Genomic DNA, 144179 nt, shown 5'->3' with positions numbered 1-144179 from the left:
AAAAATTACAATATGTACAATTTCAGTTGATGGGGAGGGCCAAATTCCACCAGAGTTAGTATGCAGTTTGAATTTCCATGTGACAACTGCTGGGGAATTTTGCACGGTGCTCGTGACGTAATGTGTGACCTCACTAATACCCAAAAAGAGAATAACTGGCAGCCGAAAATTACTCCGATGATACCGATTAGTAACATACCGGTACATTGATATTTAGCTTTGATGCAACGATTTAACTTCGACGAGTTAAATCCTAAAAACGACGAAAAGAGGTATTACTAATGAAAATTACAAGATACATGTAAGAGATATTGTTTGTAATACATGTATTACGATGACGTAAAGAGAATCATTTGTAAGCGGTTTTTTTTAGAACACAGTCAGTGATTCTACCAAAAAATGAAATGCAAAATTCTAAATACCAACAGGGGCGGAAAACATACTATCCCCTTCGCATTGACGTAGATGATATCATTAAAATATATCGATCTAGGCTCTCACAATCAAACGATGACAACAGAATTGATTCTCTTTGAACAAGAGCTACAGTATAGAGACAGATAGATGATCCGCTAGCTACGTCATCTTATTTTCAAAAGCGTTAATACCTTCTACAATAGAGTGAATACTGAACAAACGAGATTATTATATTGATGACGATGAAGATGGTGACTACTAAATAAAAGGGCCCAATTAAAGAAATAGTTTAATTATCGTTAAAAACCCAATGGAATTGTGGTTATAGGTTTGTTAGAAGCGAAGCGAGGTACCAGATCGAATGGGCAAATACTACTAGGTTTAACAAGCTACTTAGTACATGATTCATACAAGACGAGATAGTTTTTATATATCCATAAGTTTCACAGGCATCATTATATACTGGTTTGTTTATTTTTAATCACTTTAAAACTCCATTTGCTTTAAAACTTGTTCAAAATTAAAAGGAGAAAATTAATTTATCATATGATGCAGGTGATTATCCTCGCTTTTATTGCATGCATTATCATTAGTAGTATGGTTTTTTTTTTATTTTGGTCGGGATAATTTAGTTTATGATTTATGATTTTAAAAATTGTCATTGAATATTTGTTTACTATGTCCTGCTCTGCCCAAAGTATATGTCACTCTGAAAGTGATTATACTTTATTTTATACAAATTATCTTATGCACATACGTCAAACCTATGGACTGTATAGTTCCTGGTAATAAACAGTACAATTACCTTTTATATTCCTTATTATTTGTAAATCATCAGAATAAGAAAATCCTAGCCAGAAGCAATTCCCTCCAACTGTAAATCCCCAAAATTCTTTAATTATGATGAAAAACTTGTATATTTACCCATGCCCTAAGAACAAGCTATACCTGTGCTAAGTTGTTTTTGGCGCTGCGTACTTTTGCAATCTTGAAACCCCTCAATAGCTGCATGTAATTATTGCCTGTATGAATGATGAAGGATCTCTGAGAATGATTTATTTTCTCACCCTATAGGCATTGATGAACGTTTTTCAAGAAATAATGACACAAATAAAAGGATTTAGACATTCAAAGAATGAGCAGAATTCCAAAACGTTTTAGGTAAACAGAATTTGTTTTCCATAAATGTGTGGCGTTCGTGAGACAGTTCAAAAACTTTTTGTGATTTCCTGCGCTTGCGTGGGGGTTCAAAATCTTTGGACGAAATGGCTAGTAGAAGTTGCTTCCCTTGACCCAGAGTATGGCCAAAAACAACTTTTAAGAAATTTTATAAACAGAAGTTCTTCGGTGATAACAGGTACAATAAGATGGCCCGAATTCTTAGATATATGTAACAGAGAATAAAAAAAATACCTACACACTACCTTTCAAAATAACTAATACTTTCACACTTTAACAGAATTTAGCAACAGATTCGTTTCTATTCAATTTTTTTTAAAGGTAAACTGTACGATGTCACGGAAAGGGGGAAATAATAGAACATAATCACATGGGAATGTGATCATGTTCATTAATTCCTAGATGAGTTTTATCTTTACTTAGAAGATGAAATAAAGCAAATTTTCAACTTATTTTTACCCCCCAAATTTTTTCTTTAAGGTATTCATGTTAAAAATAATTGTATACAAAATACATTTTTCCTTTGATTGAAGTACAATACAGTATTCATACATCAAGATGTATTGAGAAATTATTGAGCATTCTTTTTGCAATATCCTACTTAAAACACGTTTATGGAACACACAAAAAAAAAATAATATTTTACAAAAATGGTAAGTGATAACGAGAAAGATAAGAAGTGGAACCTAACCTGTCAATAACTCTCTCTCTCTCTCTCTCTCTCTCTCTCTCTCTCTCTCTCTCTCTCTCTCTCTCGTATTCCTACATGATTTTTGTTTATGCATATTTGTATTGTAACCTATATAATTTCATATTGTGCTATACATGTATGCAAATTGTTTACAAAACAATAAAAACAAAACAACGTATGGAAAGGGTTTAGGTCTCATGCCCACGCTGTAAAATTTTCGACTTCCTTGTCAAAATGCTTTCCTTTGAATGCAAGTATAGTGTTAAGTAATGTGATCACTCGTGTAACTCTTTAAAGAATTAGACTGAGTTAACTCCACGGTCTCCATTTCACACCCCTTCAGTTGATTCGATAGGCGATACAGTGTACTTGACATGCTATCTTATAAGCGTTTACTACACGCCTCCACGTGGAGCAGAACAATCACACAACACTACCGGGTCTAGATCTGGGCTCTTTTTTATTCAAGATAAGAAAATCACATGTGTATATCTAATTTATAAAAAATACCAACCATGCTGAATTCTGTAACGATTATAAGAAACGTGTATATTTTATATGCATCAGAAAATTATCATGCAAATTCACCATCACACACTGAACCTTGAATTGTTTATTTGTACTGGTACTGAAATATGTATGTAGATAAAATATATACCTATCCATGCATCCCTGTTATTTTTAAACTACAATCCATCAAGCGTTCGTGGACTATGTCTAGTCTCTTACTGCGTTATGGCCGTAAGTAATCCATGCATTTGATTTCTTTACATGTACAAAATCATCAGTCATACATTATGTAAATAATAGAAGTGAAAGTCATGGAGCCACTGTATCGGCATGTTATGCATTATGTACGGACTGGCATCTGAATAATTCCGTTTGTTTATAGCTTACCTACGTGGGTGAGACAAGGTCTATGCATTACACAGTATTGGTTTTAATCCAGCAAGAATATCTGACATATAGCTTTATTAAGGCTACCAAAAAGTGCAGTTGATTTCTGAAATAAATGTCGCGGTTGTCCCCTTTCAAACAACTAATAGGCTTTTATTACTAATATTGACATCATTTATGTAATATAATAGGTGTTATGTCAAGTTAAAAGGTCAGTGCTTATATCGAGAAATACAATACGTGTACATTGAAATAGCACAGGTTTATTGTTGACAAAACACTGGAAAATGTAAATATCGCGATGTGGAAATGTGTACACGTGTTTGCTTGGTTTATATGTGTGTTCGTGTGTACGTGTAATATTCTATATTTCTTGGGGCACACGATGTTAACTCTTACAAGCTACGTCATTTAAGGTGGCTCATTACACTAACAGTTTATGAAGCATGATTTCACCATCAAACAAGTAATACAAGCTCTCAATTGTTTTATATGATTTTATTTATCCGGAATGATAAAAAAAAGGTGTTGTGTTTGCAAATAAGTGAATCTAGAGTCCAAAGTTCGCTTTGATTTGATGATGATATGAATATCCAATCAACCATGCCTGAAAGGCTTAGATGGACGTTCTAATTTTAGGGACAAAATTGAAAACATTATTTGTTAATTTTTTTTAATCCACGGATAAAATCTTTAAAATCCATGTCAATTAGAACAAATATATAGTAGACAAATATATTTTTTAAAGAATTTGAAATAAATTGACCAAATTACAGATATATCGCTATTGTTTAGATAGAGAAAAAAATATCGATCCCGATCAAAATTTGATAGAAATTACTGAAATAATCATATTGTTGCTAATTGTATGCACTTTTCATCAAGAAGTCAGTTTCCATCATAACTTAATTGAATTGTAAACCATTTTACATCAAGTGAATGAAGTTTTCTAATTACAATGTTCTATATGATTACTTTTTTATATTTCCGATCGGGCATGGTTAGCAATTTTCCTGAATTTCGACCATTTCTGTTCAACTGCTTTTTGGAATATCTCTCTTCGATATATATTTTTTCTAATTGACGTGTTTTTTTTTATGATTTTATCCATAAATTAAAATAAAATAATTAGCAAATAACAATTTCAAATTTGATAAATATTTTTTGTTTAAAAAATTAGAACCTCTACCTGAATCGTTGAGGCATGTTTTATTAGATTTTCATATCATGCATCAAATCATGAAACGAACTTTGGACCGGACTCTAGAGTCTTTTATTTGCAAAATAAACATATTATTTATCATTCCGGAAAAATATCACCAAAAATTAGTTTGAAATAATTGAGAGCTTGTATCACTCTTTCGATGGTGAAATCGTACTTTAAAAAAATGTTGGTGTAATGAGCTACCTTAATTTTTATAGTCGTAGATTATGGTAATATTTTCTCAAATTACAAATGGCCATCCCCTCATTTAATGTAGCGGACATGTGGGTAAACTAATTTCTATATCTTTTCTTCCTTAATTAAAATATGTTTATAGGTAGATTTAAAAATTGGTCAATTTAATTTAACCTGTCTAGAAATATAAAACGTTCACTTCCGATTCTTCGCGACACTGCGAACGTGCAGGATTGTTTGTGGTTTTTATTACGTAATTCTGAAACAGTGAAAACAGTTTTTAGTGTGTTTAGGAACTTTATTCTGCTGGAACGTGTTCTTAAATTCCATATTACGTAACATGTTGATCTGACTAGACACTGTCATCACAAAACATTGGAGCAATTTTAGGGAAAGTTTCAGTTCAATTAATTTATTTCTGGGGATCAAAGATAACAATGAACATGACAGTGTACCGTAAGGATGATCTCGTCCTCAAGAGAATACAGTAAAACGCAGTGTCTCTCGTTATATAATCAACAATGGCTTTCAAGAGACCATTTCTTAAACAATTTCAAATTTAATACACTCAGTGAAGAACGACATTTCACAGTAATTAACATTTTACTTTAAAAAATAATTAAGATGAACCTTGAAATGTTAACTGAATAATAATGACGACGGCTGTTTGAATTATTAATGTCTGTCAAAACATAGTTTTATACGCCGCACTTGTTGCATTTAGCCCTCGGCCAAGAATTTTCCTAACTTTGATAACAGTGATAAACAGAGCACTAAATCTTGCATTTTATTCCTTTATGGGAGAAAGTGATATACATACACATCTTTTAACAAAATATATCTGGGATTTTTTATTTTACAGTATGGTAGAAAAAATATTTCGATCGTCTTAGGACCAATGTCATGGAGATTATCAGACACAAGGTCAATTCCCTATGATCGATCTTTGATATCTACCTGAGTAAACAGTGACCGCTGTATGTAGTGCATTATAAATATCTCTACCCTGTCTGTGCCGGTAACCACGTACCGTACTTATGTTTAACTTGGGTGGCGACATTATCAAAGACAAATTGGTTTAAACACATGACTCAAGAATATATGTTACACTGTTTGTTATGGGATTCGCTGCGTTCGATATCTCCAATGCAATAAATATAAAACTTTATCTACAAAAACATGAATGTATCATAAATAAATGTGCCCAAGCGTTTAAATTGATTTTTAAAAAAATAAAAATATAGAAATAGTATATCAACCATAAGCTGTTCAATCAAATGCGAGTAATTAGATATTTTCAATTGCTTCAACACCTGATGTTTTTACCACTAATTAATACTTACCTACGGGCGAGACAAATACATTATGTTGCATTGAACAAAAGACACACTAACTTAACACGAGGGGGTACATGCAACAACATATAATATTACGTATAAGTCTATGTATCGTGTTTTGTAGTTAGCCAGCGATATGAACAAAAGGAAACTTTTAAAGTACAGGAAACACAATAAAATGTTGACAATGGTTATTTGTTTGTTGATAAATGGATTATCTAGTACACTTTGTTTACTCCAGATTAACTTGCAAATGTCGCGGTTTGAGATTTCGAGAATGAATACGAAGATGGAGCGATTTCACTCTGGCGCACATCTGCTACATGGAATTGATGCGCTTGACTGCCATGGTATTTGACCATGTGAAAAAGTCATCAACTTTTTGGTATTCAGATTAGGCTAACAACGAAGTTGTAGCGTGCTGTTTAGCAGACGGGAAAATCAGGGGTTACGTACCGTTCAACCAATATTAGTCGGCGTAGCCCCAATCCAAAATTAGATAGGTCTATCTCGCCAGGTAAAGCGGAACACGCTCTGTAGTAGAGTAGGTAAACTGATGAAATTGATATATAAAATGTCAAATTTTAAGGGATCCTCACACTGCATAAACACGTGAATATGTAATACTGAACTACTGTCATAGTGTTCTGATCGTCAAAGTGGATTTTTCGTGCCATACCATGCTGATCTAAGACTTCCTACACTGGACAGTGAACATGAGTGTGTGTCAGTGTGAAAATCTGAACTATCTTCTCGGATTCGATGTACTGCAGTATTCACAGCCGTTCGAGACAGACGATAAGTATGTAAAGTTTGTGAACTTCGACTTCGAGCCCAAATACCGTACGAAACGATTCTTGATTTTTGCGGGTACCTTGCTTCCGGTGGGAGAAGACGATGGCTGTAACAGGGATGTAGTGGTGAAAGTTCGCAGAGAACGACCGGCTGCAGACGACTACTGGGGGTTCTACTTCGCTAGATCGGGTCTGTCCCGGAATGTCTTGGCTCGCTTTGACCGTGTAGTAGACGAGGATCTAGAACTAGACATTGAGTTTGTGAACGAATATGAGGCCAAGTTTTCTGGGTACAGTAAATGGAATGAATTTATGATGCAGTTTAAGGATTATAACCACAGGACGATGACCGCTGGTGAACACCTCGTGGTGGAACCATACTTACACGGACAATTTCAAAACTTTGACAGACACCCTGATGCCATCATGGACTCTTTGTCTCATTTCTCTTTCCATGTCAGTAAAGGTCAGTACTTACTACACGGACTGAAAGGTGTGAGATTGGACGCGAGTTACCGACTCACTGTGCCTCTTATTCATTCTATAAATAAGGATTTTGGCCCAAGGGACAAAGGAATGGAGGGGATAAAGAAATTCTTTATAAACCACAGTTGTACGGACATTTGTCATGGATGGTCAAAGCCTGAACTGACGGATCTCAATATGAATACGAAAGAACTTGACATCCCCCATAAACACGACAATAATTACCCCAATCATAAGGACAAAAGGATGAAAACCTACAATAAAAAGAGTGTCGCGGACGAGGGCATTTATAATTCTATCTCAGATCCGGAAAACGAGGAAGAGGATCAAGGAAAGAATGACAACGAGGAATCGAACAACAAAGAACCACAATGTGAACACTATCATTATGCAAAAGTCATAAAGAAACCAAACGAGGCAAGTTTGGTGGAAGTCGATCTGTCTGAGAATCTCGAAATGACGTCCGAAAATGCAAGTGTGTATGGGGGGTCCCAAGATACGGGATATTCCTCCATCCGGGAACTAAAAGACTTTGAGAAAGATCATCATGGGGAAGACTACGGTAATGATGATCCATGTGTGAACGACCCTGACGAAACCGCTGTGATTGGTTTGGGACACCATAACCTGTACAACAACGAGAAATTCCGCGTAATGTACAACTCAGGCTTTGTAGATATACATCAACACCCCGAAGCTTTCAACCGCGAGTATGAAAACGACAAGGTTGTCACCACCGCTATCATTCACCATGAGCACAGAGAGAGAGGGCCCAAAGGTATCGCCCCGGATGTAAAAGATCGCGAAGATGTGTACGATACAATAGAATCCGTGGACCAGGTACAGCGAGGTGTGAACAATCCGACTAAACAAAGTACCGTAGTGTAACACACGACCAGTCTTACATAAGTTCATTTAGATCATGGTGTACTTTCATTATATCTACTTTACCGCGATGTTTTACAGGTGTGTCGACTGACAGTCAGTGAACGAATAAAATCCACACGCACCTGTTAACTTATATCCGTGCGTTTTAATCTGAAGCATCTTAATTTATTTACACCTGTGGTAATATACCCCACTACAAACTATGTTTGATCTCGAAATTATTATAGGGCATCTTCGATAGAAATCATTGCTGGAGGACAGCCTATAAATAGAAGGCGACCCATTTAACTGCGGTCATTCCCGTCAATTAATACATGATCACTGTGTATCTGTTTCTAATTAAAGAGCAATAAAAACTCGGAGTTACTTATCTTGGAGTTATTGTGGTCATCTAGGTGACGGTACTAGTCTTAAACTGGTACCCGTAAATGAATATCTATCCCACTGACCTACCTGAACAGCTGACTGTCACAGGTTACGATAAAATAACTTTTCACAATGGAATGAAGTCAATCAAATATCAATTTGACGACTACACACTGTGACACCCTTCAAACTTTGTCGCGACTCGTCTAGTCTTTAACATGAGATTTTTAAAATAAGTTTACAAACTGAATGAATAATTGAGTACTCTCAACTTTTAAATGTGTTCTAAACTTGAATCGTTAATGTATTCATAGTCAGATTTACAGTTTTTCAGTTTCGGAGATTTTCTTCTCGGGAACAAACCATGAACTTCCTTCAGGAGGTCACTCGTCTTGACATCCGCACTTGTACGGCGGTACTAGTTCTAAACTGGTATCCGAAATGGGTATCCGCCCCATTGACCTACCTGGGTAGCCGACTGTCACAGGTTAAGATAAAATAACATTAAAATTCTAATGAAATCAATCATATTTTTGACAGCTACACACTGTGGCACCTTGCTAACTTTGTCATGACTGGCATGGTCTTTTACAATATATTTTAATAATTCTACCTACTCCATAATATTTATAATACATGTATGAAGTTTGGGAATTCACAACTTTGAAATGTTATTCTGAATCGCTAGTAACATATTCAAAGTCAGACAGAGTTTTCCAGTTTCGCCGATTTTCTTCTCGGGAACAAACCTTGAACTTTCTATGAAGTCACTTGTCTTGATATCCACACACAATGGCCCGTGTGTTGCTTTATGAAAGATTTTCTAAAAATATTTAAAAGTTGTTTATGTAAACTTTAGTGTAATCGCTATTTTACCATAATTAGAACTTGAGAGGTGCCCAATATTTGTCACGTGATGGCCCTTAGGTTAACGCACTCATTATATCCCGTTTTATTACCCAGAACATGGAAAGGAAGAATTATTATTATCCCAATAAGATCGTTTGACACTCTTTATGGCCATTGTAATCAAATCCTTTTGTTGCTTAATATGAAACAGATATTTACGATCACGAAAGAATTTGAATACCATTCCTTTGAAATAACAAAGGGCCCATAGGCAAGAACACTCACATGAGTTCCTTGGCTTTGTTGATCTTCATCAGAAGATTCTTAAGAAATTAAGAGTAGGACAAACACGGTTCCTTGGGGATCAGGTGCCTTGGAGAAACAAGCATCCCTGTTGAGCAGTCACACACGCCGTGAACCCTATATCTTGAAGGAATTCGTAGTCAAAATCAGTATGTAAAGAACGTCATAACAATTGATGATGAAACACATCAGCTAGTATGCGACCTAATAACAGATTTTGTTATAATCCCATGGTTTTTTACCCTAGCCTATGGGGATGTGACGTTACTGAACTTGAATCCACACGTCATAAGGATGCCTCAATATCAATATGACTAACATAACCTTTCTGTTCTGAAACATTTTTAAAAAAAAAGATATTTTCTTCTACATGTATATTCATGCATTATGTAAACTTTCATCCTTTATTTCAATCCCTTCCCAATCCAAGGGTCCATAAAAACTCCCAATTCAGAATGTTTGCATATTGATATGAATTAGTGCAGTAGCAAACTCTAAAAAAAAAAAATAAAGGAGTTTTCAAATTTCATATATATTCTTATGTAAAACTTTGATTCCTTGTTTAAGCCAAACCTCATCAAATGTGAATCTGCACTATATTGGAGTGTTACATATGTACATTAGATTTGCTTAAAGGCTCTCGGTTATCAGACAACAGTTCTGCCCAAACAACCCCAAAATCGTATGGGGGTGTTTATTCTTCAGTTCACTCAGTACACGGTTCAACCTTGGATTTCCACTACCATTCACCACTACTATAAAAATGTGACCGGCTGATGATAATTCCCTCTTTGCATTTAAAAATAACGAACTTCGTATGTGATAATAACGGGAAAAGTACGTCACATGCCAAGGAAGAAGGGGTGTATGAGAGAGAGAGAGAGGGGGGGTGCTACATGTACTTTACGTCACTGGCGATTGATGCATTAATGTATTACATGAATTCATGATATCATATTATAGCGGTCATTTTATAACGACTCGAGAAAATCTCACTGAATAAATAACCACATACGGTAGAGGAAATAAATGATATTGCGATATTTTGCGTTTTCCTCTGCTACAAAACATATAAAATTCAATCCAATAACTAATGTTTTTGGCACTAGGTTGTTTGCTTGCAACATTCTGAAAATTTTTCAAATCAGGCAGATAGTTTGTATGAGGAATGAATCGTCGTTATTCATCACTAATTCATATACAAGAGTTGCCCAACTGACGCATAATTTTCGTAACTTCTTTATCTGAGAGTTCCAAATTTTTATGGTTCCAATATCCCGGATTCTTAGGCCGTTCTTTACATACTGATTTTGACTACGGATAACTCCGTTTACCTGATCAAGATAAAGGGCTCACGGAGGGTGTGACCGGTCAATAGGGGATGCTTTCTCCTCCTAGTCACCTGATCCCACCTTTGGTGTGTCCAGGGGCGTGCCTTTGCCTTACTACTAATTTTGTATTCTTTATGGGGTTTACGTTATTGATACTGTTGGTTATCATCACTTTTTCTGACAAATCAGACGACCTTTTAATATAATAGTTCCTTGGTAAGTAATTGATTATTTGATATTATATTATGCTCACCAAGAAACTGTTAAGAGGAAAAAGTGAAAATAACGAAAAGAAAAGTGATAAATCCCATAATTCCTATAACGAAAAAAAAAATAAATAAGTGTAGGGCTAACACGGATTTTTGGACATACCAGAGGTGGGATCAGGTGCCTAGGAGGTGTTGATAACCGAGACTAATTTCTGGTGTGCACTTGGGCTGTTTACATACATGTGAGAAACACGTGGATTTGTTTGCGGGTGGAAAAGTGCCGTATAGGATGTTGTTCTTCCGGTGTCGGCAGCCGGGACAGGTAGAATATTTCCAGCTGAGTTATGTTGCATAAATTTCACAAACCGACTTTTTAATGACGTTTTATCCTGTATAGAAATATATAGTGAAAATTATTGCCGGTGTGATACCAGAAAAACATTGTGATGCATATGCAAGGCCCAAACTGATATGGAGTCTTTTCATCACTATGAATTGCCCTCAGCATGACTTGTGACAGAGACTGCTTCCGATAACTTCTGATACACAGGTCTAACAATTCTTCATGAATATAAACATCATCGCAAAATATAAAACTTAATTCTAAAGTAATTGAACAATCTTTATGAATATTAACATCATCGCAGAAAATAAAAACTATGTTTACTTGAAATATGATGTACACCCCCCCCCCCCCCCCCCCCTCCCGATCGTGATAGTCTAGTGATTAGGATAATCGCTTGCTTTAGGACAGCCCGGGTTTGTCTCGATTCTGGTACCTCGTCAAAAAAGATTAGCACATAGGTAGTGGGTTTTTCTTCATCAATCGCCCGGCACTAGAGGTGAATGTAACAATGGAGATCACGTGTCACGATAAAGAACTGCTGTGGCTCTACGCAACATGCATTGGCCATTTGTAGCACTTCACAACCTTTAATGGGACGTAAAACAATATATACAATACACCACCCCCCCACCCCCCCCACCCCCCCACCCCCCACCCCCCCCCCCCCCCCCCCCAAGTGTTTGTACATGTATAAATCGGTATGCACTGTATTCCTGCTGCCGAGTCTTTGTTTCAACTTTGAAACATAAATATTGATAAAGTTAAACTTTCCCTACAAACAACAATGAAATAATTTCTGAACAAAAACGGGTTCTTCTGACATTTAATCCGATATGCCGAACCCTCTTTAATAACTTTATTCCGGATTTTACAGTTTAAATTTCTTGAATCACTGGATACTTTCTATATACTGCTGTAGGTGTTTGTAATAGGTCTTCCCATCACCAGCTTAAATTCGGCTTGCGCTCACTCGAAATCTACAACTCTTAAGAAATACGCTTTGAGGATTTCTACTTTAGATACAGTGTACATGTACAAGTAGTGTCTTCACGTATCCTCCCCATTCATGGTCATGAGAATTAAAAAAAATATTCCTACGTGCGCTCAGTCAGTGATATGGTGATGTGGCAAGTTTTCAAAAGGTTACGGGGAATTCAGCATTTTAATGAAAGATCAAACTTCAGGCCACAACATCTATCACTGGCATGTGGGCAGCGTGGCTTTTTCTTTTGCTTTTATTTGATTGTTTCTGTGGTGATCTTTATTTGTTTTGTTAATACAACACCATTCATTCATTCTATATAACACACATACAGAGAGAGAGAGAGAGAGAGAGAGAGAGAGAGAGAGAGAGAGAGAGAGAGAGAGAGAGAAAAATCAGAATCGATAATTAAATGTTCAGATGAAATACAACTTAATACACACAGATGTGTAAGTTACGGGGAAAAAGATATCTCAAAGCTGATTGAATATACTCCACTAGTTTCTTCACTTCTTCACTGAACATAATTACACTCCTGAAGAAGTAAAGAAACTGGTCAAGTATACTCAACCGGCCTTAAATGAGATATTTCATTATACATGTACTACAATTTTCAATTCTCTGTTTTGTCTGATTTCAATGAGAGAGAGAGAGAGAGAGAGAGAGAGAGAGAGAGGGGGAGAGGGAGAGGTGCATGTAGTTACATTCACATCAAATGGTGTATAAGATGTAAGAAATGCTTAACAACCAGTGCTTAAATACTTGATGATAGCATGTGTTGAATTGAAATTTGCTCCGGAATTTCAATATTTCTAAACAAGTAAAAAAGTATTTGCATCTAGGAATGCAATCGGTCAATTGTATGGGAATTATAATCAGACGTTGATTTACCTAAAATGTGTTAACATTCATGTGGGTTGAAATTCTATGTAGCACAGAGAGAGAGAGAGAGAGAGAGAGAGAGAGAGAGAGAGAGAGAGAGACGGAAATCGGACTTGAATATTTACTAAAACTGTCAATATTATCTGAACACTGAAATCGTAGACATATTTCTACAAATGTATGTTATGTACTACATGCATGCTTTCTTTTGGGTAATGTATTCAGTTTCTCAGGAATTCTGGCAAAATGTGGATCAAAACTTACATGGGTATGTACATGTACATTTTTTCCTGGGCGAAGCACATGAAAGGAGCAACACAAAGTGACAGTTTTCCCGAGATTGAGCTGTTACACCGGAAGAGGCGTGTTACCGATTACCCTGGACGGGTTATCTGTATAGTCCTATGTCATATCTATATAATATTATGTACAATGAATCAATTTAAATCCACCCGAAATAATATGATCCGTATACCCGGTTCTTACAAATAGAGTAGTTGGAATAGAGTCTAGCTTGATAGGAATGCGAGATACCCCACAACGAAAGATATGGTTATAAACATGTATATTCGATAGTGTCAAGTGTGGATGTTCTGGAACTCCCATGAAAGACAACCGATACCAAATTTCTCAAACCTTCAATGTATATTGGATTATCTGCCCTTGTCTAATATGCGGACTTTCCACATTTGAAAATTTACACTGATCAATTCATATCAGTAATAAAATATTTATTAGCACTATTAGTCTCTTTAATTTTATCGGGACAAGTGTTATTGTAATATGAACGCCATAATCATAGTTCTACTGAGTATGTCCTGATGCAATAAAATACACAACAATTATTTTGTGGATATTTTTATGTGCTACATCAATTACACCCATCTGTGGGTATTCTCTCTCTGCTTTATTTCTCTATGTACTATCTATCTATCTAATATTGTTAAAATCAAATAAAAAATAGCAAATAATTGTGATTTTAAAAACATGAAATTCTGTTTATAATACATTTAAATGCCAATCTTAAGTTCAAGTTATTAATAAAAAATGCTAACTGGCGGAAACAAACTGTATACTTTCTGCATTTGATTATGTGACCCAAGGCCGGTACATGTTAATCGGGGAGAGCGTGATTAACACGACAAGGTCAATTATTATATGAATATTAATTCTTTGCACGAAATATCAGCTTTCATAGAGAATTCTATTTTTTTCTTCCAAAGTTGGATCGTCAAGAGCAGTGGCGGATCCAGAGGGGGGTCCCCTTTCGTTAGAAAATTTTGCCAAAAAACCCCCAAACTAAACATAACGCATTTTGAGGATGGAACCCTCCTTTGAAAATCAAAGTTAATGGTAAAACACCCCCTTTCAAAAATTCCTGGATCCGCCCCTGAAGTTTTATAAGATGTCGACTGCTTGAAAAATGTAAACACATTATAGGGAAAAGAGTACCAATTCTTTTCCCATATACCTCAATACTAACCTTTGGCCCTCTCATTATTGATTTCAAACAAATTACCGCAAACATTTCAAAGTTCATTCCAAGTGCTGATAAAAACGACAAAAATAGACCCCTTTAATGATATATGAAGACATGCGCAGAAGTACTTCCGAGTGAATACGAACGTGAAGCGAACCGCGTTGAAAATAAATGAATTATGTTTCACATTTTAACTATCATTTTCGCTTAAAAAACTATAGGGTCCCGTTGCTTTTATAGGCCATATTTGTACTTTTTTTAACAACACATAGTAATCTGCAGTAAATTACACCCTTCATTTTCAGCACACCCCTACCATGGTAATTTCCTCAGTCATTTCTCGATTTTGTCGACAAGTTTTCATCCTGACAATTAATTTGAACCTCTATAATATTTCTTTCATTTCCAAATAATTTCACTCTTGATATTAGCCAATCACGCAACACCTAGACATTTATAACTCCGCTCAATCTTGGGCAATTGCCTCCGAGTTACGCATCCGCGGGTTTGGTACTCTCATTCCATTACAATGGGTACAGTGCAGTCTTCTTTATCTTGTTGTGATTGTTGATCCGGAAATGAAGATGTAGAATGAATTGACTACGTTATTGTTAACAAGTAATACACACAACTGTGTTTAAACGAAAAAAATGGTTAATACAACAGACCGACATTTCAAAGCAGCATGCAAAGTCGTTTTATAAAAATCAATTCTTTGTGTTGTCTAATTTCAAATATATATATATATATATATATATATATATATATATATATATATACAGAGAGAGAGAGAGAGAGAGAGAGAGAGAGAGAGAGAGAGAGAGAGAGAGAGAGAGAGAGAGAGAGAGAGAGAGAGAGAGAGTTCCGGTAATATGTTTTATTTCCAGTTTTTATCGCGAGAAAAGGATCAAGACCATGTGTTCAAGAAAACGTTTAGTAAAGAAGACTTGGGTTTTTACGCAAGTACCGAAAGTGTAATTTTTATCAAAGGAAATTTAGCAATTCATGAACTGTCATTGAAATAGGCAATCAATAGAAAACTCTACAATGGAATTTCTCACCAAACATTTTGCAATTTATCATAAACTTTCATCCTAAATAATTTGTTATGTGGCAATTTATCTACCAATCCGGAATTGACCAAATATCCATGTGGAATTTGCAAAAAAATAAAATACATGCATATAAAATTAAAAACAACGATGAGAAGCAACCAAAAAGGTGTGGCATGCGAGCTCGATGATGCTTGGTGCACCAATATCACGCCTGAAATGTATAAACACCTTTCAAAGACTCGGAATCTGTTTCCCCTGTAGTATACCAAATTAAATCCTCTCATCCATTCTTTGAGAACTATGTTTACGATTTAAGCAGTCAGGATGAGGTCAATATTGAAAATCTAAAACTCAATAGTCGGGGTCAACTCAGGAAGTGAAATAGCCAGATCAATCCACATCATTTCCAATGCTTTCAGCGTAAAGGATTGCATTTCCGTCACCGTAAAGCTAGATCATTAGTCATTAAAATATCGGAGCTTCAAATCATCGCATCCGAATCAAAGACAGCAAGTATTTCAGTCACTGAAACCTGGCTGGATAACTCGATGACCGACGTAGAAGTATACGTATGCAATACTCAGGAGGGACCGCAACAGAACCGGTGATGGACCGCAACAGAACCGGTGATGGACCGCAACAGAACCGGTGATGGACCGCAACAGAACCGGTGATGGACCGTAACAGAACCGGTGATGGACCGCAACAGAACCGGTGATGGACCGTAACAGAACCGGTGATGGACCGCAACAGAACCGGTGATGGACCGCAACAGAACCGGTGATGGACCGTAACAGAACCGTTGATGGACCGCAACAGAACCGACGGACGGGTGTGTATACATGTGCGAGGACATTGTGTTTATCCCTGTCCAAATAGAAGACTCGAACGACGAATCGAAATGTTACTCATTCAACTACTGCTGCCAAAAAAGCAAGCCGATCGTACATTGGGACATGCTACAGGCCATCCCATCAAACCAACATTATTTGTAAATTTGAGAAACTTTTAGCTCAACTTAGATTAGACTGTGAAGTATAATACATGTTTTGTTTTAATGATAAAAATAGTTCACTTTTTTAAGCCATACAGCGTGATATTCTTCAATTTATTTGATCTGTCACTATAAATAAACGAATATATAAGGGTTACTAATACATCTTGTACAATGATGATGATATTTTGTGTAACAACAAAGAGAAAGTGTGTCAATTGGGAGTTACTAGAGTAGGCATAAGTGATAATTTCCTTACCCTTTGTACCACGAAATCGACTAACTGTTCTTTTTAACCAAAACAACAATGTCGAAGTAAGATCTATGTAAAATTATGACAAAGATGTCTTTTTCTCAGAAATTGTGTGAAGCTAATTGGAAAGAAGTGTTCTAAATTGATTACCGATGTTTATGGAGACTATCGGTGCTGTTTTACCCATAAAAGAAGTCCGTCTTAAACAACAAACCGAACTGTGGATCTACAATGACATTCGAACATATCCAAGTAAATGATAATCTACTGTATTTAGTAAATCACGGATTGATGAGGACCATTCGTTATATCGTAAAGCCAGAAAATATGTTTAATTAGTTTAATATTTCAATGATCAAGTAGAGGAAATAGAGGAAAAACTGGAACAATCCGAGATATCTTTGGAAATAATTAAAAAAAACAACCTTTGCCACAAACTTCAAAATTTGATACAAACGTGATGCTTGAAATCAATAATGAAAATTGTCATGATGCTTGTAAAGTAAAACACGGTAACAGAGAACTTCAAGGGCCAACGGAAAACAGTTCGTTATAACCAGATTTCGTTATATCCAATACTGTTTAGTTATTTTCCTATCATATAGGGTAATAAATATCACTTCACAATAAGCGTGAATTCGTTATAAGCGTATTTTACTGTGTAATAACTAATCACTTCAATCCATTTTCTACTATTATTGCTGTTTCTTTAGTGGATAAACTCCCTTTGGGGCAAAAGTTTATATTCTACTACATGTATTTCAAATGCAGCTAAACTGTTCTTTGATAACAGGAAAGAAAAAGAAGGGGGGGGGGAAACAAATCAGAAATGTGTATTAAAAATGCATCTGAAGAGTTTATACATTATAAGGAACTGTGTAATGGTAAGACCACAGGTTTAGTGTTTGTTCTGCTACTTTTGTGATATATGTGAACGACATGCAGGTCAGCGACTCAGCATTGACTCTGAATGTAAAGTACTTTTGTATGCAGATGACTCTTCTATTTTACTTTCTCACAGAGATCCAAAAGTGATTTCTCAAACACTGTCAATAATTTCATGATTGATTAGTTGACAATAAACCATCTCTCCACGTAGGAAAAACTGAATGTATGCTTTTTTGGACCAAGTAAGAAGGTGAAATTAATGGATGAAGATTCCTTTTACTATAAAATGTCATGGTTTCAAAAATTTAAACGAAAACATGAAAAGGTGAAGAAAACGAACAGTGGTCAATCTCATAACTCCTACAAGGAATACAAAATTACGGCGGGTGTGACCGGTCGACAAAGGATGCTTACTCCTCCTAGGCACCTGGTTCCACCTCTGGTATGTCCAGGGGTTCGTGTTTGCCCAACTCTTTGTTTTATTTTGTATTCCTTGTGGGAGTTATGAGATTGATCACTGATAGTTTTCTTCACTGTTCGATATTCTGTGAATACTATGAAACGACAAACTTTACTAGATGCATGTATGCATACAGAAAAAAACATGTTTGTAGCGATAAATGTAAAAATGAATGTAATGGTTTGAAAATATCACCTGTCTTTCTTTCCGAAAAAAGTCAAGTGCTGACCGCGTGGCTGTTTTATATAAGCATACCACGTGCTATTTTTCCAGCAGTTCTTAGACCTGTTTATATTGTTTATTGCATGGCTATTGGATCCCTGTGGCTCATAGGTATACTATGTACACTACAGGCACAGGACAGAGGATTTAGAAATACTACAATATGTATTATTATCAGAAAAAAAAGTTGTGACAGAAAAAAAATTAAGCAACCAAAAGTGAAACATCATTAATGACAGTTAACAAATTAGTGTTTCTCTTTGTTTTATAACTTTCAATAAATACTGAGAAAGCTTCTGAATAGTTTTAAAGTTATACACATTAAACAAATGTATAAGTTAGAAAATGGAAGGTTTCTTTCATGTAGATAAAAAAAAAATGCCAGGCACATAAGAGCAAAATGAAACTCGTCTTCTGTTTCTTGCAAACTACAAAATGAGCACTTGCATTCAATTCTGGGAAAGTTTTTGCACCATCCATTTTCAACATTCAAAGAATGTGCAGAAATTCGATATTTACATCATAATGACTTTTTCTTGTTCGACAATTACTTCACAAGATATCTTTCTAAACTATTAACTATCAACGATTTCTTTATATCAAATAAATTTCATCGAATTTTCAAAAACAGCCTCGTATTTTAAAGTAGTCATATCATTGCTATACATCGCAATCAAAAGTAAATGCGGAACCACACTTCCGTTTTCCAGTTAGTTTAACGATATCGGTTTTATTTTTACATGGCGATATGAATATCTGATATCGATTCCTTCCTTGGCGCTCTATCAGCTGTGACCAAATTATAAAAAGGGAAAGTTAAAGATAATTCAAGCTTTAAAAAAGAATCAGTGGGAAAAGCAAGACTGCATAAACGACATTTTGGCAGATGAAGGCATGTCAATTACATTGTAAATGTTCGTGAGACATTCAATTTGAAAGTACATTGACTATTCATATACTTGTAAAATCTTTGCAATGATTTGAGGTAATGCACATGTTTTCCAACATACGACACTATGACAGTCTTTGAAATTAGCGACTAGCCCGAAAACGAAGTCCAGTGAAATTGGAGTTGGGCTTGTAAAAGTAATCATGACCTGTACTATTCGTAAACAATTTTGTTTTTCATGTTTGGACTCACTATGTATACATTTTGAAATTTTTTTATTTCCAGTTATCAAAATAAATGATGATATATCATTCAATAAAGAGTACATAATATTTGTTGCTTATTATTCCCATTTGTTTGGGGAAATAATTATCATTAAGAAGAATTTTTTTTTTTCATTAATGTTCGTTAGATACGAGGAAGGGGTTATATATCTCCCTCTATATATATATATATATATATATATATATATATATATATTCGACTCCACTTTTTTGTCACAACTCTAAAACTTCATTGTTATTTCGGATTTCAAACATTTCGGTTGAGCATCACTGAAGAGACATTATTTGTCGAAATGCGCATCTGGTGCTTCAAAATTGGTACCGTATAAGTTTTACATATTATATATATATATAATATCCAACGATGACTAATTACACATGATCCACATTTAATTAATTACACTTTGCACTTTCGCCGTGTAGTTATATATATACATGTATATAAAGGCAAAAATAAAATCCTAAGATAGATCTTAGGACGTTGTTACATGTACATGTATACTCGTTACATTGTAAAATACCGTGTTCCCTTTATAATCTTTTAACAGCATGGGTGAATTTAATTGTTAAACGAAAGATTGAAGTATATAAGAATATGAATAGGAAGTTGAAGTATTACAATTTTAGTAACTTGTAATGGTTTAATGTATTTATAAGATTTAATACATTGTACTTCTTTTCTAAATTATGCTATTTATACAGAGAAAAACACCAACATAAAGCAGAATGCTTTGTTTAGATTTATTTTGGTGAACATTGGACGTGGCTTTTAAAAGTTTTGTGGGATGCCATTCAACACAAAACACATGGGCAAACCCACACAACATGATCAAATGCAAATACAACATCATTCAAATCATCAAAGGTTCACATATATATAGACTGCATAAAAAATGACCACCCCGGGTAAACCGCGAATGGTTACTTATTTATGGAAATTTATTTAAGCATACCAAGTAAAATTGGATGTTATCTACAAAACTCAACTGCATGACTATGCACATAAATGTCAATCCACCTCAAGCATACATAATGTTTCACATTCAGAGTTCACAGTTCAAATGTCACAAATTCAAAACATCATACCCAGGTTGTATGCCTCAGTCAATCCACATTAAGCATACGTACTTATTTCACATTCAGAGTTCAGAGTTCAAGTGTCACAATTTCACAAGATCATACCCAGGTTGTAGGCCTCAGTTGTTTTGGTGTGCACAAACGCCAGACGTGAAAAAGCCACGACAGAAATAGGGAATTCCACCTTTTAAGGCTCATGGAGAAAGAAACTGAAAAAGTAACAAGCAACAAAACGCCAGCAGAAAATAAATCATAATAACTTTAATGGACTGGGAGGGTGGGATATAACAGAAAAGCATTTTTAGAAAATCATATTGATCATCCCAAAGTAATGCACCTACTCTGTATCCGATGGAGGGTTGAAAAGGAGGCAGATCGTAAAGTTCCCGGTTTTTATAGTGCTTGAGCCGCAGGCCGAACCCGACCAAAATTAGAGAACGTTTTATCATAAAATAGATGATCTTATTTTACACGTTACTTTGTATTTCAAAAGTTACGCGGGGTTTGTGTACCATTTGATTACAGAAATTACTAATTTGAATATAGCATACAATAATAGGATTGATGCGTTCATTACAAGTTCGCAACATGCTGAATTTAAGTAAAGTTCCATAAACGAGGGCGTGGGTGGGTTGGGGAAACCAGAGACACAGGTGATACATGTACTTGTGGAAACTTACATGTATAACGAACGTCGCATTAATCAATTCGACTATATATACTGCGCGTGAAAGCCTTCCTACGTGGAAAAAAAAACCCAATTACTGAATGAAACGAAAAAGTATGAAAACTCCCAAAGATAAGAACGTGAAGAAATGAATTTATCCACCACTGCTTTTGTGTCTAAAAATATTCGAATGCCTTTACTTGTGACTTCAGAGCAGCTTTGAAGTCCGTGTGTTCAAATAAATCGGTGTCAAAATACTTTTAAATGAGGAGAAAAGACAGTTCTAAACAAAACTCCAGTTTTCAATGCAATGAAGGAAACTTGGGGAAATGTAAATTCTAAAGTCAATGCAGTAAATTAAAAGAAATATGTTCGGTCGGGGAACGAAATGGAGGGAAAAGTTGTCTGTGGCATATTCTAAACGAATATTGAGTTCATCATAAAGATCACATGTCTCGGTCATCGTCGCTAGCCAAAGGTTTACGATCCACTCCGCTTTTCTACAACCCTTAGCTGCGTTAGGAGATTTTCCGTAGCTTTCAGTGGTGTCCTCTAGCGGATGGAGAAAACAAACTCTGTTTGGATTACATCATGTTCAACCAATTAAATTCGTTTTTATCTATATTTTGTGTGTTGATCAAATAAAAATGGTTGCGCACAGTGAGTTACACGCTGTTTTATGCAAAGCCTCATAGCACAGCCTACACACCGGGGTGTTGTATGGAGACTATGAAAATCTGATTAAATGGAAGTGTTTTGAAGACGATGACTTACTGTTTACACATTCCATCGTCTTGCATGTGGTGTAATGTAACATGCTATCTGATCAGATGCAGGAGATTTGGCATGCATCCAATCATATGCAGAAAATTGTTGACACGAAAATCATGCTAATACAGCCAAGGGTTGTAGAGAAGCGGAACGGATCGTAAACCCTTGGCTAGCAAAGATGACGTCGCGGTATACGAAGCTTATCAATAAAGTCCACATCCTCCATATAGTCTAATATAATGTTCTATCCCTGAAAACATGTCTCCCTGGATCAGGTAAAAAGAGTTAGCTGTAGTCAAAGTAAGTGTGCCAAGATCGACCTAACAATCGGTATGAAACACGTCAGAGACCGTATACAGGTGATAATGGAAATATTGCTAAATAAACATGGGAATTTGACGATTGAGAAGCTGAAATCATCCCTTTTGTCATAAAGTTGATTTGTTAGTTTGCCGTCAACATCCATTTTCAATAAAATATCTAAGTACGAAGCAAATATGGAGGACTCTGTTTTTCCATTGTCAAAGAATACAAAAACAATAATTACGCATAACGATTTTTGTACATCTAAGATTGTCTGTAGATTTTAGTTGAATGTATAAATCTATCGATTTGTCTAGGGAAATTCGTTGATGGAAAAATAATACTATCTAAATTTGACATACATAATGTGGGGTCACAACCAATACTAGATACTAGTAAAATTCTGTTCTGAGATTTGAATACTAGTATACAGTACAATATAGTAAAAGGTGACACTCACCTTCTACGCAGTCTGAAGAACACGGAGAACATATACTGTCACCTAATGCTTCCCCCGTGTATTGTCCCGTTTCTACTCTACTTGGTAGTATACCACATCTTTATTGTGCAAGTAGCAATCTTTGATATTTTGTAAATGTTCCTGAAAAGATAATTTTCAGGTCTAAAATTTGTTTTCATATCTTTATATAAACGTAACTTAAGAAGCTGATTTACTTTTACGAGCCACCTATTTTCATAAGTATGATGCAAATTGTTCTCAGACTCACCAGTGTCACATAATAATAACATATTATACATATTTTCAATATTAATTTTATAGATTCAAATACTCACTTTATTTGTGATATGTAGATAGACTTATTACATGTATGTCCCATAAAAAACGCATTCTTTGTAATCATCTAACTGTTTTGCAATGATAGTAGATGATTCCAGTATCGTAATACGTTTTTACAGTGCCTGTGGTAAGGAAACTTCCATCCGGATTCGTAATGTAATTCCCGGTAAAGTAATACATCTATGGATACTCAGATAAAAATAAAATGCGCAATTATGAACCATGAAAGGTGAATATAACCAACAGTGATTTATAAAGAATACAAAATTAAAAATCCATTTAAAAAATCATCATACTCAGGACATGCTCTCACGTATCGAATCAGTTGAGAATATAAACACCATATGCAGATGATAATAAATGATATATTGCTGCATGAATATGAGTTGTTAATTTGCCGTTAACGTCTATGTTCAATAAATCATCATGTATGAAGCAGATGTGAAAGACTCTGTGTTGCCTTTCATTTTGTGTTCACTGGGATATATCGAATTGACAAATGAGTGAAATATCGGTAGATAAAACGTTGTCGATACATCTACACGTCGAGTTGAAGGTCATAGCAAGAGATTTTTTTCTTCTCACTTAGAAGCTTTTGGATAAATTCTGTCTCGTAAGAATATAAAAACAGGTCAGCTAATAAAGAAGCACAATTCGTGCCCGTGAGAATTCCAACAGACTGTTGGAAGACCTGATCACTAAAGACTACATAAATATCGTCAGTGAGGAACTCAAAAACCTTTTTTAATATCAACTTTAGAGTACCTGTGTGTAGAATGAAAATGTTGTTTAAGAAAGTAAATTTTTGGATAACTGATCACAAGATTATGATTATTTCCGTGTTCCACTTCTATTGAAGAAGCAGCTTTCTAAAATGTCAAAAAGCATAGTCTTTAATTTATTGCGACTTATGATTGTGTAAAGTGTCGAAAAGTCATACGTTTTGATGTTGCTTTTGGACAAGTTTTGAGATTTTGAAATTACTAAATGTTCTTTAAAATTAGATTTTTTTAAATATTTACATGTAATTTACAACACTTCTCGCATATGCTGTGGCACAATACGTTTGAAGTTTCTCCTTCACTCCAGTTAAAAGTTTGCTGAGAAGAAAAGATAGAGGTTTGGTAGAACACTTACTGGGTCCTATTGTGGAATCATTAGAATTTGTGGTGGCTCAATTTTAGTAGAATTCGTGGGTACCCCTCACCCACGAATTTACATCCTCAACGAATAGAGACAACTAGTATACGAGAATCTTGCAAATATATAAATCCACGAAATTACGTCCTCACGAACCCGTAAAAATTCAGCAATCCACGAAAATTGGCCCCCACGAATTAAAAAGATTCTACAGTATACTGGATACTAATGTTACAAAAACTTATGGTTCGAGGTTTTTCGTGCAAAATCGCTCTTGATAGCAAGTCCAACAAGATACTAGAATTTATTATTAGGATTGTCAAGGAACTTTCAATTTGAATGTCCGGTATTTTCAGATAAAATCAGCTTTTTTATTCGTTATTGGAGGGAGACAAACGAGTTAATACTATGAAATCATTTTAATTAGTGGGACTCAATGTTCGTGAAATGAGATTTTTCGTTGGAATGTGGTTTTGCCTATATGGTTTCTGTACATTGATAGTTTAATATATTGTGTATTTCGTTGTGGTTTGAAATTTCTGGGATAAAGGTAGATACAAAATTCACGAAAAATTGAGCCTCTTCGAAATGTAATAATTCTACAATATAATGGATTGTAATTTGTACTACATCTAATGAATGGGACCTGTTTGAAGATGTAGTTTGAAACTGGTTTAAGCACAGTAAATTACGATGAGTATGACAAATGTCAAATGATGGGGTTTTGTGTGTGTGTGTGTGTCAATTTTGGAATGTTTAGTACTTGTATAAAGTTTTGACGTGACTGATCCTTAAATACCACTTATGTCTTTCTCGCTAAACTTAAGTGATCTACTAGAGCATAAATACGGTACAAGCACACTAAGTAGCGGCGGGATGGTGTTGTGAATCAATAATAACCTTGTGTTGGTTAGATACAGGCTGTTTTAGTTTTCATTGAAGGTGTCAAAACTTCTTAAAGGAAACCGTGTTATAAATTTTACATACCTAGCATATTTAACCATTTCATCTTGAAGTACACAGAAGTTGAATTATTCCGGAGAATGTGTGGGAAAATCAGACTGCAGGTTATTTCGCTTTGGATATTTGTGTTACATGCAGTGAACGGACAATGGTTGTATAACGAGAATCCAAATACACAGAATGAGAATCAAGCAGCACAGTTCCTAAAAACAGAAATACAACACATCACACAAAACATAGAAAGAAATGTAATTCAAACACTGGAGGGTATGCAGAATAAAATGGAGGAGAGGATCAGCGAAGTGGTAGACAAAATCCAGAAGGAAAAAATGGGGACAGAAAGTACTATTGTCAGAAATCTAAGCAGATCCATCGCTGAGCAACAAGATCTCATTAACACAATGAAAACACAGTTTCCATCGGGTATCAGTGGTAAACGAGGACTGTTGGAGACAATTCGTGAAATAATGGTTACTTTGAAAGGCATCGAAAGAAAAGTCCAAGGTGTGGACTCTATCAAACAATCTCTAGATAATCTTACCACTGAAATTGAAAATGGAAACTCCCAAAGACGAAAGATGGTAAATCTTCTCATTCATGTCAATAAAAGTCTGTCTGATGTAAAGACGAGACAGGGTGACTTAAGGGAAGAATTAGTGTCTGTTCTCACTAATGTGTCTTATAAGGTCGATTCAGGCGGTGTAGATAATGTTGTCAACGAATTAATGAACGCTATTGATTACCTAACCGTTCAAATGAACTCAATTGGTGAATTTAATAATTCAAGGAGCATTGCTAATCCTGATATAAACTATCTCATTGGGAACTTCAGTAGTTTGATGACACCACCAGAAAATTTTCAGAGAGAACTCAGCATGCTGAATTCCAATATAGCCTCTGTACTTGAGTTGAAAAACCAAACAGACTCTACAAAGAAAGTTATGGAGAAACTAACTATGATGAACGAAAAGCTTGAAAGTGTCGATGAAATAGGCGAAACTCTGTCCAATCTAACAGATCTATTTGAAAGCGAAAGGTCTAAAAGAGAAAATATGTTAACGCTTATAAGAAACACGGTTGGTCTTGTGTCAGATGTTAAGAACAAACAAGAATCAATTAGCGAGGAAATGAATGATTTGAAAATGAACCAGTCCTTTATAACTGAATTGAATCGACTAAAGAACATGGTGGAGGATTTAATTGGGAATGTTACAGGAAACTATAACAACACCCAAAAGAGTACATGTAATCATACACGCGAAGCCGTAGCAAACAGCATAACAGGTATATGAATGTTCTACCAAACCCCTATACTATCTTTACCGAAATATAAACTACACGTGTAATCACATACATATTAGGACACCACAGAGTCGTCCACTTCTGCTTCATACTTAGATATTTTATTGAAAGTAGAAATTAACGGCAAACTGACAACTCAACTGTATGACAAACGGGATGATTTCAGCTTCTCCATTGTCAACTCCCCATATTTATGTAGCAATATTCCATTATCACCTGCATATGGTGTTTATATATCTCAACTGCTTCGATATGCAAGAGCTTGTTCTGCGTATAGTCTTTAAATCGAGGTAAGCTACTGACAAACAAGTTGATGGTACAGGGATTTCAACAGTCTCGATTGAAGTTAGCATTTCGCAAATTCTATAGTCATTATAACGATCTAGTTCGTCAATAAACCTATCATTGGGTCAAATGCTGTCTGATGTGTTTCATACCGATTGTTAAGCCGTTCTTGGCACACTGATTTTGACTGCGGATACCTGATTAGGATATAGGGCTCACGGCGGGTGCGACCGGTCAACAGTGTATGCTTACTCCTCCTAGGCACCTGATCCCACCTCTGGTGTGTCCAGGGGTCCGTGTTTACCCAGCTATCTATTTTGTATTGCTTATAGGAGTTATGAGATTGATCACTGCTCGTTATCTTCACCTTGCATTGTGCCACAACATATGCGAGAAGTTTGGTAAATAAAATGTTAATTCTCAAAATTTCAGAGAACAGTTACTAAATTTGAAATCGCAAAACTTTTCCCAAGTGAACAGCATCAAAACGCACGGTCTTTAAATTTAATACTTTATACCACCATTTCGCACGATAAATTTAAGAATTGTGGTAAGTCATCCAATAAAAACCCCGTAACATGCCAGTCAGCTTTTACACATACTGTAAGAGCTTAGAAGTTGATATAAAACGATGCTGGAGTCCTCATTGATAATTTCGTTTTCTTTGGGGATCAGGTCTGTCAACAGTCTGTTGGAATTCTCATGGGCAAAGACTGCGCTTATCTATTAGCTCACCTGTTTTTTGTGATCTTATGACGCAGAAGTTATTTAAAAACTTCAACATGACATGAAGAAATATCTTGCTGTGACCTTCAAATCGACATTTAGATATATCAAAGTTTTATCAATCAACAATATTAACTTTCATTCATGAAAGGTGAAGATAACGAACAGTGATACATTGATTTGACATACCCCAGGGACCGGTCGCGGTAGTTCGGTTGTAGAGCGTTCGCTTTGTAACCAGAAGATCGTGCGTTCGAGCTCTCGTGTTATGGCCGTGTCAATCCTAAGACGTAAACATGGGTAGCAATTGCTTCTTTGTCAAGCGCTCAACATTTAGAAGTAAGTTTCATAGGTATTTTGGATACGATCTTCAAAACAGAGGTCCTGTGTCGCGGCAGGCTAACCTCACTATTATGACACTGAGCACTAAACATTTAAATTACATTCAAATCAAAATTTACAGTATTTCATCTACAGCTAATGACCTGGTCAAGGCATGGGGCTCACGGCGGGTGTGACCGGTCGACAGGGGATGCTTATTCCTCCTATGCACCTGATCCCACCTCTGGTATGTCCAAGGATCTGTGTTTGCCCAACTCTTTACTTTGTATTCCTTATAGGAGTTATGAGATTGATCACTGTTCGTTATCTTCACCTTTCATTAGTGAAAAATTCTCGACGGGACGTACAAGGAACAACCTCCTCAGTGAACTAAAAATAAGACCTCATATTTGGATGTTCATCTAAACATTGACAAACGGAATGACTTCAGCTTCTCCATCGTCAACTTCCCCTATTTATGTAGTATTATTCCACTATCATCTGCATATGGTGTTTATGTCTTTCAACAAATTCGACACACCAGGGGATGTTCTGTGTATGATAAATTTTTAACCTGATGTCGGATATTGACAAATAAGTTAATGTTACAGGGGTTTTAACAGTTTCGTTTAAAGCCTGCATTTTACAAATGCTATGGTCGTTATAATGATCTTATTTGCAAATTAATATAACCTGGCATTAGGAGGTGTTCATATCAAATATTAGGCTGTTCTTTACATACTGGTTTTGACTACGGATTATTCCGCTTATCTGATTAAGATAGATGACTCATGATGGATGTGACCAGTCAACGAAGGATGCTTATTACTCCTAGGCGTCTGATCCCACGTCCGGTGTTTCTAGGGGTCCATGTTGGCCGTAATTCTTAATATTGTTTATGAGATTTATCAATGTTCGTTATCTTCACCTTTTTCTTCATGAACTAAAGAGTATTGAAAATAATTTCTGTACATTTTTTCAATGCAGGTACCGACTGTGCCGATATATTAAAGAAATTCCCAGAGACCCAAGGCAAAAATGGCATTTTCGATATCACTACTTTACAGAACGATACGAAAAGAGTCTATTGTGACATGACAACAGACAAAGGCGGATGGACGGTACTCTCTCTATATTTTACTCCTATGAAATCATCTGAAGAATGACTATTTTTCATTTCAGCTGTCCAATGGCGTTTAACGCCAACCTTTCAATATCACAATTTAGATTTTTTGAAAACAAATCAAATTGATGTTATAGAGGAAAGCATTAAAAGTTTAACTTCCAACTCAATGGGGTGGGAAAACTAACCAGCTAATTGTTTTTGCAATTAGGTTATACAACAGAGGGTTGAGGAGTTGATGGATTTTTACCGGAACTGGTCGGAATATAGAAATGGTTTTGGTAAGCCGGGCGGCAATTATTGGATAGGTACGAGTATAAATTCTTTTTAAGATGAAAGTAATAACATACATGTACTACCATATAGTAGGTTTATTCCGCGGGTCTAAAATTTGGCGATTTGCTGGCTGAAAGTTATACTAATAATTTTAGCGGAATAAATTTTGGTGGACAGGGAAGAGTTGTCTCTCTTACAAATACTGAAGTCGCATGGTTGCATATTTGACAAGTGAAATTTTGGCGGAAAGCTATCTAATTGCTAAAATAAGCCAAATCTATAACCCCATGGAAAAAAAACCCGCTATACAGTATTAAATAATGATAGCATATGTATAAATTACTTTCAAAGCAAAACACAAACAGTAGTTTACTTGTAAAATATATTATACATATGTTACAAACGAGAGTCTAAGCCAAAAAAAAGACGACTTCAATGCTTTCAAGGTCTTTTTTAAGAGAGCCTTAGCAAACTGTACTGACACACGAAAATAAACGCAAATACACATCTGGTATAAATTGTGTCATCCAATTATGTCTCGACCTTTTTTCTTTTCTTTTTCTCTGATCCATCATACTTAAACCTTTAGGAATATCAACTGCACGAATGTCAGTTGTATTTTATCAGATGTAAGGATATCTACAGCAGTGATATCAAACGTAGGGATATTAACCATAGGGATATCAGATGTAGGAATATCAGATGTAGGAATATCAGATGTAGGAATATCAACTGTAGGAATATCAACTGTAGGAATATCAGATGTGGGAATATCAACTGTTGGGATATCAGATGTAAGAATATCAACTGTAGGAATATCAACTGTAGAAATATCAACTGTAGGAATATCAACTGTAGGAATATCAACTGTAGGAATATCAGATGTAGGAATATCAACTGTAGGAATATCAGATGTAGAAATATCAACTGTAGGAATATCAGATGTGGGAATATCAGATGTAGGAATATCAACTGTAGGAATATCAGATGTAGGAATACCAGGTGTAGGAATATCAACTGTAGGAATATCAACTGTAGAAATATCAACTGTAGGAATATCAACTGTATGAATACCAGATGTAGGAATATCAACTGTAGGAATATCAACTGTAGGAATATCAGATGTAAGAATATCAGATGTAGAAATATCAACTGTAGGAATATCAGATGTGGGAATATCAGATGTAGGAATATCAACTGTAGGAATATCAGATGTAGGAATACCAAATGTAGGAATATCAACTGTAGGAATATCAACTGTAGGAATATCAGATGTAGGAATATCAGATGTAGAAATATCAACTGTAGGAATATCAGATGTGGGAATATCAGATGTAGGAATACCAGATGTAGGAATATCAACTGTAGGAATATCAGATGTAGAAATATCAACTGTAGGACTATCAGATGTGGGAATATCAGATGTAGAAATATCAGATGTAGGAATATCAACTGTAGGAATATCAGATGTAGAAATATCAGATGTAGGAATATCAGATGTAGGAGTATCAACTGTAGGAATATCAGATGTAGAAATATCAACTGTAGGAATATCAGATGTGGGAATATCAGATGTAGGAATACCAGATGTAGGAATATCAACTGTAGGAATATCAGATGTAGGAATATCAACTGTAGGAATATCAGATGTACGAATATAACTGTAGGAATATCAACTGTAGGAACATCAGATGTAGGAATATCAGATGTACGAATATCAACTGTAGGAATATCAACTGTAGGAACATCAGATGTAGGAATATCAGATGTAGGAATATCAGCTGTAGGATTATCAACTGTAGGAATATCAACTGTAGGAATATCAGATGTAGGAATATCAGATGTAGGAGCATCAGATGTAGGAATATCAGATGTAGGAGTATCAACTGTAGGAATATCAGATGTAGAAATATATAGGAATATCAGATGTAGGAATATCAGATGTAGAAATATCAGATGTACGAATATTTACTGTAGGAATATCAACTGTAGGAATATCAGATGTAGGAGCATCAGATGTAGGAGTATCAACTGTAGGAATATCAGATGTAGAAATATATAGGAATATCAGATGTAGGAATATCAGATGTAGAAATATCAGATGTACGAATATTTACTGTAGGAATATCAACTGTAGGAATATCAGACGTAGGAATATCAGATGTAGGAGCATCAGCTGTACGAATATCAACTGTGGGAATATCAACTGTAGGAATATCAACTGTAGGAATATCAGCTGTAGGAATATCAACTGTAGGGATATCAACTGTAGGAACATCAGATGTAGGAATATCAACTGTAGGGACATCAACTGTAGGAATATCAGATGTACGAATATCAACTGTAGGGATATCAGATGTAGGAATATCAACTGTTGGGATATCAGATGTAGGAATATCAACTGTAGGGATATCAGATATAGGAATATCAACTGTAAGGATATCAGATGTGGGGATATCGACTGTAGGAATATCAGATGTGGGGATATCGACTGTAGGAACATCAGATGTAGGAATATCAGATTTAGGAATATTAACTGTAGGAATATCAGATTTAGTAATATCAACAGTAGGACTATCAGATGTACGAATATCAACTGTAGGAATATCAGATGTAGGAATATCAACTGTAGGAATATCAACTGTAGGAATATCAGATGTAGGAATATCAAATGTAGGAATATCAACTGTAGGAATATCAACTGTAGGAATATCAGTTGTAGGACTATCAGATGTAGGAGCATCAGCTGTATGTGTATATATTTAACGATACCTTACATTTTTGATCGGTTATTCTGTTTCCCAATACAATCTGAATAATCTTTATTTTTCTACTCTAGATATGCATTATATCGTCCAATCTCTAGATTTTTTCTCATTTAATGTTTGACTCTTTATCTCACTTTTTTGTATAAAGTTTTTTTACGTAATTTTGTACATATTTAGTTTTCTTTTTTAAAAAACGATCACGCTTGTACATTACTGTGGAATCAATAGAATTCGTGGTGGCTCAATTTTCGTGGAATCCGTGGGTACCCCTCATCCACAAATTTACATCCTCAACGAATAAAGAATTATAATTACATTCCAGAGTTATATTTCTTACAAATATATAAATCCACGAAATTACGTCCCCACGAACCCGTAAAAATCCAACAATCCACGAAAATTGTCCCCCACGAATTTAAATGATTCTACAGTATTTCAAAGTATATTAATTTTCCATGTCTATTCAATATAATAGTTAGAAAGAATACACATACTTGTGGTCCTGTAGAATGTATATAAATATACAGTTTATATCATTTATATATGATATTTCTATAGGGCTCGAAACAATGCACAGTCTTACGTCCAAGAAAACATACGAACTACGAGCTGACATGCAAAGATTCAATGATGACAAGGCCTATGCAAAGTACTCGACATTCTCAGTAGGAGATGAGGCGGACAAATACGAATTGAAAGTTCTGGGGTACACTGGAAACGCTGGTATGTATATACACTATACATTGAGTTAAGATAATTGATTCTATTGATTAATGAAGTTGAGAGGGAAAGAGAGATGTACATTAATGTCATCATAACAATTGGCATATTCTTGAAATTACAAGAATTTAACAAATCCAACTACATATACGATCCAATTACAGTGTGTGTACTTAGAACATACAGGCCTCCGTAAACGGGTGGTGAATCAAAATAACGACCAGAAAAAAAACCCAAAACCCCATTAAGTCACTTCGTTTTAAGAGATAATCTTGACTTTACATAATTTACTTTATGCTAATCCAAGGCAGCATTGCAGCTCTATTTATTTCCATATAAATCATAATAGAAAACACGTTTATCGATTATTTCAAATGACGAAAACGATGCAAGTCATAAAAATAAACACTGGAAAATGTCTCTTACATGTGCTTAACGTTTGCAGGGGACAGCATGACATACAGTAATGGTATGAAATTCTCAACACTAGACCGAGACAACGATAAGGACAGTGGAAATTGCGCCACCTATTGGAAGACTGCCTGGTGGTTCAAATCTTGCTTCTATGCCAATCCTAATGGTCAGTATACAAACTCAGAAAAAAGTGGCTGGAAATACGTAGTGTGGTACCATTGGAAAAACAAAAACATTTCACTGAAGAATATCAAGTTCATGATTCGACCAAGGACTTAACCGAACTCGGACATCTGGATCGCCCTCTAAAATCTACTATATGTAGGGACAGACAAATCTATATCTTTCTTTTTAATCCTTATAAATACGATATTCCTATTTTTATATACCCGTATTCTTTCCCAGAGGTTTTTACTTATGAATAAATCTAACTGCATGTGAGCCTTGCTTTGATTAATGCAGACACATTATATTGATGTCGTTAAACTTAACATAAACTGTGAAACTAGTTGTTGCTGCCAAGTATTTTTCAATAACCATCATTAATTTTACTGGCTTTATTTCAATTCAAAAACTAATAAAATAACTCAATGCTACTAATATTCGTAGTTTGTTATTCTCATGGGTCCTGCTAAGATAGCTTGCAATGTGCGGTCTCTATTGTATGTCGGGTAGAAAAACAAAAAACAATTTCACCCCATTGAGGCCAAGTTAAATCCCCTACCCTCTACCTTTTTGTACCGAAAAAAAAATGCGAAAAATCAATTTGAATTCTCTTTCGTGTATGATCGGATGCTCTCCAGTATTTTCTGTCATCATGCATTTTATTACATCGTATTAGAAATACATGTAGCAAACACCATGTACAATTCTAAAATCACTAGAGGAAAGTCGTTCTGTAGCAAACACCATGTACAGTTTTAAAATCACTAGAGGAAAGTTGTTCTGTAGCAAACACCATATACAATTCTAAAATCACTAGAGGAAAGTCGTTCTGTAGCAAACACCATATACAATTCTAAAATCACTAGAGGAAAGTCCTTCTGTAGCAAACACCATGTACAATTCTAAAATCACTAGAGGAAAGTCCTTCTGTAGCAAACACCATGTACAATTCTAAAATCACTAGAGGAAAGTCGTTCTACCCATTACGGCTAAAAAGTAATACAGTTTATAAATTCTGCTTTGCAATGAAAATAAAACTGAGAAAAAAATTCGCAAACCGGCTTTTATTCTACAAATTAGGACAAAATCTGTAATAAACGATAATAAATGCAACTACTGCCAACTTTTTGGAAACTGAAAGTATGGAAATAAGAACTTGAACTGACTTTGACACATGAAAAGAACCGGGACATACAAAAAACATCGATTTTCAAAGCGTCTGTTTTGCATCTTTAAATGAAAACATTATTCATATGTAGCTTCAGATAAAATGCCATAGATATGATACTAAAATAAAATTATTTTCAAAGGATATTTTTTGTACCTTTGTTTCAAGGTAACTGTGTTTTGTGGAAGAATGCAGATCGTTATGACCAATACGAGAAATCAAAATGACTCAGAACCGAATTAACGACCCCTCAAACATGACGTTCTGTCGCTATTCTGTGTATTGTGATACAAAATGGCTTCAAATTTTTTTCTGGAAAAAAAAATCAAAAGCAGGCGGACAAGTATTTTCCGTACACATACGTGTGTGTGAGAGAGAAAGAAGTTCATCCTCTGTGTCTCAACAAAGGTGTCCACACAAATTAGCATACATTAAATGAAAGGCGAAGATAACGAACAGTGATCTATCTTATAACTCCTATAAGCAATACAAAATAGAGAGTTGGGCACACACGGATCCCTGGACACACCAGAGGTGGGACCAGGTGCCTAGGAGGACTGATGAAAAGTAATGTAAAACTTATATGGTACCAATGTTGATGCACCAGATGCGCATTTCGACAAATCATATCTCTTCAGTGATGCTCAACCGAAATGTTTGAAATCCGAAATAACAATGAAGTTTTAGAGCTATTATAGGGAAAACAGTGTGCCAAAAAAGTGGAGTCAAATTCGTCTAAGGATAAGAGCTATGCGTGAGGGAGATAATCCTTAATTTTGAAATGAATTTCTAAATTTTATAACAGCAATTAAATATACATCCGTATTTTCAAGCAAATAACGAAGTACTTAGCTACTGGGCTGTAGAGACCCTCGGGGACTAACAGTCCACCAGCAGAGGCCTCGACCCAGGGGTCATAATGTAAAACTTATACGGTACCAATTTTGATGCACCAGATGCGCATTTCGACAAATCATGTAAGCAATCCCTGTCGACCGGTCACACCCGCCGTGAGCCCTATATCTTGATCAGGTAAACGGAGTTATCCGTAGTCAAAATCATTGTGCCAAGAACGGCATAACAAACGGTATGAAACATGTCAGACAGCATTTGACCCAATAATTGGTTGTACTGTATCAAATATTATCATTTCCATTCAACTTTGCACAATCGAAATTTCTACTCAAATTTTCTCTTCCATATCAAAGAGTGTTTTATGCTAAAACAGGGCATTGAAATCCATCTCCATCGCTATATATAAAATCACAGTCCAATACCTGTACAAATAAAACGATTCTGAATACACCGATCCACTACACATCGATAAGCCCCGCCCATTGTAGTTACGTCTTAGCGACGCTTCCGGATCGGACATTCTATAGTAAACACGGTGGACGAAATCAATCTTCTACAGCTTTTTCCCAAAATACCTCTGGAGATTACCAAGAGCGTAAAGGAGAGAGGGTACACTTATTTTATCAATGGATATGTTCATGCATTTGTGTTATATTCATCCAATCATGAATGAAAGGTGAAGATAACGAACAGTGATCAATCTCATAACTCCTATAAGCAATACAAAATAGATAGTTGGGCAAACACGGACCCCTGGACACACCAGAGGTGGGATCAGGTGCCTAGGAGGAGTAAGCATCCCCTGTCGACCAGTCACACCCGCCGTGAGCCCTATAACCTGATCAGGTAAACGGAATTATCCGTAGTCTACATCAGTGTACCAAGAACGTCCTAGCAATCGGTATGAAACATTCCAGACAGCATTTGACCCAATGATAGGTTGTATTGACGAACTAGATCGTTATAACGACCATAGAATTTGCGAAATACTGACATCAATCGAGACTGTTGAAACCCCTGTACCATCAACTTGTTTGTCAGTAGCTTGCCTCGATTTAAAAACTGACCATACGCAGAACCAGCTCTTGCGATATAGCGACAAAATGATATACGCAAAAGTGAACTTCCACACAAGATCAATATGACAATTACTCTCACAACATCGACTATTACCAATAGTCATTGTTCATGCAAAACGATGTATGTACCTAAACTGAAAGATCTAGATGTCCATCATATAAAAAGATGTGTTTGTGAAAGACAAATGTCCCCGATAATGGCCAATTCTGAAGATGGCCAAGGTCACAAGGACCAATATATTGGTACCAGTAGAAAGATCTTGTTACAAGACATGCTCATGTACAATGTGAAAGCTCTAATATTTACCATTTAGAAGTTATGACCAATGTAAAAAATAAAAATAAAAGTAGGTCAAATGTCAAGGTCAAAAGATAGTACTAACGGAAAGGTATTGTCACAAGGAATACTCATGTGAAATATCAAAGCTCTATGACTTACTGTTCAAAAGTTATTAGCAAGGTTAAAGTTTTCAAAAAGTAGGTCAAACTCCAAGGTGAAGGTCATAGGGTAAATAATGTTGGTACCCACAGAATGGTATTGTCACAAGGAATACTCATGTGAAATATCAAAGCTCTATCACTTACTGTTCATGTTATTAGGAAGGTTAAAGTTTCAGACAGAATGTCAGAATTACAGGATTGCAGAATGACGGACAGGACAAAAACAATATGCCCCCCCCCCCCCTCCCTTCGATCACGGGGGCATAAAAAATCTATGAAGTACTCAATAAATCTATTACGAAACGTACATGTTTAGTATTCCTCCCTTTAGAGTAAGTGGTACTTGTACTTGTTCGTATGTTGTTGACGCGATGTATTCATTGATACACTACAACAACCTTGGCTTGATTGAAATACCCTCGGCCCTTTCATGTACTAGTATACCACAACAGTGGCATAAACCTCGTGGACCTAAAATAAACCCTGAACCGGTTGCTGCCATGATCTTTTGCCAGCCTAAACAGATTCCAAGTAAAGAAGGCCTGTCCATAGCTTAATGCCAAACATGGGGTACTGGCAAATCATTTCTAATTTTGAAATTATATTTTTATACGAAACAAGTTACCTGGAAAGCCATTTTCAAACAAGAGGTACTATGAGCAATGCTCACTAAGAATATCCCCCGCTTACCCCAATTTCCAAAAAGGTGTTGTTAATAGGTATACTATTATACAACCTTCTGCAATGCATAACTTTTAACTGTAACTATTAGAAATCAAATTACCGAGTATGCTATCTCTAAACCGACATGTTAATACCCAAAGTTTTTTGGGTAGAAACGCGATTGAATGCAAGTGAATTGCTAAACATTTGTCATGAAAATCATATATTATTTAGAAATGTCGATTATATGTCCTTAAGGTCGATCGATCCTCATGTGATGTCATAGGTTTTTGCAAAAATCTTAATAATTTAAACTTTGTGCCTGATAGAAATATATCTTTCTGAGGAATTTTATTCACTGGATATAATAAAAAATCTGGTAAACTATTGATACTGAAAAAGTTTATATTTTCCATAGATAATCAATTATTTATGACTTTAAAAATGTTGACAAGGGCAATAACTCCTATGCTGGAATTTCCTCTACTGGATGTCTATTATACATTGGTTTCCATAATATCCACAATTAATCTATACATATTTATGAATTAGTAGTTTTTTTGAAACTGTTGATATTTAAATGTTGTCATTTCAACAAGTTTTTATCTATTTTTATTATTCAGTTTAACGAAAATGTGTGATTTTCTGATGTTGATGTATACTTCTGTTTTTGTATGTCTGACATCTTTAAAAAGATGGCAACATATACATTTTCTTTGGTTATTAATTAAATTTAAACTATATTGAGTGGAAATTGATAAAGTTTTTCCACTTTTAGCCATTAATATTGATAAGTCACATGAGGATGGAGCTACCTTAAGTGAGAAAACACCATAAAACAGTTCTCACTATTTTAGATAGTATAATTAAATAAGTGTTGATTAATTGAAGTCATATAATCACCTTAGAGTTTAGATAAAACTGAATCTAGATAAGAATACATATATTTAAGTAAGTTATTACCTACCGTAAGAAAAGGGTTTGAATAAGATTTCATTCAAACATATAATTTAAGGAATACATATTGCAGCTTTTGATATACTTGCATATATTCATTTTGGTATCTATCTTACAGTAAATATAAATACTATTTATTGATTTTGTAGGAAGTGTCATATATAATATGAGTGTAGAAAAGAAAGGGCATGACTAAAACTTGGGTAGTCTCTTCTCTAGGAGTACGCCTAACCTTTTGACCCCAAAGTTGATAGGCAACATCTTCGTCCCATGGGTAGTCCATATGTATGATATGGTAACTGTAGGTGGAAAGGATAATGCTTTAGAGTCCGGAAACCTTAATGCTACTTCGATGTCCAGTGCGTTTGACCTTTCGACCCCAAATTCAATAGTGAACATCTTCGTCCCATGCGTAGTCCATATGTATGATATGGTGACTGTAAGTGGAAAGGATAACGCTTTAGAGCCCGGAAACCATTGCGTCTACAGACGGACAACCCGATTCCAGTATACCCTCACAACTTTGTTACGAGGGGTATAATTATATAATACACATACTATTAAGTACTCATAATTATTAAGCATCCCAGACGTTGATGCTCTCGAGCTAAAAAAACTGAAGATGGATGCTGCTGTGGTGGGAACACCTCTCTCCTGCCTTCTTCAAGAGGAGATTCAGTTAACCGAGACAACACTCTGAAATGTTCAGCTAGGGTCAATGCTTCCATATCAGGTAATACCACGTTGCACATGGAAATACATTAAACACCAGTACAATAACGCACATTCTCTGAATAAACTATCAATCCAATAAGATAGACAGAAGGGATGGTCAATGAGCATATAGAAACACAGTGCTATCTTGATTCATATTTAAATCCTAGAAACTCTTAATCTAAACTTGGAATTTAATCCATATTACACGAAAATATACTTTATATTTCCATAAAGTAATGCTGTACAATTTATTACATGTAGTAGTGTATATAGCACTAATAAATAACTGCTACATATATTTAAGTTACAAGAAAGAACAAAAATACAATGTTAAAGACAATTTTTCTTTGGAATTTTACTAATGTATCTTGGAAGTTTGTCAGTATTGAAGCTACAAACCAATGTGCATTATCATAATGCATTTGAACATACTCACTGGAATTCTTTTCGTCAGTAATTTAAAACATTGAATTTGATTGATTGTACGTTCAATGTGTATTTTATGTGAAGCAATTTTTCTGGTGACACTTACATCGCCTTCGCTAAATGGCTTACAACAAGATGCAAGAGGTGGAATATTTAACTGCAGGCCCAGGTCTGCTAATTCTTTTGTAATCAGAAATCCTTTGTCAGATATTAATGCATCATTTTCTACAATAAACTTTTTTTCTTGCAAATGTTGTAAATAATAGTAAAAGCGACATTGTTCAATATCATTGTCAGAAATGCTTCCTGGATATAAATCTGAAACAAATAAAATTGACCCCTTTGGATCACATACAAGAGCTTTCAATGTTTTAGATGATTTGTAGTCAGAACAGCACTGACTTTGTTACTTCAATGATGGAGGTGTTTCCGTTTTTAACTACAGTCAAGAATGGCTAAACAAGTAGGAAAATCTTGCTTGTAAGACTCTGGCATTGATTCTATAACTGTATCTCAATGGAGTAACTTAATGAATCTAATCTTAAATACATGTACTTTGCAATCCCATTAATAACTGTTGACACAGTTTGAACCTTATTATCATGTCTAAAAGCTTAATCTTTCACATTCAAACCATTTCTTAGTTTGCACAAGTACATAAACACATGCTGTGACAAGGGAAATCTGTTAACATGTACTTCTTTTCTTTTGTCTTCATACATTATTGGATTTTCACTGTTTGGAAAGAGAAAAGTAAGAAGCATAACAAACCTAGCATAGGTTAACTCCGTATAAATTTTTTGTTTTGATCTTAGACTTTGAAACGTCTTCTGCATTTAAAATTCTATCTCTCTCTGTTTGGCAAGCAGCATCAGATAATTTTGTTTTCTTTGCAATTTCTTGACGTAGACATGTATTTTCTCTCTTTGGCTGTCTTACTCCTGAAGCCAATGAAACATAACCAAAGATGAGAATACTGAAATAGTACATAAAATAGTTTATTAAATCACTATTCTTGTGAAAAAATATAACATTGTAGAGAACAGTTCAATGTGAAAATATTTCCATGTGTAAATGTACATGTATAATACATGTATAGAAATTTATAAAATTTATAAAACTTCAGTTATTTCGGATTTCAAACATTTTGGTTGAGCATCACTAAAGAGACATTATTTGTCGAAATGCGCATCTGGTGCATCAAAATTGGTACCGTATAAGTTTTACATTATGACCCCTGGGTCGAGGCCTCTGCTGGTGGACTGTTAGTCCCCGAGGGTCTCTACAGCCCAGTAGATAAGTACTTCGTTTCTAGCTTGAAAATACGGATGTATATTTAATTGCTGTTATAAAATTTAGAAATTCATTTCAAAATTAAGGATTATCTCCCTCATGCACAGCTCTTATCCTTGGACGAATTTGGCTCCACTTTTTTGGCACGCTGTTTTTGGCTATATTCAGCTCTAAAACTTCAGTTATTTCGGATTTCAAACATTTCGGTTGAGCATCACTGAAGAGACATTATTTGTCGAAATGCGCATCTGGTGCATCAAAATTGGTACCGTATAAGTTTTACATAATAGAAATGAAAAAAAGAAGAAAAGAAACACGGCATGCTTTCTTCTTAAAAATAGTACAAATTGCAAAGCATAATTTTAACTAATGTTGTTACATGGGCCATTGAATTTTGTATTATTCCATAATGAAACGATAAAGAACTCAAGAACCCTAGCTGATTTCACCCCGCGCATGCATATGTCAAAAATTGTGACACTTCAGCAACAGCAGGTGACATCACTCCATTGGTGAAAAATTCTTGATTGATACATGTACGTAAAACACTATACAAAGGAACAATGTATAAATGTATGATTTTATACCGCCCACATGAACAAAAATACACGCAAAACATTTGGTAAATGTAAATCTATGTACATATGAACAGTATGATGACTTCAGAACATTAATTTGATAGTTTATTGGCGATGATTGGCCATGGCCGCATACAGATTTGGGAGTCAGGCATCAATTCGTGCCTTACAGGGCGTCCATGAAAAACAAGCAAAATATTTGAACCCTGAGAACAGATGCTCAGATGTTTGCTCATCTAGTCCATAATAGAAAATGAAAATGTCAATTAATGTAAAGTTAACATAGAAGCACTACTGGTAAGCCAGAATGCCGGCCTGAGACGATGCACAGCAGTGTCTGCACAACCAGTAGAGCTACGCCCCGTGTTATTAGCATTAATAAGGTTAAATTTTCATGACGTGGAGGCCCCGAAGATGCCCATAATCAAATGATATGTATATGGCGCCCATACACGGGTACACATATAATGTAGATGAATATATAGTGAAGGTTGAATCCCTGCCTGTAATTGTCAAAATGAAGCAAACTAAAATAATCACATCATCATATGACCGATATGTTGACCAGGACTATAGTATACTTATACTTCATACTAATGCATACGTATTTCAAAAGCATCACCTTACCAAGAAAAATATTAATAAAGAAGAAAAAATGATAAAATAATCATCCTGAAAGACTTGAATTTTCAAATTTTTAAAAGACAAAATATTTTTGTCAACAATTTTTCCAAAACATAGCCTTCTTATAATATCGAACTTGCTTTTATTCGTAATTTAGCTCTACACCTGGTATAATACATGTATGTATCATATCAAATTTCAAAGCGAACGAGTCCGGTGTGTATAAAAGGTTTGCGTCATTTGGGATGAATTTATGTGAAAGTTCGTACATTTAGCCTAACGATATCCTGCGGATTAGTGTTGAACCCGAAGAGATACAGCTGGAAAGAAAGATTGAAACAGAACCAATGAACACTAAGGAGACATTTACGATCATTAGTATGAGGAATTAACAGATATGAAATAGTTAAAAAAAAAAACAACAGATATTTTATACCTGGATGGAATTAAAAGGTCGTCTCATTATTAATCTGAATATTAAGATACAAGTATTCAGTTTAGAAATGAACTGTTAGAAGTCCACCCTATTTAGGATTGGAGTGTTGTAGTCACAAAGTCTCTGTTAGTTAAAAATAATATATCAAACACAAGATGTTTAACTTGCTGACTTTATAAGATCATAAATTGTGGTTCTTATATACATAACACACTCCCTGTGTTAAGTATACACATACACGGTATTATGTGAAAATTTTCATGTGAATGTGCGTTAATGACAATTTGCCAACGGGGGGGGGGGGGGGGGCATATAAAGTATATGTGTTCTTTCTATTATCTGTCCATAGGTGTCGCTGCTTGCTAACGCATCTGTCAACGCCGACATTTCAAAATTCTTGTGACGCAGAATTTTAAGATAAAATTGTTTTACCGCTTGTAAAGAAATTCCCAAAATCTTCATTTTAATAAAAAAAAAAGTATTTTCTTCCGACTTTTTATGTTATCTTAGCTACATTATCATTCTAATTCTTAAATTATGCCCCGGTTGCGTCTTCCGGTTTTAGGAGACGCAAACACAGTTGCTCGTGGATAAGACAAAAGTGTTTGCAAAGCTTGCTGAAATCTGTAGTTATTCCCGATGTTAGAAAGGTGAACTTTGTCAGAGGACAATATACCAGGGCAATATGAGCATAGCTCAGAGTATCTAATGTATTGCTCTCCCAACCTCTTTAAAAAATGATGTAACAACCCTATTTGTCCGATTTCTTACTTTCTCTAAGCCACATGATTCCTCTCACCCCGCCATTTCCCACGAGGCAAAATTTGGGATCAAACTAATGTAGTAGATAGCAATGTTTTTGAAAGTTGTTGCAGGGTTTTGATTATGTTAAACCTAAGATGAATGGACTTCCCCCTTGTATTGGGATAGTATTGCCCCCACAATGTAAAAATACACTTTCAAGTGGGTATTCCGACTGAAGTAACAATATTATAGGGTTATTGAACTTATATTGGTGAATATTGGCACGAGTTGGCTGTAAAAATGCACGAGCTTGCGAGTGCATGTTGACAGCCAACGAGTGCCAATATTCACCAATATAAGTTCAATAACCCTTTTATTATATAGCTAAAGTATTTAGTTGTTAAATATTATTCCTTTTCACTCAAACTACTCCAAAATAGACGAGAATTAATCAATATTGGCATCTAAGGTGAAGGTGTGCATGCCTTTCTTAACTGTTCAATATTTAACCCGTCATTAATGCATGAAGCAACTGATTTTGTAAATGGGGACATCATAATTTATGTACAGTAAAACATTTTGCTTAAGTAAATATTAAATACCGGCTCTGTCAGATTCGGAGGACCGTCGTCTGCCATTTTTGCTTGTTTACGTCGTTACGGTAACGTCAATATTGAACGCTCATACTCGGAATGTTTCGGGCGCATACAATTTACGGAATGCAAAGTTAACGTTCAATAAATTCTCAGGATATTGAACGCTAACATTCTCTAGATTTTACGCAGATTTTACATTAGACTATTTATTAGCTATATAATAAAACTTTTTATAAACTTGCCCCCACCTCATGCCCCCTTGTCCTTGCCAGAAAATGAATGCCTTGAGTCTATCTAACTGCAGGTTGGTACGAAAGGAAAACTTTCTTGTATGACAAAAACCATGTTTAACAATGGGTGACCCGGTAATCCAGATTCTTCTATGATATAAAATAATTAAACAAAACTACCTTTAAAAACCAATAAATGAACTCAGTGAGTCAATTCCTTTTATAACTACGCAAGGATTGATATTTCCATATAACTTCTGTAGCAATAAACCGCTCAGAGGCTCCTGATACCCACGCATTAGAGGCTGCACCTATACGGGATGAGTGTGTATTACCTACTGTCCAGCCCCAACTTCGAAAGCTTATACAACTGATCAGTTTGTGAATGTTGTAGTAGAACTCTGATAATATTATCGTGTGGTGAGTATAGAACATTTTGAGCTTGAATGGCATCACCTGCATCCTGTTTACTATTCTGAACCAAACATTCGGGAAAATCCCCAAAATGCTGTGAAAAATATTGGTTGTGAATTATTTAGATTCATAATGAAAGGTGAAGATAACGAACAATGATCAATCTCATAACTCCTACAAGCAATACAAAATAGATAGTTGGGCAAACACGGATCCCTGGACACACCAGAGGTGGGATCAGGTGCCTAGGAGGAGTAAACATCCCCTGTCGACCGGTCACACCCGCCGTGAGCCCTATATCCGGTTCAGGTAAATAATATGAATGGCATATGCTTGAAAGTGTCTGAAACATCCAAAGTGAGTGGTTTTCTTAATTCGTTGTGTAAGCTGCTACAACTAGAGCTCAATAAGACTTTTTGAGTTAAAATAACTGTAGTGTTGGGAAAACCGTGCAATTTGTTGCAGTAAGAAATGCCTGCAATGTATGATTTGACTGTGTTGCGTAAATATTTTGTGAGGGATAGATATGACACAAAATCATGAAAACAGGCTGGGGATGGGGATAAGCTTGCTTTTGGAGATAAGTAATACAAAACATATGAAATGCCTTAACTACAGTGTCATACAGTTTTTTGGTATTTGCTGACAAAGCACAACTTGGAAGCTCTTGGGATCTAAGCTGAAAATGATGATGGAGGATTTGTGATGATTGAGAATCCGCCTCTGGAAAAATTGATCCTGAAGCGCTTCCATTGCTGTCAGGAGAGAGAATCCGCTTTCATATATGTATACCTGAAAAATGCTTGGCTTTAAATTGAATATTAAGCAGCACACCTTGGAGAACTAATCTTCTTAGCAAATACGTCACTCCCTGGAGGTTTTTAAGTTAAGGATTGAAACGAATGCTACTTAATCAGTGTGTATAATGAAACGTTCACCTGACAAACTACTGCCCCAAACCTCAAAAGCCATGATTACAGGAACCAATTCCAAAATGTTATGTCAGAGAAAATATCTGACCCATTCCACTGGTCTGGCCAAGCCAAATAAACCTAATGAGTACCAAATACAGCTCCACATCCTAAATTGCCTGCACTATCTGTAAACAACTCCAGATCAAAATTATTCAACCAATTAACTCTTCTATATGATGTTAATGCCATCAAAATCATCAAAAATGCAGGCCAAGTGTATATATCTTTCCTCATTTCCTCGGTGACTCTACGCCTGTGATACGGACGGGAAAGCCCACAGCATGCATCATACAGCCGCCTAACGAAAGTCCTACATGCCGGAATAGGACGAATGCAGAAATTTAGTAACCCAGTAACTTCCTGGAGATCGATTAGAGTAATCTTACGTTTACGCAATATCTGAGCCAACTATAATAATAATATCCTTTATTTGTACAGGATTGCACAATTAGTTGTATAAACTAGTTTACATTGTGGTCCTGTCTATAACATATATACATATCGAGAACATATATCACAAAGCATGGAAATATCACAATTTATATACATACAGGTAAGAACTAAATGAAAAGAGACAATAAACACACGAGTATCATTGAGGATCAAAATAATGTTTTAGATAGCCTGATTTCAAAGATGTGGTAGTTGTGCATTTTCTTATAAAATCTGGTAATGAGTTCCATAAAATTGCTGCTGAAATGATAAAAGATCTTCTAAAATATTCTGTTTTGGCTCTTGTAATATAAATAAAATTAGTAGAGCTCTGTCTTGTATTTCTTGTGTTTACCTCATTCACAAATCTAAAAAAAAAAAAAAGACCAATAAAACATGCAAATACTCTGGAGTCATATGATGTAAAACTTTAAACATAAGAATAATTTTTCGATAAATAAAATAGTCAATCAAAGACATCCATCTCAAATTTGATAGCATGCAAGAAGTTGACACTGAATGAGGTACTTTGATATGTGAAATGATACTTGCTGCCCTCTTTTGTAATTTAAAAAGCCTATCAATATTTGTCTTGTTCTTTGTATCCTGCCATACTGTACAACAATAATTAAAATGAGGAAAAACAATAGTATTGTAAATTTTGAGTAGTGCCCCCTTTGACATAAAAGTACTCAATCTCCTTTAAACACCTAGTTTCTGACTAAGTTTTTTAACATAAGGCATCTGTGTGATAAGACCACGTAAGACATTCATCGAAGTAAGGGGTCATCCATAATTATCAACCATTTTCCAAAGCGTGCAAAAGGCACGCTCGGGGAGAGGGGGTAAAAAATCGACAATTTTACCGTACGCTCTTTTTTCTCTTCCGGATTTATTTCATAAAAGTATTGGTCATGTTACAAAAGTGTAATGCCTATCAAAGAGACGACAAGATAAGACAGATACATCTTTATTTTTTTCTATAAACATCTATTATGTACACAAAATTTGCACATTTATAAAACATATCATTCATATATAACAAGAAATAGGGGTACCAATATTAAAGAACTCATTGTTTGAACTAAATTGCTCATAAACTCGATTGTTGATCCTTCTTGTTGGGAATTTAAAAATGGTTGATGTACACTTTTTGAGGGGGGTGGGGGTCTCAAAAAGTGTGCTTTTTGCACACTTTGGAAAATGGTTGACAATTATGGATGACCCCTAAACACCTAAAAGTTTGGCACATTTGACATTTTCTATAAAAAATTCTCCAACATTAATACAAAGGTTTCTACATTTCGATAATTTCTGTGACATTCATATTAAAATACATTGTGTTTTCTTTAAATTTATTGTAAATTTTTTCTTATGCATCCATTCCATAGAATTTATAAGATCATCCTTTAACTTTTTTTCAATCACATCTAAAGATTTATCAGAAACATCTTGTCTGGTATCATCTGCATGCAAGGTGAAGATAACGAACAGTAATCAATCTCATAACTCCTACAAGCAATATAAAATAGATAGTTGGGCAAACACGGATATACACGGATATATATATTGACTGTAGAGTGTTTGAGGCATGTTGGGTAGTCATTTACAAACAGAATAAAAAACAGAGGACCCAATATAAAACCCTGAGGGACTCCGATGGTAACATCTTTTTCCTTTGAGATGGTCCCTTTCCATTTGACACATTGCGATCTTTCATGTAGATAAGAATGAAGCCATTTAAAAGTTTTTTCACAAGATAAACGTTTGTGCATCAATACATCATGATTATCTGTGTCAAAAGCTTTGCTTAAATCAATAAAAAGTACACCTGTAAGTTTCCCTTTATCAGTGTTCTCAAGCCATTTGTCAATGATATTATGTAAAGCAGTTTCGTAAGAATGTTTTGGTCTGAAACCTGATTGATGTTCTGTTAAAAGATTATTTGCATTCAAATACTCGTAAAAAGTGTTAAAAACATGTCTTTCAAACTTGAACCTAGGCTGCCCTATCTTATCTGATGGGATTTTAATTGTCATACTAAGAGTGTCTATTTCTAAACCGGGATATACTACACAGGTTGTCGGGCCTAGTGTCTTTTTCTCGGCTAAGGGGACACCAAACACTGCAATAATTACTCTTAGCAAAGTTTAAAACCAGGGGCTGCCCTATAATAATTCTAAAGCAGCTACTTTATCTAGATAGTAAGCTATAGTATCTAGGTAAAATGGAACTTTATGCTAATTGGAGAGAGGACAATGTAACTGAAGTCGGAATTGCTAGGTTGTTTAGGGGGCCCTAAAACGCTGGGGTTGTGGGTTTATTAATGGTGGCTGGGATTGAGCAGAAGGTGACACATCTACATTAGTGAAAAATTCTTGAATGCTACGTACAATATACAAAGAAACAATATATCAATGTATGTATGATTTTATACCGCCTTCATGAACAAAAATACACGCAAAACATTTGGTAAATGTAAATCTATTTACATACATACTAACGGGTATTTAAATGTATACATAATGATAATCATGAATGAGAACAAATTCAAAGAACAATGTAATCAGAAACCAGGAAGTCTTTCGGTATATTTAAATCAACTGCAATGAAATCCGAAGAATGGATGACTACACGGACAAGTGTAAAATCAATCTTTTAATTAGTACAACATTATTAAAGTTATATTTTAATTCACAATAATATTGGTCGCAGTAATAATGGTTTGCACAATAGGTTGATGTACATCGGCGTCAATATTCAATAACTCTTCTTTCCTCTTCAATCGAAGTGTCTCTTTTTCGTTTTGAAGCCGACTGTTTTCATTTTCGAGGTGTTGTTGAGCGGCAAATAGTTCTTTGATTTTGTCTAAAAGTTTCTTAATTTCTTCGTCTTTTTCTTGAGATTCGCGTTTAAGTTTTTTCATATGTTTGTGAACCTTTTCTCTTACTTTTATCGTTTCACGATGCAATTCCTTTAGTGACATATGACTCTTAAGGTTCTGTGGATCCATGTCATTTCTCAATTGTTTAAGTTTATCAGTAATCGATTTTAAACTTTCAACTTCGGGATTTGTATTGTTAGGAACACCTGTAACTGTTGTCAAAAGCTCGGCATAGACCCCATCTTCTTCTACATTTGAGGAATTGTGATGATCTGTATTTTTAAGCCTTTTTTGAGTCCCTCTCTTCTTTTGAAGACGTGTTTTCATTTTGTTAATATGAAACCCGTTTGCCTTTTCCTCTTTTGCGAGAGCATCCATTAAAATATCAAAGCCTCCATCTTGATTGCGAAGAATTCCCAACAAAGTTTTCTTTACTAAATTCTTAATCTATTAAGGGAGAAAAGTCTCAAATGAATGCATCTTTAAAGTATTGAATTGCTGTCTCATGTTCAATGTTAGATACAATACTGATTCCATGATAGCATCAAGAAAGTAAGGCTCGTTTTCTTTACCATATCACTATAGAATTAAGTACTTCATACCGTAATTTTCTTTTTTTGCGTTGTGGTGAGATTGCAGCTAGATTTTATCATCCTCAAAACAGTATTTGAGAAAAGAATTTTCCCTTCAAAGACATCTTTAAATTCCTCAATGACACTCCATTCCATTGCATCCATTGCAGGCTGTTAGTTCCAGTGATCAAAATATCGGAATTGACGCTTAACCAATGCAATCACGGTCACTATGGCTCGTTGTACGCTTCAGTTGATTAATATTCAATTAAATACATTATGATATCTCATCACAATATTGCACACATTGAAAACCCATTTAAAACTCTGTGTAATGCAAAACCCGTTTATGAAAAAGCATGCACATCATGCGTGTTTCTTCAAATATATACACACGTCAGTGTATTATTCTTACATGTAATTAAGTCTGTTACGTCTGCTCCTGAAATACCCCTTTTAAAATTGCGCAATGGTTTCTTAGACTAGTTTCCGATACATGGACTAGTATTGAGGTGGATCACTAGTAGTACACCCAAATGTTGTTTAATGAAATGTTAAAGCATGTCATATGAAGAATATCACTATTGAAAGAGTGATGCAAGCGCAATTATTTCATTTGAAATATGATTTTTTTGTAGTTGTGTTATTTTTATTCGGAATCAAAATAAAGGGCGATTTGTTTGCAAAAAAGATTTTTAATGGGGATTAAATCATAGTATATATATATAATATATATATATATATATATATGTATATATATATATATATATGTATATATATATATGTGTGTGTGTGTGTGTGTGTGTGTGTGTGTGTGTGTGTGTGTGTGTGTGTGTGTGTCACGGGGTCTTACAACAAGAAGAACTCTTGGTGCAGGTTTCAATTAATTTTTATTTATATCCAACATATCCATACTGCAATCATAAATATGACGATGACCTAAAATGAAAATGAAGCATTCACACATACAATTTCTCTCACATACGATAATTTGAGTAACAATTATTAATTAGATTAAAACGATTTAAATGAAGTTAGTTCTTACCAGTTATATATCTTTATATCCCGTAAGGAATACATCCGTATAGGGTATCTCAGTGTGAGACTTACCCTGATGTACTGTGTTAAAGTCTTGTTAATCTCTAAATTAATCCGTGCTCATCCTTTTATACAAGCTCACACACATGCCCACAATACTACCACTCCCTAAAAAAACTTGTTCTGCAACTTCTACTAAAATACTCGCTCTACAAATACCTAACTCAGCAAAACCCTATTCACAAAACAATCAAGTGACACCACGTACACAAGAACACAACACGAATACGATGACAATGCATAAATGAATTAGTAAACAGGTGAATGAATGAATGGAAGTGTATTGAACAATCTGAAATGAATAAAATGCATATAACATTTGATAATTAAAATACGCAATTGTCACCCTGTGACATTCTCCCCCTCTTTATTGAAATGTCTCCTGGCATTTCCTGAAGCAAATCCAAATACTCATTAATATGCTTAATTACATCTAAACTCAACTATATACAAAAATAAATTCTCATATAACACATCAAGTGCAAAACATGTAAATATTTCATATGTAGTTTTCTATCTCAAGTCTACTATGGTATGTTATACACCATCTTAACTACTTCTACTTCATACCCATGTAAATGCAAAACCATGAAGTTCAATCCTTAACTACAGCATTTTACACATGTAGATCAATCCCTCATAAAACCATATATACATATTCAGTAAAGACAATTTGTCTTTTTCACCTGTGACATTCTCTCCCTATACATACCAAATCTGGGCATTTTGAGGAGAAACCCAAGTACCATATCTATCTGGTGGTTTTCTATCCCTTGTGGATCTCCTCGGTTTTACCACAGCTGGACTCTCTACGACTGAAGATTCAGATGTGGATGCAAAGGTTCTGTTTCTGATGAAACTTCTTGTATTTTATGTTCTTCCTGCACTGACTTAGTCTGCCTTTGCTTTCTAATTGAATATTCTGTACTATATGAATTCGAGATACACATAAATGGTAATAATAAATTCCTATGTAATGTTCTAATTTTCCCACAACCCGATTCTTTCCTAACTCTATATATAAACTGGAATGTCTGAAACCGGTTGTTCAACCACCACATATGGATCTCTTTCCCACTTGTCCGATAACTTCGATCTTCCTGAAAACACTAACTTCCTAACAAGAACTCTATCACTTTCCTCCAAACTCGATAAATCTTACCTTCTGATCATAATTCTGTTAAAGTTTAATCTCCTTTGTAATTTCTAAGCATAGTTTTCCCTACTTCTTACCTGCTTCTTAGAATTTTCAATACCAAAGTAAGCATCCATTGCCAAACGAGGGTGCCAACCAAACATTAGATAGTGAGGGGAATACCCTGTAGTCTCGTGTTTAGTTGCATTATATGCATGTACTATTGGCAAAACATAAGTTTTCCAATCTTGTTTCTGATGCTCATCCAAAGTAGCTAACATTCTTAAAAGGGTCTGATTAAACCTTTCAACTTGCCCATTCCCCATAGAGTGATAGGGAGTAGTCCTGCCCTTCTTGACTCTTGCTATGCGACACAACTCTTTGATTACAGAACTCTCAAAATTCCTCCCTTGATCTGAATGGATACGTGCTGGGAAACTGTAATGGCAAATGAAATGTTCATACAATACCTTTGCTGTTGTCGATGCTAGCTGATTTCTGGTTGGAATTGCCATGGTATATCTGGAAAAGTGGTCGGTTATGACTAAGACATTCTCATGTCCACCTTTGGATTTCTCTAGGCTGAGGAAATCGATACAAAGAAGCTCCAATGGTCTGGATGTTTGGATAGGGATCATTTCTGGTCTGGGTATTTCTCTGGTCTTGCTCCTAATGCATCTTTCACACTGTTCCACTTTCTCCTGAACATCTCTGTACATGTTGGGCCAATAGAAACGTTGTTGTAATAACCAGTAAGTTCTATCTCTTCCCTGGTGAAACATGTCATTATGAAGTCCTTTAAGAACCATGTGCTTGTACTTACTTGGTAGTACTAACCGTCTTACCTGTTCTCCATTCACTGTTGTTTCTCTATACAGAACTCCTCTATCAATGACCAATGTTTCCATTCCCTCAAGAATAACTTCACGTCACTAGATTCCTGATGTAAATTCTTACCTGAAGATTTATCTCTTCTACTAACAAAGTACTTAATTCTGTTTATGTGAGGATCATCTTTCTGTTCTTCACTCCAGTTTACCTTAACCATTTCTTTATATGATAATTGAAAGTTGACCTCATGCTCTGCTGGCTTCAACGACTTCCCAATTACAAAACTCTCTGCTAGTGGAGTGTCCTTAACCAATATTGCACTAGAAATTGCTCGTACGACATCTGCAAACATTTTCTGCTGTTGTGGATTTCTAGACAATCCATCCGCATCCTTATTAAGCTTACCAGCTCTGTACTTAATCTTGAAATTATAGGCTGAAAGTGATGCTAACCAACGATGAGAAGTGGCATCTAACTCAGCTGTTGTAGTGACATAAGTTAAGGGATTGTTATCTGTCCTTACCTCAAACCGATTCCCATATAAGTAATCATAGAACTTGTCTACTACAGCCCATTTCAGACAAAGAAATTCCAGTTTATGAGCTGGATAATATTTTTCTGATGCATAAGCAATTACCCGCTCTATGCCGTTTTGCTCTTGATACAGCACCGCCCCAAACCATCTGAACTTGCATCAACATTTAGTACAAATGGTTTAGAGAAATCGGCATAAGCAAGGATAGGAGGGTTTGTAAGCTTTTGAACAATATTATCAAAAGAATTTTGTTCTATCTCACCCCATTTCCATTCTACCTTTTTTCTTGACCTTGCCTTTCTCTTGGAAATTTTATTAGTAGGTTGTCCAATCAGAAGATCATTCAGAGGCTTCACGATTCTGGCGTAATTCTGTACAAATCTACGATAATATCCAGTAAAACCTAGAAAAGATCTTAGTTTTCACATTAGATGGTACTGGCCAATTTCTAAGAGATGTTTATCTGGATCAGTCAATATCCCCTTTTCTGACACCACATGACCCAAATACCGAACTTCACTTTTAAAAAAACTCGCATTTCTTCGGATTGAGTTTTAACTTGTACTCATGTAATCTTTGAAAAACAGATTCTAATCTTTCCAAATGCTCTGAAAATGTACTGGAAAATATCAAAATGTCATCTAGAAAAAGTAAACATTCCTTCAAATTCATGTCACTCATACACATTTCCATCAGTCTTTGGAATGTAGCAGGTGCGTTGGTTAAACTAAATGACATCCTGTTACATTCAAAGAAACCAAATGGGCCTACTGTAAATGCCGTTTTCATCTTGTCTTCCTCTTTTAATTCCACTTGCCAATAGCCAGATTTAAGATCTAGTTTGCTAAAATATTTTGCACCTACCAGCCTGTCTAGAGTATCCTCTATCCTAGGTAGTGTATAGGCATCTCTAATTGTTCTGTTGTTTTGTAAGATCTATGCAAAACCTTAAAGACCCATCCGCTTTCCTACATAACACTATATTGGAACAATATGGACTACTGGACTTGCGGATCGCTCCTGCCTCTAACATCTCTTTCAGTGTCTGCCGTACCTCCTCAATCATCCCAGGAGGAATTCGCCTATATGGCTCCCTAAATGGAACATCCGTTGTAAGATGGATCTCGTGTTTAACCACATCCGTCTTACCTAAATCTGTAGGCGATGTAGAAAACAAATGCCGCCATTTCTCCAATACCTTGTGAGCTTTTCTAGTCTCTTGATCTGACAATTTATCTGTATTAATCTTCACTCCTAAGTCTGTCAAATTGGTTTCTTTCTTAGGTGATAATGGCTGTGGATCCCAAGAATCAACTACCTGTACCTGACTTACATTACAAATACTTGTCTTTGGAAGAATCTTAACTGTACTCGCTGAAATGTTACAAACCTTAACAGTTACCGTCTTTGTTCTACCTATAGTCTTCAGTGATAGCACTCTAGAAAAGACAACTAAACATTGCTGGCCATTCTCAGCTTGTTCTGTCAGTACTGGTTGAATCGTAGAAACATTCCTGACAATGCCTTTGACATACTTGACTTCATTTGAGCCTACTGTAATAAGAAATCTGTTAGTAGATTTTACAGGCACACAATTGTTCATACACATACTTCGTATTGCATTTTGCCAAGCTTCATCCCCAACATTTGTTAAATCTTTACAAAACCTTAGAACATTTGTTCCAATGATAACAGGTATTCTGGTATTGATGTCAGAAACCTTCGTTACCAAAGCTGGAATGAAGAGTGTTTCATTCATGTGGAACCTCGATATTTGCTTCTATGTAACCTACGTATGGCAAAGTACCACCATTTGCTCCATAGACATCTAACTGAAATTCAGTAATATCATGTAAATCTGGTTTGTTTTGCAGAGACTTGTAAAAAATTTCTGAAACAGTTGTTACCATGGAACCACTATCTATCAAACAAACAGTTTCTTTGCCACACACTTTAATTTTGGATTCATTTGAGGTACGAACCATCCTCTCTTGCAATGTAGGGCTTAAGTTTGAGGTTATGTTCTCTTCTATCTGCCCTGCGATAGAAGAGAATCTTTGGATTACCTGTTCTGTTTTCTGGATTACCTGTTCTGTGGTTACCCTACTTGGAAACCATCCTCTTCGCCCCCTGTAATTTCCTCTTTGAAAGGATCTACCTCTATTGGCCAATCTGTAAGCGTTTAGGCTATCTTGAACCTGCTGTGTCTCCACTCTCCCCAGTCTCCTCTCTATGTTCCTCAATGCATCTAGAATTTCTTGCTTGTCTGTTTCTTTGTCTACTTTGGCTGTTGCTACGTTCATTTGTGTAGTTGATTTCCTTGTAATTGACTTATTACTACACATTTCCTCTTGTTCTACTTTTCTTATTTCCTTAAAAAGACTTTGAAAATTTTTAATACTCTCAAACAAATATCTCGTAGCATTTCTGAGAGACTTGCTTCTGAGTCCTGTCCAAAATTTACTACGCAACATAGCATCTTTTGCTGTATTATCAATATGGGCTAATTTCACTGCTTTAGTCACTACAGACTCTAAACGTGATCCATACTGAACAATAGATTCATTTTCTCTTTGACTGTCATTATAAAATTCTTGCATTAATGTTTCAATACTGCTAACCATGCCATAAAAACCATCTAGCTTATCCGAGACCTGTGAAACAGTAGCTTGCTCCCCTAGGGATATTAACAATGACCTTGCATTTCCCTTTAGTGAATTTCTAATAATTTGGAGCAAAATTGCCTCTGACACAACCTTCGAGTTTCTCATACACTTGACCTCAAAACTCGAGACTTCATAAGTTACCTCCCCTTTTTAAAGCTCTTCATCCCCACTAAATGTGGGCAAGTGGAATTGAAATTCTGAAAATTCGCAGTTTGATTTAGACCTTGTTGCACTCTACCAACTGGAGAAACTGACGAAAATGAAAAAGTTCTCACAGCATCAACTGCTGGAGTACTGGCTTTTAAAACCATCAAATTATCATACTCTTCCTTTGTAATTAACTTATACTTAGGTGTAAGATCTGACTTACCTGCCAATAGTTGCAGCTTGTCTTGCTCTGACATACTTGTCCTTTCTTTCTCCTTCACTCCGTTATCTCTGCCTTCAGCCATTATAAGTATGCAACTCAGCTAAAATATGCCTAGCAAAATCATAAAATTCAAACCAACAAATGATAGTATCTAAGTAAATAGTGTCCAGCCTAAGTAATTTTCTTGACAATCTTTGGAATCTGAAAAACTGTCCAATAAATGCTGCAAATAAAATTCTGAAAATAAAATTTAGGTTATGATGATGAAATCAATGAGATCAATGAGGAATGCTTAGTTTTTTAGGTTTTTTTTTAACAATCAGAACAAAACTTCCTGAAATCTAAACCCAAGAAACTCGAACTGAACCCGTAAACTCTATATTCATTCACACTGTGCAATAGTGTTAGTAGAAATTAGAATAGTCAAACATGTCAAAATACCAGTAGAACCCAGTTTTGACACGGACCTATTGAAAATCTGAATTTAAGTTTAATTTTCAACACTCTCAGACACTACACACTTGCATACGATGAATGATACGAACAAATGGCATATATACAAACAGTTGACAAGTTGAACATATATAAAATACAGACATTAAATACAAAACAAAGCGAAAATATAGATAAGATGTATGGTAATTAGTGTAAAATAGACTTCACAGTAATTCACAGATATACAAAAGTTCTGCGGACACAAACACGGAATTCACGGATGCCAGGAACTGCTAGTCTCCTATGACTCCACGAAAGTTGTTTGGTGACGTCACTAATCTATCGCAATGTGTAATATAATTAAGTTCATTCCCTCGTCGCCCGTAAATGCAGACACGGGAAATTCGTGTGTTTCCAGCTGGATTCCAATAGATGTTTCGATTTCGACAGAGCTTCGTTTATCGTTAAATTAATGCACACTAGGTAATGTTACATACGTAAATATGTTTTTACACAGTTGTATGCACACCATTTTTTTAGGTACCGCACGAACTATCTCTGCAGTTTATTATTACTCACATAATTATCACTGCCACTGGTCACCGTCATGTCGTTGGTAATGCACGTTGGGCGCCATTGTCACGGGGTCTTACAACAAGAAGAACTCTTGGTGCAGGTTTCAATTAATTTTTATTTATATCCAACATATCCGATACTGCAATCATAAATATGACGATGACCTAAAATGAAAATGAAGCATTCACACATACAATTTCTCTCACATACGATAATTTGAGCAACAATTATTAAATACATGTAGATTAAAACGATTTAAATGAATTTAGTTCTTACCAGTTATATATTTTTATATCCCGTAAGGAATATATCCGTATAGGGTATCTCAGTGTGAGACTTACCCTGATGTACTGCGTTAAAGTCTTGTTAATCTCTAAATTAATCCGTGCTCATCCTTTTATACAAGCTCACACACATGCCCACAATACTACCACTCCCTAAAAAACTTGTTCTGCAACTTCTACTAAAATACTCGCTCTACAAATACCTAACTCAGCAAAACCCTATTCACAAAACAATCACGTGGCACCACGTACACAAAAACACAACACGAATACGATGACAATGCATGAATGAATTAGTAAACAGGTGAATGAATGAATGAAAGTGTATTGAACAATCTGAAATGAATAAAATGCATATAACATTTGATAATTAAAATACGCAATTGTCACCCTGTGGCATATATATATATATATATATATATATATATATATATATATAAATTGACGATCAGATGGAGTTCAATCACATAACATTTATTTCTCTACAGGCTGTTTCGTGAGGGGATGGTTTCCCCTCACTCGTCGGGAGAAAAATGACATCTAACGAAAAACATCCGCGTGGCTGAGAATATGTTACACAGAAACATACTGGATGGTTGCTAAGCATGATTACACACAGGATTGAGTAAATAGAAATTTATGGGAATGACGGCAAGTGCTGACAAGTTCTGAACGCTTATTCAATGAAGATTTTTCGGGATGACATATTATAAAGAATTTCTCTAGAATACAGAGGTTGCACTTTTTTGAAATGTTTGAGTATGATGATGTTTTTCCTAAAATTTCCCACTTGATTTTGTAGTCAATATTTTTGTCTTTCAATGTCCATATGAATTTGCTGAGCTCGGTGGTATTCTTTTTCGTGGAATTACGGAATGAATGAGTGTGGTTGGCGTATCTTAATTTGAACTCGGTGTCTGCTAGTCCCACGTAGCTCTCTTCTTGTCCATTATCGGCTCTGACTCTAGCTAAATACACAATTCCGTGGGCGCGACATTCACCGTTGAGCGGGCATTGGTCTTTGTTTCGGCAATTACACCTGTTACATGTATCTCCGGTCTGGCGCACTTGTTTAATTGAAGCGTTATGCGAGTCAATTACGCATCGAAGTTCCATCATATTTCCGATGCGGATAGTCACATCATTATGCACACAAAGAAGTCGTTATTACTATGTCAAAACGAACCGTGGGTCAAGAAAGAAGCCAAAGAAAATCTATTCGATATTACCATGGGCTCATACGATGGCGCTGAGTGTTGTGAATTAGTCTGCATCTACCTGCTGTCAGTGATCAAAGCCGAGTTCGGTAGTCTATTAAACGTAGGACTATACAGAGAAGACGGACTAGGCGTTACGAAATGCAGCGCACGAGTCACAGAGAAGATAAAACAACGTCTGTGCAAGATATTTGAGGATCATGGTCTCCGTATCACTATAGATGCCAACAAGAAGGTGGTCAACTATTTGGACGTAACGTTGAACTTACATACAAGTAAACATTCCCCGTATTTGAAACCCGGCAACATTCCGCGTTACGTACACTCCGGCAGTAACCACCCGCCTTCCATACTTAAAGCTATACCATCAGGCATCAATCACCGATTGTCATCAATTTCATCGGACAAAGAGGAATTCGTCAAAGCCGCCGGCATATACCAAAAAGCACTTGATGAAAGCGGCTATAAATACAAGCTAACATACGACGAATCAGCCAAAACTAAACAGAACAGCAGAAGAAATCGTTCCCGTAACATCACATGGTTTAACCCCCCATATGATAGTAACGTAAAAACAAACTTGGGTAAACAGTTTCTCAAAATTATAGATGAGTGTTTCCCGATAGGCCATGTTCTACGCCCGATTATCAACAGAAACACCATTAAAATATCATACAGTTGTATGCCATCCATGCAAAATGTAATTGACTCGCATAACGCTTCAATTAAACAAGTGCGCCAGACCGGAGATACATGTAACAGGTGTAATTGCCGAAACAAAGACCAATGCCCGCTCAACGGTGAATGTCGCGCCCACGGAATTGTGTATTTAGCTAGAGTCAGAGCCGATAATGGACAAGAAGAGAGCTACCTGGGACTAGCAGACACCGAGTTCAAATTAAGATACGCCAACCACACTCATTCATTCCGTAATTCCACGAAAAAGAATACCACCGAGCTCAGCAAATTCATATGGACATTGAAAGACAAAAATATTGACTACAAAATCAAGTGGGAAATTTTAGGAAAAACATCATCATACTCAAACATTTCAAAAAAGTGCAACCTCTGTATTCTAGAGAAATTCTTTATAATATGTCATCCCGAAAAATCTTCATTGAATAAGCGTTCAGAACTTGTCAGCACTTGCCGTCATTCCCATAAATTTCTATTTACTCAATCCTGTGTGTAATCATGCTTAGCAACCATCCAGTATGTTTCTGTGTAACATATTCTCAGCCACGCGGATGTTTTTCGTTAGATGTCATTTTTCTCCCGACGAGTGAGGGGAAACCATCCCCTCACGAAACAGCCTGTAGAGAAATAAATGTTATGTGATTGAACTCCATCTGATCGTCAATTTATGTAGCTCCGTGAGGCCACGTCGAGCACTCTAGAAGATTATATCGGAGATTTATCCCAATATATATATATATATATATATATATATAATTATATTATATTATATTACATTAACAAGTATGTTTCATATGTGAGGCGAAGTTCGTAAGCTATAATATACTCTTACTTAATTACATATCGTAAAATTAATTTAAAACCTACTTTCCTTTTCGATAAACTACCCTTTCTCTCACCAGAGGGCGCGTTACGCAAGGTTTACTTACACCTCTGTCACCGCTTAGAATCACGTAAAAATATCATCACATGATGTAAACTGTCATTCTCGATTCCTTGCCCTTTAAAAGTTCTCGCAACAGGTGATATATCAGACTCTTTGCAAAGCCCATTGGCACTTTGATAAGTACAGTTTTACCATTTAGCGGTTTGCCTCTTATTTTTACAAATTTTCTCGAATTTATGACAACCTTTCTTACTATTGATTCCAAGTTTACATTAAATCTCCACAACGTGAATGTCCTACATTCATACGCACATTACAAAGTAGTTTCAAATTTCGGATCAGAAAACAACAATTTTACACAATTTACAGTAAACATCAATTTAATTGCACCAAAAGCATTTCATAATATGACGAAATATTTAGTCTAAAACATGAATATTGGGTATTAGAAACTTTTTTCAATATTTTTGTAAACAGCCGTTAACAGAGGTGTAGTGCTCGTAGCACACGGAACTGTGGGTAAAGAATGTAAACTACCCTGATATAGCTAGCAAAAATGAATGTAAAGTGGCGGATCTAAACCAGTTTTCTTTCGTTTTTATGACAACTTAAGATACATGTAATACGATATGAAATTAATTCGTTGTTTATCGATGCTTGATTTTGATCTTACACAAGAAAAAGCTTTGATAATTGTTAAAGAAATAAAATATTCTTGTTCGTTTCTTCAATCCATGAATTTAGTCTTGAATCAGTCTAATATGGAAATTTCCAGAAAGAAGCGAGGCAACGTCATACCAATCGGGCCTTTCTGGCAAGTCGAGAAGATGCGATTGGTTTAGAACATTATCAGCATAAAATTGTGTAGGTATTCAGTTTTAGTTATATTTATACTAGTTTTGATTAGGCTTATATTTATCATTTCATGAAGATTCATAATTATTTTACTTATATATATCTCATTCAACGAAGGATACCCCCTTCCGAGACCAACGATCTGACACATCGATGAATTTTTAAATACGATTGCAATTGGTTGTCGTCTGTCGTCGTGCGGCGTCCGTCGTGCGTTAACAATTGAAATTTTTAACTTCTCGATAACTACAAGTCAATTCTTTTCAGATTTTGGTATGAAGCATCTTTGGGACAAGGGGGACATACATTTTAAATTTCAGCATTCCAGCATTCCTGGGGCCTTAGGGTCGAGGCAAAAACTGCCCAAAATGGACCAAGTTTCAAAAATCTTCTTCTCAAGAACCGCACATGTGTAAGAAAATCTAAATGTATGGTGATGTAGAGCAGGAAGGCCTTTACGAAAATTGCAAATTTCATGATCCCCGGAGTATGTGTTCTGACCCCAAGGCGGAGCCAAACTTATTATATAGTGTTTATGTGTAAAACACTTAAATAACATCTTCTTTAGTGCTATTGATACTATATTGAAACTAAATAGATATTTAGAAAGAACAGGTAATCTTTTACCAAAATTGTAAATTTGATTATTCCAGGGGTAGGGGTTTTGGTATCAGGGTGGGGCCAAAATGGTCAGTTATTAAATGTATGAACAATAGACATTTTAACTTCTTCTTGATAACTATCATTCCAATTCTTTTCAAATTTGGTATGAAAAATATTTGGGACAAGGGGAACATAGATTTTAAATTTCAGGATTCCTGCACCCCTGGGACCCTAGGGCGGGGCAAAAACTTGTTATATAGTGTTTATGTGGAAAACACTTAAATTACATCTTCTTTAATGCTATTGATACTATATTAAAACTAAATAGATATTTAGAAAGAACAGGTAATCTTTTACCAAAATTGTAAATTTGATTATTTCAGGGGTAGGGGTTTTGGTATCAGGGTGGGGCCAAAATGGTCAGTTATTAAATGTATGAACAATAGACATTTTAACTTCTTCTTGATAACTATCATTCCAATTCTTTTCAAATTTGGTATGAAAAATATTTGGGACAAGGGGAACATAGATTTTAAATTTCAGGATTCCTGCACCCCTGGGACCCTAGGGCGGGGCAAAAACTTGTTATATAGTGTTTATGTGGAAAACACTTAAATTACATCTTCTTTAATGCTATTGATACTAAATTGAAAGTAAATAGATATTTAAGAAGAACAGGTAATCCTTTACCAAAATTGTAAATTTGATGATCCAGAGGTAGGGGTTTTGGTATCAGGGTGGGGCAAAAATGGTCAGTTATCAAATGTGTGAACAATGGACATTTCTAACATCTTTTTGATAACTATCATATTTGGTATGAAGCATATTTGGAACAAGGGGACATAAATTGTAAATCCCAGGATTCCTGCACCCCTGAGACCTTAGAAGCGGGGCAAAACCTGCCCAAAATTGACCAATTTTCAAAAATGTTCCTCTCTATGACCGCACATGTTTAAGAAAAACTAAATCCATTAAGATGTAAAGCAAGACGGTTTCTACCAAAATTATAAATTTCATGATCCCCGGGGTAGGTGTTTTGACCCGACAGGATGGGCCCAATTTAGCATATAGTGGTTATGTGTAAGTTTGCTGATACTGTATAAAATCTAAATGCATACTAAGGAATGTCAGAAAAAGATGTACAAAAATTTCACAACCCAGGGTTTTGACTCTAGGACTGGTCCAAATTAGTCATATCTTTTAATGTTTTAATGTTAATACACCTAGTATCATTATGTGAAGCCTTTCATCAGTGTATGCACTTATGAGGGCATTGAAGTTGTAAGAACACATCTTGTTTTATACTTTTGCTGAATGTTAAAATTTAGCTTAGATATTCAGAACAGGGAATTTTTTCTAGATTCCATAGCCCTTGGGAGTAGTGATAATTTTTCACTAGTACTTAGGTGACCGATAAGGCATGTGGGCCTCTTAGTGTTGCAAAGCAGAAATTTCATATACATAGTTTTACAAATTTGATTTTAACTTTATTCATGTATAATTATGCAAAGTAAGTGGATTAATAAAAGTTTTACAAATATCTTTTTTTAGAAAGTTATTAAAAGTGTCTGTGTTGAATTATTCTATATAATTTTCCTTAATTAACTACTTTACGCCAACATCATGGTGAGCGATTGGTTGATATATGACACATGACTTGAACCGGTGGACATGTTTTACTAGTTTTCTTGTGGAGTAGATACTTTTGTCCCGTGCCACTTGATAGAAAGGTAGTAGTAATCTATTCCAATAAGAGTTTAGTGGACCTTTATATATATTCTAGCATTTGAGTATGTTTTCTTTCATTTATATTGTGCGGTATGTATTTGGAGATTCATTTAGTATTTATATCCAGGTTGCTTATAGCTAATAATTTGCATGTTCAATTTAGATTAGCACAGTACTGACACCAGGCTGAAGCTAGCAGCCACTAAACAGCAGCCAATAAGCACGTAGAAGCTAGCAGCCACTGATGAAAATCAACAAAGAACTGAGAGTACTCAGAGAAAAATATTTAAAGAACATATCCATCACTTATCATAAACAAAATCATCAAATAACACATAATTTGCTGGTTAATTTGATATATTACTCAAACACAAACGCGTAAGCAAGTTATCGGTGAAAATCGAGTTTTACACACCTGAATGTAAAACTTATACGGTACCAATTTTGATGCACCAGATGCGCATTTCGACAAATAATGTCTCTTCAGTGATGCTCAACCGAAATGTTTGAAATCCGAAATAACTATGAAGTTTTAGATCTAAATATAGCCAAAAACAGCGTGCCAAACAAGTGGAGCCAAATTCGTCCAAGGATAAGAGCTATGCATGAGGGAGATAATCCTTAATTTTGAAATGAATTTCTCTAAAAATAAGAATTTCCGGATGTGACGTCACATTAGTGACTCTAAGGTAAACACAGAGCTCAGTCATGCCGAAAGAAAAGAAAAGAATCGGGAAATATTGTGTCGCAGCGGGTTGTACATCAACTAATGCTGACAACGTTTCTATATACGAATTTCCCAAGGAATCTAAACGTGAGCTACGGCGTAAATGGATTAATTTTGTAAGAACAAAACGTCAAAACTTTACTCAACCAACGAGATTTTCAGTGTTATGTGAACTTCACTTTGTGCCTGAAAGTTACCCAGTTGAATACAGAATTAAAAAGTCCCTGGGAATTGAAGTGAAAAAGAAACACCTGCTACCTGATGCTGTGCCAACCATCCATTTAACGGGATCTAAGCCTTCTACATGTATGTCTTCAAATAGCCCCATTCATGATGTAAGCAACTTAAATGTCACACACGTGTCTGACATAGGTTCACCTGTGGCTGCATTAACACCAGTGAGGGGAGCATTTAGGAAACGGGAATGCCTACGGGTAATACACAAAACTTGTTTGGTCTATATAATTACAGAAAAAATATAATAAAAACTAGATATATTAATAATATTTATCTTACTGATTTTACTGATTTTATTATAAATCAACCTGTTTTTAGCTACTGGACAGTTGCACACAAGACGCTGAATATGTTGAAGAACACAATATGGAGATACAAGGCGTAGAGGATGGATTTAATCAGAATGAGGTTATAGTCTTTTTTATCAATCAAAATTTCTTGATTAAATAAATAAAAATGTATAAAGTTTGTACATATAATTTTGAAATCTGTTAATAGAATGCATGTTCAGTGGGAGTACAATGTACTGGACGGAAACCTCATCAAAGGTCCAAGAAAATACAAACTAAAATAAAGCAATGCGAGAAAGGTTAGTATCTTTGTATTTCGAGTCTTTATTGTTCATTGTAAAGAAATAAGTATAGATTAAAAATATCAGTTCATTTCCTCCTCAGCTGTGCAGTGTGACTTTCGAGGTGATACGCCCAAAATGCGCAGTATTGCTGTACAGTGTAACAGATATCTCGAGGAAAGAAGAGGTGTGTATAGTGGGTTTTTTTTAATATTCATAACTGCTCGTTGAGACAGCAGGTACATAAATTATTCAAATTCATATTACTTTCAGATACTATAAAGCCTTGTAGAGTTGTGAGTACAACTACAATTAAGCAAGGCGATTTCTCTGTTCCCTCCAGTGAGGATGAAAATGAGGACAAAGGAACAGACACAAAATACTGCCCGGAGTCAGCTGATGAACTTGAATCATCAGAAATGTCCTCCAATGATGGATCCGACCAGTTAGTTAAATTATTGCTTAATTCTTTTTTTCATTTGGCATATTCATTTATGTGATATATATGATATAAAAAATATATTCTTTTAGAGATGACAATCCATGCCAAAAAACAGATAGGACGTACATAGTATCTGAATCCAAGTTAGTACAATTGCTTTCAATTTGTACAATTTGTGCATCTGCCACACTTTGCCAAATTAAACAAGTTTTAGGCACAATGATCAAGATAGAACAGTTCTGTGGTATGTGCGGATTTCAAAGAACATGGGACAGTCTAGCTGCAATAATGTAGCCCTATCCAATTTTTTTTATTCTGACGTTTTCGGGATAGGGCTACAATTCCATAGGATCTCCGTAATGGTGCAAAATAATTTTATGAATAACAGATAATAAACTCTGTGTATTAGTCCCAAATGTTGTTTACACCAAAAGGAGTACCAACTTTGTGCTCGGGTATGTCTAATAAAGGTGTTTTTCATTAAATACAATGTACAGCATGCAAAATTCTTCGTCTGCTCCGCCATGCTTGTTATCACGAGATCTCGTAGGTGGATCTAATGAAAAACCTAAACATTGACAATCAGCGCGAAAATGCAGTTACTCGAGCCACTTCGACAAAGAAAGGAAAATCATATTGTTGCAGAAAGAATTTACACTCTGCTGTTCGGTTTTTAACTTGATATTAAATTCAAACCTTTTCAATACCGACGAAATAGCTTTCGCCTCCATACTTGTCCATTGATGTAAATACTACCTTATATGGCATATGCAAATGACTTGACAATCGGAAGTTGAAACTTCAGTACATCAAACATGGCGCACAAATATGAATCGAGAAATTGGAATTTATCGAAATTGTTGAAAACGGTAGAATAGAGCCTCACAAATCTTAAGTTGCAGGTTGTAAATTTATATATTGACTAAGAAACATAGAATATCATTTTATTTACGTAAAGAAAGTCAGGAAATGTTTAGAATGAGCACAAATGTTGCGGGAGTGAATCACTCCCGCATTTGCACCATTACGGAGATCCTAAGGAGTTGTAGCCCTCTCCCTAAAAAAAAAAAAAAAAAAAAAAAAAAAAAAAAAAAAGCAGAGAGGGCTACATTATTGCAGCTAGGGACAGTCAGGAAATGATTGGAGCCCTACCGTCAGGAAATCTGTCCTTGTCGGCAGCCATTTTATTTTCAGGTATGTTACTTGTATGAATATGATCATTCCTGGTAAGTAAAAGAAAATATGCTTAAACAATTAATGTATTATTATTCCTTATTCATTGGGCCTCATACCAAGCAAAGCTCTTCGTTTTTTGGATCATATGAATGTTGCTGCCATAGCATTAAGTACCTTCCATCAACACCAGAAATATTATCTACAACCAGCTGTGTCAACATTATGGGAAGATTTCCAAAATAATTATTTTAGTCAAAAGCCAGAGCAAGGTGATTCCTTAATACTGGGTGGAGATGACAGGACTGATACTTCAGGACACTCTGTTAAATATGGCAGTTATGCTATGCTCGACATGGATCTAATGCTGGTCATAGATATTCAACTTGTGCAGGTTTGAGTTTGATGAAGATAAGATTGTATTATGAAGATTTTGTTTAGCGAAGAAAGCTATATTCATCTATCATTTTTATTATAATATGTTTTTATAGAGCAATGAAGTTCAAGGTAGCTACCACATGGAAAAGGAGGGGTTTATTAGAAGCATCAATAACATCGAGGGGAAAGGGTTGGAGATAGAGAAAATAATAACAGAACGTCACCTGCACACCCAGAAGCATGTCAGAGAACACATGCCGAATACAACCCATAACTACATGTATTATGTGTGGCATGTTGCTAAAGGTACGATTTATAATATTTAATTTTGTCTTAAATGATATTGATATACATTTATGCCAATGTATTTAAATACACTGTAGTAATAAGAAATACAAACAAAAACTAATATACCATAAAATTATTTGTTATCAGGTTTTAAGAAGAAATTAACCGCTCTATCTAAGATTAGGGATTGTGAGTCCCTGCAGCCTTGGATCAAGAGCTTGTGTAACCATCTTTACTGGGTTCCAGCATCAACTCCAAATGGTCATAGGCAATTGATGCTGGAGAAGTGGCAGTCTGTCTGTAATCATGTTCAGAATATCCATGAGCATGATGGTGACATTTTTCAGTCTTGTGAACATGGACCGTTGGATGAGCAAGAAAGGCGAAAGAAATGGTTAGAAAAAGGCAAGTATTTAAAGAAATATTTCAAATCATATTCCTGCAAAACTAAACTATGCAAAACCCAAATGGTAATTAAATTTTCTGTAGGAAGCAAAGCCTGTGTTAAGCGAGAGGAGCTTGTAATGTCCAAACAACTGCAGAAAGACATTCCAAAACTCTCCCCAGGAGCCCAAACAGCAAGTCTGGAAGGCTTTCATTCCGTAATCAATCACTTTGCTCCAAAAAATGTTTGGATTTTCATACCATGGGATGTTAAGCAGGTAAATTATGAATTAACATCTGCTTGGGAATTGTGAAATATACTAAATTCAGTCAGTAATTATAAATAACTTGGGAATAAACAAACATCTTATTTATGATTTTATTTCAGATAAAAAATTGCTGCCCTTGATTACAATGAAAATGCTATGCGAGAGCAAGCATTTACCAAAGATGGACAAGCACAATATAATATTGAGTATCCAAAGTTCAAAAAGGGTGGATTCACAGTTCGCGAGGTGAAAATAGGTTGCACATATAGTAAGTATTATTAACAGAGTTATTTATCTAATTAATCTTCAAATTTATAGTACATTGTATTTATCATTTTGAACGTAAATCTTATGTGTATATCTTGTAGGTTATGTCAGCAAGCTTATGGACATTGTATTTTCCAATGCCAGAGAAACTAAATTAAGTCATGTAGAAGTGGACGGAATTGCAGCGCCTCCTCCTCTCTGCAGTTCATTTGAAAAACCTGACAAAGCGTCAGCGATTCTAGAGATGACATCGCGTTATACTAATAATAGACAGGCCGAAAATCATGAAATGGCTGATGATGGTTGCTGTTGATGTTTAATCTTGATCCTGAAAACCAACATAAGCATCTTGGGGTGAAGGAAAACGACTTCGTATTTGGTTAACAGCACATGCTGGCAAAACCACCCCCGCATGCTTCCCAAGGTATCCCCATGTCCGTCTCACGAGCTGCCTGTAGCTAGTATACCTATATCGTCTGAAAAGGACATTAATTATTCAATTTTATTCATGTTTGCTAAAACGATTTAATTAATATTTTTACTATTATTTATCATAGCAACTTACTCTGGAGCATTCCGGATTATTATGACTGCTTTTAGAGCTGTAATCTTTAAGGGCAAGGCAGAAGGAACATAAAGGCAAGATAAAAGACTCCAAAGACTATCATTTAACGCTTTCAATGCGGGGCTGTAGTGGTACCACCCGGTGGCCACTGGGGTAGGAACATATTTGAAGTCCCAATTTCTACTCTACGAGGGGGATACAGAGACAATGTATCCATTGATTGGAGTAGAGATTCATAAGGGCTCCTCGATGCCATGTAAAGAAGACCTCTGTGAAACCCGGAAGTATTGTTTAGCTCACCTGAACTTTGACATCTTTGGTATTTCATGGAGAATGATGGGGTTTGATGCCTGATTTTAGGGCATTAATCTTCGAGACAAGGCGAAAAGAACATCAAGGCAAGATAGAGGACCCTCGAGGTATCATTTATCGCTTTCAGTTAGGGTTTGTAGTGGTATCACCCGGTGGCGCCCGGGGGTCGGGATAGATTTGGAATCCCTATTTCTACTATATGAGGGGAGACAGGGATAATGCATCCATTGATTGAAGTAGAAAATGTTAATGGGTACTCGATGCCGTGTAAAGAGGAGGTCTGCGATACCCGGAAGTATCGTTTAGCTCACCTGATCATTTTTCGTATATCGTAGAGAATAATGGGGTTCTATGCCTGCTTTTAGATGATTGGTCTTTGAAGACAAAGGGGAAAACATCAAGTCAAGGAAGAGGACCCCTTGGGCTATCATTTATCATTTTCAGTTTGGGGCTGTAGTGGTACCACCCGGTGGCTCCCGGGTGTCGGGATAGATTTGGAATCCCTATTTCTACTCTATTTGAGAAGACATGAACAACGTGTCCATTGGTTGGAGTAGAGATTCCTGAGGGGTACTTGATGTCTTGTAAAGAAGAGGTCTGCAATACCCGGAAGTATTGTTTAGTTCACCTAACTTTAACATTTTTTGTATCTCATAGAGACTAAAGGGGTTCGATGCCTGCATTTAGAGCATCAATATTTGAAGACAAGGCGGAAAGAACATTAAGGCAATGTAGCCGACCACTAAGGCTATCATTACCACTTTCAGTTTGGGGTTGTAGTAGTACCACCCGATGGTTCCCAGGGGTCGGGACATATTTTGAGTTCGTATTTCTACTCCATGAGGGAAGACAGTGAGAATATGTCTATTGAGTGAAGTAGAGGATGACAAGGGGTACTCGATGCCATGTAAAGAAGAGTTCTGTGATACCCGGAAGTATTGTTTAGCTCATCTGAACTTTGACATCTTTGGTATGTCGTAGATAATGAATTGGTTTGATCCCTGATTTTAGAGCATTAATCTTTGAAGACAAGGCGGAAAGAACATCAAGGCAAGATAGAGGATCCCTAGGGTTATCATTTATCCTTTCAGTTTTGGGCTGTAGTGATATCACCCGGTGGCTCCCGGGGGTTGGGACAGATTTGGAATTCCTATTTATACTCTATGAGGGGAGACAGGGACAAGGCATCCATTGATTGAGGTAGAAAATACTAATGGGTACTCGATGCCGTGTAAAGAGGAGGTCTGCGATACCGGGAAGTACCGTTTAGCTCACCTGCTCATTTTTCGTATATCGTAGAGAATAATGGGGTTTTATGCCTGCTTTTAAATGATTGATCTTTAAAGAAAAAGCGGGGGAAAACACCAAGGCAATGAAGAGAACTCCTTGGCTATCATTTACCATTTTCAGTTTGGGGCTGTAGTGGTACCACCCAGTGGCTCCCTGGGGTCGGGACAGAGTTGGAATCCCTATTACTACTCTATGACGGGAGACAGGGACAAAGTGTCCATTGATTGGAGTAGAGATTTCTAAGGAGTACCCGATGCCGTGTAAAGAAGAGGTCTGTGATATCCGGAAGTATTGTTTAGCTCACCTGAACTTTAACATTTTTCGTATCTCATAGAGACTAAAGGGGTTTTATGCCTGCATTTAGAGCTGTAATCTTTGAAGACAAGGCGAAAGGAACATAAAGTCAATGTAGCGAACCCTTAGGACTATCATTTACCATTTTCAGTTTGGGGCTGTAGTGGTACCACCCAGTGCCTCCCTGGGGTCAGAACAAATTTGGAGTCCCTATTACTACTCTCTGAGGGTAGACCGGGACAATGCATCCATTGATTGAGGTAGAGAATGCTAATGGGTACTAGTAATTGATGCCGTGTAAAGAAGAGCTCTGTCATACCTGTAAGTATTGTTTAGCTCACCTGAACTTTGACATTTTTAGTTTTTCGTAGAGAATGAAGGGGGTTGGTGCCTGCTTTTAGAGCATTAATCTGTGAAGACATGACGAAAAGAACATCAAGGGAAGGTAGAGGACCCCTTGAGCTATCATTCTTCGCTTTCAGTTTGGGGCTGTAGTGGTAACTAGACTGAAGTGGTAATTAGGCTGAAGCTAGCAGCCACTAATCAGCAGCCAATAAGGCTATAGAAGCTAGCAACCAATAAGAAAGTTTATCATCGTACTGCGAGTACTCAGACGGAACACTAAAAAGTAACACATAATAAAACAAAATTGATAATTTTTCAAACAATCAATCAACAAATTTTTAATTACTGAGTTTCATACTTGAAGGCAATTGAGCTCACCTGAAAGTTTTTGACGTTGCATCACATATGGGGATAATGAATGTTAAGAACAAATTAATCTTTGAAGAGTGCACTAAAGGAGTACGCATGCAAGGAAGTGGACCCCTAGGACCATCATTTTCCGCTCTCAGTTTGGGGCTGTAGGGGTACCACCTGGGGCCACCAAACGGTGGGACCACTATTCAGACCTCTCTGGTAAATGACTATAGGGTGTTGGTTTAAAACAAAACCGGTAAAGCACTAGAAAACAATGAAGTCAAACATATAGAACTTTTAAAAGGGATCATACGGGCCTTTAAGGGCGATTAAACTTAGTTGAAAGTTCCTAATTTTACATCATGTAGGTTCCTAATGAAGGCTTATAACAACATAATATTTTAACAGTCCGCTATCATTTTCCACCCTCAACTTGGGGCTGTAGGGTACCACCTGGGTCCTCCCAATGGTGGGGCCAATTTTCAGACCTCTGTAATAATTGACTATAAAGTATTGGAATAAAACAAAACTGATAAACGACCAGAGAACAATCAAGTAAAACATATAGATAAGGGGTCACATAGGCCTTTGAGGACAATTGAGCTCATCTGAAAGTTCATGATTTTATATCATGTAGGGTCATAGTGGAGGCTAATAATAATTTAATCTTTGAAGAGTCCGCTAAAAGAGTATGCAGGCAAGGAAGGGGATCCCTATGTCTATTATCCTCCCCCCGATGTACGGCCTACCAAGGATGGGGACACTTTGCAGACCACTCTAATAACTGACTAAAGGGTGTCGGAATAAGACAAAATTGATAAACGACTAGAGAACAATGATGTCAAACATATACAACCCTTAAAAGGGGTGATACAGGCCTTTAAAGGCAAATGAAAGTTCATGATTTTACATCATGTAGGGTCATAATGGAGACTAATAACAACTTAATCTTTGAAGAGTTCGCTAAAAAATTATGCGGGTCAGTAAGGTAAGAATGGGGACCCCTAGAGCTATCATTTCCACCCCCAGTTTGGGGCTGTATGTGGAACCACATGGGGCCTCCCAAGGGTGGGGCAACTTATTAGATCTCTCTAATAATTGACTAAAGTGTGTTGGAATAAAACCAGACTGATAAAATACTAGAGAATATCGATGTCAAACATAAAACCCTTACAAGGGGTATTATGGCCATTAAGGGCAATTTACAGTACCAACCAGACCCAACCTGACAGAAAACAGTCTCAGAGCAGTTCCGGGGACTGCATTCTGGGACTGCTTAGCAGTCCCAGAGCAGTCCCAGTAAACAAACCGAAAAACTGTCCCAGCGGTCTCAGCAGTCCCGATACTCCCAATAGGCGGGGTTAAAACAACTAGTGGGAGGAGCTAAGCCGACAGTGAGATTATCAATAAACATTGTCGATAATCGCTGGAACGCGTCAATACGATATTCGAAATTGAAGATAAATGAATTAAATGTAATCAAAGAGAAAAACAATACATTATATATGAAAACAGCACATATTCAAAATACTTACGTGATACTTTTTCATGAATTTATAACAAAATGGTAGATTATGAATACGAGTGAAAAAAGATACATGCAGAGTTTATAAGTCTGATAACAACATTTTCACAACGTAAAATCAATTGACGTCCATGTTCTGTCAAGCAAGTTTGTTGTTGTTATTTATTATTTTATGTTTTTTTGTATTTCAAATTTTCGAATGATACTTGTGGGTCTGCACTAAAATTATCAAATTTTTAATATATGATTTCATGTCCAAAACAAAATTTTCCTTTTGCAGTAAGGATACATTAAATTTCCAGTAACCTGGACCTCTCTCGTTCTTATTAATTAATATACGTAATGACAAACATCGATGATCGCTCATTCTAATGCCATTTGAATGAGTACCGGGTATTCGTCTAATAACAACACCTCTGATTTCATACATAAAACGTTTTGTGATAAATATGTAATCAATACGACTTCTGGGGGCGTCGCTTGCATCACACCATGTATATCCAGTTTTGTCTGGATGCAATTCATTCCATATATCACATAAATTTAAGTTAAGTAAGCATTTTCTCAAGATATTGCTACATTTATCACTTACATTGGAAAGGATAATGCTTCAGAGCTTTAGAGCCCGGAAACCATAAAGCTACTTCGATGTCTAGTGTGCTTGAGCTTTGACGTTTTGACCCCAAATTCAATAGATGGTTTTCCATCGAAGCGATTAAGCAAGAGTTATTTCCCATTGGCGCCATATTGTAGGTTAACAAGCCCGGATTCCTTCATTATTCAACCAAAATCAGCCTTGTTATTCTGGTCACTAAGGTGGAGATAAACTGTTTTTCTTATCAATATACATTTGTTAATGCATCTTTTACTTCATAATTGCAATATTGCAAAGATTCCCCCCCCCCCATATATTTCTGCCTTACATGCTTGAAAATGGTTGCCCAAAGAGGAAAATCCACCAGTTTGACCTACAAGATGGCGGTTAAGGGGAAAAACTTGGGGTCAAAATACGTCATATGAAAACCATCTATAGGGAACATCTTCGTCTCATGGATAGTCCATATGTATAATATGGTGACTGTAAGTGGGAAGGATAACGCTTTAGAGCCCGGAAGCCATTGCATATACAGACGGACGGACAACCTGATTCCAGTATACCCCTACAACTTTGTTACGGGTGGTATAATAATATAATACACATATTATTAAGTACTCATAATTATTAAGCATCCTAGACGTTGATGCTCTCCAGCTCAAAAAACTGAAGATGGGTGCTGTTGCGGTGGGAACACCTCTCTCCTGCCTTCTTCAAGAGGAGATTCAGTTAACCGAGACAACACTCTGAAATGTTCAGCTAGGGTCAATGCTTCCATATCTGGTAATACCACGTTGCACATGGAAATACATGTACAACTATGTACACCATAGAAAGATGACTAACTCAAGCAATGCTAGGTTTTATAAGCATAACAATTCTGAAACACAAGAACAATAAAATATTTATCACATTGTAATTTATCAACGGGCACATAGCTTCAACTTAAAAAAGAGGGGAGGGGTTTACCCCCACCCCCTTTTTCAAATTCTCTCTCTCTCTCTCTCTCTCTCTCTCTCTCTCTCTCTCTCTGTGTGTTATGTATTTTTTACATGCACAGTTCAATTTATTTGCTAGTTGCAACTCCCGTCTTTTCCTTTCTCTTTTTTGCACTCATGTACTGAAGGATTACACCCCCTTAACTTTGGCTTGTCGATAATTTTCAAATAGTTGTTAAGTCAACTTCTTCAATTCCCTTCTTTGCAACATTATACTACTTGCCTGACGATCATTATATTTACATCACTTCATAAAAAAAAAACAATGCAATACTGAAATATACCTCAACACACGGACAGCTCATTAAACACCATTACAATAACTATAAATAAACTACCAATCCAATAAGATAGACAGACGGGATGGTCAATGAGGATTCATTTATATTTAAATCCTAGAATAGCTAGATCTAAACTTGGAATTTAATCCATAATACACGAAAATATACTTTATATTTCCATAAAGTAATACTGTACAATTTATTACATGTACTAGTGTATATAGCACTAATAAATAACTGCTACATATATTTAAGTTACAAGAAAGAACAAAAATACAATGTTAAAGACAAATTTTCTTTAGAATTTTACTAAAGTATCTTGAAAGTTTGTCAGTATTGCAGCTACAAACCAATGTGCATTATGATAATGCATTTGAACATACTCACTGGAATTCTTTTCGTCAGTAATTTAAAACATTGAATTTGATTGATTGTACGTTCAATGTGTATTTTATGTGAAGCAATTTGTCTGGTGACACTTACATCGCCTTCGCTAAATGGCTTACAACAAGATGAAAGAGGTGGAATATTTAACTGCAGGCCCAGGTCTGCTAATTCTTTTGTAATTAGAAATCCTTTGTCAGATATTAATGCATCATTTTCTACAATAAACTTTTTTCTTTCAAATGTTTCAAATAACTGTAAACCCCACATTGTTCAATGTTATCATTGTCAGAAATGTTTCCTGAATATAAATTTGAAACAAATAAAATTGACCCCCTTGAATCACATACAACAAGAGCTTGCAATGTATTAGATGATTTGTAGTCAGAATAGCACTGACTTTGTTGTTTCAATTATGAAGGTTTTTCCGTTTTTAACTCAGTACAGTCAGGAATGGCTAAACAAGTAGGAAAATCTTGCTTGTAAGACTCTGGTATTGATTCTATAACTGTATCTCGATGGGGCCGGTAACTTAATGAACCTAATCTTAAATACATGTACTTTGCAACCCCATTAATAACTGTTGAAACAGTTTGAAACTTAATATCAAATTTAAAACCTAAATCTGTCGCATTCAAACCATTTCTTAGTCTGCACAAATACATAAACACTTGCTGTAACAATTGAAATCTGCAAACATGTACTTCTTTTCTTATGTCTTCATACATTATTGGATTTTCACTACTTAGAAAGAGAAAGGCAAGAAGCATAACACACCTAGCATAGGTTAACTCAGTATAAAATTTAAATAAGTTTTTGATCTTAGACTTTGAAACGTCTCCTGCATTGAAAAGTCTATTTCTCTCTGTTTGGCAAGCAGCATCAGATAATTTATTTTTCTTTTCAATTTCTTGACGTAGACAAGTATTTTCTTCATCTAGCTGTCTTACTCTTGAAGCCAATGAAACATAACCAAAGATGAGAATATTGAAATAGTACATATAATAATTCATCAAATCACTATTCTTGTGAAAAATATAATATTGTTGATAACAGTACAATGTGACAATATTTACACGTGCAAATGTATGCGTATAATGCATGTATATATACATGTAAAAGTTAGACCAAAATGAAATATATCTGCATTTCCTATCTAATTCCCCCAAAATTAGGTAGGGTAGCCCACTAGGTGGTAAACATTTTATATTATTCAAACATTTTATTCGAGATCTTAGTATTTGATACACTTTGAACACAAGCCTATCTGCATTACACAAACATGTACTATTCAAAGATCATGAAGATCAATAGTAGTCAAAATGTTAATCAGAGAAACTCGAACACAAAATGAAAAACATTCTGGTACGAAATTCCGGAATTATTTTATTTATATAAAATATTTAGGGTCTGCAGCAAAAAGTGCAAATAGAATAGGGAAAGTGGAAAGACACATAAGTATATTTTATTGTGACCTAGATATACACGTGCATGCACTATAAATAATGATTTCTGATAATTTTCACTTTAAAAAATACAAGATCGTTCCATCTTTTGAACATGAGACTTGCGGTGATACTGAATTTCCACTGGACACCGATGTGCCATCAATAAATTCAGAATTTCAAAAGCTCATGAATTATCCTGCATAACACATCATGAGGCTGTGAAATTAGAAAGATCAACTATTGACCAGTCTGGAAATGCATTGTGGTTTGATGAAAGGAAGAAACGTGTGACCGCTTCTCAGTTTGCAAGAATATGCAAGATGTTACAAATACTCTTGTTTCCAGCATATTTGAAACCAAGAATTTTACTTCTGAAGAAACTTCCTATGGCAAATGTAACGAAAACATAGCTAAACAAAAGTATATGGAACCATTTCCTAATGCACATATTCATGGTTGTGGATTGGTAGTTTTCGTTTCTTGCTGCCTCGCCTGATGGCAAAGTTTGTATAGATGGAGAAACTGGTGTGTTAGAAATTAAATGTCCCTTTTTCATCAAGAGAATTACACATTTCAGAGGCAGTGCATTTGCAAAATTATGTCTTAACATGTGTGTATATGGTATACATGTGTATATGGCATAATGTAGTTATAAGCAAGGTGAAGATAACGAACAGTGATCAATCTCATAAGGTTTAATTGTTAAAATTGTATATGCCCCCTGAGGGCCCTTGATTGGTGAATAAATGAATAAATATAAAAATAAATATAGACATTATAAACATATTCTTGTGTTGGGGACAACCCTGCCATGGACATATATACATATCTCTGATCTGTTGATGCAAACCTGTTCTGAATGATGGATGTTTCAACTGATCTAGACTGCTGATCCATGTATCTAATATTTCGTCTCGCTCTCTGCAGTTCACCAGTCTGTGCATCACAAGGATCCGGGTACTCTTCGGTAGAATGAAATAAAATGCTGAAATAAAACAAAATGAAGTTTTCAATAATCAAATGATCAGACAAAGAAATATCCTAGCTGTTTATATCATGTTATACAAATAATATGAGTAATCCGAAGGGAACAAGATTCAATATTTTCCTCAATACTCAGCCTGTTTGTAAGTAATGAGGCCACATTTTGCTCTATTATCTATCCTTAACGACCCTTGATACATGTACCACAGACTTTTAGAATTTCTCTTCACATTATAAAATACTTTTGTTCTCGAGTAATACTTGTATAACAGTTTTAGTTTATGTATTGAAATCGATTTTATGCACCGAGTTTGTAGTTTCTGGTTTTCGACATCTCAATGCATATAAAGCAATCGGCAGAGTAATAAGTTTCCTCCTCTTAGATAAAAATAATAAGTGAAACATACTTACCTTGGAACATAAATATGTATGCTTCGTAATCTTGTCAACGTTTAGCTGCGAATGTGACCTTCGGCAGAGCGAGATCCAACATAAGCATCTGTCAAAATCAGACTTTGGCTTCGGGAATGGGATGAATATCCCGCCCACAAGTTTCTCCGGATACTTGCTATCCGATTTACAAGTTCCGTGTGAGCAATGCTTCACCATGGTATATATTTTAAAGCAACACTATTCCTTAATAGCGTAAAAAAATAACTCAACATCTCAACACTAATTCTAAAGAAGCGCCATTTTTGTCTGACCTATGTCCGACCGTGTACGCAGAAACAAACGACGTTATCTGATTTTCTATTGAAGGAAGTTAGCTCCTGAGCTTTTGAGCAAAACTGCGCAGGATGTTGAAACTAAGTATTTACTAGTTCAATATTGATTCCATTGGTGCAAACATGCAAGGTGAAGATAACGAACAGTGATCAATCTCATAACTCCTACAAGCAATACAAAATAGATAGTTGAGCAAACACGGACCCATGGACACACCAGAGGTGGGATCAGGTGCCTAGGAGGAGTAAGCATCCCCTGTTGACCGGTCACACCCGCCGTGAGCCCTATATCCTGATCAGGTAAACGGAGTTATCCGCAGTCAAAATCAGTGTGCCAAGAACGGCTTAACAATCGGTATGAAACACGTCAGACAGCATTTGACCCAATGCGAGGTTGTATTGACGAACTAGATCGTTATAACGCCCATAGAATTTGCGAAATGCAACTTCAATCGAGACTGTTGAAATCCCTGTACCATCAACTTGTTTGTCAGTAGCTTACCTCGATTTAAAAACATATTACACATCTATTACTGGACCCTATCCAGTTGAAATTTTTTTTTGGTATCAATTCATATTTTGAAAGGATTTTGCAGGAACTATATTTTGTAGTGGAAGGATTAATTAATCCAAAAGTTCTGAATCTTAGTGATATTACAGTTTCTGATTCATCTAATATATCTTCTATTTTTATACTCCTATACGTGTATTTCAGTTTTATAATTTATGATACAAGTAGTTGAGACTTGGAATTAGATCAAATGTTGTAATTTATTGATTTGGTTAATATATTTTTCGAAATTCTAGTAGAACACAGATTCTTAAAAAGGGTTAAATTAATTTACTCGAAACTTTGTATAAAATTCTATATTTTCGCAAATATGTTAAAAATTTGGTCTCCGACCCCCACTTTTTAGCTCCATTTTAAATCTTAAGACTTATGTAAACTTTGAGAAATTGACATTACTCCTAATATGTCTTTTCAAACTCTCAAATTTGATATCATGAATTCTTTCGTATATCAAGTGCAAAAAGGTAATCATTTGTTTATTTCCATTACTTGTATTAAACATTTTTTTCTCTCTCTCTGTATTGTTAGAAGACATGATAATGTATCTATTTTACGTAATGATTGATTTTTGTTGCTTATGTTGTGTTGACAGCAACAGACAAATCAAGTTTAATTGAATAAATTTTAAGTGCAAAAAGGTCACGTTTAGAACACTGTAGCTCAATAACAAGCATTGAGACTCCAGGTTTTCTTTTCAGTTTCCTAATTCTCCTTCAACGTAGAAATTAAAATTACACTTCCCAAAAAATTGACACTACTCCAAATGTCAGGTGCGAACCTCTTTAACATCGCTTTTTAAAATTCTTTGCTTCTTTTCAAACTTTTATTTTTCAATTCTGGTGTGTATAGAGCTTATTGTCTTCTAATCACCTTACATTCCTCAGTGGTGCTCCATTCCACTGCATATATTAATAGTCAATTTAAAATGTACAGTGTATTTGTCATCTTGTGATAGCATTACACACCGAAAACTCAATACAAATTATGTATAATAGAAATGAAAAAAAGAAACACGGTATGCTTTCTTCATCAAATGTGTCCAAATTCGAAGGTTTTTTTATATTGATGTTGTTACATGTACGAATAGTTTACTGTATTGACTCGATAAAGAAGTCAAGAGCCCTCACTGCTTTGACCCCGCGCATGGATATGTCACATTACCTACAGCAGGTGACTTCTCTACATTAGTGAAAATTCTTGAAAGGTACGTAAAACACTATACATGTACAAAGAAACAACTGTGTGTATGATTTTATACCGCCATCATGAACAAAATTACACGCAAAACATTTGGTAAATGTAAATCATTTGACACGCGAATGGTATTTAAATGCATTACGTACAATAAACAGAAGGATAATCATGACTGACAATAGAGAAAGATGTTATCAGAAACGAGGAAGTCTCTCTGTATGAACGGAATATACATGTATTTAAATTAACTGCAATGAACTACGAAGAATGGATTACCTCACGGACAAATGCAAAATCAATCTTTTAACTGGTTCAACAATATTAAAGAGATATTTTAATTAACAACAACATTCTTCGCAGTAATAATGGTTTGCACAATAGGTTGATGTACATCGGCGTCAATATTCATTAAGTCTTCCTTCCTCCTAATTCGAAGTTTTTCTTTATCGTTTTGAAGCCGACTGTTTTCAATTTTGAGCTGTTTTTGAGTGACAAGGAGTTCTTTCTTTTCGTTGGAAAGTTTCTGTATTTCTTTGTCCTTTTCTTTAGATTCGCGTTTAAGGCTTTCAATTTTCTCTTTGTGAACCTTTTATCTACCTTCTAATATTTCACGATGCAATTCCTCTAACGACATTTGATTCTTAAGATTCTGTGGATCCATGTCTTTTCTCATTTTTACAACTTGATCAGTAATCGATTTTAAACTTTCAGTTACGGGTTTTGTATTGTTAGGAACACCTGTAACTGTTGTCAAAAGCAGCTCGGTATAGACCCCATTTTCTTCTGTATTTGAGGAATTGTGATGATTTGTATTTTTAAGCCTTTTATTGTTCTTTTTCTTTTGTTGAAGACGTGTTTTCATTCTGTTTATAAAATACTCGTTGTTCTTTTCCTCTTTTGCAAGAGCTTCCATTAGAATATCAAAGCCTCCTTCTTGATTGCGAAGTATTCTCAACAAAGTTTTCCTCACCAAATTCTTAATCTATTTAGCGAGAAAATTTATAAATAAATACATCTTTCAAGTAATGAATTGTTTTCTCATGCTCAATGTTAGATGCAGTGCTTCTTCCAGGATAACATGAAGAAAGCAAGACTGATTTCCTTTTACCATACTATCAATTTATAAAATCAAAATACATGTACCTACTTCTTACCGTAATTTTCTTTTCTTCCGTTGGATTAAGACTGCATCTAGACTTTATCGTCTTCAAAACTATATTTGAAATAAGAATGTTCCCTTCGAAGGCAGCTTTAAATTCCTCAATGACGCCCCATTCCACTGCATCCATTGTAGGTTGTTAGTTCCAATGAACAAAAATATCGGAATTAACGCTTAACTAATGCAATCACTGTCCCGATAGCTAGTTTTACGCTCTAAGTTTAGTATACATCTCAATATGTGACAATATTGCACATATTGAAAACCAATTTAAAACTCTGAATAATGGAAAAACCGTTAATGAAAAAAACCTACACATCATGCGTGTATCTTCAAATATATACCCGCGTCAATGTATCATTCTTATAAGAAATTAATTTTGTTACGTCTGTTCCTGAAATAGCTTTTTTCCAATTGTGTATTGGCTTCTAGTTTCGAGTACATGAACTAAATTGAGGAAGATCACTACACCAGAATGTTGTTTAATGCTTTCACCATTGAAAGCGTGATACAAGCTCTCAATTATTTATTATGATTTTGTGTCAGTGTATAAGTAATTAACTTTTGTGTTAAAGTTAACCATGTGATTAACTTTTTTTTTTTCAAAATGCGAGTTTGCGTTAACACTGTGTTAAAGGGTTTTTACCACGATTTTTAATGTAATGAAAATCAGAAGGAGTAACATTAAAAAAGCACGTTTCTGCTGTTATTTTGTTTCATTACTCCCAACAATTGATACAAACATGCATTTTATCTCCATATATTCAAAGCTTCCGCTTCTCAAATCGTCATTAATGAGCTATCTAGTCACGTGATACGTCATGACGTCATACGTGTCAATGTGCTGCAGCAGCTATGTATGTGTGTGTGAATAGATTCTACTTGAAAGTCATAAATTATACAGAATGGATAATTAATGTTCCGACATCGATGACATCCCGTTAGTATTTAATATTCCGCCATACATATTTGAACCTGCCGCTGAGCCAAATCTTAAAGAAATTCCCTCAGCAAACATTTATATTAGCCTAATACTACATCGACATTGACCACTCGGACGGAAATCCCGCTCACAGAAAGGATGGAATGTTTTCAACTTTTGGTAAATATTTCGTTTGCAAACATTTTGACTGTGTTCCCTTGTAGATCATAATATTTTTAAAGCATTAGAGGTCTGTACATGTAGAGTGTAACATGTAATAGCCGATGATGATCTAATTAAAATCAGTTCTTCTCTAACCGTTACACTGGAGAAGGTAAAGAAGATTTGCTATTAATTAAATTGATGCATTGACCTACAATGTGTCGAAGGAAAGAGTCTATTTACCGATATCGATTTAATTTATAATTTTATTTTTCAAGGGGGGGGGGGGAGCCAACCAGATTTTAAAATTAACAATCTGATGAAAATCTATCGACTTCTTAAATCGTATAGTGTGTGTTTAAAAAGGCGGGAGAGAGAGGGGGGGGGGGGGGGAGAGAGATGGGGCCAATAGTCGTAACCTCTACCTTATAATCGCCCCTCTCATTACTTTAAAATAAAATAGGGGGGGGGGGGGCTGTCTTTCATTATATTGTTTTTTTTCACTACGTTGGCACGCACCGTCTTTTTTAAAAAAAAATATATATATAAAGCCGCCGTGTTTCAGCATTTTTGACGATTATTAATTGGCATTTTTTCGACTTTTTCATTTTTTTACTATTTTAATCGGGGGGGGGGGGTAGGGATAGTCTGATAGGCCGTGTAGTCATTTCGTACATGGTGTCAATACTCAAAACTTCAAGCGGGGGGGGGGGGGGGGGGGGGGGGGGGGCAATATATCGTTGCATATGAAATCAAAGGTGCATATATATATATATATATATATATATATATATATATATATATATATATATATAAAGTGTATGCTACACAGAAATTTCTGTGGTTGTCAGACCCGCGGCGACTTTTATAAGAGTTCTCAAACTGAAGGCAGTCTCTGATTATGTCCAGTCTGAAGGACAACGAGCCTATTAATTTGTAAACAGAAATGTCGATATCATGAATTAAATGGTTTAGAATGCAATATGTAAGTTCGTCATTGAAGATGGTTTTCCGTTGGTTTGAAGTATTTCTAGTTCTAAGCTCACAAAATTTCTCCGACTTGCCTCGTTGGTAAATGTAAACAAAACTCGTCTTTTTGTGCTGATTATTACAGCTATATACTGTACATCACAATATAATGGGACTTGTAACTGTTGAATCTTTCCATTTTGTATCAATAGCCTGTTGTATGTGCTGTTCGCAACTTGTTTAATGTTTTCATGCTTGCTCCCTTCACCGCGATTGACACGTATGACGTCACATATTAATGGCGCGAAAATCTCTAACGAGAATATGCATATCTGGCTTTTTGCACTTTCGATGCAAAATAATCACTAAAGCACGCTTTATATCGAAAAAATAATAATAGCACGATTCAAAACACCACATTTTCATATAACTTTACAAACAATAAAAATCGTGGTAAAAACCCTTTAACGGTGTGTTAACTTTAATCCACCTCCAGTACCTGTGTTAAGTCTTAACACAGTGGTTAAAAATGGCCGCCTTCATTTTCTGTCCGCCTCAGACCACAAATCATGAAAATTTCAAAGGTTCAGACATTCTGAGGTGTGTACTGATGCTGAACTATGACGGTGTGTTGTTAATGTTGTCATAAATTGATATATTCGTCAAATCTCATGAAATGTACCCAAGGGGAACAGCTAATGGAAAAACTAGTACAGTTGGATGATGGTGTTACACTTTTCTGTCAGTGGCAATATCTTGCCCGCATCTATAGATACTTTCGGCATAAACTATCAATAAGGGGGGTGTGGGGTGTGTTAGGGGAAGGGAGGGGTTGTCAATAAAACTCGTATTAAATTCACTTATATGAAATCCTGCAACAGGACCCATGCTTAAGATGTAATTCTACCTATTTTTTGGCTTCCAAATGTCAAAGTGTATGCAGGCCCTTAGGTCATAATGGTAATTTCCATTGAAAACACTATCGTCTGCACTGGCCTTGACCTTTTGAAAATCCCTTGTATCATTTAAAACTGATTCAGATGAAGATTTGCATGCATGAAACGTACATGCATGTATTTTCGTTGTTGAAGGTTATCTAATATGAACAGTATTCAATTCAGTCTAATACAGAATAGTTGTTAACACAAACTTAGGAAGAAGAGTTTTCCATATTTGATATTCCAGATTAATCTCCCTTAGTAGAAGTGGAGTGGTGGATCAAGTGTTGAATAATTTAAAACAAAAAGAATATTAAAATAAATAGATGCATAAAAGAACATAGATATAAAATGCTATAGATATGTATGTGAACAGACTACAATAAGGTAAATTAATTTATCTTTTTTTTTTTCATGAATATTTTTAACTGTTTTGGGGAAAATAAGACTAAGAGTATATATATATATATATATATATATATATATGTGTGTGTGTGTGTGTGTGTGTGTGTGTGTGTGTGTGTGTGTGTGTGAATAAAAGCACAAAAACCCAACAACATCCTACTTTCTTAAAGTGTCGGTCTGAGAAGATACAAGGCCAGTAAAGAAATTCATAAAAGCACTGAAAAGGCCACGACACTGTTGGTTATTTAAAACTCGAATTTTCGACGGAACCCGCGTCTTTATCAAGAGACATATATTACATAAACAAATAACACGCAAAAACGACAAGTATCGATAAACTACATTGATGACAAGAGTGATACACTGTTGTACTGAGTGATAAAAATGGTGGTGGTTTTGTTGTTAAGCGTGTTTACTGACTATGGTTTAGAGAGTTCGTACCATGGTCGGGTCGGGATGAAAATAGAATTATTCTTGAAAATTACAGAAATCAGATAAATTTAGAGGGAAAACTTACAAAACAATGTGATTATGGAGTAAAATGGTGGGAAGATAATGATATGGACTGATTAAGTTCAAAACAATATTAGGTAGGCCGTACCATTGATGATTCGGATATGGTGAACAGCGAAAAATAATGATTGCCAGAACACGATCAAACAACAAACAAGGTCAATCTCAAGACACAGATCTAGCATTAAAATCAAAATCAACAATCAAATAGGTGAATGGGAGAGAAGTCTAAGGAAAGAGATACAGTATAATTTTTCAAGGTCAGACAAATTAAAGCCGCATTCTAGAAACCCCGACATCGCAACACAAAGAGTCATGCAAATCCGAACCTATGTGGATTTAGAATAATGTTTTACCATAGTTTTGAGGTCTTAAGATGATATATTAATAAAATACTCGTCTTCAAGGTCAATTCATTTTTTCCTATATTTTAAAAAGCCGCAATGTCGAGACTAGAATATGAAAGGGAGAGAGAGAGAAAGAGCTATATAAATTCATGTTGTAATGATTTCTTATGATGTTCTAACATAATTGGGAAGTATTGAAGGTCAAACAATAATCTGTTTTGCAATAATAAGCAATTTAAAAATAAGCAATTTTGGGAATCCTCGTTATGGCTAAATAAAGGAACTCAAGGTTAAATAAAGGAACTCAAGGTCAGAGCCTTGAAACCGGGGAAACGAATTCTATTTATATAAATCAAACAAAATAAGATATCTTATCGGTGAATTTTGGCGATTAGGCTATGGAAACTGATTTTAACTAGGGATTTATCCTGGATTCATGAGCGTGAAATCATTCAAATTATTCATTCCACCTGGACGGAATGATTTCAAACGGTGCATCCAGGATTTTTCTGTGCTCTTTCTCTCTGCATCGGTCCATTTTGGGTTGTGATCAATAACAACCACTTGCATGTCTTGCCAAACGTGAGCTTCTTTGTTGAAATGTTCCCCTACGGGTTCGGTCACGCGTTTGGTTTTGATATATATATATAGATAGATAGATAAAAAAAAAAAAAGATAAATATTCTTAGATAATTTAGAAATTTGTTGCGTCAGTGTATAAGTAATAGTCCAGACAACTGTCATTGTATTGAGATTAAAGGAAAGAGCTTCCTGACTTACTACTATTTGAATACATTAGACATCTAAAGATTTATACTATATGTGGGCAATTCCTGAAAAGGATTTTGGAAATATTAAAATCTGAATATTGGATATGTGCCGTTGTAGTAATTTTCAGACTGTACACAACATGGATATTCTAAGCTGATTTTATTTCGCAATATCATAAGGAAACGTATTTGCTGTCAGCATTATTCGAAGGAGTGTACACATTCTCAATCATGTCCTTCTTCTGTAAATTGTATCACTTCACATATTCTGTTTATCGTTTCCACTGGATACTTAACAGTATACATGTAAATATCATTTTTGTGTTTACGATAGACAGACAGGAATATTAGTTACACAGTTAATCCTCGCCCGATACGGGTTTTCTTTTCACGCCATGTATTTTTCCGTATCAGGTTACTAACTGTGTAACGAATTTATCACGTCTACTACTAGAAAAGGAAAAGCAAGTATATGTATATGTGGGGGCCTATATCATACAACTTAGTCTGCCCAAATCGCTTCGCCATTTTGTCACGGCTGCAAGTCGAACCCGACAATTTACTCGCTCAATACGGATTTTTCTCGCATAATACGGTTTTTTTTCACGGCGTCATGCAACCAAGATCTGATCAATTAGATGAATAACTTCACTGGGAAGAGATTGATGTATATCTCATTACATATGCAGTCAGAAAGCGAAATATTGTTGATGAAGTGAATTCCATTGCATGCACATCTTCTAATGAAAGCAAAGTGAAACAATGGATGTATTATTTTGGAAATCTTATGTAATGAAAGTAAAGTGAAACATTCATGTAGTTTTCCACATCTTATGTAATGAAAGTAGAGTGGAACATTGATGTAGTTTTGCAAATCTTATGTAACAAAAGTAGAGTGAAACATCGGGGTAGGTTTACACATCTGATGTAATGAAAGTAAAGTGAGGGGTATTCATTACATATCCAGCTTTGAAATGAAAGTGAGGGGAAACTGAAAATCGCAATAAGTCACACCAAAAAAAAAAAAAAAAAATCAAGAATGTTGGACATGAAATGAATTTCACCAGTGAGACAGGAGTTCTTTTCCCAGTAGTACTTCGCGGATTATAAAGCGTAAACTGACTGATACCATGTTATATCGTATAATATGCCCCAAAAATTAAATTCATTCCTTAACTATATAACTAGAAGGGTAACACGTGTTGATCGCGTGTGACTATAAGGAATTCAGAATCTGTAGAATTCAAAATTTTCTGAAATCAAAGACTTTAAGCATATTGCAATATCAACATTTCTAATGTTACTTTGTTAACTATCAAGTTATATTTAAGTTTCAAATGGTTTCAATCTTTTTTATAAAAAAATCATATTACCAAGGACAGTATATAACGAAATTATCAATATTGGCCATAAGCCTAATGCATTTCAAGCAAATCATCAGTCCTTCAATCTGTTTTTATTCTAGGCAACAAATTCGTGATTGATGTTGGAATATTTAGAAATATGTATACAACATAACATAGACAGACAAATTCATACACATGAGCTTGATGTCATACATGTATAATTATACCGTATAATTTATTTTCCTACAAATGAAGCATTTAAACATCATAAATGTGTTATCTCTCTTTTTAATTACGAAATAACGATAAAGGTAGATTTAGCTGAAACAATCGCCAGATTGTCGTAGAATACCTTCCAGACTCTGTATCCTGTTATCAGTTAAATCACTTTCACTACAGCAATACACGCTACCTAATTAAGATCTTTCATCACGATATTACTGTGGTCATTTGACAGTCATAGTTATATCAATATCATTAGATACGGTACTCCTCGTCCCGAACATTTATCCGATATTTAATACATTTGATGCGTCCTTAACGGTCTAACATGTCTTCTGGTAATGCTTCCTAACACGTCAGCAAATGGACATCAAACACACATCGTATAGATGATGCATCTTTCAGATACAGGGGAATTATTAATGAAAGTCGTGAACTTCGGTGTTTCTTTGACTCCGTAGAACCGTTACATTTTATAAAGGAAAATGAATAATTCGAGTACAACCGTTGAATTTGCGAACCAAATTTGGATGACCTCGCTGTTAGTGATATATGGACTAATCTGTTTAACCTCGGTGGTAATGAATTCGTTGGTCGTGGGGACTTTCTGCAGATACGAATGTCTGAACTCCATCCATGATCGCCTTATTTTCGCGCTGTCCGCCGTCAATATGATCCTCCTGCTCGGGGTGCCTTTCTATCTGATGTACTCCATCGGGTACTCTTCTGTGTTACGAAATCGATACTTCTGTCTTCTTAACTATGTGATTCTTCATGGCGGAATCGGCTGTTCCGTGTTTCTACAGTTAGGATTGGCATTAGATAGGTACCTCTGTATCGTGTGGCCATGGAAACATGCAAAAATACGTAAGCGCTATGTAATTCTGTATGTTTTATTTTCGTACATTTTCGGATTCGGGGTCAATCTTTTGCCTGCTCTTGGTTGGAACAGCTGGGCACATTACCGTGAATGTGTGTGGAAGAGTTTTCCATGGGGATACAGATTTTTCTTGAGGATTACTATGATTTCCATTCTCATTCTTAATCTGGGAATTCATCTGTACGTCCTCCATGTCGCCAACCAACACGCACGGAAAATCAGACGACTTATTAAACGAGTTAGAAGAGAGCATTCCAGAAGCAGTGGTTGCGAGCACACGGCGGTGACCACCGTTGTACTTCTGGCCGTCATTTCATCCATCTGCTGGTGGCCTTATTTGATTGCGTCTTTTGTTCTACCACCTGACAAAATGACAACCCTTGTAATTCTACAGATCTTGTACGCCATCATCATACTTAACTCCGTGACAAGTCCGCTTCTGTTTGTTATGCGAAATAGACATTTCAGAAATGCTATGTGCAGACTATTGATATTGGATCCCAAATCACACCACTGTGGACATTAAGGTTTGAAGAGGGTGAAAATATTTTTGATCATGCTACATGTAAAACCATTTATATTCATTTCAGGTATATGTACATGTAAATTACAATAAAAGTGCATTCAGGTGTTGCTTTCAAAAGTTATTTTTATAAAAATACAAAGAACGTTAATATCGCTGCAATTGTTTTGAGATGAAATTGTTTTTACTCAGTCAGGCCTTTTTTGTCCTGATATTTGTAAATGTAGTCAGCGAGTAACTAAGAAAGATACATGCAGGAAAACATCCGTCTGTAACATCACGCTGATCGCTAGAATCTCTCCAAAGTGTTCAAGCAGTACATCAAGTATTTTTTTCTTCAAATGGAAGTTGTTTCGACAAGGGACTGCAAAAGTCTTCAGACTAATGAAATATTAGATATGCATGCCGCTTTTAAATGCTTTAAAGTTATCTTCATTTTACTAATTTGAAAACAAATCTACATTCCTTAATGTCAGACTTCGATCCCCATTACATGAAAGATGATATAGAATATATTTTGCACCAGACGGATTTATGTAATACAAAGAGTTCGATATCTGCACAATGTTCACTCTAATGAAGTTTTCATATGTTTTTAAATTTGTTTAGATACATTAACCTCTTTATGAATTCAATTTTCAAAACATTAATGTGAGAATTTTGTTTATTGATAGCGAGTTCTAAGTAAATTATGTATACTAATGTCCAAATGTACATTACAAACATTGCCTTATAAAGGTTGTTATAACATAGATATTAATTTTTGTCTATAGGAAATAAGGAGGTACATGTATTAACAGGTAGGTGTCGGTTTCCACAACATCTCAGAATGAACCATGTTCCCACTCTTACATACTCGTACAACCAAAAGTTCCAAATATTATGTACATTATTTTTTTGAAATAATAGACTACAAGCTCGTAATAATAGACTACAAGCTTGTTCAATCACTATCGAGCAATTTTCTTCTTCATTCATATCATGGTTACGATCCCATGCATATTGTATGAGGTTACTTTACTATGCTTCTTCAAGTATCAGTGACGAGAGGTTCGGAGAAAACTATATTAGTATGCATTATTGAAGACGGAAAGACGTGACATACATGTATAACTAACATTCTCTGACATAAAAAAAGGATTACTGCATTGATAAATTCCGGATCGAAAATGTCTTAGAAATCGGAAAATGAGAGTCATTATGTTGTTACAGTACTTTAAACAAATAACGAAAAGGAAACGATTTATTTGGGGGTAATTTAGAAATGACCATATAAAGTACACTAGGAAAACTTTCCCAATACAAACAGCCACACGTACATTCATGTTAGATGATATCAAAGCTGCTGTTATATTCAACTCGAATGAAGATAGAAAAATGTCCGTCATTCGCGTCAGTTGGTGTTATTGCAGCAGTATCAGTAAGTTATCGACTATTTCAGCAATACTGGGCATTATACTGAGACTGTAGTTCTAAGGGTTTGTATAGTCGATATCGTATTCATAGTGAATCCTGATTGTTCAAGTTTTCTGTTTTGTCGATATCAACGATATCGTATCAATATCTGATTTAGAATATTCAGATTTCCTGCCTCGTCGATATCATATCGATTCATCATCGTGTTGTCTATCATCTGAATCATGAATGACACGTAATCGTAGTAAGTCATTCCTGACGATACCATATCGATATCTTGACTATAACGATCATGTGTGCAATTGTTTAAGATAATATATTTCCTGTCGAATTTGCCGATATCGTATCATGATCTTCTTGACTATTACCATCATGCGTGCCACTCTTAGTTTGATATATCCCTTCCTATGTTGTGAATATATATACAATTTGATACTGTAGGAAGAGTGAATAAAACGTTCATGGACTGGTGCCATGTAATGAATTACTTCTGGTAATCTCCATAAATGTGGCACCATCAGTTAGGGTAAGGCGGCCCCTATGAATATACCGTCTAACCCTAAGCATAACATATTATAAGAGTATCGGCCACATGACGTGGCTTTTCTGAATAGGGGATTGGGGCAGAGGAGAAATCGTCTAAAATTCTTGACAATCTAGCAAAAAAGGGACCCCCCCCCCCAAAAAAAAAGAACCCCATAAAATAGGTTGTCTATTCCAAACTAACAGCCTAAGGGAGGGGGAGGGGGCTTAGTCCTTCAATTCATTATTTACTACAATGTACATGTAGTGGGGGATGTCATCCAATATACCTTAGTTTCTATGTGAAAATAACTTTGCACGTAAAAATAACGGAAAATCAATTTTATGAAAATTACAAATGTCCCCTTTCTGTTTTAACGTGCCTGGGTATAAGATGGACGAAATCAAGGATATCAAATGTGATTATCCACTCAAACAACTTCTTTGAGACTTCATCTCCCACAAACTTATAAAGAGGAGCATTTTAACAGAGACGGGATGCCCCTCATTGATTTTGGTAAAACTGTTTCTACCACAGCATTCTTTCAGCCTTTTGACTGGCCCTGTGAAGTGCAGTACCACATGATCTCTACTTTTAATATTACATACGCATACACATAAGCGCCCTCGGGTGATACATGTACCCCTACTAAGATGGGATAATTTCCTATGTCTCCCTGCTATAAACAGCCCATAATTGTATATTAACAAATAACGTTTTCAATTTTCATAAATATTTTATTCTAAAAATTTAGAACGTTTATATCTGAATCTTTTAGGCATGTTTGATTAGATATCCATATCATGCACCAAATCACAGCGAAATTTGGACTCTAGAATCCTTTAATTGCAAGGAAAACATTTTTTTTTTAATCATTCCGGAACAAATCACAAAAATCATATAAAATAATTGAGAGCTTGTTTCAGTCTTTCGATGGTGAAATCACACTTCATAAAAGGTGTTTTAACGAGCCATTAAATGAAATTCTAGTGTAATGCGCTACCGTAACCGGTGCAAAATATTTGTACTAGCATGTTGGATGGTTTTATCCATACATAAACTTTACATGTCTGTGCACATGCACATCAAGAAATTATATGCTTATTATTAGGCGTTGGTGTAAATCCATTCTTCGTAACCTCCTAACCTCCTAGATCAATTTCTGTGTAATGCGTACCGTTGAGAACTTCTGACTGTGACACATGTTGATTAGTCTTTTTATATAAAAACTTAAATTCGAGATGCACATGCGTTTGTCAATTTTGGCGCATGCGCAATAGCTTAATTCTACAGATGGGGAATTCTTTCGGTTCTCGGTAATAATCGTGGATTTCCGTTGTCTTTCCATATATGGTCATATCGAAATTCGACAAACATGTAAACTTGACATTTGTTGACTTGTAACGTGTAAGATTCGATGTTGTAAGGTACAGCTATGTAAATACTACATGTAAGTCTACAAACGGAAATACTATAGGGATGGCCGCGTATAACTTAAGAAACAATGATACATTTTTATAAAGAGAAATGTAAAATCAGAAATCAAACGATTACACAAATGAAGAGTACAACACTGAGGTATACATTTCTGAGAAACATAACTTACACCCCCTGCGTTGCAAACATACATAGTTGAAACAGAAATTAACACGGTTGCATGTTTCGATTAACAAGTTTACATGCTTGGATTTTTTAACACAATTACCCTCCATAATTATCAATATATCGTCGATATCGTATTTTGTCATTGAAAAAATGTTGTGTATGGTAAACAATAAATTTGTCTATAAGCAATATCGACATCGCATTTGGTCCTTGAAGACAGTCATATATATGATAGATGATAACTGTCAGATGACGATATCGACACCACATCGTCATGCTGTTGTCGACATCGGTTTGTGTGTGTGGGGGGGGGGAGTGTTTTTTTTTGTTTTTTTTTTTGTCTTGGACATTTATGGTCAGTTGATATTGGGTATAAATTCACGTTAAATCGATTGTTTGCATACAGTGCTTATTTGCATACAGCACCTTACAAACGAACTTTTTCTTAGAAAAAAAACCCAGAAAAAAATATGCATGGTATATGTACAGTTCCAAAAAAATGTTTTTAACTCGCTTCTATGAACAAAATGAGGGCACATTTTCTGTTTGTTCATTTCGTTATTGACGAAGCCAATATCAATGTATTCAACTAAGCTAAATGATTAATTATACGTTGTCAAAAAGTAAGAAAATAATTCCTGAACATCTGTATTGTACTTGCTTTTCCTTCTCTAGTAGTAGATGTTATAACAATAACATCGTGTATAGAAAGTTTTATATTTAAAGTATCGCCAACGTAGTCTTCAACAAGCATCATTTCGATAGTACCAGGCACGTAGCGTTATAATATTGTAATGTTTGAATTGTCATATTGTGATATTAAATTTTGTATTTACATCCATCCAGTAAATTAAACAATACAACATGACAGTAGTATGGTTTTTCAGATCCTAATTCAGTACACGGATTCAATTAATCGGTTCCAGATTACATCTCCACCACCATTCATTACTACTACATATATCAAAACGGGACCAGGGAATACATGTAAATGATAAAAATAACGGAATTACTACCTGCCTCCCTGCATGTTGTTGCGTGTTTGAATACTACTACAATCAGTATGTGATATGAATTATAAGGGCAACACAGAAATTCTCTCTTCTATCAAATTTTAACAAATCTTATCTTTGTATTGTAAAATATCTCCACAATAACAATACCTAAGCATATCGTCCATGTTTTAAAGACATACGAATTATGCATTTGCAGGTATGGATCTACATATTCAATAGTAATAAAAAAAAATGTTAAAAAGGTCAAATTTTGATTTAGTGCTTAAAGCAATTCTATCAAAAATATAATAAAACATTCAGAATATTGCTGAAAATTTTATTCATCGACTTTTCTCATTTCAGCACTGACCACGCATGAAAGTAGCCCCAGCAAGCTCGTCTCTTGATAGAACACTGTTTCCTGTAAATATTAATAAAACAATTAGATATATCAAGGTTATTGACTCAAATGTCAATTACCGTTTAATTTAAAAGATGCGCAATGCAATCTCGCTAAAGTATGTTTTTTTTACACGGATACTAAGAACCGGGTTTGACAGTCGAAGTTTTAAAACGCCATTTTGGGATAAGTACATAATATCCACACTCAGCGATCGCATGCGATGTTCACAACGGAAATGAAGTGAACAGTCATATCAGCCATAATCGTGTTTTATTCTAACCAAATTTTGAGTGTTGTAAGTGGATATTAAATGCACACGACCGTTTTATTATCAGAAGTTTCTGAGAAATCAACGAGTTTTCAACTTTGCTCGCTTATATCCACTGAAGGAAAGCGAGATCCGTTTTATTTTTCTTAATACACTTCCATCAATCAATAATATATAATTCATTTCAATATTAGCCTTTAACTTGCGGTTTATACCTCATAATATATATATATATATATATATATATATATATATATCACAACGGGAGAAAGAAATTGGGCACAAAGGACCACGGGTTACCTAAAGTGAAAGATATTAAGAACGCGGAATTTGGATACTAAGAACTAAGTGCTATGTAACTTCAGACATGGAATTAAGCAATGTAAGTATGTTATTACTAATAAATCTTGCAAACGCATTGCTTTTTGGTATACTAACGTTGAACGCTTGGAATACTCGTAATTTTAATGTAAGATTTTATTATTCTGTTTAGATCAATGCTGCAAAAATACCTGTGCTTGGTGAACGGTTACCCTCAGAGGTTTAAATCCTAAATGAAGACTTTCGATTACTAGAGATTTTCTCAATACTGCAGTTCGATTTGACCCTTTCTATTTTTTGACAAGCGAAACAAACACCCCAAAACAGTAAAATACATGAAGAACGTAAAGAGGATAGTTCTGCTCAAACACCTCAAAATCTTAAATCGTAGGGGAGGGGGCAAGCATTTTTTTTTTTTTTTTTGTTTGAAAAACAATATATTGGATTGATCCTTAGAGTTACGGGTTCAATTCACAATTTCCACTACTATTCACTGCTATTATGTTTTGATTGCTACCATTACGCGAGCACATTCAGAATCTTTTCCCGGAAGGGAGGGTCACCACATGCAATTTTCCCCAATCTATATTGGTGCATGGGACCGCAAAAACCGAGGCCTCGTGTCACAGCAGGTGTGGCACGATAAAGAACCCTTCCTGCTTTAAGGCCGTAAGCGCCGAGCATAGGCCTAAATTTTACAGCCCTTCGCTGTCAGTGGTGACGTCTCCATATGAGTGAAAGATTCTCAAGAGGGGCGTTAAACAATATACAATCAATCAATCTCACGTTACACTTAAAAACTTGAAACGTAACAGAGTTTTGTTTATTTGTTTGTTTTACGCCCCTTCGAGCATTTTTCACTCATATTGAGACATTACCAGCTGTGTGGAAAGTATCACAGATGTAGACACATGCGCCATAGCAATGAGGGTTCTTTAACGTGCCAACACCTGTCGTTTTTAAGGTCATATCCGAAAGAACCGTGATTCGCACTTCTCAACGCCGAACGTTTCGCGAAGGAGCAATCACTACCTATGTTTGCGTTTTAAGATAGATGCGGGCAGGGATCGAATTCACGACCTTCCTACAAAGAGAACGCTCTACCACTGAGTGGTCGCGACCGGTGGTTCATGATAGAAGTTCATTGTTTTTTCTCTTTTTCAATACAAATGAATTATAGTGCAAGATAGTTGAAAGTGAGGAGGACAAAAGTGAATTTCCATTGAGTTGCCCAAAATAATAATCGTCGCTAGTAAAATAGTCCCTTTTTAAAAACAAAATTTATAGCCCAATGTTGGAGTAATCAAATATTATGTTCACTTCAAAGACACGTGCAGGCAAATATAACTTTCGTTGTTGGATATCAACCAATAAGAACAAAACGACGGAATTATTCCATCGTACATTGACAATAGTAACAATGATTCCAAACTCTTGCAAAAGTTGCAATATTCAAAGCATTATCGTATTAGAAATATGTAGGCAGTAATGTGAAACACATGTATATGGCTGAATCAAAACCTCATACCATCATTATCTGTCGATTCGAAAGCAAGACGGATATCTTTTCCTCGCGCAATTGCTTTGACGAGCGCAGAGAACTCCCCAAAGTCCACGGAGTTGTTGCGGTCACTGTCCCACAAACTGAACTCACAAGGCAATGGTGAGTGGGGCGTTATGTCCTAAACAAAGAAAATATATACAGCAAATCCTAGATATACATGTAGGAATACGTTTGGTAATTTTCTATAATATGTGGGAATTATTATACACCTATTTACTGGCTATGAGGACAATAGCAAGTTTATTGTCCCCCAATACAGCAACTATTTCCCGAGGCGCAGCCGAGGGAAATAGTTGCTGTCGAGGGGGACAATAAACTTGCTATTGTCCGAATAGTCAGTAAATAGCTGTTTTATTATACCAAAGTAGACTTTACTTGTGTCAGACATACCAAAGTGAACTAAACTAACATTTGGCATTAGCCTAGATGGAATCGACAGAGGTGATCCGAGTGGTAAACTAATCATTCTCTACGCAAGCTTCACATACGCCTCTGTCAACGCTTGGAATCACGTGACAATATAATCACATGATCTAAACAATCATTCTCGGTTTCCTTTCCCTTTAAAAGTTTCTGGCAACAGGTGATACATCAGCCCCTTTTCATAGCCCACTGGCACTCTGATAAGTACATAATTACCATTTAAAACCTTGTCTCTTATTTTACAAGTTTTATCGTATTTTTACAGCCTTTTATACTTTTGATTCCATGTTTACATTTAAATCTCCACCACGTGAATGTCCTACATTCATACGCATATTACGAAGTAGTTCCAAATTTAGGATCAGAAAACGGCGATTTTAAACAATTTACAGTAAGCATCAATTTAATGACACCAAAACATTTCATAATATGACTAAATATTTAGTCCAAAACATAAATGTTGGATATTAGAAACTTGTACAAGATTTCTGTAAGAATCCGTTGACAGAGGTGTAGTGCGAGGAGCGCACGGAACTCTGGGTAGAGAATGGTAAATTAAAGTTATCAGACTTTGACCTCACATAAAAGAAAACGCGGGAAAATATAGCATGCAGTAAATAGTTTCGAGACTACTAGTATTTCCCTAGAGTGAGATAGTTCAGAAACTATTTCACGGCTAGAGTTATCCAGAAGAAATAGCAAATTTATTTACCTAACATTTATATAGCAAAAACATTCTGAGGTATAATAAAGACAATTACCAAACGCTACCGGTTAACTTTATTATAATGTCATAAAGGACTCGTTTAATCAACGTCATAACAAAGACGCTGCTAAACAACTTTTGTATATTTGAACTGCCTGATTAATCATGTACACATGGAGAAAGCCTAGCAGTAAATTATTGTTTTTTTTATGGAATTTGTCATTCTGATTTTCATTACTTATTTACAACTGTACCGAATAAATTTCTAATATATACATAGACAAGGGCGGATCCTGGGGGTACATTGTAGGTCCAGGGTGTCCCGACCCCCCCTTTTTTTGCGGACCCCAAAAAATTAAGTTATTCAATTTTAACGCGACTGTGAGTCAAAATGATAGTAAAGGTGGGTACTTATATGTAATAACAAATTAAACATCATTCAAATTTATCAGCACCAGTATATCATTTAATTCTAGGATAAATAAGATGAAATAGTGATATATATTTACAATACTTTTGTCAGATACAAGTATCACTTTAAAAGTCTTTAAAAAAGTATATGTAACATAAAAGTTTGTTTAAGAAGCAGACAATTTAAAAGTGAAAAAGGAAGTACCAGGATATGCTCAGAATGCAGGGTTTTGCACCACTTACCACAGCGCTTCTGGGGGGTCCCCGACTTATTGGAAGTAACCTTTAAATCAGCTCTTTTTTGTGTCATTTAAAATCTGATCTCAGTATGTACAAAAGCAAAAGGTGTAAATGGGGGTGGGTGGAGATTGTGCAAGGTTAAGGTATTTCACTACACTAAAGCTTATACTCTGTATGACACCACGTCACAAGATGGCAATTTAAATGTTTTGTGAAATTATTTGTATCGATCGCTTTGTTTGTCAGTCATCGTAGCTCAGTGGTTAAAGCATTGGGCTAGTGAACCGCAGATCTCGAGTTCAAATTCCCCCGTCTTTTATTCATATGTGTTGAAATAATTTTTTTGAAAATCATGTTTTTATCCAAATTTGTATATTTCATGCCTTTTTGACATATAAACTTATTGTATATCATCATATCTTTTATAATTTTCAATTAGTACTGATTTGAGAAACTATTTCTGGGTGTAGTGAGCCACCTTAAGAAAAGAAGAAAAAAGTGACAACCAAGACAAAATACAGAAAAGAGTGTACACCAAATTAAGCTATATATATACATTTATATATTAATGGTAAACACACGGTTTCCTGTTCTAGCAGAATAGATGTCAAAAATGGTATTCAAGGCTTGAAAATCATGCACACTTACCCTCTTTTTTCCACATATCTTTTTGCAGGGATGGCTGCACACTGGTGCACAGATTGGACATGCCTTTTTACATATCCACTTACACGACAACCTACAGATTACTCTCCCGACACTTATTCGTCTTATTCGCCTTCGCCTTCTCCAACCACCGGAAGCATCATGCAGCATGTACCACGTGACCAACAGTAAAAGAAGTACGGCAAATTTCTTCATTGAAATCTATTTTTAAAAAGCTATCATTAAAAGGCTACCACGAAAGTCAATGATTAACTTACGAGTTGGTTCTACCTTGTTTACTTTCTTTTATCGTTTTTACCGTTTTTGCACTGATGACCATCATTAATTAACTCGTCCTCGTATGAGAATAATTACGTCACCCATTATGTGATCATCCCATTGGACAAATAGGACTTTTCCTTATTTGCCCCTTAAACAACCCATTGATGAGCAAGCCAAGAACAGAATACATGTAATTTGATTGATTGTATATTGTTTAACGTCCGTCTCGAGAATATTTCATTCATATGGAAACGTCACTATTGCCGGTGATGAGCTGCAAATTTTCGGCCTATGCTCGGTGCTGATGGTCATTGAGCAGGGAGGGGTCTTTATCGTGTCACACCTGCTATAACACGGGACCTCGGTGCGTCGTGTGTTAATAATTGAACATTTTTAAGATAGTTGGTAAAATGGGTAGTAAAAACCGGGCCGGGTCACCTTTGTAATCCGAATTTTTTTTTAGTTTTCTTCGTTACTTTATTTTCGTTTGATGTGAAACATCTTAATCTTATATATTTGATAGTTACGATTTATTAAAACCCGGGTCAAAAGGAAACCGGATACGGGTAACCCATGGCTGAATATTGAAATTCCGAATAAACTGAAGGTGTTAGCTGGCACTTTCATCTTCGATGCATCCTGAACGTAATTCAGCTTCCCATCAATTACTGATTATGAATGGATATCACTTTGATCTCACAATTACGGTTAATTAATCAAAAACAGTAGCAACTATATCGGAATAAATAACGCCGGCCCGGGTCAACCGCATCCGGTTTCCTATTGGCCCGGGTTTGGAAAAATCGCCGATAAGTGAAATAAAAAGCATTGAAATAGTCAAATAATGCATTGAGTATCAAATTCAACTCTCTATGAATTGAAAAAAAAATGCAAAGTTTTCAGCAGTAGGTGCATAGTTTATAGAAAATATGCAATAATGTGTGTTCTGGTCTCGCTACCCATTTTACCAACCAGATTTTATACAATCATTGCATTCTTTATCTGTAGGTAATATTGAGTGCTAAATTTTGTACCGATGACTAAATGCATCATTAAGAATATATTCTGTAAGTTTCAAAACAAGCAAAGATATATCAACGAAGAAAACTAAAGAAATCGGTTTACGAAGGTGACCCGGCCCGGCCCGGTTTTTATACGCCCGTCTTAAGACGGGACGTATTATGGTATGGCGTTCATGTCCGTCCGTCTGTCCATCCGTCTGTTAGCTTTTTCGTGTCCGACCCGTAACTTAAATACTACAAGGCCTAGAATCATCAAACTTTGTCTGTAGATACATCTTGGGTAGAAGGTGTGTCGCACATTAAAACCAGGTCACTGTGACTTTTCATTAAGAAGATATCCGTCTGTCCGTCCGTCTGTTAGCTTTTTCGTGTCCGACCTGTAACTTAAATACTACAAGGCCTAGAATCATCAAACTTTGTCTGTAGATACATCTTGGGTAGAAGGTGTGTTGCACATTAAAACCAGGTCACTGTGTCTTTTCATTAAGAAGATATCCGTCTGTCCGTCCGTCTGTTAGCTTTTTCGTGTCCGACCCGTAACTTAAATACTACAAGGCCTAGAATCATCAAACTTTGTCTGTAGATACATCTTGGGTAGAAGGTGTGTCGCACATTAAAACCAGGTCACTGTGACTTTTCATTAAGAAGATATGGCCATATATGGCAAAAACTTGTCCGGCTCATAACTTGAAAACTATTAGACCTAGAATCACCAAAATTGGTCAACTAATTCATCTTAGGTAGAAGGTGTGTCGCATCCTACTTTAAGGTCACTGTGACATTTAATTAAGGTGATATAAAAAAAAAATGCTTAATGGGTACAATCTATACTGTTAACAATATGTGACGGGCGTATCATGTGCCGTGGCGGTGCACTTTATTACTACACATTTTACCAACACTCCATTTTTAACTTCTTGATAACTACCAGTTCAATTCTTTTCGGTATGAAGCATCTTTGGGACAAGGGAGGCGTAAATTGTAAATTGGTCAGTTATTGAATGTGTGAACAATAGACATTTTTAACTTCGTCTTAATAACTATCATTCCAATTCTTTTCGAATTTTGTATGAAGCATCTTTGGGACAAGAGGGACGTAAATTGTAAATTTCAGGACTCCAGCACCCCTGCGGCCCTAGGGGCGGGGCAAAAACTACCCAAAATTGATCAATTTCCAAAACTGTTCTTCTCAAGAACCGCACATGTGTAAGAAAAAGTATTAAATGCATAGTGATGTAGAGCAGGAAGGCCTCTACCAAAACTGAATTTCATGATCCCCGAGGTAGGGGTTCTGACCCCAGGGCGGGGCCAAACTTACTACATAATGTCTATATGTAAAACACTTAAATAACATCTTCTTAGATTAGTGTTATTAATACTAAATTGAAGCTAAATTGATATTTGGAAAGAGCAGGTAGTCTTTTACCAAAATTGTAAATTTGATGATCCCCATGCTATTCATTTCTATACGGATTCTCATAGTATTGACGATTATTCTATAATAGGAATTGAAAAACTTTACATCGATAACTCTTATCGTCGTTTTAGAGAAAATTTATGGAAGAAAAAATTGAATACTTATGTACCACACGGAAATATTTCTTGTTTGTATTCACTTAGGCCAGGAGTTGACTGCTTTGTGTACAAACCTTTCTAAAATTCTGTTACATTACTTACCAAATATTTAATTGTACGCATAGTCATATTTTAGGATGTGTCCACGAGGTCGAGTATTGTTCATTTTATTATTAGACTCTTACTTTTCTCAAATGTTTTTCGCGCAACATCAACTTTGACGTTTATAATACTTAGATGTACGGTGACGCCATAGTACTTTCGTGTAAAGTAGTCTTGCGTTACGTTGCTATTAGCCTTAGTACGTAAGTGCTCGAAGCTCGCGGTTCATACTTAGTCACGTGACACGGCAGAAAGATGGCAGTCTAGACGGTCGTATGGGTGTCGACTGCAATATTGTTTACAGATTTATATGGTATATAATAGTTTATAGAGGTTAGTAGGGTTATGAACTTATAGAAACTACTTGATGAATCATTTCTAACATTAAGATCTGTTGATATTTATTGTTTTCGGATGTGAAAACAGTCCGAACTTACAGGTACCATGCATCACGCGTAGTATTGTGTGGTGTAATTGATAGAATTTTCATCATTACACCCTTTGAATGAACTCAAAGTTTCGATATTACGGAAGTAAAGTAACTCGTTCTTATTCGGGAAGTAATCATGATCCACAGATTTGCTTCATTTGATGTTCAAGCGCATATTTTGTAGCAATGAACGCCTATTTCATGAACACAGAGCTCAATATTTTGCCATTTAAACACTGATTATTTTGCTCTTAGATCAATGACCAAGTTTTTCATTCTTTAGAAAGTAGTAATTTTCAGGCTAGGATAACCAAAACTCTAAGAGCATAAAGAGTTTAGTACAACAACGCTGTGAAAATAGGGCAGATCACAAGGTTATAGAGTATCTCGTCAACAATGTAGGCCTAATATACTGTGTATATACAATGTAGTCATTAACGTCATTTGTTAATCGAATAGTACTATCTTTTCAAAGCATAGTTTAATATTACTTGAAGAAGAAGAAAGGATAATCTAAAATACATGGACAAGAAAACAAACCCATCAAAATTTGATTTCATGTTGGTTTCATGATAAACTTCAAATGGCTACTTGTTAGCTCTGCACTGCAGCTCATTTCATGGGAAATGCATCCTCAAAATATTGAAATTATATTTTCAGTTATAATTTTTTTCAGAAACATTGACACCCTAATTAACAGTAAAAATAAAAAGATGAGAAGAGTGCTATATTTTTTGCACTCGCCTCAAACGTCACCGATGTCCTGTATGAAATGCTCATGTAATGTTGGGGTATAATGATAATGGGGGTGTTAACATGCTAAGTTTTGAAATATGCATTCTGATCCTTGAAAATGATGAATAAAGTATGATTTTCCAGTTGAGTATATAATTCATATCTACTATATTAAGATTTTTTAAAGTTTCAAGAATTCATCTGAAATAGCGTTGAAAGTACACGTAGGTATGTCCATTTTTTTTTTCCTTTTTGGTTTTCCAGCAGATAAATTAATAAAAATACACTAGGTTAAACATTTTAACTAGGCTATTATGCAGACTTCTTAACAAAAAGTCAACAAGTTCCTAAATGCTTTCATTACAAATAATTTGTCAAGTGTTGAAATATGACCCCCCCCCCCCCCCCCCTTGTGTAACAAGAAGGATGTATGGACGTATACAATTACACATGGGATATGCCAGCCTGGTCCACATGCTTATAATATTTTTACACTGTGTACACATTTAGGATATACGCATATATTTACCTTCCCTTGGGGGGGGGGGGTTATTTTGTGAAGTCATGGAGGAATATATTAATTAACAGAATAAGGATATTTCAAGTTTATTTTAATAAAAGGGAATACATAGGAATTTAGGAAATATGGCAGAAAGACTGAAGAGTGAAATGTCATCACTATCTGGTAAACACCAGTTCAAGAGACCTGTAAGATCATTTTTTGAATTCAGTCAATTTCATTAATATGGCCAAGTAAAATTAATTAGTAGATTATCATTCAAACTTCACAAAAAAATGGGGCGGGTGGGAGGATTTTATTTTTTATTTTTCGCCATGGTATTCTTGACCTCGAAAATGCCTTCTCTCATTGAGAAAAGGCTTTATAAATCATAATTACATGTGTATTTGGGTTTCTAAAAGGCAAAGTGAAACAAAGTACGTTAACGATACCGGACCGGACATAAAAATATCCGGAAATCGTAATTTTGAAAAATAAAAAAAAAAATCGGGGCGGGACGAGTTTCGAGGGGCGGGCGGGAATGATAATCTACTAATTAATTTTACTTGGCCTATTATTAAGATAAATGTATTAGATATGTAATACAACCCTTTATCTCATACGTGTGGTGTATATTGCAAATGAGATAAAGCATTAGCTTATCACAAGCCCATTTGATAAAGCACTTCCGGTCCGAACTACTTTTGACACTGTCCCCGCTTGGATGACATATTTTCTGTGTTTATGCATATCGACACATGAAATAAAGCGCATAACTTGTTATTCTGTATTTATTTAGAATTTCTTTTATAGCAAAATTAAAATGATGTTGTCCCCACTGGCATATAGGCCTAATGCAAGTTATCGGCCATAAAAATGTCAACTCGATCAATAACTAGGCCTACTAAAAAATTACGACCAGAAAACAAAAAGATGTCCACACTATTATCAACGACAAGGAATCAACCGCCTACTGGACAAGCCTAATCGAAAGTACCTCGACATGCTGCGGTACCAAGTATTCACAACCACAGTCTCTTTTCTCTGGAGTCATATTGAATGTGCTAAAATCTCAACAGCTTTACTTACTAGGCTTAAAGTGCCTCGGGATTTCCTCTCGCCCTCAGATCCAAAGAAACCACGTGAATAAAATCCAAATGCACAAACTCTTCTACTTTTCATTGTAAACTGTTGAACATTCTAATAACGCTGTTAAAGTATCTGTGTAGAAAATATTGTCACAAACCTAACTTTTTCAAATTTTCAGAGTTAATATACTTATCAAATTGTGTAGTTTTATATCTAAAATATATTACCAATTCTGTCCTCCTTAACTCATTTTATGTATATAAAACAACTCCCTGCTTTTTCCACGTGTACCTTGCATATAATATATTCTATTTGTAAATGTTGTATATATTGTACCTCATGTACCATAATATGGTGTGAGTGAATAAAGTAAACTACAGCTGCATTAAAATATTACTTTCCCTGATCGTTGTTAGCCTACACATGTTTATTTCAAAAAGACGCCGACATCAAACTTTTATCAGAAGGTCAGGCCTACGTCAAAAAATAAATACTCGGTCAATGGTTGTTATTTTGTTGGAATGGCAAAACCATTATTAATTATAAACTATTATCCCTTCTAAAACAATTTTCATCCATGATTTCTTTTATAAAAGTGCCATTTTGTACTGTATATGAAAATATTATATGCGCACTATTTTTTCTCGCATAAGGAAGACTGATAAATCACGACGTCTGAGCCGCGGATACAAAACAAATTCAGTCAGCTGTTTTTACCATATATACTGGGGATCATCTCAAAATTAAGCTAAAAGAAGACGTATGAGATTAATAAAACATCTATAATTGCGTGTTTTGATATTTGGTTTATCCAACTCGTTGATAGGGTGTATTTATTCGCTCGGCAAGCCTCGCGAATAAATACACCATATCAAGTCAAGGGGGGTAAGCTATGCTTTAGTACTATGGAAAACCAGAATGTGGTCAAGTATCATAGTGACATGTAAGTACATGTACATGTAAATCAGTTTAGTGGCTAAAATAATGTTATTTGGGTTACTTCATGTACCTTGTATTCTCTATACATAGATTACATGCAGTTTTACGTAGTGCAGTAGGTTCTGACGTCATAGCTACGTTGCTATGAGAAATAAGCACCACTGAAGAATACCAGTAGCAAGGTCGAAATATTTCTACAAAGTGTTTAGAGTTTTATATATATATATATATATATATATATATATATATATATATAATCCAAATAGAAAGAGTTGATATCACACAGTCAAAATAATTCAATAAAAAAACATATAAATTTATTTATTTATTTATTTTCATATTTAAATATATTTTGGAACTGTATATTTTCCTGCTTTTTTTTTTATTGAATTATATATATATATATATATATATATATAAAAGAAATAAGATATCATTTTAAAATATCTATCGGGATATAAATACGGTTTGGTCACGTGATCAAATTCCATAGGGCTTTTAAATATTGTAAATTTGATTACGTACCAACCCGTATTTACATGTATATCCCGATATATATTTTAAAATGATACCTTATTATTTATATTCGACCGATAACCATTGCGGAATTGTGTTTACTTAACAATACGTTTCCATGTGTTGCGCTGGCCTGTGATGTCACCGGATTTATCGCCTATATAACATGTTAGGGACGAAAAGGAACGACGTCTACATCAAGTGCCAATCCTCTCCCTGCTAAGTTAGAGGTTTTGGGGAGTTGATTTTATCAACTCCTCTATGCAGTCACTCTGCTCAGAGTTTTGTGGATCTTAGCACTTCTTTACAAACAGATGTAATTTGCAACGCTAGCACCAAATAGATCGTAAAACGTTTGTACGTATTATATGTTTAAAAATGCATAATTTCTGTGAAAATTACTTTTCTACCGTCGGTCAATTGAATATGTAAATTGAGAAACAACCAAAATATCACTAGAAATACAATCTAATGTCAACAGCGATATTTCGCACAATCATCATCGATCATAATACAGCACAGGTAAAAAAAACACGGGACCTCACGGACAGAAAGTTCAGGTTTTAGCGTGGACATAGAAAAGTCGGTATCTTTGAAGTTGCGGTTTCTGCGTATTCTATACCAGTTGCGAGGACCTTTCAAATTCAAGGACACATATACATGTACACACGTGCCGCACCACAATCGGAAAATCAATCGATCCCTGGTGATAGTAGTGTTAAAATACAAACTGAAGCGAACCAAAAATATCGTACATCACTACATTCAATGTTGGAGTGGCTGTATTCATTTTCCACCTTAGTGATAAAACCAAGAAATGTGTTTATGTGCTCAACACTAAATTCATTTTGATTATTTTAGTGTGAAAGCAACCAGTTATGCAATTCAGACTTTTCCAAACTTTCAGTTGTAAATCAAATCAAATATTGATAAAAAAAAAAAAATCCCAGATATTTTGTTGTGTATTTTGAAGAAAATTTGTCATAAAAAGTTTGAAAATCAAACTACACACTATTATAGAATTTCAGTTTTTTTAAATACACATGGTCGGGAAATATGAACTTCAAGATGATATTTCACACTTTAAAATTCCCAACACTGATTTAGAATATTTCACAAAACTATATGTAAATTCTCTATGGCAAATATTTTGGGATTTCTCTGACACTAGTCAACTTTATTCTATTCATTACAAAATAAGCAAACCGTGTAACATCGTAATGATCTAAACGCCAGGACGAAGTGATTATTTCAAGAATACACATCGGACATTCAAAATTGACCCATTCTTACCTACTAAACAGAGAACTTCACCCTGAATGTCTATCTTGTGACTGTCCATTAAATATAGATCACATTGTTTTAGAATGCAGCGATTTTACGCCTTTGAGGGATAAACCTTTTAGTAGTGTGCAATCAATGCAAAAAACGTTGTACAAATATTGACAATCATTACATTATACAATATTTACAAGATACGATTTTTACAGAAAAAGTTGAATTCTTTGATAATACAACTTTTAATATACATGAAATGATCTGTATTTTTACCTGTGTATGTATTTTGAACTTTTACATGATAAAGGGTATCCCGTATCCAGGACCACAACCCCTTGGCACGCAAAATATCGTTTCCCTGATTTTCGAAAAAGAGTAGGCTCAATGGGACCGTCAGGGAAGCTCAAACACTTACAACCAAACATATTTCAATAATCTAACTGCCATAAAATGGCTAAAATATTTCTAAAACGGCGTAAACTATGGAATCCGGATAGGGCCACGTAGTTCACTATCACACCATCGCACCATCGAGGTTTGGGTCGATGGTGCGATGACGCGATAATGCGATGACGATGACGCGATGGTGCGATGACGATGACGCGATGGTGCGATAGCGCGATAACGATGGTAAGATGGCACGATAATGCGATAACGATGGTGCGATAGTGCGATAGAGCGATACTACGATGACGCGATGGTACGATGGCGATGACGCGATGCCGCTGGCGCGATGACACGATGACGATATAGCGTTATCGCTCCATCGCACCATCGTTATCGCGCCATCGTCATCGCGCTATCGCACCATCGCGTCATCGTCATCGCACCATCGCCATCGCATTATCGCGTCATCGCACCATCGACCCATATCTCGATGGCGCGATGGTGCGATAGTGAACTACGTGGCCCTATCCGGATTCCGTAGTAAACCGCATTACAAGAGTCAGCCAATTGACAGGTAGAGCACGTGTACCTCGTGTGTAACAATCGGTACATGTACATACATGTATTGTGAATAAAATACCATTTTAGTTTTCCTTTACTAGATGGTTAGATTAAAGGATTTATTGCCTTTTAAATTCATAATGGTGAAATAACTTTCCATGATACCCAATAAATTAATATTAAATTAGACTTAATATTACAACACTCATAGTGTAGAATTAATCACTCACGTTTTATATGCACTTCTCTGTTGATTCACGTAATCTTCATTATTTATACACAAAGTTGAATCCATTAAGTTTTTGTCAAATTGTTCAATTTAGAATAGGGAAGAAAAAACATGAATTTCTTGATATTCTGATCATCACGTTGAATGATAAGATGATAAATCCTTGTAACTGTATATGCATCATTTACTTAAAGATTAGTTTTAAAATAAAGTTACATCTAAAAATATAAATTGAATTCTTCCTAGGAATTATTTAGATGAAAATATATTGTCACAGTAAACTATTTAACCCGAGAAGAGGTTTTCCAATTGCAAATACCATCAACAATTAATTACACGAAAAAGGTAAGAGAATACCTTGCCTCTGGTTTTTTCGTTTTAAAAACAGTGGGCTGGGACAGCAATATCTCAGCATCTCACAAAGTGGTGAGGTTAAAACGATGACATTTAACGGGTGGAGAAATTATTGCGCACTAAATAGCGATATATTTAATCCAAGAATCATCAGTTGATTTAGAATGGACGTTCTTTTCATTTAGTAGTTTATTATTGTTGCTCTTTCAATAGTGTTTTTCAGCAAAGTGCATTTTTTTCAAAATGTTGCCGACTGTATTGTCCGTCTTGTTTATCTATTATAATCGGTGATATGACATTTTTTAAAAAAAGGTTTCTTTGCGAGATTTATGTATTCTATTTGAATGAAAACACTCTAAAATTTACTATATTATCAGAAATACACCAAAAATATTAAAAGTACAAAGAGGGAGAAGGGGACCTGAAGTCCTATACATAAGCACCTGTACGTTCACTTGATCAATATATAAGGTTCACGGTGGGTGCTAGCGGTCGACAGGGGATGTTTATTCCTACTAGGCGTCTGATCCCCCCTCTGGTATATCCAGGGGTTCATGTTTGCCCGATTCTCTATTTGTATTGCTTATAGGAGTTATGAGATTGATTACTGTTCGTTATCTTCGTCTTTACAATACAATACTAAGACTTATATAGCGCCCTAATCAATTAAAAATCTCTAAACTGCTTTACATAAAAAGCATACAATTCGAAGTAAAAACAACAATGTCCTACATAAAAATGATGGGACATGCATATGATTGTAATACACTGAGAGTCTTTTATTAAAACATTCGTTCATGATTGATTGCATATTGTTTAACGTCGACAGGAAATGCTTAATCCTCCTAGGTGCCTGATCCAGTCTCTGATATATACAATATCTATGCCCCTTGGGGCCCATTATTTGGCAATAAACTATCTGCATATACAGGGCTCCGTGTTTACCCGACTCTTAATTTTGTATTCCTTATAGGAGTTATGAAATTGATCACTGTTCGTTATCTTGGCTTTTTCACATGTACAAAATTAAAACCATATGACTTGTTTTGTAGATTGAATAAATTGAAGATATCTTAATGTCAATTGTTGATGCTTACGAAGTTACGTTCGTGGGGATTTTCCGAGATGATTTGCATAGAGCTCTAGGAAATGAATTTCAAATTTTACGTAAGATATTAGAAAATTTTCAAGATTGATTAATTGTATATTGTTTAACATGTAAGATTTATACGGTACCAATTTTGATGCACCAGATGCGCATTTCGACAAATAATGTCTCTTCAGTGATGCTCAACCGAAATGTTTGAAATCCGAAATAACTATGAAGTTTTAGAGCTAAATATAGCCAAAAACAGCGAGCCAACATCCCTCTCGAGAATATTTCATTCATATGGAGAAGTCACCATTGCCTGTGAAGGAACTAGGCTCGGGGCTTATGGCCTTGAGCAGGGAGATGTCTTAATCGTGCCTCGGTTTTTTCGGTCTCATCCGAAGGATCACCCCATTTAGTCGTTTTTTTCGACAAGCAAGGGTTACTGCGACCTATTCTAACTCGGATCACCACGGGGTCAATTTTAAAGATAAAAAATAAGTAATATATGAGGCTTAAGTACAAGGTCGTGCACTTTAAGCAATGGGGAATTGTTTAGGCATCACTCATGTCAATCCTTTCCCTATTTTTCAAAGAGGAGTTGTAAGGAAAAAATAAAAAATTAACATAAACACAAGAATTGTTAAGTGTGGAGTTTTTCAAAACAATGTTTTTGTTTTAGAATATTAATGTAGTGACATATTTTGACAAAATGAGCTATTCTAAGAATAAATGTATATGATATGTTGGAATAGTAAAATACAGTCCAGACAAGGTGTTATCTTACCAGTGTCTATATGTACGTCAATCTAATTAGAATTAGATGTTAGATCCGCTCACATACTCGCTATACAAACACCTAACAGCATCTCATAGAGGGTTACGTCAGAGGTCAAATTTGCATAAAAAAATCACCAATCGCTACAAAGGAAAAAGTGTCATCGGCATCCAGTGAGAATCTGCATTATATACTGTATTTGGTTAATTATTAAAGATGGCGAAGGTGTGTTGCTTGTTTGCGTGGCGCGAAGGCGCGTTGCTTGTCTGCGCGAAGGCGCTTTGCTTGTTGGCGTGACGGTGCGAAGGTGTGTTGCTTGTTTGCGTGGCGCGAAGGCGCGTTGCTTGTCTGCGCGAAGGCGTTTTGCTTGTTGGCGTGAGAGCGCGAAGGCGCGTTGCTTGTTGGCGTGACGGCGTGTTGTGACTAACGCGCAGTCACATTTTTGCAAATGGCTCTATCCGGACACCATATCCTAGGGGTTAAAGATCCCCTCCCCAATGTCGCCATAGTGTAAAATTTAATAATAATAATTAAAAAAAAAAACACGCGATAAACAATTCCCGATCGTGGGTGGTGCCATTTTTTCTCTTCCTTATTAAACATTGCATGGAATTGTGGGATGATACCCTATCGATATGAAGCGGGAAAATTGATTGATTGTTGCAAATTTAACCTCTGACGTGACACTCTATGGGATGTTGTTTGATGTTTCTGTAGCGAGTATGTGAGCGGATCTAACATTTAATTTTAATTAGATTGTATGTACATGTATGTAAATATGAATGTTGAGGATACTCTTCTTTTAAAAAATAATAATAATCTTAATCCCAGAAGCATCTGGTGCAAACCTACATAAAATTAACTCCCATCAGTATTTTTAGTACTTTGATTTTATTGCGTATATGGCAGAACATACCCCGGCATTTCTGCCTAACCCGATTCGTTCAATGTGTCGTAACTGTAAAGAATGCATGGGTGCAAATGGCGATTATACACGCTGTCAAACTAGTGATTTTTTTTTTTCGCCCCCTATTTTCAGTGGCTGTTCGTATCAACCATTATTTAAGGACATAATCCGTGATTTGATTTTCAAATTGAAAGACAATGCATTACATCAAATAATGGTATATATAATGTAATATAATAGTTTGTATATGAATCTATAAATAACATTACTTAGTTTCTTTTCCGCTTATACAATATATATATATATATATATATATATATATATATATATATATAATTTTTTTAAAGAACATATTTCCTCGACAATACCTTACCTCAAAGTTCTTCTGAAGGCATGTACCGCTGCTATCGTTGTAAAGTTTGTATATATATATACTAAAATAGAGTCTACTAAATCAAGTTACAGGGAAATTTATGGATAACATAATTATATCGAACGTTTATTTTGAAACGAAGCAGGTGTACATGAGAGCAATTGAAAGTATGCGTAACATTATTTGTAGTGTATAAATCTTGAGATTACCATTAAATGTTTGATTTCAAGCTTGATACATGTATGTATTAGTCCAGATTTATATTCTATAAAGGCAGTCAGTATGGCTGTTTCAAGATCTTTTCATTCGAACAAAACTTGAAGGACACAAAATCAAAAGGAAGTTCACTTTGATTTGAAATCGGATGAAATTACTCATACTTTGTATTACGAGTATATGTACAGTACTTATTTCGCTGCCGTGTATAGGGAGGTTTGAATGTTAAAGAGATACGGACATTGAGTTCTTATTTCATCTCAAGCAATTGTGAAAGAATTTAAAAGAAAAAGCTCAGAAAGTGCACTAATTATATTATATGTAAAAGAACAGCATCATTTGCCCAGTTTTCAATTTGACTTCACGTTTTTGCATAGAGTTATTTGTAAGAGATCATACATGTCCAATGACGAACTTTCCAGGACAACCTCCTAGGAAAAGAAAAGAGCACAGTACCTAGGATATTAAGGGCTCCTGATGGTCCCCGTTTTTCACTTAATTTTAAAATAGATTTTCAAACCTAGTAAAAACTATATTAAAAGTTATGCCTATAGAAATATACAATCATGATTAAGAATGCAAGTGGCCAAAGCCACAGGATTCGGAAACTTAGGATTTCAAAAGAGAAAAGCAAGTTTCTTTGAAATTTTACCTACAGTATCGAGTACACGGTTTTTGTATTAAAGTTGCAACTGATACTGATATATACAAAGTGTGTAAATCTGAAATGTAAGCAAGTGTGTGTTTTGTATTTTCTGAAGTAACATATAACTCAAACGTCAAAAGTTAGCCAAAAATGTGGAGATTAGGAAATTTCATTGCATTTGCATATTAAAATCTCGCATTAGACATATTAAAACAAATGTACGCACCATCTATCCTTCTGTGTTTAGTAAACCAGAAGTGATAACAGAATTAGATAGGTTACATGAGGAATATCTTTTGGTTCCAGCTGACAATGCTTGTAACAACATTGTCTTTGTTTGTAAGGCTCATTATTACAACTGTATTTTAAACGAACTTGGCATTAATTCCATTTTCGGTAATCGTACTTGTACTCCAACTGCCTTTTCAAAAGATGAAATTCTTCAAAACCATGCTTCAGTTTTAGACACATTTAATATCCCAGTCAATGGGTCGAATGGTTATGAGTTACTGTACCTGTACTGGATTCCTAAAGTACATAAAAACCCTTACAAAGATACATCGCGGGATTCAGTAAGTGCTTTACCAAGCCCTTATCTTTGCTCCTCACGAAAATATTAACAGCTGTGAAGGAGAAACTTCAAACTTACTGTGCGACTACATATGCCAGAAGTGGTGTTAATCAAATGTGGATTCTAAATACAATTCTAAAGTTCTTTTAGTAAACTTGAAATCGCAAAACTTTTCCCAGATCAATAACATCAAAACCTATCACTTTTCAACACTTTACACGACCATTCATCACGATAAATTAAAGACTAAACTTTTTGACATCATAGACAGTTGCTTTTTCAACACAAATTGAATACGGAAATATTCATATCTAGTGATCAGTCATCCAAAAAAAAAAATACCACTCTGATTCCACGCACAAGTATTCTAAAGTTAAAATAAAAAATACGCTACTGTTCCTCATTGACAATATGTTCGTGGTCTTTGGTGATCAGGTCTTCCAACAGTTTGTTGGAATTCCCGTGGACACGAATTGTGCTCCTTTGTTAGCTGACCTGTTTCTATATTCATATGAAAAAGAATTTATTAAAAAACTTCTACGTGAGAAGAAATTTTTTTTTTGCTGTGGCCTTCAATTCGACATTTAGATATATCGACGAAGTTATGTCTATTAACAACAATACCTTTCATTCATATGTCGATTCGATAAATCCATGTGAGCTCGAAATAAAACACATCACAGAGCCCACTTCTGCTTCATACTTAGATATTTTATTGAAAGTAGACATTAACGGCAAACTGACAACACAAATGTATGACAAACGGGATGATTTCTGCTTCTCCATCGTCAACCTCCCATATTTATGTAACAATATTCCATTATCACCTGCATATGATGTATATATTTCTCAACTGATTTGATGCGCAAGATCTTGTTCTGCGTAAGGTCAGTTTTTAAATCGAGGCAAGCTAATGCCAAACAAGGTTTCAACAGTCTCGATTGAAGTCAGCATTTCTCAAATTCCATGGTCGTTTTAACGATCTAGTTCGTCAATACAACCTATCATTGAGTCAAATGCTGTCTGACGTGTTTCATACCGATTGTTAGACCGTTCTGGGCACATTGATTTTGACTACGGATAACTCCGTTTACCCGGTCAGGATATAGGGCTCACGGCGGGTGTGACCGGTCGACAGGGGATGCTTACTCCTCCTAGGCACCTGATCCCACCTCTGATGTGTCCAGGGGTCCGTGTTTGCCCAACTATCTATTTTATATTGCTTGTGGGATGTATGAGATTGATCACTGTTCGTTATCTTCACCTTTCATTTGTGAATTTCACTACATTTGTGAACTTAGAATATGGCATACATGAATATTAAAACCAATACTCAGTTTGAAATAGACAATATCTGGTTTACTTGATAATGATTTATTCGATCCGTTTTACTAAATATTGATTTCCAGTTTGATCAATGTTAACGTTTCAAAATGGGGGCATACATGTAAAGCCATTACTCTGTCTTCACATTTGAATGTGCTGCTGATATTATTGCATCTGTTTTAGTAAAGCAAATTTTTCCGCACAAATATTTAAACAAGAGGCCCATGGGCCACATCGCTCACCTGAGTCACCTTGGCCCATATCTGAAGACTTTCCATATATATTTGCATGTAAAACCTTAGTCCCTATTATGGCCCAAACTACCCTTTGCAAACTTGAATCTACACTATGTCAGAAAGCTTTCATGTAAATGTCAACTTCTTTGGCCCAATGGTTCTTGAGAAGAAGATTTTTAAAGCTTTTTCGTATATTTCTATGTAAAACTTTGAACCCCCCCCCCCCACTTGTGGCCCCATCATACCCCCCGGGGGCCATGCTTTGAACAAACTTGAATCTGCACTATGTCAGAAAGTTTTCTTGTAAATATCAGCTTTTCTGACTCAGTGGTTATTGAGAAAAAGATTTTAATTATATATTTGTATGTAAAACTTTGATCCCCCTTGTGGCCCCATCCTACCCCCGGGGTCCATGATATGAACAAACTTGAATCTGCACTATGTCAGAAAGTTTTCATGTAAAAATCAGCTTTTCTGGCTTAGTGGTTCTTGAGAAGATTTTTCCTATATATTTGTATGTAAAACTTTGATCCCCTATTGTGGCCCCATCCAACCCCCGGAGCCCATGATTTGAACAAACTTGAATCTGCATTATGTCAGGAAGCTTTCTTGTAAATCTCAGCTTTTCTGGCTTAGTGGTTTTTGAGAAGAAGATTTTTAAAGTTTTTTCCCTATATATTTGTATGTAAAACTTTGATCCCCCCTTGTGGCCCCATCCTACCCCCGGGGCCATGATTTGAACAAACTTGAATCTGCACTATGTCAGAAAGTTTTCATGTAAAAATCAGCTTTTCTGGCTCAGTGGTTCTTGAGAAGAAGATTTTTAAAGATTTGTCATATATATTTGTATGTAAAACTTTGATCCCCTATTGTGGCCCCATCCAACCCCCGGGGCCCATGATTTGAACAAACTTGAATCTGCATTATGTCAGGAAGCTTTCATGTAAATCTAAGCTTTTCTGGCTTAGTGGTTCTTGAGAAGAAGATTTTTAAAGTTTTTTCCTATATATTTGTTTGTAAAACTTTGATCCCCCCTTGTGGCCCCATCCTACCACCAGGGGCCATGAATTGAACAAATGTGAATCTGAATATGTCAGGAAGCTTTCAGGTAAATTTCAGCTCTTCTGGCTCAGTGGTTCTTGAGAAGAAGATTTTTAAATGACCCCACCCTATTTTTGCATTTTTGTGATTATCTCCCCTTTGAAAGGGACATGGCTCTTCATTTGAACAAACTTGAAAGCCCTTCACCCAAGGATGCTTTTGGACAAGTTTGGTTGAAATTGGTCCAGTGGTTCTGGAGAAGAAGTCGAAAATGGGAAAAGTTTACAGACAGACAGACAGACGGACGCCGGACAAAATGTGATCAGAATAGCTCACTTGAACCTTCGGTTCAGGCGAGCTAAAAACAAATTGATAAATGTTATGAATAATTATGATTCACTGACTTGATAGCAATACTTTTCATTATCATGGGAAGTTCTTTGGGACATATTCTGTATTTCGTTTTCTAAATTCAGTATCACATATTCTCGGATCACCCCCATCAATTATTTAGAAATTTACACCCCATACCACTCGGAGATCTTAACTTAATCTCACACTCCCTTCTGAAAACAATACTAGTTACAGGTCTGTAAAGAATGGAATTTTAGAATATGAGAGATGATAATTTTCACTCATACTAGTGTCATTAAAATTTTCTTCATACGTTTTAAATTACCAATACATCCGCCTCACTAAGTCTAATAACTTTTACTATTCATTACTGTCCTGTTTTAACTGCTAATTAATAAAAATACATCATAGTTACGTAATTTGGTTTGATTTTTATGAATATCGACAGGAGGGACTGTAAATCCTCGTCAGATGTTACCCATGCTATATATTTTCATTAAGTGCAACTGTGAGTGAATTGGAAATTATTCAAGTGATCATAAAACACTATAGAAATACTGTGTCATCATTTTGCACCTTTATGTTCAACAAGATTTTCGTATAGCTTGGGTATCAATTCTGCTGTAAGTTGGATATAGCACAGTTTGATTACATACATGTATGTCTACTACATGTATATGCTTTGTACGTGCAGCTTGGCTAGGGGTTATTTCCACAACAATGACGTGGATTAATTATTTTTTTTTATATATTGTATTTGATTTCAAACGATTTCTTATTTTTCAGAATGAAAGACATCGTTGCTTTCGTTTTCCTTGGACTTGCTTGTCTGTGTGACAATCAATTATCAGTTTTGTAAATATCCTTTACTGACCCTTGATGTTTCGTTTTCTATGAATTTATTCTATGTGGAACCCCATTTGTCTTAGTTTCTTGCACCGGTCAGCATAATAGAATCTACCCGGGTTATTCTATCCCACCGTGGACCATCGTGAAACGATTCAGTAACGCAGGGTTTCCAGATTGATGAAGCGACCGCTCTATTTATTTTCCTCAGAAACAACACAAATGAGAGTTTTCTTTGTCTAAATCATATCGCACGGAAGGCACAGACGTATTAAATAATATGTTTCATACTTTGAATGAAAGTAGTTTAATATCGAGTACCTAAGAAAATTCATACGGATGTTTGCTTCATGAGCTGAATTCAAGGTTTGAAATAATTTGAGAAAGAACCATGATAATGTGTCACAGGAATATAAAAAGACATTCAATTTCGTACTAAATTGGGGTTCATAATAGTCTTTATTTTGACGAAATACTTGAAAATGAAAATAACGCAGGGTGAAAAGATGGAAGATGTAGCGTTACCAAGGTGAAAAGATATCAAAGATTCCCATATTGATTAATGTCGTCCAGTAAATTCACATTTTAAAGTTTTTCCGTCGCATATTTTTTTCTGATTTAAGGTAATTCCCCATACTACATCTTAATACTGAAAAACCTACAGATTTCTATCAAAATTTGCATGTATTTTGTCGAGGATGTATATTGACCAAAATTCCCGAAGAAAAATATGTTTAGCGGCCTTTCCCAGAGTACAGCCACTTCTCAAAATAGAACGCATCACTTTAAAACAAGCAGTGTTGATATACATACATTTTAAGGCACTGTCCTTATTTAAACGATAGAAATATGTTTCTTTCATATGAATTGAAGAAAATTTATTGCATTTGACTGTTTTCAATGATTTTTCATCTACTGAACCATGCTCTTGGTTTCAAAGGGATGAAAATGCACGTATAGTAGTCAAAAAATTACTAATCATAACCTACCATATCCGGATGATGTTTTCAAAAACCTACAGATTTTTAAAACATTTCAATATGTTTTACCTTTATACTCCAGCAATCATTTGACATAAGAAGTAGATGGGGTATCGAATAATTTGAGAGCCCAATGACCCCCTCTAGGTTAAAAACATTGGAAAAAACGCATATTGGAAAATAGTGTCTAAAATTCCTATCTCTGCAAACATGTTTCATTCATCATTTGCATTACTAAATTACCATTTCAAGAAATATTACAGGGAGATTTTTGAAAAACAGTTTAAAACATTAAAGCTTCAAATAATTAAAAACCACTTTCATTGATTGCCGTAAGCTTTAGGGATCGGGCTTGAAGTTAGAAAAATCCTAACTTTACTATGGAGCTTACTAAATCCATAGCCTACGTCACATGAACACTAACATGACGTCGCAATAGATGGAAAAAATAAAATTATGTCGTCAGATCTAGTTGGAACAAAGTGATGTAGATCAGAATGATTTTTATATTTTAACGCTCATTCAAAGAATGCTAACCTATGCTCAAACTACAAGTTTTGGGAAATTTGAATATTTTAAAACACCCGAGTTCTGCATTCCTCGCCCCCTTCGTAATTTTTAGTTCCAGGTAGTTTTTAACAATACGATACAGCCATGCGATGTGAGTGTTAACGACATGTAACTACCGCATACATTTAATTCCGAGACGTTTTAATAAAAACATCAGTGAAGGTCACGTCCGGCCAGAAAAGTGTTTTAGATAAAAGAAAATTACATTACAACACCCATGATCCATATTGTATTAATCTCGGTTGGGATTCGGCTGGGCTGAATATTTGGACTGACGCCTTCACCGAATCTCGGAGCAGTCCTCCATAATTCATGTCTGGAAATTTACTTTCAGCTTCAGGCAGTTCTAGCAATAAATGTGCACTTAGGTGACACTGCTGTTCGCTTCAAATAAGTGATTTGACTGTTAAACTAACTCTCTATCAATATTAACGCTGGAAGTCTTCATTTGAACGAACAATGTAGTGTCTGTTTTCATTTTGGGATTTTTATACATAAACGGTAAGTAATACAGCATTAATAGTGATAGAGAGTTACAATTGTAGTTTAACAGCTAGAACTGGCCGAAGCTGAAAGTAAATTTCCAGACATGAATTATGAAGGACTGCTCCGAGATTCGGTGAAGGCGTCAGTCAAAATATTCAGCCTAGCCGAATCTCAGTCGAGATTAATACTGTACATACAATAACACAAACTTACGACACCTAGGCCTAGAGATAGGACCTAAATATGTGACAAATCTGTCAGTGTATTATCTAAATGAACACCCTGAAATCATTACATAACAGAGATATGCACATACATGTACATGTATATGCTCATTTATTATGGATTCGGAGGGCCTCGAAAGCGATTTTTGTCGTGTAAATAAAGATAAAAAATTTGCAAGGGGGGTTACAATGTCATATAGCTTTAGTTTTTGCATATATTTTATTTAGATCATGACAACATCGATCGTATTCTTTCAGGTTTAAATAAATTATTGGGAAAACATAAAAAAAATATGTGACTGTCAGTACATGTAGCACACAAAAATTTGCATTTTGTTGTAATAGGAGATTCGATATTTCTACCTGTCATTAATGATCAGAAATCACACAAAAGAAATGGCCGAAAGTTGGCAACACGATTTAACATCATAATCTGTAATATTTGCAGAAATCTCACGGGAATTACCAAAATACTGTGTGTCATAACGCAATGTGTATGGAGAGTTTACGACTTCGCGATGCATATAACTATAAGCATTTTCTCTGCCGAGCGTTGTTTATTGCGATTCGTATGTTGTTGTTTTTTTTAATTCTAAATTTTTGTTGTTTACTTTCAAACAATCAGTCCTACATGTAATACGGTCTACAAAATTCACCAAAATGCCATCGGGTTCGTTGAATGTGATAACGTTCGTAACTCGTGAATAACGTTTCTAACGTTATTTGACGTGGTCTGGGGAATTACCTTAAGGAATATTTTGTATTGACTTTAGTGCAGCGGTGAATTAGTCCCAGGGATATAGGAATTGTTGCGTATTTTAAGATACATATACATTCATGCAGCAGTTACAGTATTGCGGAGTTTATGATAGAAATTCAATGTGACGCTATCTCTGTCAGTTAAGTGATACCCGATGAATCAAAATGTTTTCAGAATATATCCACTCTTGTATTCGTTGTGACAACATGTTTGTTTTTCACACTGAATTCAATCGTCATCTCTTGCAACCATTTGCACCTACTAAATTGGTCGGATATGGTATATGTAACAGTTTCTTGACCAATTCTAAATAATCATTTTAATGTGCAAATACAAGAAATGTAAAATGTCACGTTTCCATAGAGCATTCCAGTTTCCATAAAGCATTCCACTCTCCATACTAAAATATTTATCGTAGTTCATTTTAAAAATGTTAAGCAAAACTCTGCACATTTCCTAACTGCTCTACAATTAGGAACAGACGGAAAATCTGCTGTCATGTGACTTCGGTGTAAGGGACACAAACAAGGATGGCAGTGTGAGCATTAAAGAATTTACTCATCAAATGTTTACGGTGGCTTACGGAAGCGTATTCCTTCCAATTGATATAATTTTTGGCTATGTCGCACGTACGAGATACTGAGTCGTACGAACGAGATACTAAGTCGTACGGACGAGATAATAAGTCGTTATTACTAGAGTACTAAGTCGTACGAACGACATAAGTCGTAATTACGAGATAATAAGTCGTATAAATGACACATACTAAGTCGTACGTACGACATATTATAACGAGATAACAATTTGTAATTTCGAGATGATACATGTAAGTCTTACAAACAACATAAGTCATAATAACGGGATACTAAGTCGTAATAACGAGATAACTCATACGTACGAGAAACATTAAGTCGTACAAACGACATAATAAGTCGTTATAACGAGATACTAAGTCGTAATAACGAGATAATATGTCCTAATACCGAGATACTAAGTCGTACTAACGAAATACTAAGTCGTAGAAACGAGATACTAAATCATACAAACGAGATAATAAGTCGTACGGACGAAATAATAAGACTTACGAACGACATCGTAAGTCATAATAACGAGATACTAAGTTGTAAGTACGACTTAATAACGAGATGATAAGTCGTGATAACGAGATGATAAGTCGTACGAACGAGATATTATGTCGTAATAACGAGATAATAAGTCGTACAAACGAGATGCTAAGTCGTTATAACGAGATAATAAGTCGTACAAACGACATACACTAAGTCGCTTTTATGAGATGATAGGTGGTTTTAACGAGATAATAAACATCACAAATACACTCATGAACACTTTAGTCTTTTACATTTACTAACACCTACAGATTCAAAGAGTAGGGTTTTGACTATACCAGTGCAGAGCAAGAATTTAGCATTGTCCTGACCTTCATTCCCTATGCCTCCAAAGAAAAACTGAATACTTCTGAGACCATAATTCAAAGCTTTTGTAATTTCTCAAAACTTTGATGGAGAGCATGTACATGTACATTGGAATTTTTATACCGTGCATAGACATATAACCTAGAGGCAGCAGTAACTCTTGTTTTTCATAAAAGTTTGTATGATACTTAGTGCGTTAAAACAAGACAGCGAAACAGACTTCAGAGGCGAAATTACTTATGCAGTGGACCAGATTTTGTAAATATCCTTTACTGACCCTCGATGTTTCGTTACCTTTTCTATGAATTTGTCCTGTGTGGAGCCCCATTTGTCTCAGTTTCTTGCACCGGTCAGTATATTAGAATCTACCAGACGAGGGTTATTCTATCCCATCCTGACCATGGTGAAACGATTCCGTAACGCACGGTTTCCAGATTGATGAAGCGATCGCTCTATTTATTTTTCTCAGAAACAACATAAATGAAAGTTTTCGTTGTCTAAAACATATCGCACGGAAGGCACAGACGTATTAACAACTTGATTTTATAGGTCCTTTAAATTAGTTATAAAAGAAATTAAAGGGACTGATTCACGATTTTTCTTCAAATTTTGTTTTTCACTTTAAATGATCAAAATCTACAGTCTAATATGTTTAGAAGGTTTCACAAAAAAATTAAGGTTATTCCTCATGACATAAGCTCATTATAGAGAGTTTATTATTTGTTTTGAAAACAAAGATTAAGGTGTGTTATTGTTTACGGGGTTTTCAAAATAAATGGATATTGATTCAAGTTTAATAAATATACCACATCTCAAGTATACTTAAGGTAAAATGTGTCATTTAAATGTTAAAATTTGTGATTGTACAAAATGAACATGCTTTAAATTACAAAATTAACGTTTCACTGGTTGGTTTGTTTGTTTACATAAAAAGACTCGAGTCTTTGTTTACATAACAGAGAATCAAAGCTAAAATATTGCTCTTATCCTTGCATTTAGACGGTCAAAATTTTGGTTGTCAACATTAAATGAGGTATATTTTTAATTTTTAACATCAAAATTGAAAAAACATTTCTTTCGAAAAACGTGAACCAGTCCCTTTAAGGAGAAGAAGGAAGTAGAGTGGGAACCTGTGGAAACAGGGATTAATATTCCAAACGGAGCCACCTTTCCAACTGGACCCAAAGTGTACAACTACCATCCATGTGATCCATAAGTGATTGAAACAACCGCAGTGCCATTAAAGTGAAAATTATAAGATTGAGTTTTAATTATATTTCAGTGTACTCTTGTAATAATTAGAAACAAAAAGATGTAAAAATAATAAATATGTAAAGTGTAACATTATCTGTTATAATTCCTGACAACAAAACGTGACAATGCTGTTGAGAATACATATAAACTTTGCTTTATAAGGTAACCTTGTCTTACGCGTTAATTTTTCAATAACGGTCCATCTCGACAAAAGTTGGTATGCAATGGCAATTGAGGATGGAGAATAAAATAGTGAACTCGATATTATCAATATAGCCACTGAAAATTCACGTTAGCGATGAAAAGGTTAAGATAACGAACAGTGATCAATATCACAATTCCTATCAAGAATACAAAATTAAGAGAAGGGCGAACACGGACCCCTAGACATACTAGAAGTGGGATTAGGTGCGTAGGAGAAGTAAGCATCCTTGTTGATCGGTCACACCTTCCGTGAGACCTTATCTCGATCGGGTAAACGGTATAATCTGTCGTCAAAATCAGTGTGCACGAACGGCCTCAAACGGTATAAAACATATCAGACAACATTTGACGCAATGACAAGGAAATTAGATCGTTATAACGATCATTAAATTTACGAAAAGCTGAATTTAAAGGAGACTGTTGAAACCCATGTAAAATCAACGCATTCTTCAGTAGCTTCTTTCAATTTAAAAACTGACCATACGCAGAACAAGTTCTTGCGTATTGAATACATTGAGAGACATGTACACACCATATATAAGTGATATTGCTACAGAAAAATGGAGAATTGACGATGGGCAAGCTGAAGTCATCCCGTTAGCCATATAGTTGAGTTGTTTGCCGTTAACATCTATGTTCAATGAAATATCTAAGTATGAAAGAGATATTGAAGACTCTGTGGTGTCTTTTATTTCGAGTTCACAGGGATGAATGTATATCGAATGCACATATGAATGAAAATTTGTTATTGTTAATAGATAAAACGTCGTCAATATATTTACATGTCGATTTGAAGGTCACACCAAGATAAGTTTTGTTCTCACGTTAAAGGTTTTGAGTAAATTCTGCTTTATAAAAGAATATAAAAACAGGTCAGCTAACAAAGGAGCACAATTTGTGCCCATGGGAATTCCAACAGACTCTTGGAAGACTTGATCACCAAAGACTACGAATATATTGTCAATGAGGGACTCATTAGCATGTTTGTTCTTCATGTGTCGTCGCAAACTGAATTTCCACCTATATGTATATGTAACACAACAAATTTGGCATCTGTGTTCAGCTTTCAGCTCGGGAATAGCACAGCGATGTTGCATCAGATTGTCCTATCTCAAAAACCCATGCTGACAACTGTCACATTTCTATGTCTTGGAACCGGATGTGTTTTTAATGTCTCGTCAAATTATGGACGTATGTGAATATCTGCCCACAAATCTCGCACTTGTAGGTTTTCCCCTCCTTGTGCTTGTTCAAATGTGCATTCAATGTGTGCCTAGTGCAAAAGCGTTTGTTGCACTGGTCAGAAAAGAATGACAATTTTTCTGGTTGATGTTTTTTTTTTTTTTTTTTTACATGTCTACGTAATCCAGAATGGGTCTTGAATTCCCGACCCTTCCCAGTTTACTTTCGGAAGGTCGGTGGTCTCTTCCCAGGTACATTGTATCTGGGTTCTCTCTTCCACCAATAAACACTGGGTGCCACCAGATAACTGAAAAATTGTTGAGTGTAGCGGAAAACATCAATCAATCAATCAATCAATGAATTCCCGACCACAAGTTTCGCGCATTCCAAGTCTACCCATCTTATGAAATGAAGTGCCTAGGGTTTGATACCTGAAACAAAGAAGAAAATCTGTGAAACAGAGTTTGGAACTATGAAATATGTAAACGGGACAATTGAATTCAGGAAACGTCAAATTTATATTGTTACAGAGGATTATAAAATGGTGATAATTTCTCACGTGTTTTAGAGGTCAAATGCCTTTATATGTCCTGGATACGAACAGTCAACGTTACATCTCTCATAATCAAAGTTTGATGACCCATGTGCCTGCTATTATTTCAATTTGGAGGGGATAGATAATAAATATTTTTACACTAGCCATTGGCGTCGTTGGGAACTTAAACGACATTGTAATTTGATACCAGTAAAAGAACACTTTTTTTTTTAGAACACTTTAAAATACAGCATGATCATGTCGGAAATGTCTAAGAATCTAAGTTAGATTAATCAAATTATGATAAAGTGAAGTTGAAATTCGAAAACATAGAGGATTTTGAAACCACGTAATTTAGTCAAAAACATAAAATCTGACGTAACAATAGACACATTATAAAAGGAAAACAACAAAGTATTTTGTTTGAACTAGATTTCTTTCATTTTCAAAGCATTGCGCAATATTCAGTGGGCGTGGCATTGCAAAACTCAATAATGAAATGTAAACATATCCCCATATTTCTAATCGTTCTTGTTCAGTTTTCATGGTTTTGATCTCGGTTTCTGTCTTAAGTTAAAACATACTAAATGAGCTAAAACTAGCTTAATGACACACCAAAAGTAAGACGGTCTAAGTTGAGATAAGAAAGTCAGATTTGTTTTTCTAAATCTCAAAAGTGAGTCTACGTTTTATGAGCCAGACATATCGTCGCCCGATTCGAGTTCTATCGAGAAAACATCCGATTCGTCAACTTCAAACAATGAATTCACAGTTGTATGTGTACATGAGTAAGTATTCCAACACCAAATCAACTTAATGATATCTCCCTCACCAGGCAGTGTTATAAATTTAACCTCTAATAAGTCGGTAAAACGAAGAGTTTTAAGAGCCTACTTATTTTTTGAACTGCCGCATGCCATCTCGTTTTGTCCAACCATATTGATCTCAGTAAGTAGTACAATTCAAACCGATATGTAAAAGTTTAATGTCTGTCACTGTTCTGATAATATATATTGTGATGAAAAGTGAAGATAACGATCAGTGATCAATCTCATTCAATCGTTTAATGCTTAATCGGTTTATATCGGAGAATAACGGACGCGGTATTTCTTTGATCTCTGCGCGCAATAACCGTAGTAGAATTGGTTTATCAAACACATTGGAAAGGCATATACCGGTTATAGTTATTCAGTATAATAGTTCGATCAAGTGATGGTGATATACTATAAAAGTCCATTGGACTCATTTTCGTAGCTAAAGAAAATATTTTTTCTCGAAACTTTTGCTTTAAAAACAAACTTTCGTTTAAATTTTGCTTATAACACGTTGGCATAAACCCCAATTAATCGATTAAATGCGCTCAATATTTAAAAAAGTAGCGTGGAATAAAACCTTGTCCAGTTGCCTTTGAACTTGGATTATCACACGCATAAATTTTATGTTTTATCGTAATTGTGCAGATAAGAAGAAATAAATATCAAGACCAAATCGCTTGCAAGTGCATCGAAAAAAAGAAATGAACAGAACTTATAAAATCTAATAACAAAAAAATAAACATCACTGGCATCAAAAATAATCATAATCGGTCTTTATTATTTGTTTTTTAGTTTATTGATTCATTTGTACGTACTGCATTAAATCGTGTTTGTGTTCATGTACATCTCAATACATGATTTGACTGCTTCATGTAAGCATTATCGAATTGACCTTTGATTCCATTGTGTTCATAATTATATAATATTTCGCGGGATCCCCAAGGCCTGTGATTTTCACTTCTAGTGTCGGGTGTTTGGCGAAGGAAAATGCATATTCAGTGGTTTTGCCTCTGATATTTCTTAAAACTGTACATGTATATAATGGTAGTCATTTCCACTTGAATGCGCTGCTGTTGTAAACAATGCGCTCCAGAAAGGAAATAAACGTCGTTCATGCATTTCAACGGCTTGGAATTACGACGGAAATGGAAGTAAACTTTATAAAGATCCATTGCTGGATCCAGGAAGTGCTCTACCAAGCCCTATCTTTGCTATTCACGAAAATGTTAACAGCTGTGAAGGAGAAACTTCAAACTTACTGTGCGACTACATATGCCAGAAGTGGTGTAAATCAAATGTGGATTCTAAAACATTCTAAAGAACTTTTAATAAACTTGAAACCGCAAAATGTTTCTCAAATCAACAACATCAAAACGTATGACTTTCCAACACTTTATACAACCATTCCTCACGATAAATTAAAGACTAGACTTTTTGACATCATAGACAGTTGCTTCCTCCAACAAAAATGGAAATATTCCTATTTAGTGATCAGTCATCCAAAATATTACTTTGTTAACACCAATCTGATTCCATGCACAAGTATTCTAAAGTTGAAATAAAAAAATATGCTGGAGTTTCTCATTGACAATATCTTCATGGTCTTTGGTGCTGATCAACAGTTTGTTGGAATTCCCATGGACACGAATTGTGTTCCTTATTTAGCTGACCTGTTGTTATATTCCTATGAAACAGAATTTATTCTAAAACTTCTATGCGAGAAGAAAAAATCTCTTGCTGTGGCCATCAAATTCAACATTTTGAGATATCGACGAGGTTTTGTCTGTTGACACTGATGGTTTTCATTCATGTGTCGATTCGATGTGTCCCTGTGGGCTGGGGTGAGGGACACTACGAGGTCGTCCGCTTCTGCTTGGGTATTTTGTTGGGGGTGGATACTAGCGGCAAAATGTCAGGCGGATGGTTGACAAATTTAATTATGAATGAAAGGTGAAGATAACGAACAGTGATCAATCTCATAACTCCCACAAGCAATACAAAATAGATAGTTGGGCAAACACGGACCCCTGGACACACCAGAGGTGGGATCAGATGCCTAGGGGGAGTAAGCATCCCCTGTCGACCGGTCACACCCGCCGTGAGCCTTATAAACGGAGTTATCCGCAGTCAAAATCAGTGTGTCAAGAACGGCTTAACAATCGGTATGAAACACGTCAGACAGCATTTGACCCAATGATAGGTTGTATTGACGAACTATATCGTTATAACGACCATAAGATTTGCAAAATGCTGACTTCAGTCGAGACTGTTGAAACCCCTATACCATCAACTTGTTTGTCAGTAGCTTACCTCGATTTAAGAACTGATTATACGCAGAACAAGCTCTTGCATTGCATATTGAATCAGTTGAGATATATAAACACCATATGCAGGTGATAATGGAATATTGCTACATAAATATGGGAAGTTGACGATGGAGAAGCTGAAATCATCCCGTTTGTCTTACAGTTGCGTTGTCAGTTTGCCGTAAATGTCTACCTTCAATAAAATATCTAAGTATGAAGCAGAAGTGGATGACTCTGTGGTGTCCTTTATTTCGAGCTCACAGGGATATATCAAATCGACATATGAATGAAAGTTATTATTGTTAATTATAGACAAAACGTCATTGATATATTGAAATGTCGAATTGAAGGCCACAGCAAGAGATTTGTTCTTCTCACGTAGAAGTTTTTGAATAAATTCTGCTTCATATGAATATAGAAACAGGTCAGCTAACAAAGGAGCACAATTCGTGCCCATGGGAATTCCAACAGACTGTTGGAAGACCTGATCACCAAAGACCACGAAGATATTGTCAATGAGGAACTCTAGCATATTTTTTATTTCAACTTCAGAGTACTTGTGCGTTGAATCAGAGTGGTGTTTAACAAAGTAAGTTTTTGAATGACTGATCACTAGATATGAATATTTCCGTTTTCCATTTTTGTTGAAGAAGCAACTGTCTATGATGTCAAAAAAAATCAATCAATATATGTTGTAAAATAATTTCATAAATGACTGAAGAACATTTGTCATTCAGTATACACCAATAATCTGCATTCCGAGAGCGATGCACATGTAAACATGACAATGCACAGAGAAGTTTTTCTTGAACTGTATTCAAAGCAAATTGATATAATTCGTTTACATCAAACTAAATACTTGAAATATTAATTCAAAATAGATTTTGAATACCTCCACCATCTCACATTTTTCATCAACAAAAAACAATGTAGGCCGTTTAACAAACTACCTTGACGTCACAGTGACCTAATTCATAGCTATATAGGAAAACGATCGGCTGTATATTCCTGAGCCGTAGTAGAATAGAAATAAAGTTCTTGTTTTCGTGTGTTGTGGGATAACGTCCTTGCCGGTCATTGGTCTCAAAATGTTGTTTGAAATTTAAAAGTCTCGGCTTTTATATTTCAAAACAACATTTCCAGACCAAGGAGGTCATCCTGTGACATACACGAAAACGCAATAATTATTTCTTAATTAAATCAATTCGTGTTTAAATCACAAGTTGCAATAGTTACCTGTATGATTGATTTAAATTCACGACGAATTATTCTGTACATTTTTGTTTATATAGTCAACATCGCATAAAATCATGAGATTATTTTCAGGAGGAAGTTGTGTGTAATTGTCAATAAAACGATTTCTCTTTCACCCAAAATGGGAAATCGCGATCGCATTTTATTGTTCTACGTGGTATATTTTACTTTCTATTTTTGAGACCCTTTTTTATCGGGCTCTACAGGGGTTAGTCCTTTCTTACCTACCGTGTTTTCCTCCTTGGCAGAATGTACCTCTTGTGATGGGAGATTGAGCTTACTACTGATAATCTATCGATTAGACCATTGTACTCGGGAGAAATAGAATTCCTCATCAACGCTTACAAATTAGGAGCTTGTTACATAGAACATGTCAAACATAAGATTCTTGTAAGTCGGCTAATTGTAAAAGCGTAATGAAGGAAGCTTTATGTCTGCGACTTCCAGAAAAAGTTCTTTTCCTTGACTGACACGTGACAGTGATCTTTTTTATATAATGAGGCCTTGATTTCGAGTTGTCGGGAGGTTCTGTATTTGGTCTGACCATTTTCTGTGATCTACCTGTTTGTGAGCTTTATCACCTGTTAAGATATATGGCAACAATACCTGCTTCTAAAATGTAAAGCCTTTAAGGTACTCCATATACGTGTATAACGAAAGGCATGATTAATATCGTTAAAGAAGTGGATAAATTTTAACAAACTCATCTGCAAGGCATTATGAACCAACTTCAGTAGACCGTTTGACTTAACCATTTTGAAATATTTGTAATGATTATTGTTTAAGTTATTTAAATAAAAAAAAAAACAATTAAAAATCATATTTTCAAAATTATGGATGGTGACCTTCACCATCCTTCACGAATAATAAATAATGACATTTAAAAATTTCTCCTGAGACACTTCCATAATTGAAATGGTCTTGGTGAATGTTTTTAGTGGTTAAAACTTCAATGAATACCATGGCTACAATGGTCTATCTCATCATTGATTCAATATCGAATATGACCATTATTTACAGAATACCTCAACTCAATCACCACAGTAATGGAAACGATGTCTAAATTGCGAAAAATGATATTGGAATGTAAATGCATTTGTGAAAAATTATCTTCCAGGCGCAAGATTTGCACACATTCAATCTGATAGAGAAACACACTCCCATGTTGAAATTAAGTTGTCTAGATTGCTACAGGCTTGGCTATACCGGTAGTCCGAAAAAAAGCTGACGGTTTTCAGTTTTTTAAGCATGTTTCCCAGCTCAAGTAAAATCGTTAAAAGAGCCCCAGAACGTCAGATTTCCCTGACTAACTTGTTTACTGCAACGTATGACACATGCCGAAATAGATAATTTAAGGCAATTTCATTGATTTAATAACTATTTTATGGATTCATAAATGAAAATGTACCATCAGATATAAAGTTTGCAAAGATAGTGCATTTGTAAAAAAAAAAAAAATCATCAAAGGATAAAAAAACATTTAGAATTGCGTAACTATATGAATGTAAATCAAAGTGTATTATGCGATTATTGACATTTTTAGTCAATACGACGCTTTAGCAACCTGAGAAATACAATATTCACTGAATCTGGAGTGCGAAGTGAATATTGTACTTCGAACGTAGCTTAAGAATCTTATTATACCTCAGTATAAGAATTCTATGCAACGCGTAATCTGATTGGTCTAGACTGTCACGTGCCATGGTTGACAAAACTTCATATCTCCCTCTCAAACATCATATCTCCCTATCTTATTATATGCTTTCAATTTCATCTCTTCTCTTTTCTTTAAAAGTTTGCGCGCATATATCACGCGATATATGCCCGGAAACATTCCGGCCCGCAAACATTACGTCACAATCAATACACAAGCAAATTACTACGTCGTTAATTTTCAAATTTTTCATCTTTTACTCAGTTAAACCAATAAAGAAATTGTTAAAAATAAATTATTGTTAGTTTTTAAATGAAATTGAAAGTATATAATAAAAAGGTTATAGACTTTATATGGAAAAATATGACGACCTCGTTTTTTTGTCGCGGACGGACCTCGCAAGCTCGGTCCGTCTACGCACCAAAAACTCGGTCGTCATATTTTCCCATACCAAGTCTATAATTATAGGCGTTGCCCTCTGGGAATATGATTTTTCTTGGGTGAATAAATCTTCATATCTTCCTCACTATCATGCAATAAATGTATAATATTGACCGAGAAAAATGAAAATAATTGTTGTATTACATGATTGAAAACATCGAAATCGACTAAAAGACCTTAATAAACGATAAACATATGATTAGTCTGCCATCTTTGTTTACAACTAGATTGTATGTTAGGCCTATTCGTAAATGATTAAGAGACAGGAGACACTGAAATGTAAGTTGATGTTGCAGAGGTATCAACAGTCTAGTTTAAAGTCAGCATTTCGCAAATTTTATGATCGTTATAATGATCTAATTTGCTCAACCTGCTGCCCCCATCCTTATGTTATACATAACAAAACACTATTTGAAATATGATCTAATTTTGCAAATACAAACTTGCGATTAGGTCGAATTCTGTCTGACGTGTTTCATGCAAACTTTTTGGCCGTTCTTTACATACTGATTTTGAGTTTCGGATTACCTCGTTTACCTGATCAAGATATACACTGTAGGGCTTAAGGCGGGTGTGTCTGGTCAACAGGGGGTATTTACTGCGCCTGGACATCTGAAAACACGTATGGTGTTTAAAAGGGTCCGTGTTTGCACTACTTTAAATTTTGTATACTTTATATGGTTTTGAGACTGTACGTTATCGGCACTTTTTCATCGATATCCACTATCGATGAAAAAGTGCCGAAAGACCAAGTCGAAAGTTATTACAGACGCGAGTTTTCAGTAAACAACCAAAACGCCAAAGTTATATTCATATTCAAGGCACGTGGAGATGAACTTTTTAGCTTGTTGGATTTCAGCCAATTAGATAGCTTGGATTTATTCAATCATATAATAGTACATTTTAGCTTTCAAACAATATGAAACTCATATGTTGAAATGTTTTGTACACTAAATATTTTCTAAATATATCTTTTTTCTTTAAATATATAATTCCTTTAATTTTTTTTCTGAAGAGTTTTCCTACTTTTTGGTATTATCTGACAAGGGCGGTTAACTTGTATGCACAGTACATGATTATTGTCAGCACATGGCACTTGTACTATTGCAAACAGTACTTGCCGTTTTCCATGTCATACAGATATGTCTTTTAATAACACAATAATCGCATGTAAATTAGAGAAATTCTCGTGGTATCGTTGTATTTCCGGAATGATATCAATTATAACCAGGGGATGCGTCGTCTTTCCGCTGTACCTGAGTGTAGTTTTGGTTCAGCGTTAGAAGTCCTTGTGGCTCGTGTGTAAACTAGCACTAATTCAACGATAGTCACTGAACTCCTTCACGAGAGGTTTGCGGTTCGGGGATTTTGTTAGTTACTTTTTCACAATATGAAAAAAAGCTGCCCGAATGTAATGACTTAAAATACAGTACTCATAAGCAACAAACGAGAATATCACCAGAGATAGTAAACCGTAGATACAACAAAACACCCGAGAATATCACCAGAGATAGTAAACCGTAGATACAACAAAACACCCGAGAATATCACTAGAGATAGTAAACCGTAGATACAACCAAAAAACCCGAGAATATCACCAGAGGTAGTAAACCGTAGATACAACAAAAAACCCGAGAATATCACCAGAGATAGTAAATCGTAGATACAACCAAAAAACCCGAGAATATCACCAGAGATAGTAAACCGTAGATACAACAAAACACCCGAGAATATCACCAGAGATAGTAAACCGTAGATACAACCCCCCCCCCCAAGAATATCACCAGAGGTAGTAAACCGCAGATACAACAAAACACCCGAGAATATCACCAGAGATAGTAAACCGTAGATACAACACAACAAAAAAAAAACACCCGAGAATATCATCAAAGATAGTAAACCGTAGATACAACAAAACACCCGAGAATATCACCAGAGATAGTAAACCGTAGATACAACAAAACACCCGAGAATATCACTAGAGATAGTAAACCGTAGATACAACCAAAAAACCCGAGAATATCACCAGAGGTAGTAAACCGTAGATACAACAAAAAACCCGAGAATATCACCAGAGATAGTAAATCGTAGATACAACCAAAAAACCCGAGAATATCACCAGAGATAGTAAACCGTAGATACAACAAAACACCCGAGAATATCACCAGAGATAGTAAACCGTAGATACAAACCCCCCCCCCCCCCCCCCAAGAATATCACCAGAGGTAGTAAACCGCAGATACAACAAAACACCCGAGAATATCACCAGAGATAGTAAACCGTAGATACAACCAAAAAACCCGAGAATATCACCAGAGATAGTAAACCGTAGATACAAGAAAACACCCGAGAATATCACCAGAGATAGTAAACCGTAGATACAAACCCCCCCCCCCCCAAGAATATCACCAGAGGTAGTAAACCGCAGATACAACAAAACACCCGAGAATATCACTAGAGATAGTAAACCGTAGATACAACCAAAAAACCCGAGAATATCACCAGAGGTAGTAAACCGTAGATACAACAAAAAACCCGAGAATATCACCAGAGATAGTAAATCGTAGATACAACCAAAAAACCCGAGAATATCACCAGAGATAGTAAACCGTAGATACAACAAAACACCCGAGAATATCACCAGAGATAGTAAACCGTAGATACAAACCCCCCCCCCCCCCAAGAATATCACCAGAGGTAGTAAACCGCAGATACAACAAAACACCCGAGAATATCACCAGAGATAGTAAACCGTAGATACAACACAACAAAAAAAAAACACCCGAGAATATCATCAAAGATAGTAAACCGTAGATACAACAAAACACCCGAGAATATCACCAGAGATAGTAAACCGTAGATACAACAAAACACCCGAGAATATCACTAGAGATAGTAAACCGTAGATACAACCAAAAAACCCGAGAATATCACCAGAGGTAGTAAACCGTAGATACAACAAAAAACCCGAGAATATCACCAGAGATAGTAAATCGTAGATACAACCAAAAAACCCGAGAATATCACCAGAGATAGTAAACCGTAGATACAACAAAACACCCGAGAATATCACCAGAGATAGTAAACCGTAGATACAACCCCCCCCCCCCCCCCCAAGAATATCACCAGAGGTAGTAAACCGCAGATACAACAAAACACCCGAGAATATCACCAGAGATAGTAAACCGTAGATACAACACAACAAAAAAAAACACCCGAGAATATCATCAAAGATAGTAAACCGTAGATATCTCCTGATTCTTTTATGAATGTTCCCTCTGAATACCTCGTTATTTACATTCTCAGCACATTCCCGACATCCAGGGATCACAATACTATAGAGCTGGAAGCGAACCTCAATCTAATTTACTGCCAATGTAAGGTACAAATTATAAATGGCCGAATGAATAATTTAGCTGGTGTCATTTGATAGGAAGGTCATAATACTAAATAAATGTCTAACATCACGAACGTAGAGTCTGTATCGACCAAGATCTGTCTCCCTGTTGGCATTAGAAAGATTGTACATTCTATTTGGCAAAAACAAGAAAGCGATCATACCGAGTCAGATGTTTTGTTCTGTTCCTGAACGCCTGGAATTGACAGAAAATTAGTGACCAATTCCCTGAGGAGATAGTTGTATTGACAAGTGTATGATTGGTCTCAATGTACCAAGATGGACCATTAAAATTCCGGAGCAAAACAGAAAAAACAATCACATTGGTATTGTAAAATCAAATGTGTAGTAAATAATGCCTACACGTTCATTGTGTGAAAGCCTTTTCTTTCAAGGTTTGGATGAATCGGTTCACTGTACATTAACAAACACGTACAGGGTCCTTGTGTGCACATATAGCTGGGCATTTGTGACAAGAATACACTACATTTATATTTTCTAACGAATCTAGAGTATCATGTATTTTCTAGACCGAGTTACAAGGGTAATCTCAGTGCCAATAAAGAGCTTCCAGTTGACTATACTATCCTTTAAATTACTATTGCAACTTGAGCTGTAGCTATACATGTTAGTCACAACACCACTGTTTGCTTGAAAGGTTTTCCACCCTGCCCAGTTAGTCACTAAAACAAAACCTATAAGGGAGTAAGGAAAATCGTAGGTCGAAAAGTCTCATTATTATTTTTTTTACCGTCGTAATACTCAACGCTAAGATGAGGTCTGAGCAACTTGAATCATAGCGAATATACGTATTCTTAGTGGAATCTATGGTGCAGCAAAATATTACATTATTCCCTCATTTTAAAAATTATAATTCTCTCCAAGAAAACAAAACCAAAGTAAGAAAATATCTTCAAAACACTATGAAAATAAGTAGCAGTCGACGAAAATAACAGCATAGTAAATTTGCATATTTCGAACTCGGTACCCCTCTCGAAGCCACTTTAAATGAGCTATCCCTGAAAAATTGATAAAATAATTTCGAGCACCACCCTATCAGTTATCCATAAAATCATTTCAGCTGTGCCCTTTTTGATCCGATACCCCTACGTTATGTTGTATCAGTATGCACCTCATTACATTAATTAATGATTATATGAGAAAGTCCAAAGTATTCGAACAATAAAAGTATGAGAGGATATCCGAGGAAATCCGGTCCCTGATATCTTCATGAATTTGACAGTGTTTATTAGTTCTATTTTGCTGAACAACAGAAATACGTATATTCAGAGTGTTTATGCTAAAACATTAGGTCAAAATTTGTAATTATACATGTAATTATGGGTGCTCTATTTTTATTTTGTTACCCTTGTTGCCTTGAATAAATTACCGTGACACAAAAATAAGAACCTCAACTCATTTTCCTGCATGTCAAAACAATTTATACATTCTATGGTACCGCCGCGATGGCCTAGTGGTTAGAGCGTTCGCCCCGCATGCGTAAGGCCGGGTTTCGAATCCCGGCCGTTAAAACAGGTAGTGACAGTTCCATCGCCAAACGCTCAGAATCAGGTGTGAATATCACAGGCCCTCGGAGATGACCTTAAAAAAAAACGGGTGTCGCAGTAGGTGTAGCACGCTAAAGAACCATCACTGCTGAAAGGCCGTAAGCGCCGAGCAAAGGCCTAAATTTGAAGCCCCTCACCGGTCTTGGTGACGTCTCCATATGAGTGAAAAATTATCGAGAGAGACGTTAAGCAAGATACAATCAACAATACAATATATCACATCTCATTGCCTTTATTAAACAAGAGAGGAATCCATTCTTTAAAGCAAGAGGGTCTGGGGCTGGAAAGATTCCTGCCTAAAGGGGAGCTAATCGTCAGCTTCAAAGATGGTGCTGCCGCTGGGGAGTTGTCCGTCCAAAGGAAAGGGGGTGCCTACTGGTAGTCAATAGGCGAGTGTGCATGGGAAAACAGACCCCACACGAACAGAAATGGGACCCCACTCGTTACGGAGGTATACCCGATGCCAGGTGTGAGTTTACCGCTGACGGCTGGCTTTTGTAATGCCACTTGGTGGACAGAAACTCCTCCTAGAGGGCATGGCAATTGGGCCAATAAATTACAATGGAGATGAGTATACCTAGCCGAGGATCATGAGGTAGATCTGTGGGGAACTGTACTCCACCTTTCATACATGAGCAAGGGCATGCAATGGAGTAATTGGGCAACTGACGGCCGGGTCAAGTCAGTCAAAATTACTGGCCTTATATGGGGCGCCATTAGGTTGTGGACCATACACAGTTGGATCGGGGGTGCAGGATGGGTCCCAGATAAAATGAATTTACATTGTTAGATCCGATACGTAGGGTAACTATAGACCAAGGACATCCTTCAGGATACCCGATTCAGCACGAATCTACAAGATTGGGGCCACAATCGGGATGGTACTCTACAAGACAGTACTAGTATGTGGACACCAGCAGAGCAAGTCATTGACGGAGTTAAACAGAGAATTGATATTTTAAAGATGTATTTTAAACGAAGGGTTTCATTCACTGCAGATCGCTTATATTGTAAACAAAAATTTATATAAGATTTAGAAAAGCAATGATAACTTATGTTTTGTAGTTCTTACCAGTCCTTCGAATATTTTGAACTTTCAAAATATCGGTGATTGTTTTTTAATCTCAAATCAATATATTAAAAGGGTCAAAGGTTTCTATTGATTTCAAATGAAAATAAATTGGTTCTATTTCTCCAGTTCGAATGTTTTTGTTTGTTTACGTCTTTTCGTTAGTGTTGATGCATCACCAACTGTAGGTGACATTTAGACCTATGCATGACGTTTAGACTTGTAATGGAGGGCTCTCTATCATACCACGCCAGTCGTTACACAGGAACGCGGTTCTAAGGTCTCAGCGGAAGGACCCGCGTCTCCTACTTGTCAATGCCGAATGTTTGGCAAAGAAGCAGCCAGTATGTATTCAGTTTGACGCAGCCTAGATATAATAGGGGTTCGAACCGAAGACGACCTGGTGACGACGCAAACGTGACAGGTTACCAATACGGATATTGTATCATGTTAGATTAGACAGCAATATTGCAAATATGGTACGTACTGTTTTGAGCTAACAAAAAATTTAATCACTATCCATAAAATCAAAATGTCCATTCGATGAGGTACATATACTCTCGTTGATTGATTGATTTTTAAAATCAATATGATGTCAGTAATATCTTTCTCTCCTTCCCTTTCTTTGTATTCCTCTCTTTCTCTCGATCTCAATTTTATTAATGTTCTCTTACAGTTGTCTGCTCTTCTTAGTAAACAGATGAAATATGGTTTTGAAGAGTTCCTGACACTCTGCTTTTTGCATCCAATGGGCTATGTTATGTCTTGGAGATTTTACATTATCTTTAACTGCATCTGTATTAGATCTGTCAGATTTTCAGATATCGCTTTAATGGCTGACATCGGTATAATGCTTGTTCTGTCCTCCCCGCCAGGAGATTAAGAAAACCCCATTATGTATAACAGCAAATTCACGTCTCCGTTTTTGCAATGATTCACATATGTGAAGTGATAAAGTACATGTATATCGAACGTTGTTAGCATCGGAGGTAATATGGAAAATGTATTGCAATATAACTGTCTAGATGTGTATTAAAATTTACATTACCTCTACTGCAATGTACACTTCTATATATATACTACAGTGTACACTTATATATATGTACTACAGTGTACACATCTATATCTGTATTACAGTGTACACTTCTATATTTGTACTATATTGTACACTTCTATATCTGTACTATATTGTACACTGCTATATCTTTACTACAGTGTACATTTCTATATCTATACTACAGTGTACACTTCTATATCTTTACTACAGTGTAGATTTCTATATCTTTACTACAGTGTACATTTCTATATATGTACTACAGTGTACATTTCTATATATGTACTATACTGTACATTTCTATATCTATACTATAGTGTACATTTCTATATCTATACTACAGTGTACACTTCTATATATGTACTATACTGTACACTTCTATATCTGTACTATATTGTACACTTCTATATCTGTACTACAGTGTACACTTCTATATCTGTATTACAGTGTACACCTCTATATCTGTACTATACTGTACATTTCTATATCTGTACTATATTGTACACTGCTATATCTTTACTACAGTGTAGATTTCTATATCTGTACAATAGTGTACATTTCTATATCTGTACTACAGTGTACATTTCTATATCTTTACTATAGTGTACACTTCTATATCTGTACTACAGTGTACATTTCTATATCTTTACTACAGTGTACATTTCTATATCTGTACTACAGTGTACACTTCTATATCTGTACTACAGTGTACATTTCTATATCTTTACTACAGTGTACATTTCTATATCTATACTATAGTGTATATTTCTATATCTGTACTACTATGTACACTTCTATATCTGTACTACAGTATACACTTCTATATCTATATACTACAGTGTACATTTCTATATCTGTACTATAGTGTACACTTCTACATCTGTATTATAGTGTACACTTCCATATCTGTACTACAGTGTACACTTCTATATCTGTACTATATTGTACACTTCTATATCTGTACTATAGTGTACATTTCTATATCTATACTACAGTGTACACTTCTATATCTGTACTATATTGTACACTTCTATATCTTTACTACAGTGTAGATTTCTATATCTGTACAATAGTGTACATTTCTATATCTGTACTACAGTGTACATTTCTATATATTTACTATAGTGTACACTTCTATATCTGTACTACAGTGTACATTTCTATATCTTTACTACAGTGTACATTTCTATATCTGTACTACAGTGTACATTTCTATATCTGTACTACAGTGTACATTTCTTTATCTATACTATAGTGTACATTTCTATATCTATACTACAGTGTACACTTCTATATCTGTACTACAGTGTACACTTCTATATCTGTACTACAGTGTACATTTCTATATCTTTACTACAGTGTACATTTCTATATCTGTACTACAGTGTACATTTCTATATCTATACTATAGTGTACATTTCTATATCTGTACTACAGTATACACTTCTATATCTATATACTACAGTGTACATTTCTATATCTGTACTATAGTGTACACTTCTACATCTGTATTATAGTGTACACTTCCATATCTGTACTACAGTGTACACTTCTATATCTGTACTACAGTGTACATTTCTATATCTATACTATAGTGTACATTTCTATATCTGTACTACTATGTACACTTCTATATCTGTACTACTGTGTACATTTCTATATCTATACTACAGTGTACATTTCTATATCTATACTATAGTGTACATTTCTATATCTATCTTATAGTGTACATTTTTATATCTGTACTACAGTATACACTTCTATATCTGTACTACAGTGTACACTTCTATATATGTACTATAGTGTACACTTCTACATCTGTATTATAGTGTACACTTCCATATATGTATTACAGTGTGCATTTCTATATATATATACTACAGTGTACATTTCTATATCTATACTATAGTGTACATTTCTATATTTATACTACAGTGTACATTTCTATATATCTATACTATAGTGTACATTTCTATATCTATACTACAGTGTACATTTCTATATCTGTACTACAGTGTACATTTCTATATCTATACTATAGTGTACATTTCTATATCTATCTTATAGTGTATATTTCTATATCTGTACTACAGTATACACTTCTATATCTATATACTACAGTGTACATTTCTATATCTGTACTATAGTGTACACTTCTACATCTGTATTATAGTGTACACTTCCATATATGTACTACAGTGTGCATTTCTATATCTGTACTATATTGTACACTTCTATATCTGTACTATATTGTACACTTTTATATCTGTACTATAGTGTACACTTCTATATCTGTACTACAGTGTACATTTCTATATCTATACTATATTGTACACTTCTATATCTGTATTACAGTGTGCACTTCTATGTCTGTACTACAGTGTACATTTCTATATCTGTACTATATTGTACACTTCTATATATGTACTATAGTGTACATTTCTATATCTGTACTACAATGTACCTTTCTATTTATGTACTACAGTGTACACTTCTATATATGTACTACTGTGTACACTTCTATGTCTGTACTACAGTGTACATTTCTATATCTATACTATAGTGTACATTTCTATATCTATCTTATAGTGTACATTTCTATATCTGTACTACAGTATACACTTCTATATCTATATACTACAGTGTACATTTCTATATCTGTACTATATTGTACACTTCTACATCTGTATTATAGTGTACACTTCCATATCTGTACTACAGTGTACATTTCTATATTTGTACTATATTGTACACTTCTATATCTTTCCTACAGTGTACATTTATATATCTATACTACTGTGTACACTTCTATGTCTGTATTACAGTGTATACTTCTATATCTGTACTACAGTGTACATTTCTATATTTGTACTACAGTGTACATTTCTATATCTATCCTATAGTGTACATTTCTATATCTATATACTACAGTGTATACTTCTATATCTGTACTACAGTATACACTTCTATATCTATATACTACAGTGTACACTTCTATATCTGTACTATAGTGTACATTTCTATATCTTTACTACAGTGTACATTTCTATATCTATACTACAGTGTACACTTCTATATCTTTACTACAGTGTACATTTCTTTATTTATACTATAATGCACACTTCTATATCTGTACTATATTGTACACTTCTATATCTGTACGACAGTGTACACTTCTATATCTTTACTACAGTGTACACTTCTATATCTGTACTACAGTGTACATTTCTTTATCTATACTATAGTGTACATTTCTATATCTGTACTACAGTGTACACTTCTATATCTTTACTACAGTGTACACTTCTATATCTGTACTACAGTGTACACTTCTATATCTGTATTACAGTGTACACTCCTATATATGTATTACAGTGTACACTTATATATATGTACTACAGTGTACACTTCCATATATGTATTACAGTGTACACTTTTATATCTGTACTATACTGTACACTTTTATATCTGTACTAGAGTGTACACTTCTATATTTGTACTATACTGTACATTTCTATATCTATACTACAGTGTACACTTCTATATCTGTACTACGGTGTACATTTCTATATCTGTACTACGGTGTACACTTCTTTATCTCTACTACAGTGTATATTTCTATATCTGTATTATAGTGAACACTTCTATATCTGTACTACAGTGTACACTTCTATATCTTTAATACAGTGTACATTTCTATATCTGTACTACAGTGTACACTTCTATATCTTTACTACAGTGTACATTTCTATATCTATACTATAGTGTACATTTCTATATCTTTACTATATTGTACACTTCTATATCTGTACTATATTGTACACTTCTATATCTGTACTACAGTGTACACTTCTATATCTGTACTACAGTGTACACTTCCATATCTATACTACAGTGTACACTTCTATATCTGTACTACAGTATACACGTCTATATCTATATACTACAGTGTACATTTCTATATCTGTACTATAGTGTACACTTCTATATCTGTACTATATTGTACACTTCTATATCTGTACTATATTGTACACTTCTATATATGTACTACAGTGTACACTTCTATGTCTGTATTACAGTGTACACTTCTATATCTGTACTACAGTATACACGTCTATATCTATATACTACAGTGTACATTTCTATATCTGTACTATAGTGTACACTTCTATATCTGTACTATATTGTACACTTCTATATCTGTACTACAGTGTACACTTCTATATCTGTACTATAGTGTACATTTCTATATCTGTACTACAGTGTACACTTCTATATTTTTAATACAGTGTACATTTCTATATCTGTACTACAGTGTACACTTATATATCTGTATTACAGTGTACAAATCTATATCTGTACTATAGTGTACAATTCTATATCTATCCTACAGAGTACACTTCTATATATGTACTATAGTGTACACTTCTAGATCTGTACAATAGTGTACATTTCTATATCTGTACTACAGTGTACATTTCTATATCTGTACTACAGTGTACATTTCTATATCTGTACTACAGTGTACATTTCCATATCTATACTATAGTGTACATTTCTATATCTGTACTATAGTGTACACTTCTATATCTGTATTACAGTGTACACTTCTATATCTGTACTACAGTGTACATTTCTATATCTGTACTACAGTGTACACTTCTATATCTGTACTACAGTGTACATTTCTATATCTGTACTACAGTGTACACTTCTATATCTGTACTACAGTGTACACTTCTATATCTGTACTACAGTGTACATTTCTATATCTGTACTACAGTGTACACTTCTATATCTGTACTACAGTGTACATTTCTATATCTGTACTACAGTATACACTTCTGTATCTGTATTACAGTGTACACATCTATATCTACTACAGTGTACATTTCTGCTGCAATGTACACTTCTATATATATATACTACAGTGTACACTTCTATATTTGTATTACAGTGTACACTTCTATATCTACTACAGTGTACATTTCTATATCTTTACTATAGTGTACACTTCTATATCTGTACTAGAACGTAATTCCTTTACTTGCAATGTACATTTTAATACCTGTATCCTAAAATTCTATACCTATAATGTACACTTGTAGTCTGATGTATACACGTTTATACTTTTTAGCGCAATTATTCGCTTGTAATGTACATATCTATACCTGTATTGCACAATTCTTCGCTTGTAATGTACATATCTATACCTGTTTTGCACAATTCGTCGCTTGTAATGTACATATCTATACCTGTATTGCACAATTCTTCGCTTGTAATGTACATGTCTATAACTGTATTGCACAATTCTTCGTTTGTAATGTACATGTCTATACCTGTATTGCACAATTCTTCGCATGTAATGTACATTTCTATACCTGTATTGCACAATTCTTCGCTATATTTTAAAAACCTGATTCTACTTCTGGCATGCCCAGTGGTCCGTGTTTTCCCTACTCTTAATTTTGATTTATTTATAGGAATTATGAGATTGATTACTGTTCGTTACAGTATCTTCACTTTTATAATACTTGTAACATAATATCGATATTATTATATACTCTTTTATGTTTGTATTTTAACGTATTTTTTACTGTATTATTATAATGCACACGTTTAAACCCATATTACA

At 35.3% G+C, this 144179-nt stretch overlaps 7 protein-coding genes and 1 long non-coding RNA gene across 8 annotated transcripts; 3 read left to right on the top strand and 5 right to left on the bottom strand.

Annotated features, from left to right (window-relative positions):
• The first annotated feature begins 6167 nt into the window (after positions 1–6167).
• On the top strand, positions 6168–8458 carry LOC125662405 (uncharacterized). Its single transcript, XM_048894614.2, has one exon. It carries the CDS (start codon positions 6637–6639, stop codon positions 8086–8088), a length of 1452 nt encoding a protein of 483 aa, XP_048750571.2. The 5' UTR covers positions 6168–6636; the 3' UTR covers positions 8089–8458.
• A 12150-nt stretch (positions 8459–20608) lies between these two features.
• Positions 20609–23623, bottom strand: LOC130051254 (uncharacterized). Its single transcript, XR_008799693.1, has 3 exons — positions 23495–23623; positions 23160–23300; positions 20609–21167 (listed from the first exon to the last, which is right to left on the bottom strand). It is a non-coding gene; the product is annotated as an uncharacterized LOC130051254 (long non-coding RNA).
• A 1403-nt stretch (positions 23624–25026) lies between these two features.
• On the top strand, positions 25027–35015 carry LOC125662393 (fibrinogen C domain-containing protein 1-B-like). Its single transcript, XM_048894603.2, has 5 exons — positions 25027–26885; positions 29223–29356; positions 29570–29666; positions 32961–33125; positions 33568–35015. Exons 1-5 carry the CDS (start codon positions 25682–25684, stop codon positions 33813–33815), a joined length of 1848 nt encoding a protein of 615 aa, XP_048750560.2. The 5' UTR covers positions 25027–25681; the 3' UTR covers positions 33816–35015.
• Positions 35016–40621: 5606 nt separating this feature from the next.
• On the bottom strand, positions 40622–78419 carry LOC125663628 (uncharacterized). Its single transcript, XM_048895926.2, has 4 exons — positions 78214–78419; positions 77677–77811; positions 76156–76329; positions 40622–40778 (listed from the first exon to the last, which is right to left on the bottom strand). The coding sequence occupies exons 1-4, from the start codon at positions 78417–78419 to the stop codon at positions 40622–40624; spliced, it is 672 nt and encodes a 223-aa protein (XP_048751883.2).
• Positions 48745–51330, bottom strand: LOC125662450 (uncharacterized). The gene is made up of 3 exons (XM_048894674.2): positions 50830–51330; positions 49815–50031; positions 48745–49659 (listed from the first exon to the last, which is right to left on the bottom strand). Exons 2-3 carry the CDS (start codon positions 49947–49949, stop codon positions 49018–49020), a joined length of 777 nt encoding a protein of 258 aa, XP_048750631.2. The 5' UTR covers positions 49950–50031; positions 50830–51330; the 3' UTR covers positions 48745–49017.
• A 1923-nt stretch (positions 78420–80342) lies between the features above and the next one.
• On the bottom strand, positions 80343–81701 carry LOC125662480 (uncharacterized). Its single transcript, XM_048894719.2, has 2 exons — positions 81455–81701; positions 80343–81282 (listed from the first exon to the last, which is right to left on the bottom strand). The coding sequence occupies exons 1-2, from the start codon at positions 81587–81589 to the stop codon at positions 80890–80892; spliced, it is 528 nt and encodes a 175-aa protein (XP_048750676.1). The 5' UTR covers positions 81590–81701; the 3' UTR covers positions 80343–80889.
• A 6837-nt stretch (positions 81702–88538) lies between these two features.
• On the top strand, positions 88539–89459 carry LOC125663622 (opsin-1-like). Its single transcript, XM_048895915.2, has one exon. It carries the CDS (start codon positions 88539–88541, stop codon positions 89457–89459), a length of 921 nt encoding a protein of 306 aa, XP_048751872.2.
• Positions 89460–94318: 4859 nt separating this feature from the next.
• On the bottom strand, positions 94319–112156 carry LOC125662581 (uncharacterized). Its single transcript, XM_056152928.1, has 4 exons — positions 112123–112156; positions 98980–99198; positions 96516–96669; positions 94319–94416 (listed from the first exon to the last, which is right to left on the bottom strand). Exons 2-4 carry the CDS (start codon positions 99190–99192, stop codon positions 94355–94357), a joined length of 429 nt encoding a protein of 142 aa, XP_056008903.1. The 5' UTR covers positions 99193–99198; positions 112123–112156; the 3' UTR covers positions 94319–94354.
• Between the last annotated feature and the right edge of the window lie 32023 nt (positions 112157–144179).

This window comes from Ostrea edulis, chromosome 1 (assembly GCF_947568905.1).
Source record: "Ostrea edulis chromosome 1, xbOstEdul1.1, whole genome shotgun sequence".
Taxonomy (NCBI): domain Eukaryota; kingdom Metazoa; phylum Mollusca; class Bivalvia; order Ostreida; family Ostreidae; genus Ostrea; species Ostrea edulis.
Note: the sequence above shows the minus strand (reverse complement) of the source record. Positions and strands in the feature narration are given on the sequence as shown.

Coding starts and splice junctions, on each gene's coding strand:
- LOC125662405 (XM_048894614.2), top strand. CDS start 6,637: ATGAGTGTGTGTCAGTGTGAAAATCTGAACTATCTTCTCGGATTCGAT.
- LOC125662393 (XM_048894603.2), top strand. CDS start 25,682: ATGTGTGGGAAAATCAGACTGCAGGTTATTTCGCTTTGGATATTTGTG. Junction 29,667..32,960: donor GGGCGGCAATTATTGGATAG/GTACGAGTATAA, acceptor ATATTTCTATAG/GGCTCGAAACAATGCACAGT. Junction 33,126..33,567: donor GGGGTACACTGGAAACGCTG/GTATGTATATAC, acceptor TAACGTTTGCAG/GGGACAGCATGACATACAGT.
- LOC125662450 (XM_048894674.2), bottom strand. CDS start 49,949: ATGGATGCAATGGAATGGAGTGTCATTGAGGAATTTAAAGATGTCTTT. Junction 49,660..49,814: donor CGCAAAAAAAGAAAATTACG/GTATGAAGTACT, acceptor CTCCCTTAATAG/ATTAAGAATTTAGTAAAGAA.
- LOC125663628 (XM_048895926.2), bottom strand. CDS start 78,419: ATGGTGAAGCATTGCTCACACGGAACTTGTAAATCGGATAGCAAGTAT. Junction 77,812..78,213: donor TTATGTTCCAAGGTAAGTAT/GTTTCACTTATT, acceptor GTTTTATTTCAG/CATTTTATTTCATTCTACCG. Junction 40,779..76,155: donor ACTGAGTTAACCTATGCTAG/GTGTGTTATGCT, acceptor AACCTATGCTAG/GTTTGTTATGCTTCTTACTT.
- LOC125662480 (XM_048894719.2), bottom strand. CDS start 81,589: ATGGATGCAGTGGAATGGGGCGTCATTGAGGAATTTAAAGCTGCCTTC. Junction 81,283..81,454: donor CGGAAGAAAAGAAAATTACG/GTAAGAAGTAGG, acceptor CTCGCTAAATAG/ATTAAGAATTTGGTGAGGAA.
- LOC125663622 (XM_048895915.2), top strand. CDS start 88,539: ATGAATAATTCGAGTACAACCGTTGAATTTGCGAACCAAATTTGGATG.
- LOC125662581 (XM_056152928.1), bottom strand. CDS start 99,192: ATGAAGAAATTTGCCGTACTTCTTTTACTGTTGGTCACGTGGTACATG. Junction 96,670..98,979: donor AGATATGTGGAAAAAAGAGG/GTAAGTGTGCAT, acceptor TTCTTTGTTTAG/GACATAACGCCCCACTCACC. Junction 94,417..96,515: donor CGAATCGACAGATAATGATG/GTATGAGGTTTT, acceptor TAATATTTACAG/GAAACAGTGTTCTATCAAGA.